Genomic DNA, 118,736 nt, shown 5'->3' on the forward strand with positions numbered 1-118,736 from the left:
CAATCCCCATGACAATTTTAAAAGATAAGTCAATATAAGTGATTCCTGTTTTTGCAGTTAAAAGCAATCCAGGGACTGTTAGCTCAGTGGTACCACATAGACTTTGCATGCAAAAGATCGTAGATTCAATATCCACTGCCTCAGGTAGTAGGTGAAAGGAAAGACCCTTCTTTGTATGACACCCTGGAAAGCTGCTGCCAGTCAAAGCAAATGGAGAAATACTCTGACTCAGAATATAATGCAACTTTCAATGTTCCTACGAAGCTAAGAGATGGTAGCTTGCTTGGGGCTACCTAGTGAGTTCACAGAAGAGGCAATATTGGGCATCTTTACATTAAGGGGAAATCACATTGCCTTATCAGGACTTTGTGCTTCCTGCTTCTTTTGTGCAATTGTAATGGGCTGCATTATACGGGTGGAGAGGGGCGACCATGTGAATTGAATTGCTGACCATGTGGTATGTAATTTAAAACATCCCCTCCTCTCAGTGCTCATATATTTGAATGAGACAGCACCCTCTTTGTAGCACAACTTCAGCTGCACACATTAGGAAATCCCATGATATTTCAGAAGAAACATGATATCCAGGGTTGTTGTTTTTTGGAATGGGATTACTGGGGGAAGGCATGGGAGATGTCCTGAAGGTTGACAGCATCATTTGTACCTGAGGGGTTTTTTTTAGACCATGTTTTATTATAATGTTGTTTTATCGTGTTGATAATGTTGTAATTCTGAACATTTTTGTGAACCGCCCAGAGAGTCTTGGCTGTTGGGCGGTATAGAAATGAAAATGATGATAATGTAATGGACCAGCAAACTTCTGTGAGTAGCCAATCATGAGCATGCAATAAATCACTCGTGTAGAGACAGCCACTGTAATTTGGGACTTCCTGATTCACAGCTCAATCTCTTGGTGGCAGCATACGTGGTCACTGCTTTTGCACATTGCCATTTTCCAGCCCTTTGTCAGGCGGTATATACTGTGTGTTGAAAAAGAGGTGTGTTTGTGTGTGGTGGGGCAATAAGTGAACCCACAGTCTCTGCTAAGGAAAAATATATTTTGCAACCTGTATAAATAGCATAAGCGAGGAAATTTGCATATGTTTGCTTAAGTTACATCATAGCTTGTTCTGCTTCTGCTATTCCTCTGGTTGGGCAAAGGAATGTGCAAGGTGGCTTTTCCACAGGACAACCATCCCTTTGCAACTGAAAATCCTGTTCAGCCCCTCCTCTGGCTCTGGGATTTTCCCTAGCCATTGTGCACGTGCACTTAAAAGCTATCTTCGCAGCCCTGAGGGCTAGAAACTTGGGGTATTTTTTAAAAAATATTTTTTAAAAAGAAAGATCTGGAAGCATAGAATCTCAGGGTGCTTAATTCTGTGGTCAGTGCCAAATTATGTGCTTAATGCAGTATACACACAATGTTGGCCCGTGGCAAGGTGGGGGTTGCAAAGTGCTACCAACGTTAGCAGCACAGCAAAGAAAAGGCTACGGGAGATTGGTGACTGCTGGGTCCTTAGCATCCCTCCTTGGAAAAGCCCTATGAGTCCTCGTCGTCCTCATCCAGGAGATGTGTGTGCTTTGAATCCTCGAAGCAACTCTGGAAGAAGGAGGTCAGCGTCTGGCGGAGGTGACGCTGGTTGGCATCCAAAAAGAACATGTGGCCTTCATCAGGGTAGATCTGGGAAACAGACACAACAGGGTTAGTAGTTTTTATTGGTTAGGACTGTTTACTGCCTCCCCAAAGGTAGAGGGTGTGGCGGAGAGGGCATATCATCATCATCGTTGTTATTGTTACTATTTATTGATTACAGGAAGCCAGATTCCGGCTGGACATCAGGAAAAGCTTCCGGAATGTTAGAGCAGTATGACAATAGAACCAATAACCTAGGGAGGTCATGGACTCTCCCACACTAGAGGCATTCAAGAGGCAGCTGGACAGCCGTCTGTCAGGGATGCTTCAAGGTGGATTCCTGCACTGAGCAGTGGGTTGGATTCGATGGCCTTATAGGCCCCTTCCAACTCTACTATTCTATGATTCTATGATTCATGCAATTTGTTGCTCACAGAAGTGGGGGAGAATGTAATAACGGGATACACTAACAGCAGTTTCCCACTGAAAGAAACCTGGTCCCTCCTTCCCCATATATCCTACCTGTGTGGTGTAGTTAGACTCTGCAGCTAGCAGCTGGATGAGAAGTTCAGCAGTATGCTGGAAATGGACTGTGGCTGTGGGAAGAAAGAGGGAGAATGTGAGGTCAGTAACACATGGGGAGGGGGGCACAACCTGTAGGCTCCCTCCCCTAAGGCTAAGAAGAACCAGTGTTAACAAGGGGGTGGTTCTGGCATTCAGAGTAACCAGCTCCGCTCTCCCAAAGAGTAAAAAAAAGATATTTGTATCATTCACACACACCGCCTTATTGCCCCAAACCCTGAAGCAGCCAACACTGGCATGGCTCCATCAACCTAAACAGCATTTGTTTGTGGATAGTTGCAGGGCCAGCCCTACCATTAGGCAGAGTGAAGCAACCACCTCAGGCAGCAGATTCTGATAGGCAGCAGTGGCAGCTCCCCACAGCCATTCCTCCTGAGCCCCTGGGCCTTTCCCCTCTTGCGGAGGACACACCTGTGGGTGCCTCACAGCCTGTCCTGAACCCGCTAAAGTAGCCTGCTGCCCTCACGGGAGATGGAGGGTCCTCTTCTGTTGCCAGTGTTGAAATAATATTCAACTACAAATCCAGTCAGCTTCTGTACATGGAATGGGGGGCAGGATGGGATAGACAACCATCTTGTCCTCTGCCTCAGGTGGCAAAATGGGCTGGCCCTGCGTGGCTGAGTGAGTTAGTAGAGGGAGGGTCATCTTCTCTGTTCAACTTTACCATCCCCAGTTCCGTGTACAAGCAGGATGTTTCTGTCCTTGAGGCGGGCAGCGTCCTCCAACACAGAGGCCACCTGAGGAAGGAAATAGAAAAGGTAGAAAATAGTCACTCATGTCCTGGCGCCGCTCTTGTGGCTTGAACAGCAGCCTGACAAGCAACAGCTAAAGCTTTCCCCATCACTTTAACTTAACAAACCTGTTTCCCCCCAGATATGTTGGACTACATCTCCCATAATTCCTATGCTGGTTGGGAATTATGGGAGTTAACACCCAACATTCTAGTTTAGAGAAAGCTGCTTTAATTCTTATGCCACTAAGTGCTTCCCTTACTTAATTGTTGTGTGGCAGTAGGTGCCTGTGACACTTGTAAAACCACAGACCAAGCAAGTGCTACATATTGGTATGCTAAGCCTTAAAAGTAAGTGATATGCATATGCACCAAAACCTAGGATCCATTTTAAGATGATTTCAAAATGATGGTCAGGAAGGAGTGTATTGCTCAGCTCAAATGAATTAATGCTTCCTGCACCTTTGTTCCCTCCTGGAATGAAAGAGTTGTCCTGACCACCAACACTCTGCTGCTGCAATCAGCTACTTAGTTAGGGGATTCTCTTTTTACAAATTATTGACTGTGTACTTGTGCCATTCAGATCTTACAAAATAGAAGTAAACTGGGGGTGGGGGGAATAAACATTGTGCTGCTTAGTGCTCCGAACAGGAATTTCAGACCCAGCTAACAAACAGGGAAAATCAAGCCTGCAAATTTCCTCTTCATTGTGAAACTGACTAGATCAAGTTGTCTGATAAAGTCCAGTTGTGAAATTGACTAGATTAGAGATGGATCTTTCTCAGAGGAAATGGATGAGACTTACAGCATGATTGTTAGCTGTAATCTTCTGCTGTAGGCACTTAATTTTTTAAAAACAACAACAACAACCCAAAACCACCAGAATAGTGGACTTATTCTCTGCTGAAATAGCACAATTAACCATTTTTTAAAAATTAGGTGCATTTTTATTGGAGCATACCAGTGACAGCAAAATTTGAAAGTTGTCCCCTACACCAGCTTGTAATGAAAGCCATTTGAGCAAGCTCGGTACTGAGAAGCAGGCAGCAGCTTCGAAACATCAGAAGAAAGGGGAGAACAGAACAGTCACTGCTCAAAATGACTGCAGTATAAACTTTTTTACTTTTCTGACTTCTTTTAAGACTCAACCAAATTACTTACTTCCTCCTTTCACTGCTCATAACTGCCTTGTCCCTTAATTACAAAGAACAACTGCTCTGGTTGTAAGTGTTTTGGGTTGGGTTTTTAAACGAGTAGGTGGGTCATGGGAGCCAACAGAAACTGTGCCTGGTTGAGGGAATTTTATTTATTTATTTATTTATAGCTGCTGAACTCCCATTCAGTGCAATGGAGAATCAAGCACTATCAGCAGGGATGGGCACATAGTCAGGTGCACACACTAGCAGGGTGACCATATGAAAAGGAAGACAGGGCTCCTATATCTTTAACAGTTGTATTAAAAGAAATTTCTGCAGGTGTCATTTGTATATATGGGGAACCTGGTGAAATTTCCTCTTCATCACAACAGTTAAAGCTGCAGGTGCCCTGCCCTCTTTTAAAACTGGTCACTCTGGTATAGCTCCTGCAGCTTTAACTGTTGTGATGAAGAGGACATTTCACCAGGTTCTCCATATATACAAATGACACCTGCTGAAATTCCCTTTTCTATGCAATTGTTAAAGCTACAGGAGCCCTGCCCTCCTTTTCATATGGTCACCCTAGAAAAGCACTAGACCCCCTCTTGTAGTGTGGATGTTCAACTGCAATCCCGCTTGTAGCTTACAGCAGAAAACCCATGATGTTATGGTGCTTGGAGCCTTCCGCCTGGAAGCACCCATTATAAGTAACATCAGAAATATAACATCAGTTAGGACTGATTAGTTCATTTTACTTTCATTAGCAATTGTGTTTGTATTGTGTGTTTTGTCGTTGCTTTACTGTCAGTCACTGTGAGGACTCTTATGAGCTCTAGTTGATGGGGTATTAAATTTCATAAGGAAATGAATATCTCTATCTGTCAACAGCTGTTAATAACTGCAGCTCAATATCTACTGGAAGGCAGTAGGCAAGTGACATTCGCTCATCTTGGGAGATGAAAAGATGGAATCAGCTCATAGCAGGCTGGCGGTGTTTGTAGGCTCAGAGTGGCTTCTCTGCATAAGTGGCACTGAAGAGACGGGACTTACTAGTTCCTGCCCCATTCAATAGGCAGGAGTGAGGTAGTGGGAGAGAGGAGGGGACCCCCCCTCCCCCGGGAGACCCTCTTTGACGCCATTTCTCCATACCGTGTAGGCCGCATCCTCACGGGCTGGCATCCCTAGGAAGCGTTCAGATAAGGTGGCGGCTGTGGGAAGAGACAGAGGAAGGGATCTCCAGAGTGGCCTCTTCCAATAAAAACCTCCCCATTAAGAGCTACAGTGGGAGAAGCTCAAAACAAGGACAGTGCTGCAGTTAGGGAATTTTAGACTCTGGACTTAATGGATTTAGCCCCCCTCCCCCCAATGCACCACTGAACTGCTAAAAAAGTTGTTCTCTCAGCTGCTGTCACTCATATCGCTGCTTTCATTAGGTATTTCAACATGAGGCTTTTATCTTGCAACTTTACTGGAGCTTGTACTTCTGGATTTTTTGTGGGATTAAGATCGGCTCCTTTACATGTGCTTTTTTTCTGGGGGCTTTCTTTTCTTCGTCATTCTATGTTTCATTATGCAGCCACTCTCTCTCTCTCTCTCTTTCTTTCTCTCTCCTCCCTCCCTCCCTCCTTGACTCCTTTTCCTTGTGTGTCATGTCTTTATTAGATTGTAAGCCTGAGGGCAGGGACTGTCTTTTTTGCTAAGTGTAAGCCGCTCTGAGAGCCTTTTTTGGCTGAGGAGCGGGGTATAAATATGATAAATAAATAAATAATAAATAAATAACACTGTAGTATAACAGAACTGTGCAAATACACAGGGCATTTCTACGTGAGGCTTTTATTGTTCACTTGTGATTGGTCAATTATGTTTTTTTTTTCATGTCCTTAACATGATGTCATCAACTTCCAGGGCCCCTTCAGTGCTTTCTGGCCATTGTAACAGTTATTCTCAATGGGAAAAACGTGATATGAGATTTATCTCACTTTGAAGCAGGATAGATTTTCAGTGACTTTCCAGAATCCCGCTATACTACAGCGCCACCTTTAAAACATTTAAAATATGCCCAGAAAGAAAAAAAAAAAAAACCCAAAACAACCATGTGTAAAGGAGGCAATCTTAATCCCATAAGAAATCCGGAAGCAGAAGTCCTTGTAAGGATGTGGGATTTTAGACCCGTGTGGAGAAGCCCATGGATCATTTCATAGTGCCACTCAGGATATTCCAGCTTTCGTCTGTCTTAAAAAAAAAAAAAAGCCCCGATAAAGGTTGCAAAGCATGGGAGAGGCCCTGGAGGATGATGAAGCCATATAAAGGACCCACACAAATACCACGAGTGAGCAACCACACATGCACAATAAAAGCCTCGTGTAGAAAGGCTCATTGTTCTTATGTTTCCCAGGCTGGTTCTAAACATAGCAGTGAAGTTGCATGATTTATTCAGACAAGCTGAACTTAACCTTAACTCTGCCCAAAGCAAAAGGGTATTCTGGTACAGAATTCCAGTTCCTTTAAAAAAACAAAGCAAAATATACGTGGATGGTGCTGCTGCTGCTCACCATGGAAGCGGAAGCTGGTGATGGGTGCCACGGCTGCTCCACATTTAAAGAGGCTTGCTTCCATTGTTTCCATGAGTTTCAGGGCTAAAAAGCCCCCATAGGCCTAAAAAAAACAACCACCCCACACATGCCCATTTTATTATTGATTGTTCTAAATTGGAAAGTTTGCCATTTTAAAAGTAACATTTCCAAAGTGGCATGCAATACTTTAAAATAAAAACGGCAACTTTAAACGCACAAAACAAAAGCAAATAAAAATCCCATCGGCAGCAGATCACTCTGTATCGTTGGTTCTGCTATCCAAATGCAACTTTTTGTGTTAGGTACTTGGATTTGGGGGCTGTTTCTTATACTAGGCTTTCCCTCACCTCTGTGTTTGACGTACCTCTTATTTGAAGACACTGTGGCTGCCAGAGAAGCCGCCCTTTGGAAGCACCCTGGCTGTTAACTGGGCACTATCCTTTGTGTAAGAAGTGTTAGCAGTGTTCAGGTACATAAAAGGGTGTCACAGGGAAGATGGTCAAGAACTATTTTGCATGGCCACAAAAATCAGGACCCCAAATAATGGGTATAAGTTACAGCTACATAGATTTCGATTAAATATAATGAAAAACTTCCTGACGGTAAGATCTGTACAACATTGGAACAGTCTACCTACAGAGGTTGTGGGTTCTCCATCTCCAGAGGTTTTTAAGAAGAGGCTAGAGAGCCACCTCTCATGGAGGGTTTAACTGGTTTTCCTGCACATTGTAGAGGGTTAGACTAGAAGATCCTTGTGATCCCTTCCAACTCCAGAATTCTATGATTCTAAGAAGAGCTGCAGATACAACTCCTTTGTTCCCCAAACCAGGAAGATGAATTTGGCTGGAAATGTGGCTGTCAGAGCAAGGACAGAAGTATTTTGCCATAGGCGTGGGAAGCCTAGTAACAAGGGCCAGGTGATTTACCTTTCCATACACTGCGGTGCGCTTGTGATCCACATAGGGGAGCTCCAACAGCCAGCTGTAGCAGGAGGAGGAGGAGTCTTGTTAGTGCAGTCCACTGCCCCTCCCATCGCCATCACTGCCCTTCTTCCCACCCCTGCATTTTCCGTGCACCATCCAAGAAGGACCCAGTCCCAAAGAGTGCCAGTACTCAATCAATTAATTAGATTTATATAATGCCCAATTGGCGAATGCCCTCAGGTCACTTTGCAATAATAAAACAATACAACAACAAAAATGCAGCAATAAAAATATTAAAGTAATAAAATATGAAACATTTAAAATATTTAAAATATTAAGGAGCCAGCAGTAAAATTAATAATCAAAGCAATAGATGAAATGCCTGTTTTAAGAGGAAGGCTTTGAGCTGGGGTCTGAATATATTCAGTGATGATGCCTGGTGGATCCCCCTGGGAAGGGTATTCCAAAGATGGGGAGACACTACAGGGGAAGGCTCTTTCCCGGGTCACCATCTGTCACACCCTTGTGGACGGTGGCATCCAGAGAAGAGCCTCCAAAGATAGTCTGAGCAATTGGGCAGGAACATATGGGACAAGGCACTACTTCAGGTAGACTAGTCCTAAGCCGTTTATGGACGCCGTCTTGCTCATTCCAAGACGAAGAGAATATCGTCACGAAGAACCTTGACAGCGGGCCTTCTCTGTAGCGGCCCCCACCCTCTGGAAAACCCTCCCTCCTGCAGTCCGGGAGGCAGGAAAATAGAACATCTTTCAAATGCCTCTTAAAAACACATCGTTTTAGACAAGCTTTCCCTAGATAATAACTTTTTCTGGTTCTATATGACATCTTTAAAATGTTATAATTTTAAATTTTGACCTTTGTGTATCATGGTTTTAATTGTGAACTACCCAGAGAGCCTTGGCTGTTGGGCAGTATAAATATGTAATAAATAAATAAATAAATAAATAAATAAATAAATAAATAAATATCTTTAGCTGTTTTCCTCTTTTTCTTCCTGCAAGACTGCAGTAAATCAAAGCACCCACCACCCACACCTTCCAATCGTATCTGACCTTTGCCCCCCCACAGGATCAGAGAGGCAACATAGGTCAGGGGCACTGACCGCTGCTGCCTCCCAGCAAGGGAGGTCAAATTTATCAGTCTCTAATGTCCGGAAGTAACCATTCCTTTAACAAGGTGACAAAGAAGTGAGCAAAGCTTTTAAGCCCTTTAAAACTCTTCACCAGGTTGGATATTAATCAGAATAAATGGGGAGGTGGAAGAGAAAAGGATGTTGCTGGGCTAGATGGAGAAACGGGAAAAGTCCTTGCTTGCAGATCGGCTGCAGTCGTTTTAAAATGGGGTGGGGGAGGTGTTTATGCAAACTAAGCCCACTTAGGGACTTACTTCTGCCTATGTAGGATTACACTGCAAATTAGGCTAAACCAGCCTCCCCCAATCTGGCACCATCAGATAGGTTGGCGTACAACTCCCATAATTCCCCAGACTGCTTTTAGAATGGGGTAAAACCCAAACAAAAACCAGGAAACCATTGAATGGATAGGGGAAGGGGATGGGGCCATGGGAAGCAGCAAGCATGGGCCTTCTTGGGAATCTCAGGTGGGCTAGATTTTGCTCCTAGGCCTGAAATTCTGCACTCCTGGTGCAGCCAGGTTCACCAATGCGTAAGGGCAATCACTCAAGCAGTGATCCAAAAGTGTGCCCCTATTTTAATATGTGCAATCTGGAATCATGGCATTTCTCAGTTTTATACTCAGTGCAAGAATCTTGCAGCCACAGCATCCGACGGCCATGCAGCCTCCACTGAAATACTTCCAGTGAAGGAGAATCCCACCACCTCCTATTGCTACTGTAAAGAAGCTCTTGCTAAGATTTTTTTAAAAAAACGTTTTAGTGAAAGCTGCTTCCCTGCAATTTCTATCCCTACCCTCTGGAGTGACAGAAAAAAATCTCCTTCATTTTCTGTGTGACAGCCTTTCCAATATGTGAAGACAGAGATCATATCCACCCCCTTCCCCCGCCTTTCATCTTTTCTTGTCCAGGCTAAACATACCCAAGATATGGGAGCCACCACAAAAAAGTCTCAACTCCACATCCCAGCCAGTCTCTTATCTGAAAGGGTGGGAACTTGGAGCACTACCTCTCCTTCTTATCGGAGAGGGTGCAGTTGAAGGTATATGAGGAGACATTCACGAAGTTCTAAAAGCCCCAAGGCTGTTCAGGGTTTTAAAATAAATGGGAGGGATAATGGCACCCAAGGGAATCCTCTCACTATCTCCAGTCACAAATCAGTGATGATTACGGGGATTCCTCTCCTGCCTCCTCCCCAAGACAGTGGTAGCCAGCAGGCCATGGGATGGGACTTGGGGAAGGGCCCAGACAGAGAGCCCATGGTTTGGTGGGTCGTTTGGGGAACCTCGTTAGTGCAAACTGGGCCTGCAGGCTAAAGGTTTCTCACCTCTGAACCAGATCTGGGGACCAGTCCTGAAATGTGGGCCTTTGAATCAGGACCTTTCTTGACATGTAAAGGTTCAGGGTTAATGCATATCCCCCCACCCCCACCAAGGGTGGCATCTTTTATCTCACTGCAGGTATACTCACCACAAGAGGAGCACCACCATGTTTAAAAGTTGGCAGGGGTGGTTTTGTTAATTGCCCATCCTCATCTCCTTCTGATCAAGACTGACAACCCTAGACATCAGGCTGGGCACACATTGATCACTTGGAACAGCACTGCCACCCTGTGGCTGACTGCAATCTATACACTAGGGATGTGCTCCACTTTTCCTTGAACCCGGAGAAGCAGGAGCGGAGCGGGGGGGGGGGGCTTCGCCTACCCTTAAGGCGGAGGCGAAGAGAGTCAGGGGGGCTGCGGATCGAGGCGAAGAGGATCGCCTCAATCCGGAGCTTCGCCTGAAGGTAAGTGGGGGGGAGGGGGACTAATCTGGCGCTGCCGGCGTCGCCATCCATGTGGCTGCGGCGGCGGCAGCACCAGGTAAGGGAGCAGGAAGGAGGGACACTTACCTTCCTCCGTCGCCGGCTTCAGTTGAGGCCCCGGTTGAAGTTGGAAGTGAAGGCCGAGGCCTCTTCCGGCTTCAACCGGGGCCTCAATTGAATCCCGCGACGGAGGAAGGTAAGGGGGCGGGGTGGGTGGGTGGTTTCTCTGGCACCGCCACCGGCGCCGCCATCGATATAGCAGAGCGGAGCGGGAGACGGGCGGAGTGGCGCGAAGAGGATCGGGCCACGAAGCGGATTGGGGGTCTGTGCACACCTCTACTATACACCGTGTGAACAGCACCCAAAGAGTGTCATCAGATGAGGGGAAATCATGTTTCCTTACCGTTGCTTTTCCATGCTTCTGTTCCATGATAGTTCCTCTTTCTTCACACAGGGGAAGAAAGAGGAAGTAAACAGTGACCACATGGCCCATCCAGCGGGCGTTTTTATCGCGCTGCTTTTCCTGCACATAGCAGGAAATGGCAGCACATTTCGCTTTCAAAAAAACCCAACGGATTTACCAGGGTCTTATTTGTGGTGGAAAGACAACCAGAAGGAGCAGGAGGTGGATGTTGTCATCGAAAGGACCCGCGAAAAACCGTGAGTAGCCAAGAACGAACGTGGGATAAAGCGCTCGTCTGATGATGCTCAAAGAGGCTGGAGTGGACTTACTGCATCAGAGCGATATGCTTCAGGATGTTGACCTTGTGCAACAGCTTGAGCCCTTGGTTTCCAGAGCCCCGACCATCAAATCGGACCACCACAGCACCCAAAGAGCTAGAGAGAACGGTGTCCCAATCGAGGAGGAATTCCTCAGTGGTCAGCTGGTCTCCTGGGGCTTCTGGGCTGGAAAAAGAGCAGTCAGAAGCAGGGACAGGGGTGAAAGTCATGCTGCCGCCTTAGAGATGTTTGCATCTGAAGCGACCATTGGAATGACACCATCAGCACTGGGGTGGAGCTCCCCTTTTTCCTTTTTTTCCTTTTCACAAAGATGGAAGTTGGAGGTAGAAAAAGGCCACCTCTTCTGGAATTCCCTATCAAAAGGCCCCCGATGTATTTCAAACCCACAAATCCACAGTCACAAATGTAGCCAGAGTGGCAAGCCCAAAGCACAGACCATGCCTCCTGGGCATTTTGTTTAAACCCTGGGGTTACTTGAGCTTCTCCTACATCAGCTTTCCTCAACCTGGTACCCTCCAGATGTTTTGGACTACAACTCCCATCAGCCCCAGCAGAACGAGATATGGTCAGGGACAATGGGTGCTGTATTCCAAAGCATCTGGAAGGTGTTAAGTTAGGGAAGGCTTCCCAACAAGATCAGTTAAGCAGAAAAGCCATGCATCTCTTGGGCCTAATCTACATCAAGCAGGACAATGCACTGTGAAAGCGATATATAAAAGGCAGGAGCCACGCTACTGCTTTATAGCGGTATTGAAGTGCACGGGCAACTGTTGGGGCCCATTGACACATACCACTATATCCTGCTTGGTGTGGCTCCTGCCTTTTATATACTGCTTTCATAGTGCAATATCCTGCTTGGTGTAGAATAGTCTGCACCTGGACCACAAGCTATAGACTGAGAGCTCCATCCCACTGGGGGACGACGGCACACTCCCTACCGTCGCTTCTCTGCCCGTGTTTTCGTTCCTCAGTTACTTCCTCTTTCAAAAAAGGAAGTACCCAAGGAGCACGCGGCCCATTGAGTCCTCTGTTCTAATGGCGCTGCTTCTCCTGCACACAGCAGGAAAGAGCAGCAATTCCATGTTGAAAAATACATCGGACTTAACGAGGGGGGCGGGGTTTGTCACGAAAGGAAGGCCAGAAGGGGTGGAAGGCAGACAACATCATGTGAGGGACCTGAGAAAACTCTGTGAGTGCCCAGTAACGAGTGTGCAATAAAACGCTTGTTGGATGGAGCTATCAATACAGGTGGGTTTGAAAACAGGAGACAGCAGTGGCAAGCTGTTCTCCCAAATTTAGGACTCCCCACTTCCAAAGTTGGTTCCTTCCTTCCTCCGCTAACCCTTCCATCCTAGATATTTGTGATGCAAGATGTCAGGTTTCATCTCGCTTGCTGCTCTCTCCGCTGGCAGCTCAGTGAAGGCACAGCTGCAAGGATGGAATAGGCACACAGGGGTAAGGCCAAGGGAGCCAAAAGTGTCACTCACAGCATCAGTAGCAGGGGACAGAAGGCACGCTGGTGAGGTGGCGGCAAGGTCACACGCACAGGCAGGTCTGGGTTGCAGGGGAAACAGGAAAGAAATGCGATTATGCGGACAGAACTGTAACCAGGGGATCTTTTCCCAAACAACTATCCTTGCACACTTCCTCGTTATCACTTGCAAATCCCCAAACACCCTGGTGCTGCAATCTCGGGACCTTTGACCCCTACCTCTGTGATCCTCATAGCTCCCACTGCATTCTCTTAACCACAGTCCACATGGTGGCAAACCTTAATACCACGCCAGTTTTTCTTTAAGCTCAATTATTTTTTTAAGCCTTACCGCGACAGCTCGATACTATCCTGAACACAGTTGGAGCTGCCCTGGCATGACTCCTAACCACCTCCGTTACCCGCTAGTCCGTGTTACTGCAATGGCACTTTCCCATGACCAAAAACCAAGAAAAAGGAGACGAGTTCTACTCAATACTCTTTTTTAAAAAAAGGTCACTAACCAGAACAGAAGAATCAAAAGGTGCCCATGAAAAAGTTACTGTGGTAAGTGACAAATTACTCTTAATATTTTAATTGCAGACAGTTGGCCTTGAACATCCACTGGGTAACAACCTTCCTTCGGTTAGGGGGAGCAACACATTGCACAAGCTCTGATTGGTGTATTCCTTCCCATGAACATCAAGTCTCCCTCAGCTAGGTCAGAGAGAGAAACCAAGCAGTGACTGGCTGCAATTAAAGTGCTAAGAGTGATCTGATGAAGATACAAAACAGCTATAAATATCCGGAGTAACTGTTATTTAATACTGTTGTGTGTACACCACTCTGACCGTTTGGCATGTATCATTGTATCTACATGTTCACAGCAATTGTTCATTGTGTCATAAATATTTGTCACTTACCACAATACTTTTTTCCTGTATCATCGGCACCTACGATGGCGCTTTTGTTCTGGTTAGTGACCCCCCCTTTTTTTTAAACACTTTTCCATTACCACCAAACAAGGTGGGTTGGATCCAGAAACCCTGTTCTGCCCATAGAAGGCTTGCTGGTGGAAGAGCTCTGCATTCTCTCCTCCTGCAATCTCCAATTATCCTTTCTTTAAAACCAGGAACCCCTTTTCCCCTCCCTCTCTGTCTCTGTCTCTGTCTCTCTCTCTCTCACACACACACACAGCATCAGTTCAGTCTTGAACACTGCTGTCTGCGCATCTTTACACTGCTCTGACCCCTCCCCAAAGGGAGGCGCTTGGCATGGCAGGGGAAGACAACTTTTGTATTCTCACCATAGCTGTCTAGCTGGTAAGACCAGAATTCCACTGATAGCATCTCCTTGTGCAGAAGGCCATCTTGCAAGGGCTGGTTTTCTTCCAGGAGAAGAAAGTCTATGTTGGGGGTTGGGGGGGGGGGGGATAAGACAGACAGATATCAATGGGGACGTGGCAGTTGGAAACCTCCCCACACAATTCACTTGTGCACACAAAGCTTTTAAAACCAGTACTTTTTCCCTCACAAGAAGCATAATCGACCTATGGAAGTCCTTGCCACAGGATGTTGTGGTAGCAAGGGACAAAAATAGCTTTTAAAATAATGACATAAATTTGCAAAGGATAGGGTTAGCAGCAGCTTTTAGGCAGATGAAGCTAAAGCGTTGCCTCCTTGTTTTGTAACTTACGTGGCTGGGCAAAGTTGTGTGGGAAAGTGAGACAGAAAAAAATGGATGAGGATAACCAAGGCGTTCAGATGTATCCTAAACCAGGGCATACCCGTCCCTAAATCAGGGCAGCATGGACATGCCCCAAACACAAATATGTCCTGTTTCATCAAGCATCCAGGTCATTTTTACCACCACCAATCCAGATTGACACTGAAAACCACCTGAGGAAGAGTTCCTCATTTTAAAAAAAATGAAAATGAAATAAAAACATAAGGCCTTTCCCTTTAGGTCTGATACTCACCATGGGGGTTAGCTGTACAGTGAACAGAGACTTGAGGGATTCCAGGTCCTGTGGGGTGAAGAAAACTCAGATCAGTATACAAAACCTAGCCGTGCTAAATGCTGCTCAACATAAACCCACCTGGACACTGTCACAAGGGCTTCCTTAAGTGAAAAACAGTCAGGAAGGAAAAACTTCCTGACTGTTAGAGCAGTATGACAATGGAACCTATTACCTAGGGAGGTTGTGGCCTCTCCCACACTGGAGGCCTTCAAGAGGCAGCTGGACAACCATCTGTCAGGTGGGCTTTAAGGTGGATTCCTGCATTGAGCAGGGGGTTGGACTCGATGGCCTTATAGGCCCCTTCCAACTCTACTATTCTATGATTCTATGAAATATCCGTGTTTTGTTGCTGAAGTTCTGAACCGGAGTGCAGAACTTCAGGCTTGGGGCCCAAATCCAATGAAGGTCCCAATCCAGGATTTCCAGGGTCCCTGAAATGGCCACACCCCTTTCCCCGGCTTCACTCCCTTTTCATTGGCAGGTTTCCCACCTTTGGCACAATTTCTAAAAGGTTGCAATGCATCTCTCAACAGCTTAGTTAGCAGCAGTGAGAGCTTTCAGCTAAGATAGGCTAGTATTTCTTTTTATATTTGGCTCTTCGGCTGAAAGAGATTCAATGTGCTTGCTTTAAGAACTTCAGTCATCGCCTTTCCTTCATGGGATTGTGAACCCTGTGGACAGTGAGATCTCCTTCTTCTTTCCTTTCAAAGGTAACACTGGCAATATCTGCAGGGCCTGCTTTGCTCCCTGGACTGGCATATACAGCTAAATAAAAGATGTGTGTAGATGCCTATGGGGTGTGTGAAAATGCAACTTGCATCACTCTTGCCTCCCACTAAAGCTCCCATGTGATTCCCTTAGCGCTAAAGCAAGAGAGAAGTCCCATGCAGGTACGCTTTTGTCCCCTTTTCAGGCTTGATAGGTCATCAGGATATGCCATGTATCGAATTACAGCTTTCTATCTTAACAGCGTCGATATGCCTGTCAGTGAGGACCAAGTATTATAATAAAAAAGAGAGTTGTACATAACACACATATTGGGGGATATGCACATTTTTTATGTGCCTGTAAAATACGACTGTGTCGTCTTGTGGTTGCCCACCTTTGCAGAAGAGTATAAAGTGGCCCATCTGAGGACTGAAACTGACATCGACAAAGGAGCAGCCAGGGCGCAGGCCACAGGTCACGCAGGTGCGGTTGAAGGAGCCATCAAGGTCCACGCTGCCCAGGGAGAAGGAGAAGAAGAAGACAAAAGAGAGAAGCCCACTTTCTCGAGGGAGCTTTCCCCTTGCTTGGAGACACACCTGCCATCCACCCAGACCCCTATGATGGAGGAGGGAATATGGCTTCCTCCAGCCTGATCTCCTCATTCCTAACAGCTCTGCTGTCTGGGGTGTGCTGGGTGTCCTAGGACTTTTCTGTCTAAACAGGTATAGGATTGCGCCCTCATTTAGAGATTTGGGATGTTATTCCACCTGACTGCCACCAGATGGCAGCATTTTACCATCCACTTGATGGATAAAGACAGGGACCAGGCGTTTTACCATGGCACACTTTAGGCCTGATGTTGTTGTTTATTCGTTCAGTCGCTTCCGACTCTTCGTGACTTCATGGACCAGCCCACGCCATATTACTCCTCTGGTTTGGACGGGGGTGGTGGTACTTTTTCATGGCTTCATCCCATGTTTATTTATTTATTTATTTAATTGCATTTATATAGGGTGACCCTATGAAAAGGAGGACAGGGCTCCTGTATCTTTAACAATTGCATAGAAAAGGGAATTTCAGCAGGTGTCATTTGTATATATGGAGAACCTGGTGAAATTCCCTCTTCATCACCACAGTTAAAGCTGCAGGAGCTATACTAGAGTGACCAGACTTAAAAGAGGGCAGGGCTCCTGCAGCTTTAACTGTTGTGATGAAGAGGGAATTTCACCAGGTTCCCCATATATACAAATGACACCTTCTGAACTTCCCTTTTCTATGCAACTGTTAAAGATACAGGAGCCCTGTCCTCCTTTTCATATGGTCACCCTAATTTATATCCTGCCTTTTTTCCTCCAAGGAACCCAAGGTGGCATACCTGATCCTCCTCCTCTCCATTTTTATCCTCACAACAACAACCCTGTGAGGTAGGCTGGGCTGAGAGTCTGTGACTGGCCCAGAGTCACCCAGTGGGTTTCCATGGCCGAGCGGAGACTAGAACCCGGATCTCCCGACTCGCAGTCCGACACTTTAGCCACTGCACACTGGCTCTCATGTTGCTCTGAGAACATCTGCATAGCGTAATGCAGTAAGCAGGACTAAAGATGTGTCTCTTTCCCATGCAAACAAGGTAAAGCCTAAGGAAACATAGTGATCCAACCTTGCCTCGGCCTCCCCTAAGGTGTTGTTATTGGCATTAAGAGTTTTAAGCTAGAATATGCTGGTGTTTGAGGCATTTTGGCCACACCCCTTTGCCTTTGGACCCACCCCTTTGCCTTTAGCCACGCCCACCCCTGGAATGCATTCCCCTCCCCCAACCTCTGGAGCTTCTCTGAAATGGAATTCAGCCCTCGGGCTCTTTAACACCTGATGTTTGCAAAGTGCTTTGATGATTGAAATTCTGCATGCTAATAGCAAACTCATTCTCCAAGTGTGGATCCTTATGTAGTCAAAATGGCATCATCCTCACACAAGAGGAAGGTAATGGCAGGCTCAGGGGAATCCCAGAATTTGCAGAAATAACCTATATATATGGGGGTGGGGGGAGAAACTTAAATTCAGGGATGGGGTGCAACCCAAAACAACCCACTGAGGACTGGAGTGACTGTTGTGGGGGTAAGCTGAATGACTGTTGTGGGGGTGGGGGGATGGAAAAACGCCATGAATATTCTGTAACTGGGCATGGCTGGCTGACACCTTGAACAGGAGCACTCACTTGACGCTGCAACATTTTGTTGCGGGGTCCCATTTGTATGCTGTATGAAATTCTCAGTGTTGTTAGCAAGAGGTGGGCCAGGTTACTCACCTGTACAGATGTCTAGCACTGGGCCTGTCTTCTGAACTCAGGAAATACCTAGAAACGAAGACACGGTCAGCCAGACACTCCGTATTCCCCACTTACCTGACGGGCTGGAGGAACTGGGAGGGCTAAGGTCTCTGGGTACTCACAGCCGTTTGCTGTTCTCATCATACGCCAGGATCCTGGTGACATCCCAGTTCCCAGAGGTCAGGAGACGCACAGTGCTCACCTTGTGGCTGGTCTGGTAGGAGGGAAAAAGGGAATATGCTGAGATTCATATGTGCTCCCTGGAAGTGCTGTTAGGTGGGGCTGGGGGTTACTACCTTCCCCCCTCCTTTTCTTTCTTTTTTAATGGCTAGAATGTCTACTTTTTAAAGATGCCACATAGGGCCTAGCATACGGACGGGCATGCGGGTTGGATGGGAAATGCATCTGCAGTGTGTTTGCAAGGAGCGGTTGATTTCTTGGCTGGAAGTTGGGGCTGTGACGTTGCCAGCTAGATGCAACCCAGTGGCTAGATTTACCTGTGTGGAAAGCATGGTGACGTGGTGGAATTCTCCTTGGGGCCCCTGCTTCACAGGTACTGTCAGAAACAGGGTCTCAGCATCTTCAGAAAAGACAGGCATTCCCTGCTGGGAAACATAAGAAAAAGGCTGAGAGTGCATTGCGGGGTATTCCAGGAGTGTTTTAAACAGGTCTGGGAGTTAGGGGGGCTGGGCAAAGTTACCTCTGGTGAGACCCCCTCCTCTGTTAATATGCCCAAGTGGTGGCAGAAGCAATGGCTCACTGAGTCTAGCCGCCATTTTAATTTCCCACAATGCCCCAGAGGAATGCTACATCAGGGCCACTGTGGGGAATTAATATGCCAGCTAGGCCAAGCCACCTAGTGTTGCTGAAAATGCCTTTCTTTTTATGGGTCTCCAAGGACAGGTGTTAGCAGGGCCTGTGGCAGCTACCCAAGAATTCCAAGTACTGATGCCCACCTGGATTTTATACACCCTCAGTTTGTAACACCAAATTTGTAACACTGCTTGCCTTATATCACTTCTTCCTTTTCATGCCACCCCCCGCCCACAATCAAAGAAGCATTTCATAACCCTTGGATTATGCAGAGCGCTGTGTATATTATTCAGTCTTTCCCTGCTCCTCGGGGGTGTCTATATGGACTGTTTACCCCGTTGTGGCTGCTCAGTGGAGCTGTGTTGTTTATATGACGCGGCTGCTAATTCGCAGCCACATCGGGCTTCCCCCTCGAAACTGCATTTTTCACGGTATTGTTTTACCACGACATTTCCAGTTGCTCCGATGCTACCATGATGTTGCTTTCATTTGTCTGTGGTGACTTTGGTTTGGGGGCGTTCTTAGGGGTGGGTCCTAGTGCAGAGTAAGCCCAGGAATGCAGGCAGGGGGAGGACTTTGTAAGCTGAATAGCCACTGATGCTGAGATTTTTCGTGGCCGGATAGCCCACGCTCCCTCCTGCTGTCTAGCTTTCTTAATTCTACCTCGCAGCAATGGTGCTGAGGAGCTTTGAGGGAATCAGCTACCTAAGTGTTGTCTTATAGACACTACCTTGGTCTGTAAACCAATCAGCAGGAAGCAGCTTATTGTTGTTATAAGGCAGCCTTCCCCAAACTGGCATCCTCTCCCATAATTCCCAGCTGGCACAGCTATAGGGGAAGGCTGATATAGTGTAACAAGCCTTTACAACTTTGGGTTAACCAACATTCTCTACTGAATAAATAGTTATTCCAGAGAGACCTATGTTTGCGTTGATGTTTAAAATGGGTTGTGTTATTTGGCCAGGGTACTAAACTAAAAATGTGATCAGCCCCTCAGTCGTTTGGTTGATAGCAACTTCCTGATCTGAAATGTGGGAATGGAGCTGATCTGGAATGAGACTACAATAAACAGGAAAAGGGTATCGAGGTTGTTACCTGCATGTCCACCCAGGAGTCTGAGGTCACTTTGTATTTCTAAGAGAACACACACAGTTATTAAACAAAGCTTGTGGGAAGGAGAAAACAAAACAAATTGCACACCGACACCTCACATCCACTTGTATTCCACGTTTAACTCCCTGTGGAGAGAAGTCCATCCACCCTGGCTTCACCAAAAGCATGAACTGAAAGGGTAGAGAACACCCACCCACCTGCCCTGAGTGGGACTAGATGGTTCGTGTATGTTAAAGGATAATTAAGCCGCATGAAGTATATGCTTGAGTATGAACTCCTAGGCACATACATATACCATTGGTTCCTCTTAACTGAGCTCACCTCAGTGCAAACTCCTGTGGCAGCTTCACACAGGCCTAACACAGACATGTTCTGTGGCCTGTTTAACCATCGCACAGCCAGCCGGGAACGGGCCACCCATTTTACCATGGTGATGTAGTACTCCCTGGGGAGAAAACAATCGAGATACCAAGGTGTATATGAAGGATGCAGATATTGCTAATGTTGCACAGCTTCTAGTGTGCTTTTGTTCTTAACCCAAGGCCTGAGTTCTGGCCTTGTTGCCTTTTACGGCCTGAGGCTGGCTTACCTCAGAGACTGTGGGCCTGTTCAGATGACACGCTAAGCCACGGATAGGCCGCTAACCTTTCTGCAGCAAATGGTTAGTGAGCTTGTTTAAACCACAGTTATATAGCCACCATGGTTAGAATAGTTCACACGGCACACTAAGTCACAGTTCACCCGACATGCTAAGCCATAATGTTTAGCTCCATCATGGTTTAGTGTGTTGTCTGAACAGCCCAAAATGCTAGTTTCCCCAGAGTATGCTAGAGAATCTAGATGGGAAAAGAGGAGAATCAACACCAGCAAACTCCCAGCCTCCTACTTCACCTGCCCTGGAAGAGGTCAGGAGGGCGTAGCTCTAGCAGGTGAAATGCCCCAGACAGGTTCACCACAAAGAGTTGAACCGATGGGATGGGCTGGCCAGCCTGAGAGAAAGAGAAAAGCAAGAGAGGCGGAGGAGAGTCAAAGACACAGAATGAAAGTTTGAACAAGACAGAGTATAACGTTCATAAAGTCAACATGCATCACCATGACTATAAAGTGTAGTCAATCTAAACAGGCACTAATTGTTCAGGCAAATTGTATCGGCAAATTACATGAGGGCCTTCTCATTGGTGGCCCCTCAATTATGGAACATCTCCTCAGTAAGATCTACCTGATGCCAACATTGTCATCTTTTTTGGCTTCCCTCTACTCCCAGGCATTTAACAGCATGTGGTAGATTATTAATAGGTCCTGGGATTTTGTTGTTGTTGATGGTACAAAATTGTTTTATATTTTTGTACATAAACAGTTGCATATTACATTTTATATTGTATTTTTAGGAGTTTAATCTCTGTGAACTGCCCAGAGAGCAGTTGGCTATTGGGCAGTACGGAAATGTAACAGATGAAATGAAATATTCCATTAGGGATACATTGCAGGCAACATGTGGCCCTCCAGATGTTTTGACCTACAACTCTCATCATCCCTTGCTAGCGTAGCCAATGGTGAGGGCAGGTGGAAGTTGTAGGTCAAAACATCTGGAGGACCACATGTTGCCCACCTCTGAGAAATTCCAGCTGGTTATGTACAACAGTAAACTGAAGTAAGGAACCCATAGAGCAGCTTTTCCCAACCTGGTGCCCTCCAGATGTGTTGGGTTACAATTCCGCCCTTGGCCGTGCTGGCTGCAGATGATGGGAGTTGAAGTCTAACACATCTGAAAACCACCAGGCTGGGGGTGACTGATGGTGCTTAGAGCCAAAGCATAGCTCTTCAAACATTCAACAAGAGAACCAAAGTATGAAGCAGGAGCAGAAAAGATGGTGCAAATTTAGTTGGTAGCTCTAGGTCAGAAATTCCTTTGTGACTGCTAGTCTCCCTCCCCTCCCCTTGCATGGGAGAATGGGAACTGGACTCACCTTGGGATAAGGATAGTGCCGGCTGGCTGGGTAGTTTCCTCCCAGGAATTGGGGCAGCTCCATCTTGGGCACCAGGGAATTGTTGATGGTAAGATAGGCCAGCCACGTACCATCCGATGAATACCAGTGAGCACTGGATGCCCGCAGGATCTCCTCTTGGGAGCAAGGAACACCAGGCATGAGTATCAAGCAGAAAACCTAGTCTGCAGAAGCCCACCCATCCTAGCTAGATACTCAGAGCGCCCACAGATTACAGAAACATAGGAAGCTGCCTCATGAGTCCATCTAGCCCTGTATTGTTGACACTGACCAGCAGCAGCTCTCCAGGGTTTCAGGCAGGATTCTTTCCAGCCTTACCTGGAGATACCAGGGACTGGACCTGGGATTTTCTGCGTTTGAAGCATGTGTGTTGGCCTTTCCAGAGGGAAGGAGCTCACCAAAGACAAAACATCCATGTCTATCTGCGATCTTTTTTACATTAGGCTGTTAATCGCTGTATTTACTTTCAGTTTCTTCACAGAATTGAGATTGGAGTTCTACAAGAAGAGCTTTTCCTTTCCTGCTTTCCACCACATAACCTCTAGGTGGCACTGTGCTCTAGGAGAATATTGCAATTCCACAAGTAGGAAAATACCTTTTCTTTTACTTTCAGAAATAAAAGTCTTATTTTCTCTGCTCTAGAAACAAACAAACAACAAACAAAAACAGGAAAGTGCTTTTAAAAAACAGAAGTGAAACTGGAGGATCACAACATTGTCTAAAGAACCCGTAAACAACTGTGAATAAAGAATCATGAGTGCACAAATAAATGCCACATGTAGAAAAGCTCTGTGACTCTTCGCCTAGATTATAGCATACCCGAAGAACTGCCCAGCCCCCTTCCCCCATTAACTCTTAATTTTCAGGCACTGACAAGATCTGCCAACACTATTCCAGAATCAGAGCATTTACTAAGGCTAAATAAAGCAATAGCCCCACCTGCTCACTATGAAAGATATAACTGTAGAATGCACACCACTGCACTGCAGAGTGGTTCATTTAACTTTAATTTGCTTGAATTAAACCTTGGCCAATGTGTTGATGAGTTCTTAAAACAGCTTTCCCCAACCTGGCACTCTCCAGTTTGTTGGAATTCAACTTCCACCACCCACCAGCCAGCATAGCCAAGGATTATGGGAATTATAGTCCAAAACATCTGGAGGACACCAAGTTGCCTGCCCTGTCTTAAAACATTGGGGGTAAACTATAAACTGATCTTAAATTGGCATTAATGATACATTCAGAAGAGAAGAGGGAGGAACCAAGGGGAGGCTTCTTTAATCACAGGTATGAGAGTATTCCATTGTGTATTTCTTTACCCTAAAAGGGTTGGGAGGATGTGACTCCTAGAAGGTTGCTGTAATTACTACTGACCCTGGGCTCTTGGCAACATTAATATGGCCCCACCCCATTAAAACTTCGTCACCTTCATACAGCCAATCAGAAATCCCGTTGAAGATAACTCCCTGGCGCCCAGATGACGTGATACGCTTGGCTCGGCTGGAGACACCCGGTTGATAGTAAATGTCATTATCCAGGACAAACACCTGGGAATGGAAGAAGTCAGTAAGATGAATGGATCAGCTCCTTCTCTGGAACTTCTTGATCTTCTGGTGATCTTGTCAACACAGCTACTTCAGGGGAGGCTAACCCCAACTGCGAGAAGAGCCAAAGAGCACCTTCATGGGCAAACCTCCAGCTTTTCCTGATCCAGCAACCACTTCAGGGAACTGTACTCAGGGGCTGGCTGTGGTTGCAACCATGTTCATGGTTGAGGATGATCAGGGGTTTGGAAACAAAGCCCTATGAGGAGAGACTGAAAGAACTGGGCATGGTTAGTCTGGAGAAGAGATGATTGAGGGGAGACATGATAGCACTCTTTAAATACTTGAAAGGTTGTCACACAAATGAGGGCCAGAATCTCTTCTCGATCCTCCCAGAGTTGGAATAATGGGCTCAAGTTACAGGAAGCCAGATTCCATCTGGACATCAGGAAAAACTTCCTGACGGTTAGAGCAGTATGACAGCGGAACCAGTTACCTAGGGAGGTTGTGGCCTCTCCCACAATAGAGGCATTCAAGAGGCAGCTGGACATGCACCTGTCAGGTATACTTTAGCTGGGGGTTGGACTCAATGGCCTCATAGGCCCCTTCCAACTCTACTATTCTTTGCTTCTATGAGTGAAGCTATAACTAAAAAAAGCCTCCCAGCAAGGCATGGAAATTGAATCACAGCTCAGCAGCAGCTGCTAGGGAACTGCAACCAAATCACAGCTTTGTCTTGTTGCATATTACAATCCAATCTACAATGAGCAAACTGCCATGGGGCCAACCTTGCCAGAGGTTGCTGGATTCAAAGCCTAGGGGAGGGTATGTGGCCTGTAGACATCCATAATGCGCAGAAAAGAACCCAGAGACCATCCAAATGGAGATGAAAACTTAAAAGGGACCACAGTTCTGTCAAGGTGTAGTTGACAGGCATGCCAATCCATTTTCTCTAGAGTTGTGTCTGCATTCGTTTAGACTATAGCTGCCAACTAATTCATATACATTTGTGATCAATAACTTCTCTTTTAACTAATGAATTCATGCAGGACAATCCCAAGACATTTTGCTGGCTGAGGCAAAGGACAAGATGTTTGTCTGTCCCATCCCGTCCCTGCCCCCAATTCCATTTATAGAAGCTGACTGGACTGGCAGATGAACCTTATTTCAACACTGGTGACAGAACTTCATACTATCTTGCACCTGAGGGGGTCCCAACTAGCTAAGGTGGGGGGAAGTAGTCACGTGGCACACAGCTGTCACTGGAAAGCTATTGGGGCCCCAATGCTGTCAGGGGCCACCACGGTCACCTGCGCTAGGACCACCTTTATTTTTATTTTTCATGGCTCAGTGCTTTGGGCAGCACCAAACAGCTGCCATTTTAATTTCCTGCAATGCCCCTAGCATAGCATCACTCTATGGGATTGTGGGAAATTAAAGTGGCAGCTAGACCCAGCTGCCCAGTACTGCTCAAAGTGCTGCTGCTGGGTGGGCCCACCAGAGGGCACTTTGCTGAGGGCCCCTTCAGACCTGGCTGAGGGAAGGCAACAAGGCAAGACAGACAAGCGAGCCCAAGCCAGCATCATCACCTGAGGGACACTGGCGGCCTAAGGTGGCTGTCTCAATGGCAATCAATTGAACAGGCACCTACCAGCTGATTATTCTGGGCTCCCCAGGCTGCGTACTGCACGTGCATGGCATCTGCCTTGGGCACATCTAGATGGCTTGTTTCTCTGGAAGGAAACACATCGGTCACTTCCCCGCAATAGAAATACTTGGGAAGTTCAGCAGGCTGAGCAAGGATAATTGGCCCTGTTATGCTAGTGACCAGCCCACTGTAATCAGGGCTGTGTGTGAGAGAGAGAGAAAAGAGAGGAGGCAAAGCTAGAAGAGATTTTTACAAAATAATCAAATGTACTTATTTATAGTTGCAGCAAACAACTTATCCTTTTCCAGAAGTTTTAAAATTCATTTATTATTACATTTATAACCTGCTTTTTTTCCTCGAGCAAAAAAAACAAGGTAGTTTTTACATGGTCCTCCTCATCTCCATTGTTATCGTCCCAGCAACCCTGTGAGGTAGGTTAGGCTGAGAGTCAATGACTGTCCCAAAGTCACCCAGTGTACTTCATGGCTGAGTGGGGACCAGAACCCAGATTTCCCAAGCTCCAGTTCAACACTCTAGCCCAGCCTTCCTCAACCTGGGGCGCTCCAGATGTGTTGGACTACAACTCCCAGAATGCCCCAGCCAGCTGGCTGGGGCATTCTGGGAGGTGCAGTCCAACACATCTGGAGCGCCCCAGGTTGAGGAAGGCTGCAGTCTAGCCACTACACCACATTGGCTGATTTGATGATGATGATAATAATAATAATAATAATAATAATAATAATAATAATAATAATAATGCAAAGAGTATATACAATTTACAATCTTAACCAGGCATGACAATGAGCATATATGGATTTACTTTATTTTGCCTAATTATTCCTGAATACGGAATCTTCAGCAGGATTTGGATATGGAATGGGAATCAGAGAACTCATATCCCTGATTATCAGTCATAAGAAACACAAAATGGGATAATCCATTCCACTCTTTTATCGATCTGGATGTTAGAACAATGTGCTGAGACAAAAGGAATTGGGAATAACAAATTGCATCAGAGGTACTGGGTACTTGGTGCTGAACACTTATTGTTTTGTAACACGCCACCTTATTGAATCAAAGATCATGAGAACAAATCATATGAAGAAGTGCTGAAGGAGCCTGTGTCTATTTAGTTTCACATGTTACAAGAGTCCAATACAGGGCCTGTTCAGATGATACACTAAGCCAGCCTTCCTGAGCCTGGGGTGCTCCAGATGTGTTGGACTACAACTCCCAGAATGCCCCAGCCAGCTCGGTTGGCTGGGGCATTCTGGGAGGTGCAGTCCAACACATCTGGAGCGCCCCAGGTTGAGGAAGGCTGCACTAAGCGAAGGTTAGGCTGCTAACCCTTTTGCAGAAAATGGTTAGTAAGCACGTTTAAAGCATGGTTATGCAGCCACCATGGTTCACACAACACGCCAAGCCATAAAGTTTAGCATAAAATTCTTAACCACAATGGCTTAGCATGTTGTCCGCATAGGGACAAAGTAAGCACTTCTGGGTAAGAATTAATGTGAAACCTGAGTATTTCTCATGACAATTTCTCATGGTGGTTTAATTCTCTAAATATGTGGAGTGTACATGTGGTGGGAAGTGAGCTATGTGTTCATTAAATGGAAAAAAGGCCTAAGTGTGTGATTACTGAGCACTGTAATCTACTAATGGATTTCACATTAATTCCTTCACATAAACCGTAATGTCCATCGAAAAATTTTATAATGGGCAAATTGGCCGTTAGCCTGAAGGAAAGCGGAAGGATGTGCTGAGAGATTCAATTTTAAAAAAAAACAACTTTATTTAAATGTTTTATAACAGGCATAAGCAATAAATCATCATATAATCACCAAGACCACCAAATATAAAAGCTGTAGAAGTTAAACTTTTTATAAAATTTAAATGGTGCCAGAAAGTTGTTTGGGGTCTATGTGTCAGTGTGTGCACGTTCCAAAATAGAAATTACTTTAAATCTGGGTCTATATTTACTCCAGAGTCCAGATCGGGACCCTGACATAGAGAGCAGGAGGGCTTAAGGTCCAGATCAGCGTCCGTGTGCCTACAATAGAGTTAAAATGAAAAAAGGCATAGCTGCTAGACACAAATTTAAAATAATGTCTGTTTTGGTAGTTGAATTTTACCTCAACACTGGCAATGGGATGCTGTCCTTCACTGCACCTGAGAGCAGCAGGCTAGTTTACAGGCTGTGGGAGACACAAAACTCTGTCCTCCAACAGAGGGGAATGGGGGAATTGCTGCTGCCCAGGTCCTGCCTGCCTAACGGTAGAGCTGGCTTTGCCACAGCAATGTAGCTCCTACCTGGTGCCCAAGTTATAGACCATGTAGCGAGCTGTGACAGAGTAGCGGAAAACCTACAGATCAGAAGGGGAAAAGAGTTGGGGTTAGTGTGGAACCAGAATAGCCAATTGCATATCCCCCCCCCAAAAAAAAGAGGGCACAGAGAACCATTAGACATATGCATGCTACTTTATATATGTAGATCCAAATTTAGAAATAATTACAGTAATTTAACAGACATATAATACATCCCACCATAGAAGGGAAGGCTGTGATCAGGTGAATTGTGGGCCCGCTCATTCTGCTGTCCTGATGCTACTTGTTGATGGGCAACTTCAAAACTGTACTTGTCCAAAACAGCACTTGAAATACAGGCAACATTAAAATAGAGGACTGTCCTCTGTAAAGGAGGACATGTGACCGCCCTGTGTAGAACAGACCCTGAGGCATCCATTCCCCCCTTTTCTGGGGTTGCTACTACTACTGACACATGGATTTGCCATCTAATCAGATTTTGCTTGGAAAGAGTTGATGGATACATTTTGAGCAAGGTTTGACTGATCTGGAGGTAGAAAGGCCGAAATCCAGCACTTCAGTCACTACACCATACATGGCTCTGTGGCGCAATGGATAGCGCATTGGACTTTGATTCCTGTATTGAGCAGGGGGTTGGACTCGATGGCCTTATAGGACCCTTCCAACTCTACTATTCTATGTTACTATGATCTTTGGAGCTCTTTGCATTCAACTTAGCCAAGCTAACTAAGTTAAACATGTGGATGACAGTTGTGGACTAGAAATCCAAGGATACATGGTTCACCCCAGAACTGGCTCTTCCTGACTCATCTATCACTATGGGCTCATCTACACCAAGTAGATATTCCACTATAAAAGTGGTATGAAAGTGGTATATAAAAGGCAGGAGCCATACCACTGCTTTATAGTGGTACTGAAGTACACTGACAACTGTTGGGATCTATTACACATACCATATACTACTTCCATAGTATTATATCCTGCTTGGTGTAGATGTGTCATGGGCCCCAACAGTTGTCAGTGCACTTCAATATCACTATAAAGCAGTAGTGTGGCTCCTGCCTTTTATATACTGCTTTCATACCACTTTCATAGTGGAATATCTGCTTGATGTAGATGAGTCCTATATCTACCATTAAATTGCTACAGGACAGGATGAGGAAAGATGTGCAACTAGACTTCAGGAATATTAGAAATCTAAATAGCTAGTATTTATTTATTTATTAGATGTATATACCACCTTTCAGCAGATCTTCTGAGGCAGTTTACAAAACAAGCTGACACACATAAATAAAACATGGGAACAGAAGGCTGGACTAGATGGGCCTGTGGTCTGGTCCAGTACTGCTCTTCTTATCAAACAGATCTCATCCTGTAGATATTGGATTAATAAAATATGGGAGCTCATGGTCATGTCCCAAATTATACTAACAAGCAAGATTCATCCCACAGTTGGGCCCCGAGACGGTCAATCAGCATTCCACACATTTGTACGGTTTATAATTCTTCAAAAAGGGAACAGGTGAAGGCAGCCAATTCCAGCCCTAAGTGGCCCCTTCAAGGTTTTATGGGAGATACAAATCTTGAGCCTTTCTGAGGCGGTGGGGAAAGAAATTCCACAACCTTAGAGGTTTAATTCCAGCGGCCCTGCTTTACCCATCGGGTGAGGAAATCAACCACCCTGGAAGGAGCCTGGGTCTCTTACAGCTTACCTGTTCTACCTCACAGGCCAAAAGCAGGAACTGCAGATCTGGAGACACCTGCCACCTGGAGGCTTTCAAGAAATGCTATAAAGGACAAGGAAAGAGTGAGAGACGGGATGAACTGGGGGGGGGTTGTTGCTCAGAGGAGTGGGGGGACAACTGCGCCCCCTCTTGAGGCTGAGCTGAAATAGGCTGATATCCCAGGCTTTTCCAAGTCCATGAACAGGTGAGTACCTTGAGCAGAGAGTAAGTAGGCTGAAGATCAGTGGTGCAGGCCCAGGCGCCCTGAAAAACCTAGAGTTTACCCTGGCCAGAGGCCTTCCGATGCAGTCCTTGGCTCACACACTCTTACCCGTGTCTTTCAGTGCCTTCTAGCCACCGACAGGCTGATGTTGCTCACACACCATGCCTTACATTTGGGCCAGAGTTCTTTAACTTTTCGCCCCTCACCTCTACCACTTCTGGGATGGCAGGCCTGTCACTGTTCCTCCCTTCCCATCAGGAAGGAGTAACAACATGCTTCAGGACAAAGATGTACTGAAATCTAGCTTAGGATGCTAAGCACACAAATCTCAGGGAGACAAGCCTGAGATTTGGCTCTGAAAGGTCTTCAAATTATTCCTTTTAAAAATTTGTTTTAAAAAACCCCAAATTGAACATTAATAAACAATAAGAGACAATTTGGGAATGCACTGACTACCATTTGTCATCAATATCCTACATTACAATACAGAGATTGCCTCACCTATACTCTTATTTATCCTACTCCATTAATATCCTATTATTCTACAAAGCTTTCCATAATTGACCATGAGTCTCTGCTGGTTTTAATGTTTCCTTGTGCCTAATCACATACGTTATAATAAATTGATGCCAAGTTGCACAGAAGTCTTGTTCACAGAAACGTTCCTTTCAAGTTATGCCTAAGATCCTGTTATTAGCAATGGACCAGAAGTGGCTGCTCTTACCAGATCTCTGTCGTCCACCAACAGGGTGCCGTTCTTTTGACGAAGGTGCCACTTCATCATGGTCCCTGTGTCGCTTAGCACCACTAGCTCATCATCTACACACAAATAAAGGAAAGCAAGTGGAGTATGCAAATTAGCCTCTCGACCATTTCTGGCATTTGCTTCTGATGGTGTGCTCATTTTACACAGATATGGGCTTTTTACTACTACCGCTACATGGAGTTTTGTTTTCCAGACCAACTCTAGTTCTATAAACCTCCCTTTGCAAAGCTACCAAGAAGCCCTCCTTAATTCTACCCATTCGTCTTTACTTAAACTACAAGGCTCCAATCACTTCCCACACCTGGATTTTGCTCATCTGCAGTGGCGTTGGATAATCCCAACGCCAAGGAGGGAGTGTGAGGTTTCCAGTTGCCATCCAGGTACCGGAGCTGCCCCTCCTCTTCCTGGTAGAAGGCGACCAATAGCCAGAGGGGATCTACACGTTGTATTGAAGGCGCTTGCGTGCGCCTCCAGTGCGCCCCCAAAACGATCGTGTAGATCATGCTGAAGAGATGGAGGAAGAGGCGGCGGCGGCGGCTGGGGAATCTGGTCGCGTCCTTGCTGCCACCGCCGCTGCCACCCACCTCCCCACCAGCCTCCTGCTGCCGGGGAAAGAGCCACCCGGGCCGGAGAGCTCGCCCCACCTTCTTCCGCCGAGCTCTCCGACCCGGGTGGCTCTTTCCCCGGCAGCAGGAGGCCAGCGGGGAGGTGGGCGGCGGTGGCAAGGACGCGGCCAGATTCCCCAGCCGCCACCTCCTCCGCCTCTTCCTCTGTCTCTTCGACAGGATCTAAACTATCGTTTTGGGGGCGCACTGGAGGCGCACGCAAGCACCTTCAGTACGATGTGTAGATTGTTCGCCTTCAACCAGGGACTGTCCTCAGATTGGCCCCAGGAACAAGGTCAGATAGCGGAAGAACCATACTGACCTCGCTCCCGCTGAAAAGGTCGGGTTAAGTCCCCAACTTTTTCAATGCGCAGCTTCGCAGGAAAGCCTTGTGGTGGCTACGAAGCTGCATCTGCATCACGTAACTGATGCAGCACAGATTCATAGCCATCGTGGGGCTTTCCCTGTGCATAGACAGACTCCAGGACTCAGATAGCCAGATTGAACATTTAAAAAGAAGTGATGCCGAGAGCCAAACTACATGCGAAATTAATTGCATAAATATAATCCATGTGCGGATTCTTTTGTTACCTAAATAGCAGCTCCCCCTGAATATCCTCAAAGTATCAATAATTTATTATTGGAGCAGAGAGCACAAAAACCTCCTCTCTAAAGCTCTTTGCATTTCAAGGGACTGGCACTGGTGAATAGTTCCCTTGAAATTAAAATGGCAGTTTCAGAGAGGAGAGGAGACTTTTGGTGGGACCATAATAGGGAAACAAAGAGCTAGATATTCACCACCCACAATTCTGAGGCTGCTCAAGCTTCCCGTGGCTGCAATGTACACAGCATCAAGGTGGGTCCTGAAATAAGGGACATACAAGGGCCAGCCTTCTCCAACTTGGTATCTTCCAGATGGGTTGGACCACAAACCCATCATCCCCAGCCAGCAGAGTAATTGTCTGATGGAAGTTGTAGTCTAGCACATGTCTTCCAACATGATGGAAGTTGTAGTCTAGCACATCTGGAGGTCCCATTGTCAAGGAAGGCTGAGAAATTGCCATTTTAAATGTGACCATTATACTGTAAATGAACTGAAGTTTAGATGGGGGACATTTTTCACTGGATTTGGGTGTACTGAATTGGTCTTGTGAAATGGTTCAACATGCGTCCAGGTCATCATTCAGGACATCCTCATTCAACACACTTTTATTTCCCCCTGAGGATGTATGGAGTCATGATCAGGACATGCATTAAATCATGACATATGGCAATGGTCTCCAAAAGATAACAAAAAATATTCGGGGGGGTATTTTATATTATGGTTTTATACTGTTGTTTTGTTTTGAATTGTCTTAATTTTGTAAACCGCCCAGAGAGCTTCGGCTATTGGGCGGTATAGAAATGCAATAAATAAATAAATAAGTGAAGTATGTATTTAACATAGCATATGGCTCAGCCTGAAATTGTGTACTACGAGATCTTGGGATTCCTGAGCTTATCAGGGCTTCCTCAACGAGAAGATCAGTAAAGGAGCATAAACTTCCATGAAGACAGAATTCCCCCTGCAACACACAACCACGGAAGAGTTGGGGGCTTCGGCTTATAAATAGCACTGGTTCTGCTGAAGAGGTTGCATTTGAAAACCACTGCTCTGACATAAATGACCTCGGAGAACCTTTGTTCTGCTCTAATAATAACTCATGCTTCCTCATTGTGGCACACACCAAAGGGAAGCAAAATGACTCACCTGCCACCCAGTGTAGCTGGGGTTGGTGGGACTGGAAGGCATCACTCTCCAGGTCAGCAAGAGTCAATGGGGTGTGGAAGCCCAGTGGGGGGTCTTAAAGGCACAGAAGGACAGGAATTACTAGCTAGCTAGTAGTGTGCTTTCCATCCACTTGCTTGCCTGTTGGGGTGGCCAAGTGTCCGACCGATATGAAGGCAGCCTCTATTGCAGGGGTGGGCAGAAGGTAGAATTCTAAATGTTTTGGACTTCAACTTCCAGAAGCCCCTACCAGCATGGCCAATGGTTAGGAATGCTGGGAGATCTACATCTGGAGATCTACTCTCTATCCACCGCTGGGCCTGTTTGAAACTAAGGCTGTTCAGTCCAAGTCCAGTTTAAAGATAATCATAAGAAGAAAGGAGAGCAGGGGCTTTGAAGTAGCCCATCAATACTTAGGAGCAGGACAGCAGACTGAGCAGGCACAAAGCTCACCAGGGGGCTGTCTTCACAGCGCTGGCTTAGCACCGTTCCCCCCCAAACCCTGCAGTTTTACTTACCAGGGCGGTGTCGGGTAATTCCAATGCCAAGGAGGGAGTGTGGGGTTTCCGACCGCCCCCTCCGCCTTCTTCCTGGTGGCCATGAATCTGCGGCTGCGTCATATAACTGATGCAGGGCAGGGCAGATTTGCAGCCACCGCAGGGCTTTAAACACATATAAACAGTCCCCCTGGTCACAGACTTCCCCAACGATAGTAATTCTTTCTAAATTTGTACCTACACATATAAATTGGCACATGCAAATGTTATCCAAATCTCTGCCCCCTTCTTTCGGTGATGCAAATATGCACATTATTCACTGCATATATCCACTTGCGTTGCACAGTTCATTCAGGTAATAAAATCAGAGAGGGCTGGTGGAACATTTTTTTAAGTGCTTTGCACTAAGGAACAAACCAACAGCCCTAGTTATTCTTTTTAACCCCCAGAGGGCAAGAAATGTGCCCAAATTCTCCACAGGAGCTGCCACCAATGGACGTGTGCCCTGCCTGCTGGCGCCACACGCTCTCACCTGGAGTAAGCATCAGGATAGACACAATGATCACAGATGCCAGCATGCCCACCACCACCATGGAGATCCCGATTCCTTTCCAGTTGCGAGGCGGGGAGCGGGAGATTCCCATGTTCTGAGCAAGGATTGAGAGAAAAGATCCTCAGTCGGTACACATTAGCTTGCTGAGCTCTGAGAGCTACTGTGTGTGTGAATGGTAAGATGAGGAACTGTTCCAAAAACACTGGTCAAGATAAGTAGATGGTATAAACTAGGGTGACCAACTGTCAGGATTTCCCCGGATTTGTCCTGGTTTTTGTTCTTTCCATGGTGTCAGGGGGGATTTTCTATAATTTCCAATAATGTCCTGGAATGACACACCTTCCTCTTTAAGGCTGCCATTAGCATGGCAGGAGTGAATGACATGCTTTCTTGAGGCACATCATTCCCTCACCCCGAGCTCCAATTGAGGTCTTAAAGGGGAAAGTGGGTCATTTGTGGACATTATAGAAAAGGCCCCAATTGGAGCGGATGGTGGTGGTGCAGAATGAAATCCTTTCCCCTCCTCCACTCTAATCGGGTTCTTTAAGGTGGAGGGGGAATAACGTACTTTTTGCAGGACTCAGAAAGCTGCTTCCCCACACACACACTAGGTGTCCTCTTTTTTGGTTTCCCAAATATGGTCACCCTAGTATAAACCAGACTGGCTCCAGTGGAGTCAAAAGGACCAGATTCCAAGGTAATGTCACCTGAACGACTTCCACTAGAAAGAGATTATTGTTCTCTGAAAATTATTCTGGCATGGTTTTACTTTTCTTATAGAGAAATACCAGGATCTATGAGCTCCCTTCTGCTAAAGCTGATAACCACTTCATACGTTACCACTTTGGATGCAGAGATGTGAACCCAAGGCAGAAAAGCCACATAAACTTAAACTGTAAAGTCAGAATGACCATACAAGTATCTTTTGTTTGCTCCAGCTCAGCCTTCCTCAACCTGGGGCGCTCCAGATGTGTTGGACTGCATCTCCCAGAATGCCTCAGCCAGCGGAGCTGGCTGGGGCATTCTGGGAGTTGTAGTCCAACACAACTGGAGCGCCCCAGGTTGTGGAAGGCTGCTCCAGCTCATCCCCTTTTCTCCCTAACTATTGGTGCAGCTAAGGCTGGAGCTCAGGGCTGGAGCTCAAGGCAATCTGGAAAGGCCACCCAGAAAGCCACAGGTGATGGAGACAGCAGCAAAAATGCCTGGCATCAGCACATGGGCTGGTATGGGCCTAGTGAATGCAGCAATCTTTATCAAACGTTTTGATAGTCAGGGCATGTACATGTTTGAAGTGCAAAATGCCCGTGCTCAAGAGTCTTTCTTTTGCAAAGAGTCGTTGTTGTTGTTGGCAATAGCATATCGGGAGTGTAGAAACAGTTGAAAGTATAGCATGGTGCCGGAGGGGCAGAAGAGACACGTTAAATTGTGTGCTTCACAACTTAATTAATGCACCGTTTCAAGCACCCAAATTATTAAGTCCAGAGTTTAAAATTACCTAGCTGACCCACGGTCCCCAACCATCATCTCAACTTCCTTCCAACTCCTTAACCTCTCTGGTTTACTTCAGAGGGAGGCAATAGTTCCTGCTGCATGTGCTCAGCACAGAACACGAACAACAGCAAGGAAAGTATAAGTGCAGGGCTGGGACTGAGAGCCACTTGCTCTTTCCAGACATGTCCTCTATTTAACCTCTACGCCACAAAGGCTTCTGTGCCATCCCAGATTCCATTGTGAATATTTATTTTATTTTATTTATTTTATTGCATTTAAATCCCATCTTTTTTCTTCCAAGGAACCCAAGGCGGTGTACATAATCATCCTCCTTGGCTGTATTTTATCCATTTTATTCAATATTTGAAATGAGTCAAGATTGAATTTAATTCCTATCCTCAGTACCAAATTCTTTTTAAAATATAAGAAAGAATGATAGAAAATAAGAACTGATTGACCGCAAAATAGATCTCCCGCTGCATCCTCTATCTCTCTCTCACACACATTCATACGTTCAGTTTTTAGTGCATCTACAAGCTGGCTCTTGGAACTTGCTGAATCTTGATTCTTGTCCCTCCATTGAAAGCTGAAGTGCTGCATCCACCCTGCATAGCGGGGGGGGGGGGGGGTTACATAGAAAGCTGCCTTATATGGAGCCAGACCAGCTCACTATTCTCTGACACCAGGGTTGGAGAGCCTGTGGCCATCCAGATGCTGGACCAGGGGAGGCCAATGGCTCCGGTTTCCGTGGGGCTGAGATTCCATTCTGGGTTTTAGTTTCAACCAGCCAAAAGTCTAAAAGAGCTACCCAAGGGACTCAAACCTATCCCCAAAATGGGTCCAGCCCCTTGGATAGCTCCTTTAGTCTTCTGGATGATTGTAACTAAAACCCAGAATGGAACCTCCACCCCACCAAAACTGGAGCCACCAGCCTCCCCTGTGTTTGACTAAAACTGCTATCAGGGCTGATCAGAGTTGAAGTCCAATAACATCCGGTCCCTCTTTCCCTCCTTTGTTTCATCTATTAATTTCCAATTCCTCCCTACAGCGGGATTCATTCAATCATTCCCATTCCATTTGAGAACATCAAACATTTTAAAAGAGTCAAAGTCCGTCTAGCACAGTACTGTTCATATCTCTGTGACAGTCTACATCTCTTTATGCTATTCCTAGCTCAGTATTGTCTACTTCTAATACTGAAATTAATTTATTTTACAGGTTCCCCACCTCTGGTCTACAGAATGACTGGAAGTATCTCTCAAGGGCTTCAGACAGGGGGTTCCCTCCATCCCCACCCCACCACTACCAAGAGATGCTGTGGATTGAACCTGAGACCTCTTGACTATACAAAATATGTGATCTCCTACCACAGAGCTACTTTAATCCAGTGCTGGTAGGGACGCCTGCTTTCCAATTTCTCTGTCAGGTTAAACAGCCTTCCTCAACCTGGGGCATTCCAGATGTGTTGGACTACAACTCCCAGAATGCCCCAGCCGGCTGGCTGGGGCATTCTGGGAGATGCAGTCCAACACATCTGGAATGCCCCAGGTTGAGGAAGGCTGGAACAGCACAGTCTTAATAATAATAATAATAATAATAATAATAATAATAATAATAATAATAATATGTGTCTACACAGAAGTAAATCTCATTGAGTTCAGTGGGCATAGGACTTTGGCCTAAGTCAGACAGATCTTCAAGAAACCCTCTATTCTATGGTGCTCAGTTTTATTTGCTGCCTTCCGTAGATGCCAGGAGGTACTACTACTAAAAAAAAAAGCTGATAGAGCTCCCTTATTGATCCATACCCACAGGGGCTTTTAAACTAATTGCCTGGCACCGTTTCCATTCTTCTCCTGCTGGTATTTCCAGACTTAATTAAGAGATCACTTCAGAGAGCAGCCAAAGCTTGGATGGGAGTCCAGCATAGCAGTGAGTTCACCGTCCACCCCTGGACACATTTTCACTCCTGAAAGCTCCTCACACTGCTGCAGTAGCAAAATGGCCACCTTGAGTGCGACAACGGGTTTTTGCTGGGTTAGTACATGACTTGACATCACTGCAGAGACTCTGTAGTAAGGAGCTGTTGCATTTAAAAAAGGGTGACCCTATGAAAAGGAGGACAGGGCTCCTGTATCTTTAATAGTTGCATAAAAAAGGGGAATTTCAGCAGGTGTCATTTGTGTGCATGCAGCACCTGGTGAAATCCCCTCTTCATCACAATAGTTAAAGCAGCAGGAGCTATACTAGAGTGACCACATACAAAAGTGGACATGGCTCCTGCAGCTTTAACCATTGTGATGAAGAGAGAATTTCATCAGGTGCTATATGCATACAAATGACACCTGCTGAAATTCCCTTTTCTCTGAAACTGTTAAAGATACAGGACCCCTGTCCTCCTTTTCATATGGTCACCCTAATTTAAAGCTACCCCCATTGAAAACACACACATATTCACACACCAGTGAAGTGTATGTGTGTGTGTTTCATTGCAGCAGGTTGATCAAGCAGCATATGGCACCACTAACTACGGGGCAAGGCCGGCCCTTTCATTTCACAGAGTGAGGAGTCTGCGTCAGGTGGCATGTTGCAAGAAGCAATGGATTGGGTCCACCACCAACCCTCCTGTCCTGAATGCTGCCTTTTCATTGGGCTTACAGGAGTGCCTGGGGCTGTGGCACTACTCATTGTGGGGCTGTGTAGTGGTTAGAGTGTTGGACTGGGCCTTGGGAGATCTGGGTTCTAGTCCTCACTTGGCCATGGCAGCTCACTAAGTTACTTTGGACCAGTTGCAGACCCTCAGCCCAACCTACCTCACAGGGTTGTTGTTGTTGTTAGGATAAAATAGAGAGGCGGGTCATGTACACTGCCTTGGGTTCCTTTGAGGAAAAAGGGTGGGATGTAAATGAAATAAATAAATAAATATTCCTCCTTTCACAAGAACGTAAGAAGAGCCCTGCTGGATCAGAGCAAGGACCCATCTATTCCAGCCTCACACAGTGGCCAGGCAGAGGCCTGTGGGAAACCCATAAGCCAGGCATGAGTGCAACAGCGCCCTCCTGCCCATGTTCCCCAACAACAGGTCTACATAGGCTTACTGCTTCTGAGACTGGAGGTGGTGGCACAGAACCATAAGGACTATTAGCCATTGAAGGCCTTCTCCTCCACGAATTAATCTAGCCTAGGCTGACCATATGAAAAGGAGGACAGGGCTCCTGTATCTTTAACAGTTGTATTGAAAAGGGAATTTCAGCAGGTGTCATTTGTACATACGGAGAACCTGGTGAAATTCCCTCTTCATCACAACAGTTAAAGCTGCAGGTGCCCTGCCCTCTTTTAAATCTGGTCACTCTAGTATAGCTCCTGCAGCTTTAACTGTTGTGATGAAGAGAGAATTTCACCAGGATTTCCATATATACAAATGACATCTGATGAAATTCCCTTTTCTAGGCAACTGTTAAAGATACAGAAGCCCTGTCCTCCTTTTCATATGGTCACCCTAATCTAGCCCCGTTTTAAAGCCATCCAAATGGGTGGCCATTATTACCCCCTCCTGGCACTTACCTTTGCCGCGCCGCTGCAGCTGCTGTTTACACCCGCCACGGGCCCTCACCTCAAGCCTCACCAGGTTTCCCCTCCGCCTGCCGCGGCCTCCCCCATCCGCATTCTTATATGGTCTCCGCTCCCCGCCCGCCTCGCAGGCAGCTCCCGGGGTGCCCCCCCCCCGCTGCCAAAGCTGCTGCAGGGCACGCACGCAGAGGAGGGGATTTAACTTAGTCATGACTTACTGGGTCTACTCTAAGTAGGGGTAACGTTGGATACTCTTGTGCGCCTTCCCCCAAGGGGAAATTGTTTAGCGAGGCTCCTGGTGAGGGGAAGGGCAGGTACAGGCCGAGGGCGGCAGGCAAGCACGCGGCAGCACCACCACCACCACCAAGGTATGTATAACAAAATAAAATAATAAATAAATAAATAACAACCTCAACTGCAGTGTCTGCTGCATCTCTCTCTGGCCCTGCTGCGTTTCCCCCCCTTCTAATTCTCTCCCCCACCCCTCTTTTTTTCTTTTTTTTTAATGTGTGTGCTTAGTCCATTCTAAAGAGAAATGTTACTGTAAACAGAATAGGATGCACACACAAATAACAACAACAACAACAATAATAACAACAACAACAATATAGGAACCTTATCAAATCAGTGCCAGCCAGGTAAGCGCGCATGCAATTGGAGAAACCCTGCCTTCCCAGGTTAATTAATTAATTAGCTTTATATGCCACCTAAATGACAAATGCCCTCATAGCTACAATGCACAGGTGGTCATTTTGCATGCTAGGGTGGCTTGTTCTGAACTATTTATTGTAAGACAATCATGTTTTCCAACTACATCTATATCCTTAACTATTACGTGGCATTTATATTCCACCTTTTCTCCAGGAGCTAAAGGTGGTGTGTGTGATCCCCTCGTTTTTATCCTCACAACATTCCTGTGAACAGGTTAGGCTGAGAGGATGTGATTGGCCTAAGGTGGCCCCATAATGTTACGAGGCTGGGGGACAGAAGTGTGAAAGAGAAATACACAAAGTCTTCAAAATCTAAAACAAAAACTTTTCACTGCTTATCTCTAGCTGCTAAGCATAGGAGGGATGTAACACCAATCTAGCCACAGAAGGAAAACAAAAACTTCAAATTTCTTTCACTTGGGCCGGGTGGAAAACACAAACTGACAATTTTTTTCCTTTCATTTTAACACAACACCAACTTTTCTGTAATTCACATTCCAACACTAAAGGGCGATCCTTTGAGAGGTACATTTACTCAATTACATTTCTATGTTTGCAAATTGATTCCAATGACACAGCTGAAATTAACTTTGGATCAGAAGGAAAAGGGGGGTGAAGAAGCCCTGCCTTGAAAAAGTTAGTGAATGGACAATCTTGCATCCTCTGCTGATGAAGATTGGAAATACTGAATTGCTATATTTTTGTGTGTGTTTTGAACGTTGTGTTCTGAAAATTGCCCAGTGGTTTTTGCCTACTTGTTTTTGTTCAGGTTTTTTCTGAACACCTACTGTTTTGTTCAGGCCTGAAACCATAGAATCAGATCTAGAAAGCTATTTTACTTCTTAGGTAGTGTAGAACATGGCACTTTTGTCCTAAAAGTAGGCTGGCATCTCATGAAGATTCCAGTCTGGAAGGCAGATAGAGTTAATAGGACCCTGAAAAGAGACCCTAGCAAATTAGAAATTTCCTTGAAATGGGTGGATGTATTTCCAATTGCATTGTTAAAGTCAGAAAAAGTCTTAAATTGTTTCATTTTGAGCTAATGTTTGGCTTTTCCTCTCAGTTTTTAGTGGGGGAACAAGAAAGAATTAAATAGGAATTGGGAAATGTTTTATTCCAAGAATATGTAATTGCCCTGCAGTTTTCTCTTTTCCAGCTCCATCGTTACCTGCACCTTTCCAGAGATTGTCGTTAGAAGAACCCTGCCTATTCCAGCCTACCTGCTTAAAGTAGGACCCCAGGATTGAGAAAGCCCTTGCTGCTTTGTACTTAGACCAGGCCTTGATTACTAATCAATAAAGCGCTTTTGAACCCTCTGTCGCTGGAATGGTGGAGTCGTGCTTAAGGGCTGTTTGGATCTCGTCCTTGGGTGAAAAGAACATTGATCTAACAGTGTATGTGCCACATGGCCTGCTCTGTGCCCCCTAAGCTGCCCTGCTGCCCTCAGGTACGGTGGAGAAAGCTGTCCTGTTGCCAGTGTGGGAATAAGACTCAGCTATCAGTTTGGTTGACTTCTGTAGAAGGAATGGGGAGGAAGAGGTTTTGTCCTTTGCTTCAGGCGGCGAAATGTCTTGGGTTGGCCCTGCTTGGAATGGCTTACAATAAAACAGAAAGAAATGTTAAAATATGACATAGCAAACCCAGCTTGCCTCCTGTTCTATCCTACTTAGAAATTTTGCCATCCAAGATCACACTCCTACAAAATCTTTCGAAACACATTCCAATGAGTTTTGTCCATGGTTTCCAGCTTTAAAATTCCATTGACTTGTTCTGAGCTTATCATATCTGATGCATTTCAGATGTCTTGGACTGCAGCTCCCATAATTCCCAGCCAGTATAGCAAATGGCCATGCTGTCTGGGAATTATGGGAGTTGCAGTCCAACACATCTGGAGGGGAAGGCTGTTATAATACATTTCCTTGTAAACTGCCTTGTGTCAAGTTTCTTTTTCCTTTTCTTACTGGACTAACTTCTGGGAGTTCTGCACTTATTATTCATCCCATGCTGAACATGAAAGATATTCCTTGCCTATATCCTCTTGTTCCACAAGCATAAGTTACTTTGTGATGCTTTTACTGATGAAAAACATTTTTTTTAAAAAAAATGGTTAAAAAAGTAAGACGGTTTGCATATTGATGAATGTTCCATTGAAAGTTCTAAGTATAGTGTAGCACACTACAAGTCAATCCACTTTGTAATAAAATAAAATATATGCTTGGCTAAAGTAGTGCGCATCAGGCAAGATTTTGATTTGATATTCCCTAAAATAAAATTGACACACTCCTTAAAGGAATTGGAACCAGAACTCCTCGACTCAGAAGTCGTCCCCTGCCAGATTAGTACGTGCTGCTTCTGACCCCAACACCTTGGCTTCTCAGCCTCTGCAAGATTGCATTTGAAATTCTTGACAAATAAAATTAACCTGATGTAGAATTTCCCTATCTAAAGATTCAAGGTGGGTAGTAAGTTTAAAACAAATACATAATAAAATAATGCTAACATGTTTGGGTGGGGGGGAAATCTTAGGTTGCAATCCTATACATACTTACCTGGGAGTAAGTCCCAGTGAACACACGGGAACTTACTTTTGAGTAGACAAACATAGGATTTCACCGTTAAGGTATAATAAGCAATCTCTATGATTTTATAAGCTAGAAGTGGGGAATTTCAGGCCTAGGGACCCAATCTGGCCCACTTGGGGTCTCCAGATGGCCACGCCTCTTCTCCTAGCCCCCAGCTACCATCATTTGGTGGTTTTCTGGGATTTGTGCAGTTTTTTCCCCATTCTAAAAGGTTGAAGCACCTCTCCTAAGGTTTAGTGACTTGACAGTAAGACCTTTAAGCTACAATGAGCCAGTATTTTATTTTGGCTCCATTGCCTTTGCCTTTGCTTCCTCCCACTTCTGAAATGCAGCCCCAGAGAGCTTCTCCGAAATTGATTTCACCCCTTGGGCTGAAAAATGCCCCCTACTCCTTTCGTAATCAAAGGGTACCATCCAAGCTCCACTGCCCTGAATGGAGAGCTTCCATATGATCACAGCAGATGCTTCGTCTGGCCATTGTGCCCGCTGGTGCTGGCGCGGCAGGACTTTGGGGCAGAAGGAAAAGGCCCAACTCAGCAGAATGAGCAAGGGGGGCTCCTAGCACAGCAGAGTATGAGCACCACATTTTGAGGTGGGACAAAGGCATATGAAGGCAGGAAACATGAGGCTATAAGACCAGGGCTTCAGACCAGAATTTCTTTCTCAGCTATATTTCGAGATACTGCTTATTGAACCTGCAACCTTTGGCATGCAAAGCTTGTGCTCTACCCACAGAGCAACGGTCCTTTCTTCTAACTGGCCAAAGAAGATTGCATGTAGGGATGTATGAGAACTCTTTTCTAGCCCTACCTAGGGGCTCCCTTCACAGAGCTGAATTGGCCCCACAGTCTTCGTCGCCCGCAGTGGCGTCGGGTAATCCCAACGCCAAGGAGGGAGCGCGGGGATTCCGGCGGCCATCTGGGTACCAGAGCCACCCCCCACCCTCCTCCTGGTTGAAGGCAACCAATTACTTGTCGCCTTCCACCAGGGACTGGCCCCATATTGGCCCTGGAGTGACAGCAGACACTCCCATTGAAAAAGTCGGGTTAAGTCCCCGACATTTTCAACACACAGCTTCTCAGAATTTTCCCCACAGTGCAGAGGAACGAGGGTGGGGAGGTGTTCTTGGGGAACATCGGAAGGCCAGGTTGGCACTTTGGGAGGGCTGGATTTGGCCCGTTCCTGAGCTCTTGCACCCTGGCCCAAGTCCCGAAACCAGGGGTGAGCTACTTGTAGGCTAAAACATATGGAGGGGCGCAACTCCCATCAGCTCCAGGCACCATAGCCAATGGTGAGGGATGATGGGAGTTCTAGGCCAAAACATCTAGAGGGCCCGCATCACTCACTCCTGCCCTAAACCTCTCACTCACTGCGGCATGCGAGTTCACTACATGCAGAGAACTTTGCTGTTGTTGTTTGGATGTGGTAGAACATTCAAAAGTATCACCACCACCACCACCACCCTCATCCTGCAGTGGCACGGTCTAGAATTCTGCCACTTTAGTCTTATCGCTTCATTCGACCATAAATCATCTCTGAACTACTCCGGCGGTGCTCATGTATTCAGCTAAAGAGTATCTTAAGCTCTCTCTTTTTCCCATCAGGAGGAACGAAAGAGCGGCTTCCACTCGTCCAGACCTTCCTGTGTTGAACGTGCCCCTTTAAATGATCCCCGGAATAGCTTGTGATTAATAGAACACCCGTATAGAGGAGCCAAAGAAGTGCCAGCATTTTGCAGAGAGCGCATCTAAATCAACGCCGTACTACTAAAGAGATGCAACTTCCCAGCCTCCATTCAGTCTTGAATTGCCGTTGGCTGTTAGCCACAGCAATATTAAACACCGTGCATCCCGATACAGGCAGGGCAAACTTTTTAAAACGATGTTTTGATCAATGTCACATAAACCTTTTCTTTCAATCTGATGTTTTTAGTCTGGTACTCTCCCTTTTCCTCCCCACAGCCACAAGTGGTTCGTAAAGCACAGTGACTTATCTTTAAGCAAAAATACCAATTTAGAAGGAGGAAGCATGAATAATAACACTATCATAAACTAGTCCTAAGAATTTAGATGTAACCTCAAAAAACAACATATCATGAAATGAACCTTCCCCCGTACTTCCAAGGAATGTGTCCTGTAGGAGGCAGGCTGGGGATCACCTGCCACCATTAGGTTTCCCTCTTAAACCGCTATTAGATCAACTGCCTTGAGCCCCCCCTGTTCTTGATTCCCAAAATGCCTTCCATTTTTTAAAAATCAAGGCAGGATGTAGATTAGGCAAGGGGCAAAACTCACCAGAGCAGTGGTGATGTTCTGATTGGCAAGGATCATGCTGAAGCCTTACTAGAGGAGCCCAACGTGTGCAGGGAAGTGGAGGAGAATCTGTCTCTCTTTCTCTTCAGGAGATTCGTCAGGTCCTCTTGAGCGTAGAAGTGGTACCCAGACTCTCCGTAGGCCTTTTGATGCTTCTTGCAGGGGGTGGGGGGACCTTTGCCAACAGTTGATATATATACTGACCAAAGCTGAGGAAGGAGGGGATCAATCAAGATGACAGAGCCAATCTGGGCTCCCTCAGCAAAAAAAAATAAAAAATATATATATAACAAAATCCTGCCAATGGCTTGGCAAAGAGCACAGCCAATTAAAGAGGATGGAAGGGAGAAAAGGAGAAAAAATGTTCAGGCAGAAACCCAGAAGGTACGTTAACTATTTAGGATACAGGATGGGAAGGAATTAAATTCGTATTAAGGAACCCAGAATTTAGTGGCATCAGAGCCCCAAACTTTCAAAGGGACAGAAAACACTCAAAGGGCCATCAGATCCAACAACCTACCCACATGCAGGTTGACCCACTCACCAGTTGCCACTCATGATCATCAATCAATCTTTGTCAGCCTTTCTCACCTTCCATGTGTTGGATCACAACTACCAGCATCCTCCAGCCTGGGGGATGTTGGGAGTTTAGTCCGACAGGTCTGGAGGGCCCCACGTTGGTGAAAGCTGATCTGTGCAGCTCATATCATACCATATCTGGCAATTGGAACTGCAGAAAGATACCTGTAGAGAAAATAACTGGGTAGCTCAAGTAAGAGAGCCGAGGCAAGCGAAAAGCAAGCAAAACCCTTCACAAGCACTCTTGCAGTCTCTTACCAATCTGAGGGAGGGGAAAATTCCTTCCCGGTCCCAGACCTCTGAATATGAACAGTGCACTGAGTCATCCCAAAAAGAATTTCTTGGATGGAAGGGGCTGCTTCAAAATGAAGTTTAGCATATTGTGGCCTCCAGTCCCATAACTTTTCGTGCCCCCGTGTTTCAGAATGTCAACACTCTGTGCACACCACTGGGCAAATTAGCAGCACTCCTACAGGACACACTCCTGGTTGCGCTTTTTATACTGTATTTTGTAATTGTGTTTTAACCTGTTGGTGTTTTACTGTGGTTTTAATTTTTGTGAACCGCCCAGAGAGCTTCGGCTATTGGGCGGTATAAAAATGTAATAAATAAATAAATAAATAAATAAATAATTCTCAGCTAGGGTGACCATATGAAAAGGAGGACAGGGCTCCTGTATCTTTCACAGTTGCATAAAAAGGGGAATTTCAGCAGGTGTCATTCATATATATGGAGAACATGGATGAATTCCCTCTTCATCACAACAGTTAAAGCTGCAGGAGCTATCCTAGAGTGACCAGACTTAAAAGAGGGCAGGGCACCTGCAGCTTTAACTGTTGTGATGAAGAGGGAATTTCACCAGGTTCCCCATATGTACAAATGCCACCTGCTGAAATTCCCTTTTCAATACAACTGTTAAAGATACAGGAGCCCTGTCCTCCTTTTCATATGGTCACCCTAGTCTTAGCAGTCTTCTCAAAAAAGGCAGGTAGCAAGGTATTGCCATTCAAAAGGCATGCAGATGACAGACAAGCTCTGGTGTCAGGACTGGTTTTGGAAGGATGTTCGTGGAGGGACAGGTCTGCCACAGAAACATGAAGTGCAACAAGCCTGGAGTGCTGTTATTCATGCATTGCTTGTCTGGGAGTGGAAAGCAAGCGTGAATGGGGCCTGGTAGTACTTTGGTCTGGTAGCTACCGAGCCACATACAAGGTTATGTTATCCTACAAAGCCCTAAACAACTTGGGACCGGGATACCTAGCAGACCGCCTTCCCTTATATACCCCCTGACAACAACTAGGATCTTCAGAGGAGGCCCTACTGGCCATTCCAAGATGAATGGAATGCCGCCATGAAGAACCTTGGCAATGGGCCTTCTCTGTGGTGGCACCCACCCTCTGGAGGACGGGTTGGGAGATGGAAAACGCAATGTCTTTTAAACGCCTCCTGAAGACATACCTTTTTACACAGGCTTCCCCTGGTCTTTAATGTAGCTGGTTTTATATTGTCTTTTAAACTTTTAAATGTTTTAAATTTGTTGTATTTTATGGGTTTTTTTAATTGTGCGCTGCCCAGGAGCTTCGGCTAATGGACAGTATAAAAATGTAATAAAATAAATAAGTAAGTAAATCATCATCTATTACATTTCTACAGCCCCATACCCGAAAATTCCTGATGTAGTAGCTGGACAGATTCAAACCCATGTTTACAAAATGGGAGTCCCTTATACACTTAATTTAAAATCTTTCAGTAAGGCAGGGGTGTTACAAACCGCATCCCTTGAGGAGGTCTGAGCATCCTGTTTTACCCAGAACATTGCTGGTTGTCCTCTGAGATTTACTTGAGAGAATTTGCTGTCATTAATCTCCTGTAAAAGTATTACTACCTTAGTGATCTTCTTTAAGAAAGCATAGCTTAAGTTTAAACCTATTATATGCCCCACTCTTTGTGTGTCTGCGGGAGCAAGGCAAGCAGGTGTGTGTGTGTGTGTGTGTGTGTGTGCGCGCGCGCGCGTATGTGTGAGTGAATGCAAGGTAGGGGAATGACTTTCCAACCTCACTATAGTATATGCAACGCAAGGCAATTTGCATTGGACTACAATCCCTATCATTCCTCATCACTGGCTATGCTGTCCAAGACTCATAGGAGTTGTAAGCCACAACATCTGGAAGGCCACAAGTTGCCCATGCCTGGATAACTACACTATTTTAAAAGCATTTAAAATGAAAAAACAACAACACTATTTCATTAGAAAACAGAAATAAAAGTAGAGGCAACTCTGAAATGCAAAAGGTTTCGAATTTTTTGTTTGAGCCTCTTGTCCAACCAGACCTGGAGACTGGAGTTTAATGTCACTTACAGATTCGGGACGGGTCAGTGGCGATGTCCGCTTTGAAGCTGGCTCTTCCTGGTGTCTTGTTAATTCACAGAGACAAATTAAGCAGGAAAGAAATTACTGTCAAGACAGAGATGTTCCTTAAGATTGGCACTGAACTGGGCACTTATCTGTCTGGAAAGAAGTGCATTGTGATCGAAGGGACGGCGGACATGAGCCAGCTCTTGAGACACGGCTGTTTCTTGCAAGGTGATTTATCAGCCTGCTCTCAGGGAAATCGCAGGGCCAGTATCGTAACAGATAAGATACATTCGCTCTGCCACATTTGTGTGTATGACAAATTTTGTTAATATCACTTAGAGGAAAGGACCAAAGTCTATGAAGAGTTTAAATTAGTGTCAGCCAAACATGTTTTCTGTTAAAAATAAATAAAGTGTTCTGCAGTTCACGTCTGAAGTATGAGAGCATCGTGCAAGTGTGACTATCAGGATTAGTCCAAGTCCTTGAGCTACCTGACACAAAGCGCAAGATGGCATCCCCTCCCATTGCATGCCCAAAAAACTGACCGGACAAGCAAGTTCTTCATCATTGGTGATGGGACAGCATCCTTCTCTATACCTGAAAGAAGCAGGGCTAACTTAGGGAGCACAGGACAGGCTGCTTGGCACACAGATGAGACACCTTAATGCTGAATCTCAGCACCTGAAGCGACTTTCACTCTGCCTAACGGTAGGGCTGGTCCTTACGGAGATGCACGAACTATGATATTTTGGCTCTGTTCAGACGACACCGTTAACCATGCTGGTTAAGGGTTTTTGGTTAAGCAGCAGGGTTAACGGTGTCATCCGACATGAGTTTTCCTTAACCAGGTGCCTCCGCTAACCACATTGTGGTCTGTTTCATTAACCCTGTTCTGCAGCAGAGTTAGCAGCACTAACTTTGGCTTAAGGTGCCTTGTGCGATGCGGCTGTGGGTAAGAGGCCAAAATCAGAGAGCTAGTTGTGTAGAGTGGCTTAAATCGCACAACTGCAGGCTCTCTGAGCGCAAGGGCTGATGGGATACAGGCTGGAGCATTTGGAGGACTCAGGCGCTCATCTGACTGCTTTGTGGTTAGCATGTGGTTAAAGCAACTGGGAACTGGACAGGGCTAACGGTGTTGTGTGCGAGCGTACGGCTTGTGGTTAGTGCTAACCACAAAGCCCTCGGTGTCATCTGAATGGGCCCTTCCTGCACATTGGTGTATTTGCCTCTTGTGTCTTGAGCCAGAGAGCAGGCGTCAGCAGCAGAGAATAGAAGAGGTAGGTAGAATCATAGAATAGCAGAGTTGGAAGGGGCCTACAAGGCCATCAAGTTCAACCCCCTGCTCAATGCAAGAATCCACCCTAAAGCATCCCTGACAGATGGTTGTCCAACTGCCTCTTGAAGGCCTCTAGTGTGGGAGAGGCCACAACCTCACCAGGCAACTGATTCCATTGTCGTACTGCTCTAACAGTCAGGAAGTTTTTCCTGATGTCCAGGTAGGAATGAAGTCCTGCTTCTGTCCTGTAGTCAGATCCATTGGCCCTCCAACATGATACAGGTGTGCTCTAAAGAGCTCATAGCACTTTGGCCTGAATTTGGCCAAGAGTTGTCCACTGTGGCCGCCATTGAGAGCCATCTTTCTTCTTCCAGCCCCAGTCTGCAGGATTTGGTATAGTTGGATCTCATTGCAATTAATTTCTATACATGCCCTCCCTGATAGATTGCACACACCCCATAACCTTCTCAAAAACAGGTTCTGCTTTACACATAGAGAAGTTCTACAAACGTTTCAAGTAGTACCATGGCATTGTCAGTGGTATTGGGACTATAACATGTAACTTTTTGGCTTTTCAAAGAAAAGAACAAGGTCATATCACACCTAGTGGGGGTGGGACAGTATCTTATGGCGAAATGAACAGGTAGGCCAGTTGTGAAGGTATGGTGTCATAGCAGACACTCCCCTGAAGGTTTGGGGTGGTGTAAAGCTTATTTCAGGGTGCCCATCTCCACTTCCATTCTCATTTCTACATATATCAGGAACTATTTGGATGGGGGCACCATGCACGGAAGTATCTTGCATCCCAACACAGTGTTGGGCCAGATGTGATTGTGTGGCATCCTGTAGAAGTTACTCTTGTGGAGATATGGGGTGTACACTCCCAGTTTCTTATTCACTTATACATATTTTGGGTACTATTGATGTGGGCCTGTGTGCTTAATAGTGTCTACTGATCCTGGATTCCTGCGTAAAGGCCTTCTTAAGCAATTGTATACAACTAAAAAATCATGCAGTGTAATTGGAAGGCTCTAAGGCAACAAACTAAAGAGCAGTGGGTTGATAAAACCTGTATAAACTTAGTCAGCAAGTGCAGCAAGCAAGGAATCCTAATTTTAGGAAAAGATTATGGCATCATAGTTTCCATTTATTTCCTATGTTGAAGCTCTTCAAACTTTTGATCAAATTCCAACCAAGTACAGTTGCCTATATTTGTTCTGACTAATAAACACAAAATAATACACATTCCCAAACAGTACTTTTATATGCTGGGCCTGTTCAGACAACAAACTAAGCCATGGTTAAGCCACTAACCCTGTTCAGAAGACACCTTAAACCCTGCTGGTTAAGGCTTTTGATGAAGCAAAGGTGTCTTCTGTGATGCATTTTGCTAAACCCTGGTTACTTTCTAACCCCAGATGGACCATCTGCAGCAGGCTTAGTGGCGATAACTGTGGCTTAAAGTGTTGTACGTGACAGCACAGCTTGTGGTTAGTGCTAACCCCAGAGAACCAGTTTCACTAAGCACGCTCCCTGAAGTGTCATCTGAACAGGCCCAATCAGTGTGTTTAAACCATGGCTTTGTAGCTACCATGGTTAGGAGTGGTTCACGTGACACGATAAGCCATAATGTTTAGCTCAAAATGCCTAATCACTGTGGCTCAGCGTGTCATCTAAACAGGGTCAATGTAACCATAGTATTTTTGCTCTTTCATTAGGTATTGAGCTCCTACTTAGGCCATTTTACTGGAGTCTATAAATGATATGCTTATGGAACAAGAATTATAATTACTGAATTCCTATGTTTCTTTAACAATCTTGATTTATTATTAGGTACATTCTATTTGTTGCCTTCAGTTTGTTAACTTTATTTTGAAATAAAGTAAAATTTCATAGGGAAAAAACACATCGGACCTGTTCAGACAACACTTCAGGCTCTGTGATTAGCGAAACTGTGGTTCTCTGGGGTTAGCACTAACCGCAAGCCGTGCTGTCGCATGCAACACTTTAAGCCATGGTTAGCACCGCTAACCCTGCTGCAGACGGTCCAACTGTGGTTAGTGAGTGAGCAGGGTTTAGAAAAACGCATCTCACAAGACACCTTAAGCCCTGCTGCTTAACCAAAAGCCTTAATCAGCAGGTTTTAAGGTGTCTTCTGAACAGGCGCATTGTGGCGAACGTGATGGCTTGCCAGCTTGCAGAGGACGTTCCACTGGAGGTCTGGGTACATTATTTCAATATGCTTGACAGTGTCTGGCACCCAAAGTATTGGCCTGGAAGCAATACTGTGGCAACACACACAGAGGACAGCGTACTGGAGAACAGAATGACCCACACAAAACATCCTGGGTTTGAATTCCATGCCTGCTGGTGCTGCCATAAATAGATCTTTTCACCTCGCTGCACAGTAGGGACCACCCTGGGTAAGATTTGTATGAACTGTGATTACATGACACTCAAAACCATGCAAAAGCTGCAGGTCTGTCACCTCCCCCCGCATCTCTGTGGTTACAGAACTAGCTTAAAAAACATACCGTAACCTTGATGTGTGTTTTCTTTTCTTTTCTTTTCTCTTTTTCTATGTCTATATATAATGCTTTTAGGCTATATATGTTTTTGAAACAATAAAAAATGCTTTGACAAAAAGAAAGAACTAGCTTAAAAAATCACATTCAGTATTATTCATCACATATGGTAAGGATTTTTGTCCTGGCTCATGGACTAAAGGACAGGAACACATTTGTTAGTCTCCTGCCCCATTACTTACTAGGATCTATTATCAACAAATGTTTAGTGTGGGTCAACGTGTCAGTGTGCCAAGTTTCAATTTTTTAAATCAAAGTGCATGACTTTAAACTTAACCACTCTGCTTAACTCTGTCTGTGACAGAGGTTTTATTTAATTACATACTTGTACCGCCTTAAGGGTTCTCACAACAAGCCTGTGATGTAGCCTAGGCTAGAGTGACAGGCTCCTAGTCACCTAGTGAGTTTCATGGCTGGCTGGGGATTTGAACCCATGTTCCCCTGATCCTAGTCCAACAGTGTAATGGCGCTAGGCCTACTATTTGTAACATGTCACTGCTGATGAGCCCTAACTTGGTGATGGCTGCACATTCCAAACTATGGGTTGCTCCTAAGTAGCCCATATAGGTGAGGTTTTTCCATTGAACATGTGAATGCAGTTATAGCTACTTCCTACACTTTGACCATTGAATTCCTCTTTACTTCGTATCCCAATATACACCTCTCCTCCCATGCTACCGTGTGCCTCAAAATGTAAATCCTCAATTCTGCCACTAACAATTTATAAAGTGTAAGTATATGCAACTTATTCCACACGCAAAAATGTGAATGGTCTAGTTTCCAAGACTTGCATGACATAAAGGTGATGGCAGAGCTATCTAGGGTCTGGAGTTGGGAATTTTGTGAAGTCTGGCCTGCCGATCTGCCCACTAGCATCCATGTAACGTAGGGAAGGAGAGAGCTAATGCCTCAGTTTCAGTAGAAATAAAACAGGGGGATATACACAATAATGACATCCCATTTATATTTATGTGGGATCAAGGATGACTCGAACACAAAGGAAGCAAAGAAAAGGCAGGATTGCAAAGGACTGCCTGAAGCACTAGCGATGTTTTTACAGCTTGATTATGTTTCAGAGACTGATGCACGATGATTCACATCCAGAAAAGGACAAAAGAGTTAAAAAGCCATGAAGCCTCCATGGCAGTAGAGTCCAGCTCTAGATTGTTTCTGGAGCAAAAGCAGACCAAAAGATAAAATAGGTGCCTCCTACAAGCTCAGCCTGCTCAACTATGGTAACAACACTGATGGATATAGAACGGGAAGATCTCTGAGCGTTTCACTCTGCTGCAGCCCCCCCCCCCACCACCTTTGCATAAAATGTATACTAGCCTGTCACGGAGTGCACTGCAGGGCCTGATGCGCAATCCCGCCCTTGCGCAGTGCACATGTTCAGCATCCCAACCCAAAGAGCATCTCTTTCAGTGTAACTGTGCCCCCATGTGGCTTGCAAAGGTGTCGGATCGTGCACTCTCTTGTTCCTAGTTATTTAAGATTCGGTCTGGGATTCATCAGGAAACCAGGGGCAGATGCACCCCAGCAGAAGTTCCTTGGCCTTGGAGAAACATGTGGAGTGTCTTTCCTTCCCACAGACGTGCGTATTTTAATCCATGTTCTATAATATCCACCTCTCAGGGAATACGTTTTGGATAATCCTCTCCTGAACAGAGCGCGGAAGTGATATCGGCTGTGATGAGGTCTCTTGGGTCAGAGAGACAGCACGGTTGAGAACACAGCAGCACCTGCCGGAGAAACAGAAACACGGCACCGTGAACCACAGAGAGACCACAGCCAGCACGCCTAGCTTTCTGAGAGGAGCTAAAATGCCAGTAGATAAAATCCAGATTTTTTCTCCCGGGCGTTTTACAGACCCAGTCCTAGACTTTTATGGCTGCTTTATCGATTCCTGTGCTTCCAATTGTTTTGCATTATATTGGATTTCATTCTTTTAAATATTTGTATTGCATTTTATATTTTTAACTCTTCTATGGCATTTTATCTTAACTGCTTGTAATCCGTTCAAAGAACATCAGTTGTTGGTTGGATTAGAAAGAAAAATAATTAATTAATCAATCAATCAAGTTCCAGGATTATATTGTAGATTCTGGACAGAGAGGGATGACAGATCCAAAGCCAGCATGAAGCTGATGGATCGGAGATTCAGGACAAATAATAGGAAGTACTTCTTCACACAGTGCATAGTGTGAAGCTATGGAATTCACTCCCACAAGATGTAATGATGGCCACCAATTTGGATGGCTTTAAAGGGGGGGGGGTTGGATAAATTCCTAAAGGAGAAGGCTATCAATGGCTACTAGCCCTGATGGCTATGTGCTACCTCTAGTATCCAAGGCAGTAAGGCCTATATGTACCAGTTGCTGGGGAACATGGGTGGGAGGGTGCTGTCTTGATTTGTTGGCCTCTGGTTGGCAGCTGGTTGGCTGTGTGAACAGAGTGTTGGACTAGCTGGACCCTCTGTATGATCCAGCAGGGCTCTTATGTTCTTAGGGTCTACTGGAAGGAAGGCTAGAGGTGCAAAGGATCCATAGTCACATCCTTGTACCAATTACTACGAGAAATCTTTCAGGGATCCTAGTGTGCTCTTAATGCCCTTGCAGCGACAAATGCAGTCTCCATGGGAGACACTGGGAAATAAACTCTTAACCAAATTCTGCTCCTTGCCTACGCCAACATGCGAAGAGGCAAAGGGCCAGAACCCAGACCTTCTATGCTGAGAGTATAAACTGCAGGACCCATATATCTCTTCCCCTCCTTATTGTTTTATTATGATTTTATTAGAATGTAAGCCTATGCGGCAGGGCCTTGCTATTTTATTGTTTTACTCTGTACAGCACCATGTACATTGATGGTGCTATATAAATAAATAAATAAATAATACTGACTTTACATTTTGGATGGATGTACACAAACATGCAGGCACAAAGACAAATATTGCCACAGATGGCAATTTCCACACATACATGAAACTGAGCACCCAGAAAAAGATATGCCTAGGTGCGCACTCACACACGTGGGCTCATGGGCTTGTACAGACACAGGGGGATATGTGCATGGTGACACAGTGCCCAGGCTGAACAGGCAGAAGAGTGGGCCCTTACTCTTGGGGCTGCTTTGGCCATCAGGCTCAGGCACCTTCCAGTCCATCTTCCTCCCTTTCTCGTACAGGCCTTTCAGCACCTTGCGGAATTCCTCAGGCTCCAAGCCACCGTGGCTCAGTTCCATGTACTTCCTGTACAGCTGGAGGGCTGTGCGTGCATCTTCAATGCTGTCATGTGTCTCCCCTTGGATCTTCAGGTCTACGGGAAACAGAAAGAGATTCGGCATGCGGCAAATGACACATACCTACTTTTCCCTGCTGCGGGAAAGGAGGAACGTCTCTAGCCCAAAGCAGAGGGTTGCCGTTTAGGCCAAGGAATTCTCCCTCCTCAGACAAACTCATCCTGCCAGTCCTGAGATCCTCCCTATTTGCAACTCTGCTAGTATTCTCCAGCTCAGCTCAGCACAGGGCTTGTTGAGTCCTGGGGGAACAAGGAAGTTTTGAACTCTTTGACACAACGTGAATTGTACTTGAGGGAATCCTTGGCAGCTACATCCTTCTCTAACCCAGGGAGGCCAGGCTGACTAGGTGACAGGCTTGGCTTAATTCTGACTGCAGAATGTCTGTACTGACCCAAAAAATACCAGGCAAGGAAGCGCAGCGAGATCATCCTCTTCCTGGGCATATGGAACAAGTACACAGTGTCAATGACCTGGTCCCGGGGAACCTGCAGAGACAGGCATGGTCTAGTCATGAATACAGTCACAGACCAATAAAGGGTTTTATACAAAAGAAAGATACAAGTGATTAAGAACGATTAGATAAAAACAGATTTTAAAATGAGGTCAACACAATTCTTCCCTAATTTGCATTGAAATAAGAAGAAACTTGCCATTTTCTCAAGGATATAGGATGTCAGCCTTCAAACAGAACATGGTCTGGTTCTGAGTTCTTTGCAAAGTATGAGCACATGGTCCCAGGGACTCTACAGGCCCTCAGCTAAACCATTTTTCTTGGCCTTACAAAGGCAGAGCTCCTGCTGCTACTAGTAGTACAGGAAACATTTTCCTGGTCCTGTAAACGTGTGCCAGGACAAATGCTGCGATACCTTTTGATACTAACTGGCTTATTTTAGCCTGGCATTTCATAGTCAGCTGTCTTATTTCAGAGGTTTTCAATCTTTCTGCATTCCAGGAAGCCTTTTCCATGTGGACTTGTCTGAAAAGGACCCCTGTGCATTGAGTAGGAAAACCCAATGTATTGCAATGGAGGTTTCTGGGGCATGTTCTAGGGTTGCCCTCAACCTTGCCCCATCTCAACCAGAAGCACATCTAAAGATCTCCTGCAGCTGTACACTGCAGCGGAAAAGCAGAAGTGGTTGGTTGGCAAGCTGCTTTTTTGGGAAAGCTTATCCACTGTTTATTTATTTATTTATTACTGCATTTATATCTGCCTTTTTTCCTGCAAGGAACCCAAGGCGGCCTACATAATCCTCCTCCTCTCCACTTTATCCTCACAACAACAACCCTGTGAGGTGGGTTGCGCTGAGAGTCTGTGACTGGCCCAAAGTCACCCAGTGGGTTTCTATGGCCAGGTGTGGACTAGAACCCGGCTCTCCCGAGTCCCAGTCCAACACTCTAACCACTAGACCGCCCCACTATTAGTGGTGCCACAGCCCCAGGCACTCCTGTAAGACCAATGGAAAGGCAGCATTCAGGGCAGGAGGGTGGTGGTGGGCCCAACCCACTGCTTCTTGCCACATGTCACCTGATGTGGGCTCCTCACTCTGCGTAATGGAAGGGCCGGCACTCTAGCCACCACACCACACTGGCTCTCTATTACTGACCCTTTTGCTTAATAAGCTTCCAAGATTTAAAAACCACAGGCCTATTTTATTAGTTGCATGCACATTTTGTGTCTTATTTCAGTCCCTGCAGCCTCCCTATCCCCATCCCTTTGGACTATACACCAGTCCTTCCCAACCTGGTGCCCTCCAATTCCCATAATCCCCCATCCGGCTATATTTATGTTATGGGGGTTGTAGTCTAACACATCTGGGGAGTGGGCACCAGCTTGGGGAAGCCTGCGACATGACCTTTGAGGCAAGGACCCATGCATTTTGTCCTTCATAAAAAGTAAACATCCAGGCAATTATTATGTGGTATTTTATGTTTTGAAAGCTTTGTAAAGTCACCTTCTAAGGAGTTTATCTTAAAAAGCAGGGTATAAATATATTAAATAAATGGGTAATGTACACATTATAGATATTACACATACTGAGATAGGAGGATAAGTCATGCTGACACAAATAACTAAACATAAGGCAAATAAAACAATCCTATAATGGAAACTTTAAACACTTCCTTATTACTGAAGCAATCCCACTGTTCATACAAAAGCCTTTCCATATCCTACTGTTCATAGAGGTCGCACTGCCACCTTACCCCTGACAACATCCATCCTAGATATTCAAAAATATCCTCGTGTCTCCCTCCCTGCCGCCCCCTTTCACACACGTATTTATTATCATTCATAAGCTACACTCACAATCAGTTGTACCCCTTTATGTTGTCACCTCTTCATATTCACACACATGCACAAACAGTCCCAACCTTTTACACAATATAAGCAGTCAACCTGTATAGGGGAGACAAATGTCAGAATGTATATATAAAAAAAGAGGCAGGCACCATGATGTTGATGACCCGGAAGTCTTTCTGCAATCCGTGGCCCACAAACTTGACCCCAACATCAATGAGGAAGCGTAGCTTCAGGTAGGTGGACTTGAGGGTGGTGAGGTGTTTGGAGGAGATTTTGGCATCCAGATCCCCTGGCTTTATTCCCGAGTACTGAGTGAGGTAATCCACTACCTACAAGAGTAAAGAAAATATGGTCGTGTGATGTGAAGAAGAAAGAAATATTGGATTTAATGGGAAGGTTCTTTCTGCTCAGAATAAGGAGGACGTCCTGCAAAGAAGGAAGACATCTTGCAACGCTTCCCTGCAATGCCAACCCCTCCCAGGACTTAGAATCATAGAATAGTAGAATTGGAAGGGGCCTATAAGGCCATCGACTCCAACCCCATGCTCAATGCAGGAATCCGCCTTAAAGCATCCCTCCCAGATGGCTGTCCAGCTGCCTCTTGAATGCCTCAAGTGTGGGAGAGCCCATGGCCTCCCTAGGCAATTGGTTCCACTGTTGTACTGCTCTAACAGATGGGAAGTTTTTCCTGATGTCCAGCCGGAATCTAGCTTCCTGTAACTTGAGCCCATTATTCTGTGTCCTGCACTCTGGGGTGATCAAGAAGGGGCTCCTTCCTCTTCCCTTGGGAGAAATGCCTTCACATTCAGAAACATATGCTACTAATATAGGGTGACCATATGGAAAGGAGGACATGGGGCTCCTGTATCTTTAATGGCTGTATAGAAAAGGGAATTTCAGCAAGTGTCATTTGTTCACATGCAGCACCTAGTGAAATTCCCTCTGCATCACAACCGTTAAAGCTGCAAGAGCAATACTAGAGTGACCAGAAACAAAAGAGGGCAGGGCTCCTGCAGCTTTAACTGTTGTGATGAAGAGATAATTTCACCAGGTGCTGCATGCATACAAATGACACCTGCTGAAATTCCCTTTTCCATTCAACTGTTAAAGATACAGGAGTCCAGTCCTGTTAACCTTTTCTTAAGGTTAACCCGGCTAATGTAACTAGGAAACAAATGAATAAAACAAACAAAAAATGAGGCTATAAAACTGCAATACACTATGCTCTGAGAGAGACATACTCGAAGATGTAAGAGCCTTCTAAAAGAAGGACAGGACAGAAGGAATAATGGAATAATGGACTCAAGTTAAAGGAAGCCAGATTCCAGCTGGACATCAGGAAAAACTTCCTGACTGTTAGAGCAGGGCGACAATGGAATCAGTTACCTAGGGAGGTTGTGGGCTCTCCCACACTAGAGGCCTTCAAGAGGCAGCTGGACAAGCATCTGTCAGGGATGCTTTAGGGTGGATTCCTGCATTGAGCAGGGGGTTGGACTCGATGGCCTTGTAGGCCCCTTCCAACTCTGCTATTCTATGATTCTATGAAAGACATCTCTCAGACTTAACTGTTCTAACTTCTGGGAAAACACATCCATCCTTCCGAGAGGGCAAAGTAGGAGCTGATCAGGGATGACCATTTGCAGTGGTCTTTCCCCCTCCATCTGAGCTTGCAAGGAATCTCCTCCCAGAGAGGAGAGTCTGCAACCTGCTCACTCTGGAGAACCCAGGAGCTCTACCCTCTGCTGGTTGTGGCCAGCGAATATCAGGTCTTGAGCCACTCTTGGTGTTATTGCTGTGCATGATCCCAAGGACTCCACCTGGGCCTGTTGAACTGAGATGGTTAGAGGGAGGAGGAGAGAAGCCTGTGTCTAAAGGAAGGCCTAGTGGACATGGGAAAGCCTTGGGGCAGCTTGCTTGCTCAGTGAAGGAAGGACACATACTGGAGGAGACTCCTCCCAGGGGAAGAGGGAGAAGCTCCTGCAAGTCCTGTCTAGCGAAGTGGATGGGAGAAGTGACCCATCTCAGTAGGTCCTCCTCCACTGAGCAAGAAAGGAGAATGCCTCACTTGTGAACTCAGGTCCCAGAGAATAACAAGAGGGTACTCTACGCAAAGCAACCGCTGGCTGCTATTGAGTGGGTCCGGTGCAAGAGATCACATTTCACATTCATTCTGGCGCTGCAGTTTCCCTGGATGATAGACAGATCAGCCTTGTCTTCAGCCACGGGGAAGGGCATCCTGGGCTCTAAGACACAAATACGTCCTTTCCTGAGGCTCACTCACACAAGTGGCCTCCTCCACACAGGAGGCAGACCAGGGCCAGTAAAGTGCAATGGACAGAGCTGGGTGTATGTATGTTCAGGTTCTTGCTCAGCCACGGAGCCCAAATGAAATTCCCTGAAAAGGGTTTTTATGACATAAAGATACATGGCAACTCACCCTGAGACTTTTGAAACAGGAGGGAAAGAAATCCCAATCAATCAACAGCTGCAGGATTGGTTTCAAGGCTGCTGCTTCCCATTACATTTTGTCCGAGATTCTTTTCCTCCAAGCAATATGCCCCCCACTCCACCCCCCTTCCAGTCAGTTAGGGACTGAAGGATTAAAACAACTCATTCTATTAACCCATCCCTGGACAACCAAAATAGCAGGGGCCCAGCGTTGCCCTTCACAGCAGAGCCACTGCTATGAGGAAACTCCTCGTTTACGTGAGAGCTGGGGACCAAGTTGTCTAAAGCCTCCTCAATATGGGGGCACCGGCACAATCTTTGCCAGGCTTTCACAGAGAGAGAGTGCTGCGTACCTGTTCTTGCGTGGAGATGTAATCATCGATGAAGGGAACACCTTCATTGGGACCCTGCCCCCTAACGCATGTGATCCTGGCCACCGACATCTGGCTGGGCTTGATGGTGGATTTGGTCCCATCGCTGCGAAGCTCAGCCTCCTCCTGTTGCAGATTTTAAAAGAGCGAATAGATGTGCTGTGCTGTCAAATAGACTATTTCTAAAGAGAGCCCAGCCTCTTTAGAAATAGACCATACGAGAGAGCCCAGGGCAGAAATCTTCTAAGTCTCCCTCCTGACGCAACGCCTACCTCGTTGAGGGTGACAAACTCGGCATCAAGTCCCACCAGGTCTCCAGCCTGGGGCATCTCACTCAGCATCAACGGGATGAAAGTGGCGTGGCATTTGCGCTGTTTGCGGGCGAGGGAGGCCTCAGCGAGCAGCACGCTGGCTTCGATGGGGTTCTTAACTTGAAGGTGAAAAAGAAATGTGATCAGCTGATTCATCACTCAGTTCATAGAATCATAGAATAGCAGAGTTGGAAGGGGCCTACAAGGCCATCGAGTCCAACCCCCTGCTCAATGCAGGAATCCACCCTAAAGCATCCCTGACAGATGGTTGCCTTTTGTTCAACCATCTGAACAAAAGTTCAAGGATGCCTTTTGAGATTACTTTATTTATTTATTGCATTTGTATACCGCCCCATAGCCGAAGCTCTCTGGGTGGTTCACATAAGATAAAAACACTTAAAAACAATATACAACCATTAAAAAACCTGAAGAGACAACAGGGGGGGATCCCACCTTGGTCGAGGAATGCCACAGAAGAGAGGGCTTTTGCAAGCAGCGACTCTTTTTATATACAATTGATATCGGATTTCTAACCTCTCGAAGCACACAGGAAAAGGTTGGTCACACAGATCTACATGGGGAAGAAAGGGCCTAGACTTTTTGGTAGAAAATCTGCTGATATCACAGGTATATGTGTGTGTGTGTATATATATATATACAAGCTTGGACACACACAATATGTGTGAGAGAACTGGGTGACTTTTGATGATGTCTTCCACACCTAATATTGCTCGATACCTCTGTTGTAGAAAGCTAAGCCCCAAGGAATCTGTGGCAGTGCATGGTTGAACCCGGTTCTCATGAGTAAAGGAACACCCACACACACACCCAGATTTCTGCTCTAGCTCCTTCCATGTAATCAAAAACACAAAGGCATAGAGAGGTACTCACTGTTTAAGTTGTACTTGGAGTGGAGGCTCCTGCGCACATAATAAAGGATACCTGGCACCTTCCAGCTCATGTCAAATTGCACAGCCTCACACTGCAAATCCAAAAGTGAACACCAAATAAACAATAAACCGGCATGGGAGCACCATGAACATTTGAGTTGAGTGGGCTTCTGGGGTTGTCTTTGGTAAGAATGAGACCAGTGGGAGCAGAGCAGACTGGGACCATAACGGACTATCCCCTAGAATGGTGTCACTGTGTACTGACCCAAATTGCCCTGGCCTTGAGTGTAGATGGGGGGGAAAGTGCAGCACGGACGTGTGTTACAGCCTGGACCTTGCAGGTTTGGCGCCAATGACAACCAAGATCAATCTGTACGAAACAGTTAGCACCTCAATCCTGTTTACACATGGGCCCTGTTCAGACAACACGCTAAACCATGATGGTTAAGCATTTTGAGCTAAACGTTATGGCTTAGTGCATCGTGTGAACCAATCCTAGCCACGGTGGCTACAGAACCATGGTTTAAACATGCTCACAAGCACTTGCTGCAAAAGGGTTAGCAGCCTAACCATGGTTTAGTGTCTTGTCTAAACAGGACCAATGCAACTTAGTAACTTGGCTTTAGCTAGACCACACCTGCAATTCCCAAAGAGTGTGGTGCATTGCAACAGCCTCATGGCTGGGCAGAGTTGGGGGCTTGAGAGCATCAGCTAGGCACACGGCATCTGCAAGCTTGATGACATTTCATCCCATTTTCATTACTGGAGGACATGCCTTATCCTATGTTACATCTCCGCATTGCAACTGCGTGTTTATTTCAAGGGCGGAAAAAATGCATTTTTATTCCCCCACAAAAAATAAAGATTTGTTGGTTTTCAACTTAACGTATAGTGTAATGTTTCTTGGTAATCTAGCACAAGATCTGACCTGAACTTCTGATAAACATAGATTTCAGACATTTTTAAAGCAAGTTTCTAGCTCTCATAATTCTGCAAATGTGTTAAGAAAAGGAGAGACTCCCTCTCAAAAGCTCCAAGATTAAAGCCAGCAAACATTTTAGGCTCTATTGCTAAATGCCTCTACTTGACAGCCTCCAGACATGTTCTCCTTTCCCTATAAAATCTCAACTGTTCCTGCCTCTGCTCCATCCTACGCCAAAAGGGTCTGCAAGACCTGAGGTGTCTGGTTCAGGGAAAACATGCAAAACATGATAGAAAACAAATATATTTACATATCTGTTATCTACATGTAGAAAATCAAGAGCACAGGGTATGAATTGTCCTGGTCTCCTTACCTTATCCACGGGCTCAATGAGAAAGTCATTGAAAAGGTACCACTGCTGATGTGTGACACCCTGAGCAGACAGAAGGAGAGGAGATGTATGTGTTAATGGCTGCTGTTTTCACCTATGGACAATGAGTCAGTCATACAGTCAAGACCACCTATAGCTAAGGCGGCGCTGATACAAATGGCAACAGGACAAGGCCTGGGCAGCAGGGGATTCTCCAAGGGTTTCTACACCACCGATGGGTCAGCAGATGGAAAGATCACAGGACTCACCTCCTTCCTTTGGTGGTAAGTCTCCCCCACTTTGATGTGTCCCACCAGGCTGCCCCCAGTCCGGGAGTCCAGAATGTGCACAACGGTTGACATAAGGTCGTAGACGTATGTTGACTCCTGATCGTCCAACACGCTCAGCTACAAAAAGGAAGAAGATTCCATCAATGGGCTAGATTTCTCAGCAAGTTTAACACAGAGTGTGTGTGTTTGAGAGAGAGAGAGAGAGCGCACACTGATAGCCAACTAACACCAGTCTCCCTAAAAAACGGGGAAAACTGGACCACTCTTTAATACTCCTGCAGTCAAGCCTCATCTCTTCATATTCAAACTCCAGTGCTTTAACTTCTCTGAAATCCTGTTTTCTAGGGAGAAATGGCAGGATTAGACCCTTAGATTCTGTACCAGCTCAGGGCTTTCATCTACCTGCCCTGACACATACACTACATCATCGTCATCATCATCATTATTATTAGCATTAGCATTTTTATACCGCCCAATAGCCGGAGCTCCCGGGCCGGTTCACATTGAATTCTCTTATTTAAAAAGAAAGAAAGAAAGAAAGAAAGAAAGAAAGAAAGAAAGAAAGAAAGAAAAGATTTGCAACACGTCCATATTAAATATTGTTTATTCTTCACAGAATCCCACAATATAGATCACCTGGCTGGGTCTGCTCACATCCTTAGAGTTAGCAGCCACTTGAGACCGGGGTGGGGTGGGGATCTTTTAGAGACTACTATGTCTCTTGAACAGATCCACAAGATCCTGATTTGCTTTCTCCCAATGGTTTAGGTCCTTTCCCTTATAGCTTATCCACAACTATAATTTCATCCCATTTACAGCAGTATTCTCAACATCTGAAGAACCCTTACTGCCATCTGCCCATTTTCCTCTGGACCAAGCCTATCTAATTCTTCCACTTTTCTCCAATAGCTTCCCACCCCCCCAATACATCTAATGAGCTGAAGTGACATATGGAAAGTCTCATGAGACAGAACCTTTGCCTTGCAAGAGCCACTTCAGATGTTACAGGAATGCACTGTAAGCACGCGCCGCGGAGAGCTTTGGCCGCTTGTGGCTCTCAGGCAGGTGTTCACTTCATGTCTTGGTTTACTCCCATTGGCCCCAGAGGACCCATGAACTCTTAGCAGCCAAGGGAGGGGCCAAACCAGCCCTCCATTTGCCACCACTCCTGCTGCCTTAAAAGAACAACTGACAGCTGCAGACAGAAGGGCCAAAACTAGCGTTACATTTTCCCCATCCAGTCATTCTTCTTCTTCTTTTTTTTTAAAAAAAGGGGGGAAACGAACAAAATTTTAATGGAACGGCATTCAGCGGCTCATCTCTCCTTGTCCAGACTGGGCAGATCAAACTGAATCAGTGGGATCCCATCAGTGGGGCTCGGGCTGGAAGGGCTCAGAGTAACCACCAGGCCTCGCGCTCAGACTCCAGAAGGGTCAGCACGTCTCCCTCCCGGACGGGGCCTTTGGTGTTGCGGCTGATCGAACGGCTGATGCCGTCCATGAACTCCACGCGGACCTGAGTGCACTGTCCCTGGGAGCTGGTCCGGCCCAGCACTTTGGTGGCTCGGGCCAGCTTGATGGGCTGCACGCGGTTCGTGTCCATGGTGGTGGCGGAAGAGTAAGAAGCCCATCCAATCATTCTAATTCCTATAGTCACTTGGTACTGACGCTATAATTGCTTTGTTCCATTTTTGTTAGGAAAGCAGGTATCATCTAAGTCAGGAGTGGGCAACCTGTGGCCCTCCAGATGTTGTTGGACTGCAACTGTCATCAGCCCTAGTCAGCATAGCCGAAGGGGAGGGCGGACGCAAGCATTAGATACCAGTATTATCGTGCTTGTGAGCAGTGGCTGTTTGGAATACCTTCTAAGGGCTTCCTTTGAATATTTGGACTCATACCATATATTGTGGGGAGTGACATCTGATTTCGTTTAATTTTTGGAACTTTTAAGTCAGCCCCGGGAGAAAATAGCCCACGGTACTAATCAGTGACAGACTTTGTATTTCTGGGCGCAAAGATTACTGCAGATGCTGACTGCAGCCAGGAAATCAGAAGACGTTTACTTCTTGGGAGGAGAGCAATGACAAATCTTGATAAAATAGTTAAGAGCAGAGACACCACACTGACAACAAAGGTCCACATAGTTAAAGCAATGGTATTCCCCGTAGTAACCTATGGCTGCGAGAGCTGGACCATAAGGAAAGCTGAGCGAAGGAAGATAGATGCTTTTGAACTGTGGTGTTGGAGGAAAATTCTGAGAGTGCCTTGGACTGCAAGAAGATCAAACCAGTCCATACGCCAGGAAATAAAGCCAGACTGCTCACTTGAGGGAATGGTATTAAAGGCAAAACTGAAGTACTTTGGCCACATAATGAGAAGACAGGACACCCTGGAGAAGAGGCTGATGCTAGGGAAAGTGGAAGGCAAAAGGAAGAGGGGCCGACCAAGGGCAAGATGGATGGATGATATTCTGGAGGTGACAGACTTGACCTTGGGGGAGCTAGGGGTGGCGACAGCCGACAGAAAGCTCTGGCGTGGGCTGGTCCATGAAGTCACGAAGACTCGGAAGCAACTGAACGCATAAACAACAACTAATCAGCTTGGCAAACTGGCCATTGAGGAAGACCAAGGGTCGAAACGCGTCTGGCCAAGTTTACTGAGCATTTTCTGTCTAGCATTCTGATTGTCTCATTGTATTATTGTACTTGTGAAATGCTCTGTGTATGTTATTTTTGACATTATATTTTAGTATATAAAATTGTATTTTTACCTGTTTCTTTAACTTCCTTGTTTTCATTTACACTGTGTTAGGTTAAGGTTATCACCTCTTTGTTGCAGTTGCAAGTTGCAGTCCAACAACATCTGAAGGGCCACAAGTTGTTCACCCCTGCTCTAAGTAATATGAGAGAAACAGGGAGAGGCAGGTGCAGACAACTCCAGGCCGCTGCCTCTCCCGGACTGCCCTCTCTCCTCATACGCCGCCTCCTACCACCAACTACCTTGCAGGAAGGAGCCAGATGCCTTTTTATGTTTCAGTAGCGTCTTACTGCGATTTTGTTGTTGTATTTGGATTTTACTTGGAAGCAGTCCCAGAAGGATTTGCATCCTTAACAGGTGGGATATACAGTGGTGGCCAAAACTGTGGACACTTTTTGAAATTTTCATGTTTTGCAACTTTGCATGCTTATAGAAAATGTTTCGTTTCATGAAATTCAAATGTTTATATATCAGTTGAAAGACCTGATTCACGTAATACAACAATCCTGCTTCTTTTCCTGGGTGTCCAATCAACTCTTTTCTTTGGTGCCATTGCTTTATTTATGATGTGCGTACGTACACCTTTAAAATGAGAAATACTTCAAATACTCACACAATCTCCAATTGCGCTTCAGTTACAGAACAGACAGCAAAACTGACTTTCCCCAACTTGAAACATGATGTATCGCAGCTACTGCCATGTGATTGGCCCCCAGAACAAGGACTGTGTGATTGGCCAGTAGGGTTTGCAGTTCCAATCCACTACTTCACTCAATCACACGTATTTATTTTTAGACTAAAGTAAGCATAACCTTTTTTGTACTGCAGATATTTGCATTCTGTTTTTTGTATTGAATTCAGCATTAAATTCTCTCAATTGATATATAAACATTTGAATTTCGTGAAACAGAGCATTTTCTATAAGCATGCAAAGTTGCAAAACATGAAAATTTCAAAGAAGTGTCCACAATTTTGGCCACCACTGTAAATGAATAACAACAACAACAACAACAACAACAACAACTCAAGCATTTTCAGATAGGAGCCAACCCTCCACATATGACAGTGTTTGCAGGAGAGATATGTGATGGACAAATGGAGACTTGTCTGTCTCTCAATGTTGCAGAACACTCATGTAATGGAACAAGTTTCCAGGGGAGGTTTTGGGACCCTCATGTTTGAAGTTCTTTAAGACCAGCAACTTATTTTCTTTCAGGGGTTAAGTGTAGCCGACTCTCTGACTGGGTTCAGACAACATGATAACCGACAGTGGTTTAAAAGTTGACTGTTGGTTATTTAAGCCACCATGGGTTATTGTGTTATGCGGAGGGAGTTTTTTTAACTGACGGTTATTCGGGCAAACTAACCAACGCCGTGCAGAGTTGGCTACCTGAACAACCATGGGTTATTGTGTTATGCGGAGGGCACTGTTGGTTATTTCCTCAGCCATAGAGTCACACGGCGAGAGTGGTCAAAGCGATGGCTGCCACTCTAGACCCCCTGGCAGGATAGATTTTCGGCAGCCACAGCTGATAAACCATGTTTATTTTCATATTGTGTGGGGAATAACCCCTAGATAAACTGCCGAGTTGATTACCCCACCATTGACTATTGTGTTGTCTGAATGCAGCCAACCTCTTTTCCCCTCTAAAAGTGGGTAAAACTGGATTAGGAGATTTTTAGGACGGGGGGATGCCCAGCTGTCTAGGATATTGAGCACACATTTACAAATGAGGCTCTGTGGTGTCACTTTTTTGCATGCAAGAGATGTTTTACCTCCGTGCTTTCATCCCAGTTGTAAACCTCCAGCTCTTTGTTCTTGGAGAGCTTCATCTTGATGGAATATGGAATCCAGATGTTCTTCAACTCTTCGATGGAGGTGTAAGAGTGCCCACCTTCTGCCATCCCTAATTCATTCCTGAAAGCAAAGCGAGCACAAACAGAAACAGCATCACAGGCCTGGAAGGAAGCAACAACGAGCAGGGCCGATTCTTCAGCTTGGTCAAAACATCGGGCTCTCCCAGAGGGAACACAAATGACACCCAAATGCACAAAGCCTGCAAATTCCAGGGATGACTCTATCATCTATATAGCAGGCCAATTCCCAGGTAACTGATTATCTCCCTGAAGGAAAAAGCAAGAGTTTTTGTCTTGCGACAAAACAAGAGTTACCAGAAAATGCAAAACCTTCTGTGAATTTTGCAGGTCCAAGAGAAAGAACGGATAGGGAGGAATCTAGACCCCAGCCTGTCAATCCCTTCTGCCAAATCCAGGCAGATTCTAATGTAAGGGCATCACTTTGTGGATGACAAATATTTCTTTGGAATTAGCCCATGAGAGAAAAGGCTGTGTCCCGGAGATAGCAAGCACACTAAAATCTGAAAGAGACTCTGTTGAGCGCTTTTTTCAAGTTACAACACAATTAATGTGGCCCAATGATTTCAGGCAGTGTGGAGATTGGCATCTTATTCCGCCAGAGTTGTTCTGATGGCCAGTTGAGGATGGACATAATTCTAACGCAATTAGCAACCTCACAGCTTGAGGCTAGGGCCTAGTTTGGGACTGTTTATGCTCAGGCCTCAAATCCCTCAAGCTCCAGAATGGAATAAGAGTGTGCAACATTATCTCTTGCAACTGGTAGATAGCATGAAGTCTTAGGAGTGGCCAGGCCTGGTATAAGTAGGAGCCTGATTTTTTGCCCTTGCTTCAGCAAAACCATTCACTCTTAGGAGCAGTTGGTTAGAGAACATACGTCCCAGGTGTAAATTGGGGAATGACCATCCATGGCTACAGTCTGGATGGACTTAAAGAAGAAACTATGGGCAGATTGCAGAGGAAAAATATGGTCCTGAAATGAATCCGTTCAGGACCACTACTATTAAATTGATGATTTATATTTATTATTCCAGAGCTGTGCAATAATTTCACTACAGAATCCACACCATACAACCCACTTTGAACTTTTCTACAAGGAGTTAGTACAGAATTTTGGATACCCTGAATGTAACTGCTCTATATTTTTCAATCTACGCAGCCATCCTAGTTCACTGCTGCCTTTTCCTTTGGTGTGCCCTTCCTGCTTTGCGCTGTATTCCAGACAAGACTATGGAAGATGTGATAACTGCCTTTTGGTCTTTAAAGCAAGTACTTAAGGAAAAGTAAGATCAGAATTGGACAGAAGAAAAAGTTTTTCCCCCTAGATGCACAAAGGGCTGGGCAGATAAAGAAAACCACACGTAGATGTAAATGCTTACCATTCCCCAAGAGGTATTTCTCTACCCTTGGGGAGCTCCAAGCCACCCTTCTTCATCATCATCTTCTTAAAGGCATACTGTCAAGAAAGGATAACCAAAGCTTAGCATGCAATTAGACATACATTCAAAAACTTCGTGATTTCATTTAGCTTCAAACCATGAGTAAGTTCCCATTCCAATTTCAAGAGCAGACCAAGACGGGGGGGTGGGGGGCGGCTGGAAAGAATCCTGTGCTTTGTGCATTCACAGACTCTTACACAGGGCAGGGAGCAGGACCACCCCTCCCCTCCCACCTGCCACATCTGCCCTGCCTCCAACACCAATGGCCAATTCAGGTGGGAATGTTGAATGGGGCCTACCCAGATATAATCAAACAAATACAGGCTCAGATCATGCCACCAATTCCATATATATATATATATATATATATATATATATATATATATATTTATTTATTTGGGGGGGGGGAATTGACCACATGAAACTGGCTTACTTGCATTGGGGTATTTGGATATAGGCCCCATCCAAAGAGCTGGTAGGATCTGAGGTGGGGTAGGCATCTTGGGTGAGTGGGGAGGCAAGGTGCACTCTCACAGTGACCCCGTTCAGACGACATGCTAAACCATGCTGCTTAACCACAAAATGGTTAACGGAATGCTTAGCCATGGTTTATGGTGTTGTCTGACACATGTTTTCCCTAACCATCTGCCCCGTTAACCACATTGGCCTGGTTCAGACAACACGCTAAACCATGATGCTTAACCACAAAACGGTTAAGGGAATTCCATTAACCATTTTGTGGTTAAGCAGCATGGTTTAGCATGTTGTCTGAACCAGTCCATTGTGGTTAGGCTCACTAAAGAAAACTTAACCACAAAAGGGTTAAAAGTGTTGTCTGCAAGCATTCATCATGTGGTTAGCATTAACCACAGCTGAACATGGATAAGCTAACCACAAAGCTCAGAGTGTCATCTGAACCAGGCCCATGTCTAGGTGAACAAGCAGGCAAAGCATCGTTGGATCCAACCTAAGGTGAAAGGCCACTGCCTGCATCCTGAAATGGAGAAGATGCACCCTCCATACCTCTGCCTGCATCTTCCAGAATTCCGCCTCCTTGGAGCTGTTCACTTCACAGTTAATGACCAAAACATCAGGCAGGCAGCGGATATTGCGGGTCTGGACCTTGAACAGCACAGAGAGAGAGAGACAGAGAGAGAGATGCGTGTGATGTATTGGCAAGTGGCACAGATTAATACCTGTATTGCTATTGTAGCTTTATCTTATAGACACTAGAAATTTACACTGGCTTATCAGACAAACGGACCATCTAATAATCTCTTGTTTATAACAGATAGCAGCACCAGATGTTAATACCGGAGGCTGAAAGGAAGGGAGATAAAATTATATTTGCCCCTAAGAATGTCTTAGCACATTTGTGATATCAGCTTAAGAATTTAACTTCAAAGCATCACAATGTTTTCTCGGCAGAAAATCTGGACACTGGTCTCAGACCTTAAGGGGGTTAGCTGTCTACAAAGTGCACAGCTTTCATTCTCAGACCATCCCTGGCTATGCAGCCCTTATGCCATACGTAAAGCTTTCTTTGTACCAGGTGCCACAGCCTGGGGGCAGGTAGTCAATTCACGCTGGTTTGCCATTCGCAACACTCCCCTCCGCACTTACCGTGGGTTGGTATTTCTCGCAGTTCTCACACCAGGCCTGGGTGTTCTGCTCCAGACAGATGCTTCTCTTTAAGATCTGAGCGAATTCATAATCCTTGATTTTATCTGGGAGTGTGGGGAGAAGAAAGGCTGTAACTTCATGCTCTGCAAGGCTCTGGCTCGGTCCAACTCAGGGGTTTCACACTCGGTATGCAGTGAACTAGTGCTCAGCCGAGAAAGAAGCTGTTTCGGCCTTACTCAGCAGGCATTGCTCATTCCAGTTCGATGCAAGGGGCCAGGCAGGCTTTAAGATCTCCAAAGGAAGAAACCGCTTTGAAGACCTGAAGTTTCTTGGAGGCCTGCCAAGGCCTGGATTTGAACCCTGAGGGGCTCATTCCCATTATAAGAACTGCACAATGTTATGAACGGGGGCCTGATCATCATTATGTTCTTTTCCATCCCAGTCCTTTTTTCTTTTCGTATCGTGATCTGCCAGATGTAACCCTGAGAGCAGGGACTGTCTTGTTCTTATTGACCAGTAAACCACTCGGGGAGGCCTCCCTGCTCAAGAGTGGGGTAAAAATGTTTTAAATAAGTAAAGGCTACCTTGCTTCAGAGTGCTGGATTTGGACTTAAGGAACCAGGGCTCCGATTTCTGTTCTTCTGTGAGCTCAGTGGGTTTCCTTGAGAAAGTTTACATCTTCCCCATGTGTAAAATGAGGAATAAAATGGGGAAAAAAACCCTATAGGGTTGCTTTGAAAAAGAACAAGACTGCAGAGGTAGTGCTATTAGGTAGTGCTATAGAAATTAAATATCAGCAGTGCACTTTTGTCACTGATCCCCAGAATTTTAAAGTTATCATTAAGTGCTGGCATTAACATTCAAAGCCCTAAACGGCTTGGGGCCAGGCTGTCTGAAGGAATGCCTCCTCCCATATGTACCTGCCCGGACCCTAAGGTCATCCTCAGGGGTCCTTCTCCGCGAGCCCCTGCCAAAGGAAGTGAGGCAGGTAGCTACCAGGAGGAGGGCCTTCTCTGCTGTGGCACCCCGGCTGTGGAGTGGGCTCCCTAGAGAGGTTTGCCTTCATCATACTCTTTTTGATGCCCGGTGAAGACCTTTTTATTCTCCCAGCATTTTAACAGTCTGTAAATAAATTTAAACTTGGTGTTTTAAATTTGTAATTGCTGCTGTTTTTATCTGGTTGAGCTTTTATATTGTATTTTATATTATGGTTTTATACTGTTGTTTTATACTTTGAAAGTTTTTAATTTTTTTGAACCGCCCAGAGAGCTCCGGCTATTGGGCGGTACAGAAATGTAATAAATAAATAAATAAATAAATAAATAAATAACACAAAGAAAACCTGCTACCAATTGCCCTGATTGCCATATGGGCAGGGACAGGCCTATACCCAGACAAGTGTTTAAGAGTGGGGAATGGTCAGCAAAGAGCTCACAGCTTCCTTAACTCCTGGCTGCAACAGTGTAAGGCTGCCCCGTCACATTTTGATAACACAAACTCCAGCCTGTGCTTTCCAAGGCAAGTGGTTCCAGGCCCATAAACCCAGTAGGACCAAGTGGAACGCCACGAGAAGCCCAACAGCCCTAGGTTTAAAGAACCAGACAAACCCAATCACATTCAATTCCATGTTTCTTCCTCCCTTGTATTAACCTGTGAACGCCATACCATTACTCTCGGGGTAGGACAGAGTAAAAAGGAGTGTGGAAGATACTCGGACTGTCTCTTTGCCACAGCGACACATGCTGCAATTCTCCACTTCACAGCTGAAAAGCTGCCCAATGACGGAGTCCCCCGAAGATCCAAAGTTGCTAGAAGAAACAAGACTAGATCAGCAGAGCCTTGAGTATGCTTTTCAGGAAGGCAACGCTGAAACACTACGGTTGTGCCTGATACTTTACAAAGGAACAGCAATCAAATATCACAAAGTAGTGATAGTTGGGACCCCATGTTTCTCAAGCAGAGAAAAAAATAGGGAACGTGATGGCAGCTCTTGGTAGCAGCTGTCTATATTTTAATTTCTAAACTTCAGCAAGCTGACACTGCTCATCAGCAGGCTTAAGGCCAGGTATGGCTGAGGATACCGGAGTTTATTTCTGCCCCTGGCGATCACAACTTGTTCTGCCATACTTGGCGGGAGGAGAGACAAGTAATGAGAGACAAGAAAAAACCCATTCCTCCTCTCTAACAGAGTTAGGGTTTTCATTTCTATTGGGAAGCAGTGTATGCTGACTGGGGAAGAGGGGACTAGAAGCAGTTGCTCAACACCTGGCTTTGGCTGTGCTCAACTGCATTATGGAAAATCTGTAACTGAGACCAAACCAGGACAGACTGGAACAGTTTAGGACTTTAAACCTAGTTAGGCAGAGCATAGGAAGCAGAACAGGCAGGTAGTTTCAAGAGGCGGAACCCTGCTGTCAACTGTGCAGTTGGAATCCCCTTATAGTAGACAGAGGAGGGCAGAATGGATGGAACATGTTTACTACCTGCTGCCAATGCCCCGGTACGCCTGAGGGCCCTCTTGCTCTTGAGTTTCCTGATGGAGCTGGGTCAGAATGAAGCGGTTCCAACTCTGAATCAACCGGCCTAAATTCACTTTTCCTGTAGCCTCATCCGAATCAGCCAAGATCAGTCCCAAAGCAGCTGCCTCCGGGATGGTGCGGAAGGCACGCAGGAAGTTACTGCCCTGTCAACAGAGGAAATGAAGTCTTGCCTTAAAATATCGAGCGAGCCCAACAAAACCCTGAAAGTCACAAGAGCAGATGGCCCATGGTATCAGGTCCAGGGTTTACACCTGTCTTGAAAGACCTGCACTGATGGCCAATTGCTTTCCGGGTTCAGTTCAAGGCGCTGGTTTTAACCTTTAAAATCTGAAACGCCTTAGGACCTGGCTATCTAAAGGGCCACCTATCTCATTCCACACCTGCCCAGGCATTAAGGTCTGAAGGAGAGGCTCTCTTGAGGACACCATTACCCACAGAAGCCCATCCGTAGGGCATGCGTGAAAGGGCTTTCTCCCAAGGAGTGGTATGCACGCCTTCAAGAAGCAAGATTGCCCCCCGCTCTCTTGGCTTTTATAAAGGGTGCAAAGATGTATCTTATCTAATCCAGCCTTTTCAACTACAGAACCTTTTTAATGTTGGAATGTTTTACTCCCTAATGTTTTAGGGAGGGGCAGTAGCTCAGTGGCAGAGCCCATGCTTTTCACACAGGAAGTCCCAGGTTTAATCCCCGGCTTCTAGGAAAGAATCCTGCCTGACTCTCTGGAGAGCTGCTGCCAGTCAGTGGCAACAGTACTGGCCTCGAGGGGCCAAGGTCTGACTCAGTATCAAGCAGTTTCCTAAGTTCCTACTGTTTTTAACATTTTAGTTTTTATTAAGGTTTTATTGTTTTAAAGAGTCAGAAGACCTAAAGACAGTAGTGCACGCGCTGGTAACCTCAAGGCTCGACTTCTGCAATGCGCTCTACATAGGGCTACCATTGTACCTAGTTCGGAAACTTCAACTAGTTCAAAATATGGCAGCCAGGTTGGTCACCGGTACATCTAGGGGTGAGCATATTACCCCAACGTTAAAATCACTCCACTGGCTGCCGATTAGTTTCCGGGCAAAGTGTCGGTCATTACCTTTAAAGCCCTAAATGGTTTGGGTCCAGGTTACCTGCGGGATCGCCTTCTCCCATTCAGTCCGCCCTGCACACACAGGTCCTCTGGGGAGAACTTACTTCAGTCAGCCAAGACTAGGCTGACATCAGTTTCCCAGAGGACCTTTTCTTCCGTCGCCCCCAGATTGTGGAATGGCCTGCCAGAGGAGATTCGTAAAATTAACTCTCTGTGTGATTTTAAGGCAGCTTTGAAGACTAGCCTCTTCCGGCAGGCCTATCCAGATCAATGTAAAATCATGAATTTTTAAGATGTATTGATTCCTGTTCTAATGTTGTTCCCCGCCTCGATCCAAAGGGAGAGGCAGGTAAGAAATAAATATTATATTGTTGTTGTTGTTGTTGTTTTAAATAGCTTGATAGCTTTTTAGCAAATAAGACAGTATATAAGTGATGATAATAATGTTGATGATGATGATGATGATGATAATAATAATAATAATAATAATAATAATAATAATAATATCAACAGACTGAGCTCAAGACTGCTCTATACTTCCTTGTAGCTATGTCAGGCTTGGCCATGAACACAAGAATGAGCTCTACACCGGGCCAAAAAATGGGGGACCAATTCAGGTGAACTGCGGAATGAACAGCACCCAGGCAAGGGGGTTGGTAGGCATGGCGTGTCTTTCCGATCATGACACTGTAAGGTTCAACGGCCCAAAGCATTTCCCCAGCGAGGGACAATTACTGTAGCCTGCTTGGGGAAAATGTCCTATTCATGGGAAAGGGTCTACTTATGAGTAAACAGGCAGGTCATGGAGCAGGAAATGTACGTGGCTTGCAGGGCTACCAGTAACAGATTGAGAAGGATGGATCTCCTAGGGTTGCTCACACAGAGTAAGTCTAGGGACAAGGAGGAGAAGGAGCGGGAAGTGTTTTATTACTTCCTTCCAAAGGTCTGGGGCAATGAGCTGAGGCGGGCCAGAAGGAAAACACCCCGCTCCCATCCTGCATATCAGCCCCACTCAGCCCTCTTGGCCCAATACTGTGTTGAAAGAGGATGGAATTGAGGTGGCCGAGACAGAGTTAGCGCCCTTTTTATCGCAGAGACCATAAGCCCCTTTCTACCATGTGGCTCTCCTGCCCGCCACACAAGAGATTACCAAGCAGGCAGGAAGCTGCTACTTTTGATGGCGCACTAGACTGCGCCGTGCCCACACACTGCTGCCCTGCGCAGCTTCATAGGAAGGGTGTGACGGGCAGCCATTTCCCAACCCCACCTGTCTCCACAGCCTTGCCAAGAAAGGATAATGCAACTCCAGGATCAGTGCACTCTGAGAGGCTTTTTCCTGTGTTCTCACCTCTACCGCTGAAAAGCATCCTATCAAAGCTCTAAGGATTCCGGAAGGCCCCTTCCGTTTGCCCATCTTTACCTGACAAGGGTCTCCCCTGGACAAGTCCAGCATGTGGAATAAGAAGCCCAGCTCGCAGCTCAGGCAGAACTCTTTCTGGCACAAATGGTTCTGGACCAAGCAGCGCACAGGCTCTAAAAAATAGAGGACCTGAAAAAGGATGACGGAAAGAAGAGGCAGGAGGTTATTAGAGGCAGGAGGAGATGCACAATACATCACAGGGAGATGGGGGAAAGCATCCTTACCTGGATCATGCAGTTGCAGTAAGCATTTGGAATGTGGGGCTCCAGGCCAGCAAAGAGGGTCTTGTTGTAATGCTTGAAGTCAAAGTCCTCCAGGCCTAGTTTGGAATATTTAATTGTTACCTGAGTAAGTAAAGCCAGAAAATACCTGTGTGATAATGTGCCTGCTTAAATACACGTCATGTGTGTATGTTCACATCAAGAAGAGAACTCCAATACTAGTGAAGCAATTCAAGGCCCCTTTGCTCTTTCACACATGCACATCCTCAATACACACATCTGCCTCCATATCTGCACGTATTCATGCCTTCCTCTACAAAAATGACCAACACCCTGAGAATCGTTTAAACACAGACCTTCCTGTACTTCTTTGCCACCATGTAGATATGTGGCTCCTCTTCCCGTCCGATGGGGGACTCAGGGACCTGGCTGAAATTGTCAAACTCATTGTCAAGCTCCTTCAGTCGATAGGGAATCTGCAGAAGACAGGAGCATTATAAGACTTACGGAGAGTATACTGTATATCTGCTCCTATTTTGTGATTTTCCAAGGCCAGAATAAAGCTGATTCAGACATCAGCAGCAGGTGAAAGTAAAAAAATGGCACACTTCAACCCCAAAAAGACAGTGACATGCCTCTCTCCCACTGCATGACTCCCAAACACACATCCTTATTATTTATTTATTTATTTATTTAGAATATTTATATACCGCTCCTCATTGAAAAAATTTCGGAGTGGTGTACAAGGTAAAATGAAAATAAAAACAGAATAAAACAGTTAAAACAAAATTTAAAAAGAAGCAAAAATTAGAAATCCAAGGCTGCATGTTAAAGAAAGGCTTCTTGGAATAAAGATGTTTTCAGGAGGCGCCGAAAGGAGTACAAGGTTGGAGCCTGCCTGACCTCCAGAGGCAGAGAATTCCACAGGAGGGGTGCCACCACGCTGAAGGCTCTTCCCCTGGTGGATTCCAATCGGAGGATGGATCTAGGTGGAACCACCAGGAGCAGGCCCTCGGATGACCTCAGTGACCGGGCAGGTTGGTAAGGGAGAAGGCGCATGCTGGGAATAAACAACAAACAAAACTGAACCTGTGTCTCGGCCTCACGCCCTACAAAGGCAGAAGCAGATATGCAATGAATGGTTAATGTGTGTCCATTTCTGCAGTAGCGTCTCCATGAAGGCCTCATGGCGAATGTGAAAAGCCACTCATGCCAGTTCACTGCCTCCCACTCCACATCCACAGAGGTTACAGGATGCACTGCTGGTTCTTTAAGCTAAGCTACAGCCAATATGTGAAGCCACCTTGAAATCAATAGCATATCCTGTTACAATGCCAAACCTAAATAAATACATTGAGATTCCGTATGAAGGAATTGTTGCCCTTGCCTCAGTCTAAACTAGCCTTCCCCAACCAAGTACACGCCAGATATTTTGGACTACAGTTCCCAGCATTCCTAAGCATTGGCCTGCTGGCTGGTGCTGATGGAAGTTGATGTCCAAAACCAATGGAGGGCACCAGATTTGGGGAAAGCTGGTCTAATCCATCAGTGTTCCTAAAGTAAAGCAGATCTTGAGCAATACATATGATGACCACCACCCGAATGCTGCAGCTCCCAAAGTGTTGAATGGGCATCAAAGTGAGAGGTACCTGATTCCGGAGCTTGGTCCTTGGGTTTGGAGCATAGCCAATGAAACCAACTTTCTTCATGGTACGCAGGATCTCTGGGTCAACAGGTGGGGCTCTTCTGCAAAACAAACTGTAACTCAGATACTGCGTTGTACTCTTGTTTGATCATGCTCTTTATCACTGCGCTCCTCAAAGAGTGATGTAAGCCTCCTGAAGAGAGGCAGGTGTCTGTTAAAGGAGCTGCACAATCCTCACTAATCCAGAGAAAATGCCCAGATTTCATAAGAATAAAACATCCTCCACTTCTATTCTTTAACATTGATATTGCCAAACTCTGAAAGGATTCTGCTGTTTATTTTTTAAAAAAACATTTGCCCCATCCTACAGCTCTGCCAGGATCCATAGGATGACATGATAAAATTCTTAAAACTGAATTACCGGTAAGAACATTTATACTGATATGACATAATAATAAAATGCCAGTCAAATGTTAATAAGGAGCAGAATGAGAGAGAGGAAACAATAAATCAAGTAGACCAACTCTTCTTTCAAACGTCCATCCTAAAGGTTTACACTAAATATATATATACCTGGGTGCAGGGACAGAGCTGGCAGCTGGCCAGTCTGACAACAGTGACTCAGTGGTCAGCGGCACAGGGATAAGCGACAAGGGCATGAGATCTTGGTTCCAGTCAAGGTGGGGTAAGGTATCCACAATGCAAGGCAAGGCAAAGTCAGTCTCCCGGGAGTAGGCATTGAAGGTGATCTCAGGCGAATCTGCCCACAGGTGGACACAGCCCTCTGAGTCCCCAAACACCATGGCTTGTTTGCTGGCCGACACATCAAAGCTCATGATCAGCTGGCCCACTGTATTGACATGGAAAATGTCAGCAGGGTTGGCCAATCCAGTGGGTTCACAGAACTGACATTGACCTGGATTGGAGAGGAGAACAAAACAGCAACAGCGTTTATCTCCTGGTCTTGAATGGAAACATTCCCCAATGTGATTTCACTCCTTTCACACTGGGGTCATCACTGGAAGAAGACTAGATTCGGATGAGATAGGATGTTCCAGCATGTACTGGCAGCCTTTGAAGCCACAGGACCTTCTCTGCCCAGCTACCTACCTGTCTGGGAAATGATGGCCAGACGAGATGTGTAGGTAGGAATGAACTTCAGAAAGAGAGGGTCAATGTGAACCTGCAGAGGTGTGATGGCTCGCAGCATGCGCAGGTCGTACACCTTGAGGAAACGATCGCAGGCCAGTCCGTTCATCCGGCTGGAGAAGCCACACGTGACCAGCAGGTTGCCATGGACGTCAAAATCTGAAAGGCTCCCTGAGTAGGCATCAAACTCATGCTCCACTGCAAAGGTGCGGAGGTCACGCAAGGACACCTAGAGAAGAAACAGAAGATGCTTTATGAGAGGTGTTTAAAAGCACATAAGAGTTTGACATCAACCGCATTAACTGAACACTTTTCTCTACTTGTAGCTGTGAAGTGAAATCTACCTTGAGCTGTTCTCTACCCATCCATCTTGCACAGTTAAGATATGAAATGTACAGGAGCGACAGGTAAGCACCTTTGGTGTATCCAGGCGTCATGTTCCACCGTTCCCTTTGGACCAGCCCAGAGCTGGAACTGAAGGAAACTTCACCGGAGGATCTCAGCCCCGGGAAATACGGGGACCGACAGGAGACAGCAAACCTTGACCATCATCTAGAGCTCACTACTCTGGAAGACGCCCACTCAGGAAGACTGAGGAAGCAGGAGATTAGAGGAACTCCAACAGGTCATGCACTAGTCCTGATCCTCCTCAATCGCAACTGCAGCTACAGGAGCACAGACAGTCGGAAGTCAGGTCTGTAGACCAGACCATAAGGTACAGAGCACATTTCGCAGCACAAGCCTTTTCTCCTACTTGGAAGGAGAAATCAAGAACTGACACATACTTTGGGCTGTTCTGATGCTCCCGGAAGAGGTAGGGCATCAGGATCAGCTTTGAATATAAAACTGAGTAGCTGCTGCTTACTGGCTGTTAGCACAGCCCCCAATTCTGCTCTTAATTGTGGGTGACTGTGTAGCTGGACAATTCCCTTTATATTTCAACAGCTTCACCACAGATCTGCTTCTTGCCCTGCTGGGCAGCTCCTCAGCCTCATCAGTAAGATGGGTATTTTAAGCCATACAGCAATGGTGATGGGAGTGGGGCACCTAGCCAATATTATCAGATTTTCATTTACACGGCCATGTCAGAGGCAACCACCTGGCGTGAGATCAAGGGAAGCGCAAAAAACAACTTTCAAGAATGTACAAGTGCCCCGACACACATGTCAATGGCAGCAGCCCTTCTTAAGTTCCTCTAGAGATACTAAGACCGGATTTTAATATTCTTTGGTGCTTTTTGTAACGATACCAACTTAAATCTCTTCTTTTAAGCAGTTGAGATGAGTTACTGCCGAAATGAATTAATGCGGATGCATCTTGGCCTATTGTGTAGTCCCGGGCACTAGCCAATCTTATCTGGGGAGCAAAAGCTGCTGCCCGAGCTCAAATACAGCTATGAGTTAGATCCTGAATGTGAAGCAAAACTCATCCACTAAGCCTCCTCCAACAGAACAAAATGGTTTCGATACGCTAAGCACAAATCCACCATATCCAACCTATCATGACATTTTTGGATGTTCCGGCCACTAAAGAAAAACAGAAAGCTTAGCATGGGAATGTTATTTTTAAAACAACAGAGATAGTCCATGCAAGGGGGGGTGGGATTCCAAAATCCATAGTTGGGCACCCCTTATTAGGACCAACTGAACTGCTACAAGAATGTGCACGCTCTTGAGTTCTCCAAAACTGTTCATCAGGCTAAGTGGTACAAAGAAGGGGTGGGAGAGAAAACAGAAAAGTCCAAAAATTACACCAGAGGTCTACAGTTTAGACCAGCTGTCCCCAACCTGGTACCCTCCAGATGTTTTGGCCTACAACTCCCATGATTCCTGATAATTAGACTATGCTGGCTGGGGCTGATGGGAGTTGAAGTCCAAAATATCTGAAGGTCGCCAAGCTCAGGAATGGTGGTTTAGACTCAGTCTCAAGAAAGACATTGCAGACTGAGTGAATGAGTCGCTGGTAAGTGTTGTAAGTATGAGATTACACTTAACATTTTGGGACAAAGAAACAATGGCTGGTCCCCATTTCTGAAAACATAAAGACTGGCTGTAACTCAGATCTGTCTCTTGCCTTGGGCACAACACAAAGCCAGAGATTAATTTTAGGTGGTGCCCTAGGTAAAAAAAATAAAATCCATTGACTACTATGTGGTTTCACGGAACCAAACTCTCGATTCATCCTCTGGATGGAAATAACTCACTTCCACATGAATGAATACAGCCCCTCCCACTGTATTACTGGAGAGTTCACAGCTCTCAAAATCCAGGGAGCTGAGTTAAAGTGGTTAACGCTACCTTTCCTGATGTGTGGCCACAGAAGAAGAAACGGTTCGACTGTCTCATGATAGTGACTCCAGGTACTTCCACCGTATACTAAAACAGATATATAAGAAATAGCATAAGATTGGGACAGAGGCAAGGCACACCATTTTGAATGCACAGAAACAACCTATGAAAGGTGGGGAGCTGGAAGCAACATTGGCTACTATTCCCTTTCCCCAGCAAGAAATATTTTTACAGTTTATTTTAATGAAACTGAATTACAATAGAGAAAAATATACAATTTAGATGTTTGTCAGAACGGGTTTTCCTTGCAAAATCAGTAAAATGGAAAGCAACTTTCCAAGAAACTGACAAGCAAACCCCTTCTACTGCACAGATTAAAGGTGCAATCCAAAAAAGTTCCCTGCTGTGCTAATGCCACACTCTCACGAACAAAGGCAGCTGTGTCCCGGACCAGACCCTGGTAAGAGCAGTTGCGAAACCTCCTGGCTAAGATCGGAGCTATGCCAGTTGCATAGACGGTGAACCACATGGCATTCAGCTCCTAGATACCCTGGGACTTGCTGAGGCTTGCTAGTCTGTGCTAGAGCAGGGAATGCTAGATAGCCACATGAGCACAGCAAGAAACTTTTGTAGATTGTGTAAATTAAAAAAAAAACTCAGCTAAAGGGAGGAAGCACCTTTCCTTAGCCAATCATTAGTTTTACGGGGCACAGAGAATTTCTGGATTTTAGCCAAGACGAGCAGCAAGCAGGTTTTCAATCAATGAACTCTCTTTATATTTTACGAGTTGTTAAAGAAAAATATTCAGCATGATCATCAGAAGCTGTATTTATAACCTGGTTGTGTGTGTGTGTGTGTGTGTGTGTGTGGACACACTACACACACACACATATATGAATTAATATTGTTACTTTGATTTATATCCCACCCTTCTACATAGAGTACCTAGGATGGCTAACAACCTCTATTAAATACAACAGACCACACATACAATATTAAATCCAGGACTCTAACATGGATATAGAAAATACAATAAAATCATTAATACAATCAATCAAAACACAAATAGAGCACTTGCCTATACTCCAAAAGCCTATACAAATAGGCCTTTAACTGGCAGCTAAATGACAACTGTATGGGGGGACAGATCGATTCCTACTGGTAAAGCATACCACAGCCAGAGTGCTGCCACCAAAGAAGGCCCTGCCACATGTGGTAGCCCCATGGGCCACATTCCTCAAGGGCATCACAAGTAAAGCCTGCCTGGCTGATCTTAAATCCTGGGATGGTATTGGCCAAGGCAGTCCTTCGAGTGCCTGAGTCCTGAGCCATTTAGGGCTTTGTACATTAGTACTCGTGCACTGATTTCAAAATGCTCACATCTCACTTGGCACAGTCAATATGCAGGCAGCAGCATTCTACACCAGCTGCAGCTTCCAGACTGTCTTCAAAGGAAACCCCATGTAAAGAGCTGAGAGAGTTAGACTGAAGACACAACCCAGAGATGTCTGTAGCTGAGCCCTTAGAGGCTGGCATGCCAGAGCGTCTCACAATCAAGTGTTGGTGCAGGCGCTGGCTGGCTGGAGGCTTTGGGTGGCATCAGTTTTAGGCAGAGTCACAACTCAGAGATGACTGCAACTTAGCCCTAAGAGGCTGGCATGCCACACAGAGCCTTTTAAGAGCAGAGTTTAGTGTTGGTACAGGCAGAGGTGGCTGGTGGTGTTTTTTTTAAAAAACAAGAGTCACTGGATGCAACCAAGCTATAAGCTGGCACCCTACCCCTGGCCACAGGGTACAAGTGCACAGCCTGGCTGGACCGTTGGAAGACTTTGGCAGAGAGAGAGGGGGCTGGGATTGTTTGAAGCTGGAGGCTGTAGATGCTGGCTGGCTGGCATAAGGCAAAGAGAGGCTGAAGGCAACTGAGATGCACCTGTAGTTTGGCCCTGAGAGGCTTGCTTGCTACCCGGAGTATTTTAAGAGTGCATCAGAGTCGAGCAGTTGTGAGGGAGGAGAGGAGGTAGAGGCGGCTGGCAGTGGAGGTTTTTAAAGTAAAAGTCACCACACGTGACCAAGCAATAAGAAATACCTCCGCCACAAGTGCGCAGCCCAGCTGGACCATCCAGAGACTTTGACAGAGAGACGGAGAGATTGAAGCTGGAGGCTTTGGTTTGGCTGCAATGACTTAGAGACAACAGAGGCTGCACAGACAACCCAGAGACACCTGTTGCAACTTAGTCCCATGGTGCTGGCATGCAATGCAGGGCATTAGAAAGAGGGTCTCACAGTCACGTATTTGTGCAGGAAGTAGATAGGAGTTCAAAGTCTGGATGCACGAAGTGGTGCCAACGCACAAGCTTTGAGAAGCTAATGTATATAAGTGAGAAGTGTGAATGGGTGAAGTAGTGTCTACCACCACAACACCCACCCTAATATTAGAGTAGAGAAACTTGTGACAATCATATGCAAGTCCCCCCACACACACAAAAAAGAAGTTTAAAAATAAAAAAGCCAGCTGGCCGGCCAGCAACAAGCCCTGTTAACAGCAGCAGCAACTTGCAGTGGAGTGAGGATACAGTCAGGAAAGATATTTGAGGGAGGGGGAGAATGTATCACACGGAGTATAGCAAAAGCTTCAAAGTACAGCAAAAGCTACAAAAGCAGGAGTAAATGAAATTAATTTCAGATACATTGAATGTCTCACTTGTTCTTTATTTCAGTGATTTTAACATTAAGATGTTATGTAGAACAGATTTGTCTTAAATGTGTGCTGTAAAATCAGATATGTGACCAAGGCTATGTTCGGGTGGGTGCTGGACATAGTTGGTGGGCACGTCCCCTTGGGGGCCAGCCATGTTGTCCTCCTTTTTGGTTTCCAAAACACCCTATGCTCATCTTCATGAGGGGAAGCATGATCAACTTATCCCCATACTACATCCTCTGCTCTGGATAATCAGAAGCAATGCCACACGTACAGGCCAAGTACCATACCTTCTGAGTTTCTTGCACTGTGTTGAGGTCTATCTCTATTACATGGCTGGTGAGTCCCCCAACGAGCAAAGTGCTGGGATCAGTCAGCAGAAGGCTGTGCATGTCCTCACTCTCATCCATGCTAGAGGAGAAAGAGGAACCATCAGTGCCAAGTCAAATGTTTTCCCCCTACAGAATGACCATTTTCAGTTTACTTGGCACGCATACGTGCAAGAAAGTTACATCAGAATGTTACGTCATGAAACTATGCGGAGACTAGCCCACATTCTTTTCCTTTTATTTTTAAGAAAAGACAGGACTTGAAATCCAAGCCCTCTTCTCGAACATACACTGGAATCTTTCAATGAGGATGACTCCTGCAAACTGTTTCACAGTGCCTCAGATGCACAATTGGTCTCTGAAAGGTTTGTACCTTCAAAGACTGGACAGGACCCTCAATGAATATCTCAGCCTTCCAAAGACTGCACTCCCTATCCCACCCTCTACCCCACACCCCCTGCATAGCATCAATAAGTGAAAGGCACTTACAGGTAATCAAAGATTATGAGCCCCCCTCGGGACATGTATTTCAGGTTGTTTTTGGTCAGGAAGAGCACCCCATTCTCCAGGCTCTGGATCTGCCGAATGTCATCACTGCTGTGCACCTGGAAGGAGGAGTAACGTTCCAGGGCTGGGCCAAAGAAAGAGGTGGCATGACCCTGGGGGAAAAAAGAGGCAGCGCTAGTCATCCTCACTTCATGTTTGATCTGTAACACACATCTCACATAGGAAATGACTGCAGAGAAATGAACACATGCCTATATAAACAGCCATCTCAGCTAAAGAGTTCCAGACGGATACTCATATTCAACTGTCATCTTCCTTCCTGCACAGCTAGACCTCTCTTAATTCTCACGAGATCATCTGACTCGTCTATCTGTTCTATTTTATCATTCTACATGCTAATTTAAACCAAACACCGCTTGTGTTCTCCTCTGGTTAATATGCAAGTCATTGTTCTTTCCATTACATCACAAAAGAATCTGAATACGTAACCCGTTCATTCACTTATTTAATTTCATTTCAAAATTTTCTATCCCATCTTTCCACCCGAAATTGGCCTTTAAAGTTGCCAGGCTTAAAATCATTTTAAAACAGTACAAAAATACTATCCATTAAATCTGTATCCTGCTTTTCTACCAAATGGGTGTTCAAGGCAGCTAACAGCAATAAAATGCATGCAACATTCCCCACGCAAATGCACTGCTACAGCCCTGAGAACCAGAAGCATACTTAAAAAGAAAAGAAAACTTGACTCCTCGGTATCCTAAACAAGAGCGCTATAGGCTCTTGCAACTTTCAGGCTTGGCCATCCTCATGACAGAACTACCATTGTTTGGAAACAGATCTGGTTTACAACAGATATATGCTAATCCAACTAGGATAAACATGAGAGAGGTATATAGGGAGTCAGATCACATAACTGCAGAACTATCATCAGTTTTAAAGAGTAAAAACAACATTTTCAGCAATAAGCAATGAGCAGCCCAATCAACAGCAGATAAACTAACATACTTTGGATTAATTTACTTAATTCAGTGGATCTGAAATAAGCTCTAGTAGCTTGCAGATTAGGGGTGGGGATCCTGTGGCCCTCCCATCAGCCCCAATCAGCACCGTCAATAGTGAACAAGCTAATAGTGAACAAGCTCCTCTGAACAAATTGTTCACTAAATAGTGAACAAGCTCCTCTGAACAAGCTGGAGCGTGTTCAGAGGAGGGCAACCAGGATGAACAGGGGTCTGGAAACAAAGCTCTATGAAGAGAGACTGAAAGAACTGGGCATGTTTAGCCTGGAGAAGAGAAGATTGAGGGGAGACATGATAGCACTCTTCAAATACTTAAAAGGTTGTCACACAGAGGAGGGCCAGAATCTCTTCTCGATCCTCCCAGAGTGCAGGACACGGAATAACGGGCTCAAGTTAGAGGAAGCCAGATTCCAGCTGGACATCAGGAAAAACTTCCTGACTGTTAGAGCAGTACGACAATGGAATCAGTTGCCTGGTGAGGTTGTGGGCTCTCCCACACTAGAGGCATTCAAGAGGCAGCTGGACAACCATCTTTAGGGCGGATTCCTGCCTTGAGCAGGGGGTTGGACTCGATGGCCTTGTAGGCCCCTTCCAACTCTGCTATTCTATGATTCTATGAGGGGAGTTGTGGTCCAACCACATCCGGAGGGCCACCACATATTCCCCACCCCTATGGTAGATCATGCCCTTAACCTCAGGCATTGAATAATGCTAACTCAAATGTACGATCCAACAGACAACATAATCTCCCTTCATTCTGTTTAATCACATCACTTACCCCGTGGTTTCCAACCCAGAGCATTTCTTCATGTAGGTCAAAGTGTGAGAAGGAGACAGGCACACCCACTTCAGAGACAACCGTGTGGAGCTCAGAGTACATGCCCTCCATAATGTGCACTGAGTCAGGCACAGGGATGCCCTCCAATGGCACCCCGTCAGGATCCAGCTCCACATTCTGTAGCAGGCTAGGGTTGAGGTGGGGATCCAGGGCAGGATGGAGGGCAGGTACATACTCTGCAAGGGCTGGGTCTAAGCCTTCAAAATTCATGGTGGATGTTTACCTGCAAGGCACAAAAAGAAACTCAAGAAACCCGAATCTTCCATTTCCTGTGTAACGCATGCACTCTAGAGGAGGTAACATAGCGTCCAGGTTCAGACAATCAGCAGGAGAAACAACGCAGTGTTGGTTGTTTCACCCATGTGACTGTGACTACCCTAATTACCCGCACCATGTTGTGGGTTGCTGTGTCATCTGAGCCTGGTGTGCAACACGGGCACAGTGCATTTTCAAAAACAGCCCATTTAGTAAAAATGCAGAGCGGGGGGATGAGGAGACAAAGTTAATCTCTGCTGCATCTTCCATTCTGCATTGGGTAATCGTAAGTCTCCACGTTCACAGACTTACAATCATTGAGGGCAGAAACAATAGGAATGCACTCTAAATCTCTGGTAAGTGTAAGATTCCTGACTAAATTATGTACTACTCCTCCTCCCTCCCAATACCCTTTCCTTTTTTGTCATGTCTTTTAGATTGTAAGCCTGTGGGCAGGGACTGTCAAGAAATACTTTTGTAAGCCGCTGTGAGAGCCTTTTTTGGCTGAATGGCGGCATAAAAAATCCTTAAATAAATAAATAAATAAATAAAATACTGTTCAAATTGAGAGGAGAATTAACAGGAATACAAGTTCTTTTTAAAAGAATGTTAATAGTTTAGCTCCTGCACAATTTGTTTGTATGAATATTACAGGCATAGTTCTGGCTTTTCCCCTTCCCAGAATGCTTTCAATTGTCAAAGTCAACTTGTTGAATTGCAGTGTAGGATGCAGGACCAAAGAGAATTCTGGTATATTCCCAAATGAAGTAGGACAGGTGAAGGCACAGAATTGGATACTCCTGTTCTGAAAATGTATAAATACCAAACAGATGTGAGGCAGCCTCCCCCAACTACCCAGCACCAGTGGCTGGGGAACATGGGTAGGAGGGTGCTGTTGCACCATGTCCTGCTTTGTTGGTCCCTGGCCGATGGCTGGTTGGCCACTGTGTGAACAGAGTGCTGGACTAGATGGACCCTTGGTCTGATCCAGCATCAGGGCTCTTCTTACGTTCTTATCCCTCAAAGGTATTGCTCTAATGCAGCAGTTCCTAAACTAGGTACTCCAAAAGAACGAAGAACATAAGAAGAGCCCTGCTGGATCAGACCAAGGGTCCATCTAGTCCAGCACTCTGTTCACGCAGTGGTCAATCATCTGTCGACCCACAAGCAGGACATGGGTGCAACAACACCCTCGCACCCATGTTCCCCATCAAGTGGTGTATATAGACTTACTGCCTCTGATACTGGAGGTAGCATATATCCATCATGACTAGTAGTCATTGACAGCCTTTTCTTCCAGGAATGTATTTTATTTTTATTTATTTAAGGATTTTTATGCTGCCATTCAGCCAAAAAAGGCTCTCACGGTGCCTTACAAAAGTATTTCTTGACAGTCCCTGCCCACAGGCTTACAATCTAAAAGACATGACACAAAAGGAAAGGGGTTTGGGAGGGAGGAGGAGGAGGGGGGAAGGGAAAGCAAATTCAGGCACTACAATCTTAGTTGCAAAGTTCAGCAGTTACAGGTGACAGAAGGAGGGAGGGGGGCTCTCAGCTGGAGCTGGACCCAGGCACGGTGGAGAGGTGCCTGGCTGCTGCTTCCTCCCTCACTGGTGGCCTCTCCAGAGACAGTTGGTAGCAGGAGGGAGGTATGCACCCCCCTTTTAAAGCCATCCTAATTGGTGGCCATCACTACATCTTGTGGTAGTGAGTTCCATAGTTTAATTATGCACAGTACTTTGGCCACATAATGAGAAGACAGGATACCCTGGAGAAGAGGCTGATGCTAGGAAAGTGGAAGGCAAAAGGAAGAGGGGCCGACCAAGAGCAAGATGGATGGATGATATTCTGGACGTGACAGACTTGACCTTGGGGGAGCTGGGGGGAGCGACGGCCGACAGAAAGCTCTGGTGTGGGCTGGTCCATGAAGTCACGAAGAGTCGGAAACGACTGAATGAATAAACAACAACAAAAGAAGTACTTCCTTTTATATGTCCTGAATCTTGCAACAATTAGCTTCATGGGATGACCCCGGGTTCTAGTATTATGGGAGAGGAAGAATACTGTCTCCCTATTTACATTCTCCACACTATACATAATTTTGTACATTTCTATCAGGTCTCCCCTTAGCATTTTTTCCAAGCTAAACAATCCCGCCTGCTGTAACCCTCCCTCATAGGGGAGATGCTCCACTTCCTTGATCATTTTAGTTGCTCTTTCCTGCACTTTTTCCAGCTCTACATTTATTATTTTTAAGGTGCAGTGACCACAACTGTACACAGTATTCGAGTGTGGTTGCACCATAGATTTGTATAAAGGCAGTATGATACTGGCAGTTTTATTCTCAATTCCTTTTCGAATAATGCCGAACATGAAGTTTGCCTTCTTTACAGCAGCTGTACACTGGGTTGACATTTTCATTGAGCTGTTCACCACAACCTGAAGATCTCGTTCTTGGTCAGTAACTTCCAGCTCAGATCCCATTCAACTATACTTGAAGTTGGAATTTTTTGTCTCAACGTACATCACTTTACACATGCTTACATTGACCTGCCATTTATTTGGATGCCCACTCTCCCAGCTTGGAGAGATCCTTTTGGAGCTCCTCACAATCTCTATTTGCTTTAACCACCTTAAATAATTTGGTATCATTAGCAAACTTGGCCACTTCACTGCTCACTCCTAATTGCTAATGTACTGTGATAAAGACATTAAAATTAATTTTTCTCTCCTCTCTTTTCCCTCTTCCCTCCCAAACTCCTTTTCCTTGTGTGTTATGTCTTTTTTAGATTGTAAGCCTGAGGGCAGGGACTGTCTTCTTTGCTAATTGATTGTAAGCTGCTACAAGAGCCTTTTTTGGCTGAATTTCTGCCTGAATTTCTATTCTGGCCTTATTTTCTTCCAAACAGCCTCTGTGGCAGGCAAAGTAATTCTGCTGCACCTCTGAAACTGCTGTGACAAAATCATTCAATCACTTTCAATGCAGAAATGTAGCAGAATTACCTGCCCTCAGAGTTGGCTGCCATCTCTGCATGAGTTACTGCTCTAGTCTTACCACTGACCATCCAGGACACATTCCCAGAACAATTCACAAACACATAAATGGGCTTCTGTGAGGATAGGTAATGGTTACTGTTTCACACTGCAAAAATAAACTTTTGGGGGCATAATACTGGAATGAGCCCTTCTTTATGGGGGGAAAGTGAGACTAAACTCTCAGAAGTCTAGGAAATGCTGCCCTAATGTCTGTTTACTCTCAACAGCCACAAGGCAAAGTGAAACTTGCCCAATGACACCTTTTCTTTGTCAACAGAAATTGCACTGGAGATGTAACCTGCAGAAGAACAGGAAGAAGGGAGAAGAACAAACCTGATCTCACCATCTAAGTTTACAATCCTAAATACATTTAATAGGCATTAAACCTGGCTGGACTTACTTCCACATAAACATGCATAAGATTGTGATTTAAAGGTTGTAACCGGCTAGTTGAATGTAGCTCCTACGGAGTTACTTTTGAGTATACATCTAATGGGTAAGCAGAATCAGCACTTCCACCCTTCCTTTACAAGGAGAACAAAAAACCATACATTGACTCTTCAATTGGTGGGTCAGCACCCACAAATGGGTTGCATCAGGATCTAATATGGGTCACACCAGTGGCATCATCACCATCTTTGACTTTTCTTTTTACAGTTGCTGGTGCTTTTAAGAGGAACAAGAAGACAGGGAGATACCAGATCCAAAGGATGACAAGAACGCCTTTATCTCAAATAGGTATGCAGAAGAGAGACTTGTGGCAGTTACACCTTGCTAGGTAGGGGTGAGAAAAGCTGCAATTGTCTAAATTCCCTTTTCTATAGGAGCCCAGTCCACCTCTTTTGCATTTGGTCAGCTGAGAGTGCTGGGGGAAGATGGGTGGCAGAGTGGGAAGAGATCTATGGGGGTGATGGATATAAGAACATAAGAAGAGCCCTGCTGGATCAGACCAACAGTCCATCTAGTCCAGCACTCTGTTCACACAGTGGCCAACCAGCCACCAGCCAGGGACGAACAAGCAGGACATGGTGCAATAGCACCCTCCCACCCATGTTCCCCAGCAACTGGTGCACACAGGCTTACTGCCTCGAATACTGGAGATAGCACACGACCATCAGGGCTAGTAGCCATTGATAGCCTTTGCATATAGGGCCAAAAGGTAAAAGAGGGTTCGATGCTGCAGTTGGGAGTTGAAAGTGGACCCTAACTCACACTACCCAGAACCCACTGCGGGAAGAAGGGAAGTGAGGCAACGGGAATTTACCCAGCACCGCCTGCTCTCTGGTATCTTGGGGCCAAATTATTCACCCTTTCTGCTTTAAACACTCCAACCTCCCCCTCCCTCTGTATTATTCGAAGCTTACTATTTGGAAGGGGAGGAGGATTACCCACAATCCTTTGCTCTTCCGGGTTTCTTTCCTCTCGCCGCTGCCCCTCCACCGCCACTATGGCAACCCCAACCCTTCTCATTTCTTCTCCAACTTCAGCTTCTCACGCGCGGCTCTGCGGAAAGGGTCCGTACGTCTCCACCAATCACAGGGCGCCAATTGAGAGAGTACCCAATCAGAACAAAGGGATGATGTAGCTCATGGAAGACGCTCTGCGTATGCTGACGAGAGGTAGAGGGACGGAACTCCGGAAGGGACAAAAATCCTGGGTGTTTACGGCTGTGACTCAGTTAAAGGAAAATATCCACTGCAGCAAGGAGTGGGCTTTGCTATGCCTGTATTTTGCGTGGGATTCATTTGGTGGGAGTTGCATCTTTTTTTATTTACCCTTTTAAGTCACGAAGGAGGAAGAAGCGAGCTCTGTTTTTACATAGTAGTGAAATATCCACTGTCAGAAAAGGTGTGTTCCGCCTTGCACTTTTGGTTGGAGTTTGGCTTCCCAACCACTATCCTAGTTAATAAATTTTTAAAATCGTTCCCCTCCCAAATAATCTCACATTTTATCAAAGAACTGTACTTTCCTGTCATACTGAATCAGTGCAATTGCCCACATTCATAGACTGCAGCTTCCTTTTTGCACAATGAGGCAAGAAACAGCAGCAAATTTCCATGAATCAGTTGGAAAAGGGCTCACTTGGATATGCAGTCACATTTGTCCTTATTAGAAAGCACGGAGACTGGTGATAGATATGATAAGAGCATTGCTGGATCAGACTGAACACTCAGTCAGCATGCTGCTTCTCACAACAGCCAATCAAACTCATCTGGGAAATGCAGAGGCTGGGTATCTCCCTGCTGTTGAGCTCCATCACACCTACTTATTTAATCGAGTTTTCATCTGTGGTTTCCCCCTCCATTTCCTTAGCAAGTCAAGCGCTGGGCACTTTCACGTCTGTGTGTTGTTGCGCTCTTACAGCTCATGCATCTTTTCACCAGGAGCGCTACTGTGCTGACGAAATCTCCCACCCTCTACGTTCTCCTTTCCCCTGCAGTTAATTATTTATTTTTTAAAAAATATTTATTTCTGAAAAATGCAATAGTAGAGCAGCCTGAAAGTGTGCAATTACGGTAAAACAACGCACTATACTTTCCCCTAAGGTCATATTAAACTCCAAGGAAGGGAGGCAGGGCTGGCGCTGCCATAGAGGCAACTCAGGCAGCAGCCTAGAGCACCAAGCAAAGGAAGGCGCTGAACGGCGCACCCAGAAGCTGCTCTCCTAGAGCGGCTTCTGGGCACGCTGTTCCAAAGCCACCGCCCCCAACCCCAGCGTCCTGGTTTCGAAGCCAGTGCCTGGCCAGAAGCTGCTCCTGGCTTCGAAGGGGGGGGGCGCTTCAGAACGGCGCGCCTGGAAGCCACTTCCGTGCGCTCTGCTTCGAAGCCTCCGCCCTCCAACCCCAGCGTGCTGGCTCCAAAGTCAGGAGCGGGTGTGGGGGGAGGGGCGGAGGCTTCAGTACGGAGCGCCTGCCTAGGGTGCAAAATAGTCTGGCGCCAGCCCTGAAGGGAGGTCATTTGTAGGAAGCAGGAGGGAGAGCATAGGCCAAGACTGTTGCTGCCCCTTGTCTTGGGAAATCCTATGCATGCTTACCTTTGAGTAAAGCCCATTGAACAGAGAGAGACTTACTTCTGAGTAAATAGAAGTAAGACCTCAGAAGTGAGCATAAGGTTGCAGAACACTTCTTTCCAGTTTGTTGTTTTAGACTTTAAAAAAAGAGCTTCTGAGTGACCACACTATTAAAAGTCAGTTCTATACGTGTTTACTCAGAAGTAAGATGCACAGCTTCGTATGATCAAACGAAAGGAAAATCAGTCCTTTGCACTGATGAACTATCAGGAAAGGGTTTCAGGGGGAAATTAAGAAATTCCTAAAAACTCAAAGAATGAACCGATCTGATTCAAACTTGGCATGCTACTTAAGAGCTATCACTGTGCCAATTTTGATCTCTTTACCTTTAAAAATGAGGGAGCTGCGGGCAAGGAGGTGCATTTTCCATTTATTTTAAGGTGAAAATGTACCTCTGGTCATGCCTATTCAGGGTTAAGAACATAGAGTTAAATGGGATTTTTCTCCCTCCCCCTTCACTGTTGAGTGGAGAACCACATCGCCCTCCTCTTTTGTTAGCAAGATCGCCCTTAGACACACCCACCCAACAAAGAATGGGATGGTCTGATAGAACACAATGACACCAATACATGGGAGAGAGGACTGCATTTATTTCTCATGGAGGGAAAATAAACCAGACTTTCTTTGCTCTAAAAAGAAACAAAACATGAAGGGGAAGAGGTGAAATTAGTGCAGGACGTGGACGATGTCATGTGAGTACCGGCCAGCAAAGCCGTAAACTAGGCATGGCAAGTGTGCAATAAATTGCGGGTGTGATCACCTTTACATCAGCATTTTATCGCACTCTTATCATGCCTGGTTTGCCATTACTCACATGATGTCATGCCTGTCCTGCAGTCACCCTGCCTCTTTCCCTTCATTTTCTGTGTTTTCCTAGAGCGGGGAAAGTCTGGTTTATTTCCTCCCTGCGGGAAGAAAGCATCCTTCTGCCCCGTGTATTGCTGTCCTCACACTATGTCTTGCTGAAGGCAGGTCTTGCTGATGAAAGAGGAGGGCATAGGGTGACTATATGAAAAGGAGGACAGGGCTCCTGTATCTTTAACAATTGCATAGAAAAGGGAATTTCAGCAGGTGTCTTTTGTATATATGGAGAACCTGGTGAAATTCTCTCTTCATCACAACAGTTAAAGTGACCAGATTTAAAAGAGGGCAGGGCACCTGCAGCTTTAACTGTTGTGATGAAGAGGGAATTTCACCAGGTTCCCCATATATACAAATGACACCTGCTGAAATTCCTTTTTCAACGCAACTGTTGAAGATACAGGAGCCCTGTCCTCCTTTTCATATGGTCACCCTAGGAGGGCAAGGCGGTTCTCCTCCTCCAGCACACTGTGTTGAACAAACAGGCTTGTGCTAACTCAGTTGAATGACAAGAACCAATGAACTGGAGGGGGAAGGAGAAGGGGCGGGGCAGCAAATAAGTGAAAGGAGATTTCACCAGTACAGTAGCTATACCACAAACACATGTGAAAGGGACTGCACAAATACAATAGTGCAGCAGCCCGATGCTGCACAATTACAGTAAAACAACACACTATACTTTCCCCTAAGATCATATTAAACAAACTCCAGGGAGAGAAGGAAGGGAGGCCATTTGTAGGAAGTAAAAGGGAGCACGTGGGCTGAGACTGTTGCTGCCGCTTGGCTTGGGAAAGGTTTACAGGGGAGGAGGAGCAAACGTGCACTGCAGTTCAGATACTGGGCACTTTTTTTTTCTAAAAAAAAGAGCAAGTCTTTAACTGCGAACCTTCGCAGTTCTAGGGAGGTGCGGGGGTGGACCATCACCACCCCTGTCCCGGTGCATTTTCCACATTTCTTTTAAGGTGAAAATGTACCCCTGGTCCTCCCTACCCAGGAGTAAGAACATAGAGTTAAATGGGACTTCTCTCCCTCCCCCTTCACAATTGAGTGGAGAACCACCCCGCCCTCTTCTTCTGTTAGCGAGACTGCCCTTAAACACACACGCCCCCAACAAATAACGGGATGGTCGGATAAAATGCATGGACAGCAATACAGGGAGGGAGGAGCGCATTTATTTCACGACTCTGTCTATAACTGGTTTGCTTCTTATCTAGTGGGTCTTTCATTCAACGTGTTGGCTAATGGCTGCTTGTCTTCTTCCTTGCTTCTTTTAGTTGGGGTCCCACAGGGCTCGGGGCTTGGCCCGTTGTTGTTTTCTTTATATATGTTGTCCCTGGGTAATCTTATTCGATCTCATGGCCTCCAATATCATCTGTATGCTAATGATACACAATTATACCTTTCGTCTCCGGAATTTCTCCTGATGTTCTGGATCATATCTCGGCATTTCTTTCAAATATATCAGCTTGGATGCTTCATTGTCATTTGAAACTGAGAGCTCCATCACACCTGAACATTTGCCCTTGTATTAGCCCCTTCCGTTTACTTAGCGTTTGAAAGCCTTACGTTTCATTCATCTTCACACCTCTCCTCAGAATTGCTGTTTCCCCCCACCCCGCAGATCTCATTTGTACCACCCCTTACAATCTATTGGTTGTTCTCAGGGACACCTCACCCTCGCACCCCCTCCTTTTCATCAGCAACGCCACCCACCCTCAGAACATTGGATTGGGTACGATGGGATAAAAATACATGTAGAGGGTCGAGCGTATTTTTGGAAAAACCATTCCTTCCCTGCACTTGGAAACCTCGCAAAGGGGGTGAAGAGGCGAGATCAGGGCAGGAAATGGACAACGTCATCTGAGTCTTTTGTATGCAACTACCGTGACAGCGGGCTATAATGCTGGTGTGATGGAGCTCTTAATATGGCAAAGGTAGAATTGCTTGTTTTTCCTCCCAAACCTTCTTCCCATCTTTCATTCTCTATTTCTGTTAATAATGTTACACTTAATCCAGTTGAGGAAGCTTGTAGTTTTGGTTTTATATTCCTCCTCACTCTCCTTTACTCCTAAGTCCTGTCATTTTTTCTTATATAATATCGCCAGAATCCAATTGTTTTTGTCTGACTCTTCTGCCAAGACTCTCGTTCACGCTTTGGTTATTTCTTGGCTGGACTATTGCAACCTTCTCCTGATTGGCCTTCCTTCTTCTCACATCAGTTCCTTGGTTTCTATTCACCACTCTGCTGCTAAGATCATTTTCTTAGCTCATCCTTTGATCATGTTACTCCACTCCTGAAATCCCTTCATTGGCTTCCAGTTCACCTCAGAAGCCAATATAAGCTTCTCCTGATGACTTTCAAAGCTTGTCACAGTCTAGCTCCTTCCTATCTTCTCTCATTTCACATTATTCCCCCGCTTGTGCTATTTGCTCATCAAATGCCATGTTTCTTACATGCCCGAGGGTCTCTACTTCTCTTGCTCGGCTTCGTCCATTTTCCCTCACTGCCCCTTATGCCTGGAATTCTCTTCCAGAGCATTTGTGGACCATGAGTTCAATTACATCTTTTAAAGCTCAGTTGAAAACGTTTCTTTTTTCTAAAGCTTTTAGAACTTGACTTGGATCTTACTTTTACACTGTTATTTATTTATTTATTTATTTAATTACATTTATATACCGCCCCACAGCCGAAGCTCTCTGGGCGGTTGTTAGTTTTGAAGCTTCATCCCACCTACACTTTTATTCTGGCTCTCCCTCGAATTATCCCATACCATTGTTTTTGCTGTTGTTGTTGTTGTTGAGCTCCATCACACCAGCCTCCATGCCTCCACCCTGCACCAGCACACGCCCCGGGAGGGCTGGGCCTGGCTCTGCAGTGCTCTGCTTGGGGGCTGCCGAGGGAGGCCCTGCTCCTTGTCTTCTTGCTCCTGCGCGCACCCTGGGAGGGCTGAGCCTGTTCCAGGGCGCTTGGGGTTGCCTCCTTGTCATCCCTCTGCACCCCCAGTGGCCATTCAGTGCTCAAGAAGAACCGGTCTTTCTGTGCTGCAAAATGCGTCGCCAAGAGGGGTGGGGAAATAGTGGAAGTCTTTTAGCTGTCATAAGGGCTCTAAAAATCCATTTGTGCTGACCACGTGATAACGTCCAAGAAGTAGGTAGTTTAGGAGGACATATCATTCCATATTAAAGATTGTTTCAGTACAAAGTTTATCCTTATTATAACCTGCTCCCAAAAGGGGGCAACTACTGGGCATTGCCAAAACATATGAATTAAAGAAGCATTAGGTGCATTACATCTCCAACAATTGTGCAAGTTAGACAAACCCTTATTAAAAAGGTGTTGTGGAGTCCAATAAACCTGAAACAAAAAACATAAAATTAATATATTAAAATTAGAGAGCACCGTGTTATTTTTAATTTTTGAAGATGCGCAGGGCCCGTTCCTCTCCTCCCCCTCCCCCCGTGTTTTTTAAAATTATTTTCTACAGGGCACAGGGCTCTCCTGAGCTCCTGTGGTCCACCCCCTTCCCTGTCCAACCCATGGCGACCAGTCAGGGGACGCCATGGGCTGTGTCAAGCCTCCACTGCCAAAAAAGTCGGAGTAAGTGCCTGACTTTTTTTCAGCGGAGTTTCCGGGGTTTGTAGATGACCTGCCGCTACTGCGAAGCCACCCCGGGGCAAACCCTTCATGTCGACATACCCTTGCATTTTGGTCCAGTTAGAATTACCGAACCGCTTTTAAAGATCATGGAGATACTCAGGGCACGAATAACGGATACCAAGCCCCCCTTCTCTACACACGGCAAATCACCCCAAATGAGCCCAGGAGCAACTAAGGACTGTGTTTGCCAAGAATGCAACTTCCAGTTTAGAGGCAGTATACTTCTGATTAGCAGCTGGTGATGACAATAAGGAGGAATGGCCATCTTCATCATGTGAAGCCCAGTCTAGCTGGAGTCAGGGTGCTGGGTTAGATAGGCCTTTATCTGATCAAGAGCAGCAAGGGACTTTTTATGTTCTTGAACTATTGTACATGATGTTCCTTCAGAGTCATATCCTGTACGCAGACCCTAGACACATACAAGCAGAACATGGAGGTAGTAAAAAAAAACACGACAGGGCAATTGGAAAAGGTTTTTTAAATTATTTTTAGCATGGTGACTGGTCACATCTTTGGCATTCCATAGAAAGTAGTGAGATGATCGCAGCTCACAGTTCCTTCATTCTTTTGCAACGTAGGGACGAGTCGAGCGAAGGACATTCCTAGTGTGAAAAGGTGCCTGTGGTTAATGATGAAGCAATTGCGATTTTCTCTTCCTCTGCTCTCCTCACACACACACTCTTCTGTTTTCAAACAAGAGGGACACGTGGCAAAGGCAGAGTGTTGTAATTGGCCGTGAAATGTGTCATGTGGATTTCACAGCTGTGTGCAGTACCTTTCTGTGCAATGTGGGATCGTCAGGAAAACAGGGAGGGGCATTCCCTGCTCGGTTTAGGTTTCACTTAGCAACATTCGGAATCTCCACCAGGCTTGCCTACTAGTGTCTGGTGAGCTGGGCCTTGCAGGGGCTTGGCTGGCTCTATCATGAGAATCTCCAGATTCTGTTGTGCTCCAGCCTGGAGTCCAAAAGCAGAACCAGGGAGCTTACTGGAAAGGTCACCCACAGGCCATTCCTTAGGCTACATCAGCAAAGGCTACTTCTCACCCATCAAAAGTGCTCTTTTCTTTCAGGCCAGCCCCCAGCAAATCACAACAGCTTCAGCGATCCAGCTTAAACTAGTCCTGATCTCAGCCTTTGCCAATCTCGGCCCCCCAGATGTTGGACTGCAATTCCCATCATGCCCAGCCAGCTTGGCCAATGGCCAGAGTCAATGATTCAGCTTAAATGAGCCCTGATCTCAGCCTTCTCCAACCGGGTGCCCTCCAGTTATGTTGGACTGCAACTCCCATCATGCCCAGCCAACATGGTCATGCTGGTTGGGAATGATGAGATTTGCAGTCCATCACATCTGGAGGACACCACACTGAAGAAGGAGGTCCTATCTCCATCCTACAGATCAGATGCCTGTTCAGATATCTTCAACACAGATAGCACTACTAGTAGCAGTTGTAAGCTCCACATGAATGTAAAAGCTCTCTGGTGTTGTGGCATTTATTTATTTAAAACATCTGTATCCCACCCTATATCATTAGGATCTCAGGGCGGCGTACAGATAAAAGCATACAGTATAAAACAATAAATATACACAGCTAAAAACATATTAAACCATGAACCAAGTTAAAACAATATATAATTTAAAAGCAGTAAAAACAGTTAAAACAATGTGCCATCTTAGTGAATTTAACCATTAAAGGCTTTGTAAAAAGCCATGTTTTTACCTGGCGTCAAAATCAAATCAGTGTTGGTGCCAGTCAGGCCTCCAAGGGGAGGGCATTCCACAGTGGGGTGAAGTAGTCATTCTCAGGCCTTAGCTAGACCGGGCTTTATACTGGGGCGAACCCCGGGATTGTCCCTGTGCGTCCAGATGATGCATAGGGGATCCTGGGATCAGGGAGGGATCATCCCTTCTTTGCTCCAGGATGTAGCCCTCCACTTTGGGCCCACTTTTTCCGCGGTCCCAGGCTGAGCCCGAGACCTCAGAATGCGTGGACCATTGCCTAGGGTGACCATATGAAAAGGAGGACAGGGCTCCTGTATCTTTAACAGTTGTATTGAAAAGGAAATTTCAGCAGGTGTCATTTGTATATATGGGGAACCTGGTGAAATTCCCTCTTCATCTCAACAGTTAAAGGTGCAGGAGCTATACTAGAGTGACCAGATTAAAAGAGGGCAGGGCACCTGCAGCTTTAACTGTTGTGATGAAGAGGAAATTTCACCAGGTTCCCCATATATACAAATGACACCTCCTGAAATTCCCTTTTCTATGCAACTGTTAAAGATACAGGAGCCCTGTCCTCCTTTTCATATGGTCACCCTACCATTGCCGCGGTTTGTCCCGGCTCCGCGCAATTCCTTGCGCAGAGCCGCGCACGGGGCGCAGCGCTGCGCCCATCGGGGGTGGGGGGGCAGTGGGGAAATTAGTTAAATAAAAGAAACCTTACTTTTGCGCACGACCGTTCGTGCACTCATTCTTCTTTAAAAATAAAAAAATGGAGGGTGCGATGCCTCTCTTCCTTAGGTCGCGTGCCTCATGTGTAAACGGAGGAGGGCTCTCACGTTAATCACAACGCGAGATTTTCTCTCCTCCCTTGCGGAATAGCAGGTAGGTCTAGCTAAGGCCCCAGTTATCCTGTCTTCTCCCTTTTCTCACTGCTCTTATTTGTTTGCTTGTTTTAAAATTTGATCCTGTTTTTCTTCCACTAGGGAACTCAACGTGGCTAACAGCCCCAAAACACACCATCAAAACAATAACCAAATGGCTGAAGAAATTACTATAATAATAAAATCTGCAGTCAGAATAGTCAAGAAGATTGAACTCATTAAAAAAAACAAACCTCCATGAATTCAGTCTCCCCCTCCTGTCTCCAGTCTCCCCCGTCTTTAAAAAAAAATCATCTGGTACTAGAAGGACATATGTAGGGGCAAGAGCATGCAGGCCCCTTTAGGGGATGCATGCCAGAAGATCAGTACCTCGAGGTTCTTCTAAAAGAGGCTTTTAGGGTGCCATTGCCTTATTCATGGGATTTTTACCACAGTCCTAGACCGACATCATCTTCCATGCATACCCCTCTCATGTTTCCCCACTGTTGCTTCTGACTCTTTTCTTACTCCGGAAAATTTATTTATTTAGTTATATCCCAACTTTTTTCCTTTAAGGAACCCAAGGCAGCATACATAATCCTCCTCCTCTCCATTTTATCCTCACAACAACAACCCTATGAGGTAGGTTGGGCTGAGGGTCTGTGACTGGCCCAAAGTCACCCAATGGGTTTCCATGGACAAGTGGGGACTAGAACTCGCATCTCCGAACTTCCAGTCCAACACCTTAGCCACTACACCACACTGGCTTCTCCCTTAACACATTCTCCCTTAAATGTGTTAAGGGAGAAAAGACTGAATAGCTGCCCAATGCCTTCTGAGTGGTAGTACTAGGAATGCTCCATCTGCAAAGAGCTAAAAAGGCCCCTGCTCCTCACCAGTGAGGACTCAGATGCTGAATGGAATCTGTGGTATGGGACAGTAGGGGGACAGGGAAGCAACTGGGGCAATTTGTTCCCTGTCCCACAAAGCATAGCCCACCCTCAGCTTCGGTGTGTACAATTAACTCCTGCTCTGGCCCTTCCAGAACCCCCACCCCCTAGGGTTGCCATACGTCCTGGAAAACTGGGAATGTCACGGTTTCCAAGCATTTCCAAAATGTCCCGGCCAGCCAGTCAAGAATCCTGGATTCCTGTTCCAGCCAGCCGGAGAAATTCCAACTTCTGAAATGGTGCCTTGAGCCTGCTCAGTGGAGTGTAAGAGCTTTATCACACCAGCGTTATTTATTTATTTATTTATTTTTATTTATTTATTACATTTTTATACCGCCCAATAGCCGAAGCTCTCTGGGCAGTTCACAAAAATTAAAACCATCATAAAACAACCAACAAGTTAAAAACACAAATACAAAATACAATATAAAAAGCACAACCAGGATAAAACCACGCAGCAAAATTGATATAAGGTTAAAATAAGAGTTAAAACAGTATAATTTAAATTTAAGTTAAAATTAAGTGTTAAAATACTGAGTGAATAAAAAGGTCTTCAGCTGGCGACGAAAGGAGTACAGTGTAGGAGCCAGGCGGACCTCTCTGGGGAGTTCATTCCACAACCGGGGTGCCACAGTGGAGAAAGCCCTCCTCCTAGTAGCCACCTGCCTCACTTCCTTTGGCAGGGGCTCACAGAGAAGGGCCCCTGTAGATGATCTTAAGGTCCGGGTAGGTACATATGGGAGGAGGCGTTCCTTCAAATAACCTGGCCCCAAACTGTTTAGGGCTTTAAATGTCAATACCAGCACTTTGAATCGGGCCCGGACCTGGACTGGCAGCCAATGAAGTTGTAAAAGGACTGGCGTAATGTGATCTCGCCAGCCAGTCCCTGTTAGTAAACGGGCTGCCCTGTTTTGTACCAGCTGAAGCTTCCGGACCGTTTTCAAAGGCAGCCCCACGTATAACGCATTGCAGTAATCCAAACGAGAGGTTATCAGAGCATGGATAACTGTAGCTAGGCTATAGCTGTAGCTAGGTTATACTGTGCAATCACTGTGAATTGCGTGCAAAGGACTCCGAAGTTTTCCAGTTTATAATCTGCTTTTATTGTGAAGTACTCCCATGCATCCTGCTTTAATTGTGCAAAAGACTTGCCGTATTTTGCTACTAGTTTTCGAGCGTATCATCCGAACGGCCACTGGGGCGCAGGAGCAGATTTGAAGAAAAATTAAACAAATGCTTACATCTGCATAAGCTTTAAAGATAAAGACATCAAAATTGGCACAGTAATAGATATTAAGGAGAGCTTCAAACATACCAAATTTGAATCAGATTGGATCATCCGTTGATTTTTTAATGATTTTTTTACATTTCCCCCTTAAACCCATTTCCTGGTATGCAAAGGATCTTGCCGCCTGGTAGCAGCAACAACAATGCCGACAGCTTAGCGCTGTAGGGATAATTCGAGGGAAACAGGTACATGGGATGAAGCTCTAAGTCTCCATATTGAAGTCTCCTCCAACTTTTGAGAACTAGTGGAGAAATGTAATTTAGTGTCATTTTTTTCTGTTTGTTTGCTTAAACTGTTCTTTGCCTATTATTTATTTGCGGTGCTTAAGTACTTTAGGCTGCAATCCTAGGCATACCTACCTAGGAATAAATCCTATTTAACTTAATAGGATTTGTTTCTGAGTAGACACACATAGGATTGCAGTGTTAGATAACTAAAACTTAGATATCTTCCTTTCTTTAGACCTTTACATATTGCTCAGGTTTTTTTTAAAAAAAAAATCCTGCCCCCCCGCCCCCCCCAAAAACTTGTCCCAGTTTTGTGGATTCAGAATATGGCAACCCTCCCCTCCCCGCCAGACACATGGGTCTTTCCAGGGGACAGCAGTAGGACTTCCAATATCACACTTGCCCTAAGCTCACACTTGCCGTGGGCGGCCTGGCTCCTGCTGCTGAAACTTAGCTTGTCCTCAGGGCGGAGACATTCCGTTTCCTTGTTTGCTAACACTCAGTAAAGTACTACGCAAACTGACAATGCTATTTTATCTTAAGATGTTAAGTATATTAATATACAAATGATGTTTGCATAGTAGAACACTTTTTTTAAAAAAAGCTGTTTTTACATTGTGGCTAAATTAATTCTTCCTTGGTTGTTCAGACTCAAAATGCCAGTGCAGTGGTTCCCCTCTGCCCCTTGTTAGCAGAACTCAGGCTACAGGTCACTGACCTGAGGCTAAAAGGTTAACAAACACCTACAGGGTGGGAGGGGATTGCTACAATGCTTGTCTTGCTACTTCCTGTCTCCTCCCTCCTTCTTCCTCCTTCTTCTTTCTGCTGTTTTACCCACCTGCATGGTGTGCTGACCACGATGGGGGAACCAAGCCATCCCATCGTAGGATATGTTAAATGTTGCTAAGTAAAGTTTTCTTTTAAACCACCTGGAGTGTTTCTATTGTCTGTACGCGTGGCTACTCACAGGGAGCTGATTCGGTCGACAACACCCCTTGCATAAACATGCATCAAGACACTAATTAAGAACAAAAGAAGAGCCCTGCTGGATCAAACCGAGGGTCCCTCTCGTCCAGCACTCTGTTCACACAGTGGCCAACCAGCCGTCAGCCAGGGACCAACAAAGCAGGACATGGCACAACAGCACCCTCCCACCCATGTGCACACCCTGGTGCACACAGGCTTACTGCCTCCAATACTGGAGATAGCACACAACCATCAGGGCTAGTAGCCATTGATAGCCTTCGCCTCCAGGAATTTATCCAACCCCCTTTTAAAGCCATCCAAATTGCTTTGTTGTTGAATGCATCTGAGTTTATTTTTCTATATTATTATTAGGATTGGTATTATTACACTCAGATCCATTGTAGATTTTATATTGTCTTAACCATTGCTCACCTTATGGATGGATGGCTCCCAGCCCCTTTACCTTTCGTTCTGACCGACTTACCAACTTTGCTTTATTTATCATTTTTATTTATTTAATATACTTTTATCCTGCTCTTCAGCCAAGAGACTTCCTGAAAGGCTTACACATAACCAGTAAAACAAGACAGTCCCTGCCTGCAGGCTAACAATCTTTCAAACCAATAGGCAAAAGAACACAGCACACAAAGAAAAAGGAATGGGGAAAGGAACAGGGGGGAAAAACATTCTTTCGGCAGAACTGGGCAGGATCTACACTACTGCTTTATAACAATTTATAATGGTATTGACAACTGTTGGGGACCAGGACACACTCTATATACCGTTTTCAAACCACTTTCAGTGTTATATCCTACTTGGTGTAGATCTGGCCTTTGTGGAATAGCTCTGCTTCGCCCTCTCATCTCCCTTGGGTGTGTGTGTAAAATTAGGGGACATTACGGTGGGGCTTGTGGATTTAATTAAGAGCCCCCTACCTTTCACCCCATAATTGGAATACTGGGCAGGATGTACACTACTGCTTTAAAATGGTTTATAATGGTATTGGCAACTGTTGGGGCCCAGGACATGCTCCATATGCTGTTTTCAAACCGTTTTCAAAGTGCCAGAGCCTGCTTGGGATAGATCTAGCCCTGGTCTTCTAGTGCAATTGGATGCATGTTTACTCGGAAACAAGTCCCTCTGATTTCAGTGGGATGTATTTCCAGGCACCTGTACCTAGGATTGCTGCCTTTAACATGCTGTTGTTGTTGTTGTTGTTGTTGTTGTTGTTGTTATTGCTGCTGCTGCTCCGGTTGTTTCCAGTGTGGTCAACTTGATGAGAAGCCATAAAAGAGTGTGCGTGTTGTATTTCTCAAAAAAATTGCCTCCCATGCTTTCGATGGGAGGCAAATGACGAGGCTTGCTAAGTAATCCACAAAGCTTTTATTAAGCAACAAACATCTCTTCTACCTGAAGTGAGTCTAACCCCTTGGAAATGTCCCCCTAAGCAAAACTGTGCAAACTAAGCAAGACAATTGTCTGCTCAAGAAGAATAGGAAGCCACTTACCAAACACCCGTAACTTCAGAGAGCCTGGTGCGGAGGCAGGTTCTGGTGTAATCGAACCGACTTTCTCACGCCTTCCTTTCGCCCCGTGCGTTTGAGCTTCCAGCGGACCCTAGCATCAGCTAGCTTGTCGGGATGCTCACCTTTGGAAGAAGGCTCACTTCCCTGTAGGATTTGACGTTGAGGAGATAAGCTCTGGAGAGGGCTGACTGCCAGCTGGGGAATCGGCTGTGAGAGCTTCCTCCCCCACTGGTACAGGCTGGCCGGTGTCTGGCGTCTCCCCTTCTAGGTCCGAATCTGATTCTGAATGATTACCTGAAACATCTTCTCCCAAGATGTTTCAGGGAGACAGTAGTGTTAGACATGACAGCGCGAAGGGAAGAAAGGCAGACAACCCACAGGGGTATATTTTGGGATGGATTCTTAATTTTATTTTTTGTCTATTAGTGGTCTGTTTAATAGTATGCCTGCTTCTGAAGCCAGCACAGATCAGCCTATTGATGTTGAATAAAGAAATCCAATATGCAGCAGAAAGAGTAGATACTTCGGTAATGTTTAATGGTGGGGCAGGGGATTGGGGAGAGAGATAGTGCTGATGTTATAATGGTGGTGTTACAAGTCAAGTCCACAAGCAGAACTCTGCTTTCATTTGTGAAATGTTGGAGATATGTGCTTTCTCACCCTCCTCCAGACTATCTCATCATATCCCGTCTATTCTCAACTGGAGGAGGATTTCCATCACATTAGTGGGTAGGGCAGCCAGCCAAAATTTTGTTTTGGTACCTTTCCTCTTAGAAATTAAATTAAATTAAGCATAGATTATTTATCATTTATGTTTCCTTTTTTAAAATATTTATATACCGCCCTTCATTACCAAATCACAGGGCAGTGTACAAAATCTATTAAAATAATGGTTAAAATAAAAATACCAAGGAAAAAACAAAAGATCTACCAAGCTAGGTATCAAAATCAACAAATACCTGGGTAGAAAAATGAATTTTTAACAGACGCTAAATGTTGACTGTCAGACAGTAGGGGTGTAATCTCTATCCGCCGAATTGTGCACTAGCTGCAGCTTTTAGACTAGTCTCAAGGGAAGCTCTACATAGCGTACATTGAAGCAATCTAATCTTGAGGTTCACAGTGACCAGGCTAATTCTAATGAGGGTTGGCCATAGCCAGCGTACCAACTGAAGCTCGTAACAGGCCACTCCTAGTGACCAAGTCCAAATGAGTGATGGAGGTTTGAAGAGTACCCCCAGATTACAAATCTGATCCTTCAGAGAGAGTGCAACCCCATCCACAACAACTAACCCACCTAATTCCTGGATGTGGGAATCACCCACCTACCCTGTGCCCCTCATCCAGCCCATCACTGCTTCCAGGCATTGACCCAGGACTTGCACAGCCACACCTAACTTAGATGACACAGAGAAATAGAGTCATGTCCTTAATGGCAGCTCCCAATGGCTTCACATAGATGTTAAAAACCATTGGGGATAAGGTAGTAGTAGCATCCCACAGCTGCACACTGAGTCACCCAGTGCAACTCTAGACACCAGGCCTGCGGGTAGAAGCAGAACCACTGTAACACAACGCTTCCTACCCTCAAACCTTAAGCAGAGCCAAGAGGACACCATGATCAATGGTATCAAAGGCCACTGAAACATCATGGAGAATCAACAGGGTTGAGCGCTCCCTGTCTCTCTCCCCATAAAGGTCATCCAGTAGGGTGACCAGGTCTGATTCTCTCCCAAGATGAAGCCTGAAACCAGTTTTGAAGAGATCCAGGGAATCTGTTTCCTCCAAGAGCTCAGCTTCCACCAACTTCTCAAGCAGAAAGGGGGTGTCTGATACAGGCCATGGTTATCATATACTTCTGGATCCAGGGTGGGCTTTTTCAGGAGAATGGTACCCGCTGCCTTTAAGGAGGCATTTAACACACTCCAAACCCACTCAATCAACTCCCCCTCTAGATTCATAGGGACTAGAAGAAGAGTCCATGTGTGGCTTGCAGATCTTAGGTGTTCTTGGATCAGTGCACCTGACACGCAGAACACCCTCAGTCTGGAATTGCCACAGGAAGGCATCTCACATGCCACTCTGGTAACTGTACCGTACTGTACTATACTGGTGTTGGGAATCTCTGGCCTACTTGGCCTTCCACTATGTGTAAAAGGGCAGTTGTATACTTTTTTTTGTCATATATGAATGTCATAGTACACTCTGCACACTATTTTGTTTCATGGAAGATATAGCAATATAAAAAAAACATAATCAGACGCTTAATTCAGAATTTGGTGGTGTTTTGTGGGAAAGGACCCTCAGATTCCAATGGAAAACTGTTGTGGTTGTCATATGACCTGGTTTATCCAGATTTTGTCCAGATTCTGGGTCCAGGCATGCTCTCTGGTGCCCAACTGTGAGCTAGGTTTTAGGTTGAAAAAAGTCCTGCCTAGGGCTTCTCTTTGGCATCTGGGTGCCTGGCTGTCTCAACTGATTTTCAAAGAATATGGGCAAAGGGGGTGTCTATACAATGCTACTTTGTAGTCAATTTCCTCAAAACCCTGCAGCATCACTTCTGTGAGATGGAAATGATAACTATAGATGATGATGATGATGATTTATTGCATTTGTATACTGCCCCATAGCCGAAGCTCTTTGGGCAGTTCACATAAGATAAAAACACTTAAAAACAATATACAAACATTAAAAACCACAAAAACAAGCAAAATACCCATACATTTAAAACCACTATAACAACTTTAAAAACAATGAGCCAAAAAAACCAGACCCACGGACATTACATATTGCTAAATGCCTGGGATAAGAGAAAAGTCTTGACCTGGCGCCGAAAAGATGACAATGCCGGCACCAGGCGGGACTTGTCAGGGAGATTGTTCCACAGTTGGGGAGCCACCACAGAGAAGGCCCTCTCTCTTGTTGCCACCCTCTGAGCTCCCCTTGGAGTAGGCACCCAGAGGAGGACCTTAGATGTTGAATGTAGTGTTCAGGTAGGTTCATGTCAGGAAAGGCGTTCCGTCAGGTATCGTGGTCCCAGGAGGGAGTACGGGGTATTCAACCCGAAAAAAGGCAGCGCCAGCAGCTATTTGGCTCATCAAGCCCACCCGTGCCCTGCATTCTCATGCTTACCTTGGACTTTGACCCGCCCCCAGCAGTGCCCACTTGCTCAACCCAAACCAAGTCCACCACTGATTGACGGAGAAACAATGTGATCACCTTGGAGCCACTAAAAAAAATCACAGTAAAATCTACATTGCAAAAAAGCGCAGTTTTGGGAGTAAAAGTCCGATGTGGTTGCCAGTTGGTGGCTGCATCATATAAACAATGCAGCACCACTGCACAGCCATGACAGGGTACAGTGGTGGCCAAAATTGTGGACACTTTTTTAAATTTTCATGTTTTGCAACTTTGCATGCTTATAGAAAATGTTCTGTTTCACAAAATTAAAATGTTTATATATCAGTTGATTCACCTAATACAACAATCCTTCTTCTTTTCCTGGGTGTCCAAACAACTCTTTTCTTTGGTGCCATTGCTCTATTTATGATGTGCGTACGTAGACTTTTAATTTGAGAAATACTTCAAATACTCACACAATCTCCAATTGCACTTCAGTTACAGAACAAACAGCAAAACTGACTTTCCCCAACTTGAAACATGATGTATCGCAGCTACTGCCATGTGATTGGCCCCCAGAACAAGGACTGTGTGATTGGCCAGTAGAGTTTGCAGTTCCAATCCACTACTTCACTCAATCACACGTGTTTGTTTTTAGACTAAAGTAAGCATAACCTTTTTTGTACTGCAGATATTTGCATTCTGTTTTTTGTATTGAATTCAGCATTAAATTCTCTTTCAATGATGTATAAACATTTGAATTTCGTGAAACATAACATTTTCTATAAGCATGCAACGTTGCAAAACATGAAAATTTCAAAAAGTGTCCACAATTTTGGCCACCTCTGTAAATAGGCCATATATTTACTGGCCCAAAAGGTGGGATACAAATAATAATAATAATAATAATAATAATAATAATAATAATAATAATAATATAGACACCCCCCAAATTTCCTCTTCCTTGCCCTCCTCTGTCATTTTCTACCCACAATAACATCACAAATGGATCCTGTCTCCTTTGAGGGAAAACCCCCGTGGTAATAGTCATAGGAATGAAGTAATCTCACTGTGGTAAGTTGGCCAGGATGTGGCAGGGAAGAAATGAGGAGAGATGGCCTTTATGACTCGGGTGGGGGAGTCAAGTGCACTAGGGAAACAGAAGGGGATGAGAGTTTCTTTTCCTGGGAAGTTAATCTCCTGTAACCCCCGAGTCATAAATAACAAACAAAACAAAAGCAGCCATAAGGGAAACAATCCAAATTCCATGTAATTTATTAGGTCAACTCAAATATGGCAAAAATGTGCAATATTTTAAGACCTCCAGATTTCTTCATCAGGCAAGATGATACAGGATGTCTTCTTCACCTCACTAGTAAAACCCTTGTAGCCAAAGGAGGCCTTAGAGAGAGAGACACCAGGTGTGCCAACACCAGTCCTCACTCTCCAATGGTCTAAACAACAAGTTTTACTTCAGCACTGAGCTGCGGGTGATCTCTGTGGTATAGGACTTTCTCAACCTGGTGCCCTCCATGTTTTGGACTACAACACCTACCAGCCCTAGCAAGCATGGTCAAAGGTTAGGGATGACAGCATTTGTAGTCTAAAACATCTGGAGGGAAACCACTTGGAGAAGGCTACTTGTTCAAAAGGGCCAGATGTTGACCTGAGCTAAGGGTTGATGATGTGTCAGTAATGCTTGCTCTGCCCTTTGGGTATTTCCAGATGATGGTTTTATGGCATCATCTCGATGCCTGCTTCACTAAATGTTATGGAGCATCCAGGTCATCCTCCATTTATAAACCACCAATGTTTTGCCAGCGCTTCTTCTGCCCTTTTTTGTTTTTGTTTTTTTACCACAGAAAACCTGTAAAGGAAAAAAAAAGTCAGAACAAGGGCAGAATGCACTAGCTAAGCGGTCTTCAATTGGTCCAGATCTGAGACCCACCTCGGACTCCCAATTTGCAACGTGGGATCCACTTCCACAATTTCCTCCGTGCCAAACCTGGCAGCAACATCCTTGCCATGACCCATCGGGATTGATATCATGACCCATTGACCCACTTTTGGTCACGACCCAACCACCGCACAAGCTGATAGTGCTAGGAGCCCAATGTCTGGAAGCCCCCCGCTGTTGCCACGGCACTCCCACACCTGAACATTTTATGAATGAGGCAGGGCAGTGGCAGGATTAAAAAGCCTCATCTGATTACAGCCCCAGAGAAAGGCAAAGAGCTTCTTTAACCCCCACTTTCCCAGGAGCAGAGCGTTCACGGACTTTCTGGCAGAGCCCTCCATCAGGCGTTCACTCTCATCTTCCAGATATGCATCAAAGAAGAACTCCAGGGAGCCTTTGTAAATTATCTCACTGGGTAGGATGGAGCTAGAGGGGCCCTTTGCTGGATCTCAGGTCAGGAGGAAGCAACTGCCGCTTATTGTTTAGGTATAGGTGTGTCTCTGGATGTGCTGTCTGTTTAGATGTTTGTATGTAAATGGTTTTTATACTAAATGTATTTTTAAGATGAAGATGATGATATTTGTATCCTGCCTTTTCCCCAATACTGGGACTCAAGGGGGCTTTACATATTTAAATCATATACAATTAAAACATAAATAGAAATATAGAAAAGTTAAAAATGTAATTAAACCCACTGTAATATTAAAATATGTAAAACATTTAAAATACAAATGACAATTAAGTCATAAACAGAGGTCCAGACTATTCCCCAAAGGCCTGCCTGGACAAAAAAAAATGTTTTTGCCTGCCTTTGGAAACATAGCAAGGAGGGAGCCAGTCTAGCCTCCTTAGGGAGTTCCAGAGCCTTGGAGCAGCCACCAAGAAGGCCGTGTCCCGCATTCCCACCAGGTGTGCCTGCGATGATGGCAGGACCGAAAGGAGGGCCTCCCCTGAAGATCTCAGAACACAGGCAGGCTCATAAAGGAGCATACAGTCTTTCAGATAATATTAACCCAAGCTGTTTAGAGCTTTATAGGTCATAACCACCCGCATTTTGAATTGTGCCCAGAAACAGACTGGAAGCCCGAACAATCCACCCCACACACTCAGGTCCTCTGGGAAGAATCTACTTCAGTCAACCAAAACTGGGCTGACGGGTATTACCCAGAGGACCTTCTCATGTGCTGCTCCCAGACTGTGGAATGGCCTGCCAGAGGAGACTCGTCAACTTGACAGTCTTTTAGCATTTAAAAAAGCAATAAAGACTGCGTAAAGCAGTAGAGAAATGAGTACACACCACCCAGTGTGTGTGTGGGGGGGGGGGGGAGCAGGGAAAACATGCCCTAACATGAAGGAGCTCATTTTGCATATAGTGTTGTGCATGCAACAGTCTCTTGCTGCAGAAGGAAGAGCTGAACTTTGACCTGGTTAGTGTTGGAAGTGGTTCCTGGTTTGGGGCTGCTGAATCAGCTCTCTTTGCAGTGCACCCCAGTTCCTGTTGCTGCTGGTGGAAACTCTCTTTGCGGCGCACCCCAGTTCCTGTTGCTGCTGGTGGAAACTCTCTTTGCAGCGCACCCCAGTTCCTGTTGCTGCTGGTGGAAATTCTCTTTTCGGTGCACCCCAGTTCCTGTTGCTGCCACCTACCATCTGCCTTATTGCATGCCTGGAGGATCCCTATTCATTTACTGTCTCCTGGGGTTGGACACGGGCTTCCATCGGCCTACCTAGACCTTGGGAGGGAGATGTGTTAATCAAAAGGTTGTTTTCTATGTTCTATTTTTGTTGCTTGTTGTCAAACTGAATAAATACCAGTACTTATACCTCAGGTGTGTGGGTGAGGTTGCTACTCAGACATCTCTAAATTGGTGTCCCAGGTTTCCTGGGTGGGGGCTTAAGCCTGAGCTAACCTTAAGGGAAGAACAAACAACCCCTAGACATAGAACCCGGCCCTGGGTACTGACCCAAGGGTTATCATAGAATCATAGAATCATAGAATAGCGGAGTTGGAAGGGGCCTACAAGGCCATCGAGTCCAACCCCCTGCTCAATGCAGGAATCCACCCTAAAGCATCCCTGACAGATGGTTGTCCAGCTGCCTCTTGAATGCCTCCAGTGTGGGAGAGCCCACAAGATTGTAAGCCTATGCGGCAGGGCCTTGCTATTTACTGTTTTACTCTGTACAGCACCATGTACATTGATGGTGCTTTATAAATAAATAAATAAATAATAATAATAATAATAATAATAATAATAATAATAATAATAATAACAACACACACACCCCAGGCAACTGATTCCACCGACGCACTGCTCTAACAGTCAGGAAGTTTTTCCTGATGTCCAGCCGGAATCTGGCTTCCTTTAACTTGAGCCCGTTATTCTGTGTCCTGCACTCTGGGAGGATCGAGAAGAGATCCTGGCCCTCCTCTGTGTGACAACCTTTTAAGTATTTGAAGAGTGCTATCATGTCTCCCCTCAATCTTCTCTTCTCCAGGCTAAACATGCCCAGTCCTTTCAGTCTCTCTTCATACATACATTTGATCTATTCCAGCAGGCCTATCCAGTGGAATTTTAGAATGTTTTTAGGATGTTTTAAGGATGTTTTAATAATGTATGCTATGTTTTTAATGTGTTTTATATTCACTGTTGTTCCCCACCTCGATCCAAGTGGAGAGGCGGGTAAGAAATAAATTATTATTGTTGTTGTTGTTGTTGTAACAGGGGAGTTGTTTTAACCTTTGTGAACTGCCCAGAGCACTTCAGCAGTATAGAAAAGTAATAAATGAAATGAAATGCATATTCGTTTGCGTGTGTGTTTGTGGGGAGGGGCAGTTGGGAATCCTTCAGATCCGGGCAGCGCATGCTTAGAGTCAAGTTATAGTTTCAGAAGCATAAACATGGAATCGATACAGTTTGAAAAGGGAAAAATATCTTCAAAGCTTTTGGGTGCATTTCAGATTACTTTTCCTGTCATGGTTTTGGACATGATAAAGGTTGTGCTTCCTAAAGGTTTCTACAGGTTCTGTGTGGACATTCTTCTGATGCTGAATGAGTTTCAGAGCCACTCCTTCACTGTGCTCATATACATACACAAACCCAGGTGTGTGCATGCACACACACACAGCACTAGCTTGCATGTTGTTTATTCTGAAATCAAGCAAACCTTTCTTCTGAAATAAGAATTTCCCCTCACGTATGGATATCATGGTGATGTTGCTGGAACAGAGATAAGATCAGGAAAGTTCCAGGCCTGGCTTATGTCAGTGTATGATGAAGTCAGACAACATTTCTGGACTGCCCAGCCCCCATGGAAGTTTGAATATGTTTGACTTTATATTACTGGGATCTCAGGGCAGCATACAAATGAAATCATACAGACTTTGGTGTTGTAGGATAAAGATAAAGAGCTTTATCACACCAGCGTTATACTGTGCAATCACTGCGAATTGCGTGCAAAGGACTCTGAAGTTTTCCAGTTTATAATCTGCTTTTATTGTGAAGTACTCCCCTGCATCCTGCTTTAATTGTGCTTCTTAACCAAAAGAAGTGCAATATTTTGCTACTAGTTTTCGAGCATATCATTTGTTGTTTTCCGAGCAGCCACTGGGGACCAGGAGCAGGATTTGAAGAAAAATTAAACAAATGCTTACATCTGCGTAAGCTTTAAAGATAAAGACATTACAATTGGCAGAGTAATAGATATTAAGGAGAGCTTTAAGCATGCCTAATTTGAATCAGATTGGGTTATCCGTTTATTTTTTAATGATTTTTTTTACATTTCCCCCTTAATCCCATTTCCTGGTATGCAAAGGATCTAGCTGCCCGGTAGTAGCAACAACAACAACAACAACAATGGCGACAGCTTAGCACTGTAGGGCAGGGGTCCCCAACCCCCAGGCCACGGACTGGTCCCAGTCCGTGGCGTGTTAGGAACCGGGCCGCGCAGGTGAGCTGCTTTCACCCACCCACCCCCGCATACCTGGGCGCGGGGCGCCATCTCGCCTGCCCAGCCGAAGCGAAGCCAGGACGCTGGGCTGGGCTGGGGCGGCTTTGGAACGGCGCGCCCAGCCGGAAGCCGCTCTGGGAGAGCGACTTCCAGGCGCACCATTCCGAAGCCGCCTGCCTGCCCCAGCGTCCTGGCTTCGCTTTGACTGGGCGCCCACCCAGCCGAAGCGAAGCCAGGTCGCTGGAGTGGGGGGCTTCCCAAAACCATCCCCTCAAACCACCCACCCACCCCGGTCCATGGAAAAATGGTCTTCCACGAAACCGGTCCCTGGTGCCAAAAAGGTTGGGGACTGCTGCTGTAGGGGATAATTCGAGGGAAACAGATATGTGGAATGAAGCTCAAAGAGAAGGCAGAGGGGGATGAAGGCAAAGGTGGTCTGTATTCAAAAAAAGGCCTTTTCTCCTTATGTTACCTCGAATCAGTGAACAAGCCTGGCCCATTTACAAGAATCAATGAATATCATGTGACTAGTTCTCGCCCATTGGTTCAAAAAGACTTCTTTGGCTGAGCGCTCATCCATTCCATTCTATTCCATTGATTATATTTCTATACCGCCCCTTAGATGAAGATCTCTGGGCGGTTCACAAAAATTTAATAACCATTAATATGCATTAGTGTAACACTTCTTAAGTGCCCTGGCCAAAGAGACAAGTTTCAATGCAACCTTCTTTGTGGTTTCATTGCTGTGAAAGTATGAATGTGAGCTGAGAGCAATTATAACGTCACTGTACTCACGAATACATTTTTGTAGACATTCCTCGTTGTTGCCTTCTCATGTAGTGGTTACATCAATGCCTCCCACACGTATGCTAATAAGGTTATGTCAACATCCTTTGATGACAGGGAAATGAGTGCTTGACACAGATGACAGTTCAGAAAAGGACTCCAGAGCCACTCCATCCTCCAGAATGCGTCGCCCAGAACGTGAAGCCGTTTTTATATAGAAACCGTCAAAAGCAAGAGCCATGTGTAATCACATGGACGTGTGCCCAAGGAAATCCACCCATGTTATTGACACTCACAGGGATTTGTAACTGAATAAGCCAAAGTGCAAAATTTCACATGGAACTCTTTAAATGAGGGAATCCCAGATTTCTAAGCAGGAAGGCCAACAGCGTGCAATCGGAATACCAGGATTGTGTCAGTAACTCGGAGTGGGAATTAATAATTGGTTAGAACAGTAATTCCCAAATAGTGTCAAGGCACATGGTGTGCCATGAGAAAACTTAAATGAAGGATTAAAGGCTGCATGCCATGAATCCAAAACACACATCCATAGGGGAGGCTGCCCGCTGTCTCTCTGCATGATGTACTCTAGTACATCATTGAGCAGGGGGTTGGACTCGATGGCCTTATAGGCCCCTTCCAACTCTACTATTCTATGATTCTAGCCTTGCTTCCTCCCAATCAGTCTGTCTTGTGGGTGAATAATTCTGTATGTTAGGTGTGATTGTTATTTCTGGTTCACCTCTGAATGCAAAGACTCAGTAGAAGAAGCTGCCTGTTCTCTGCATGAGTTACTGCTCTAGGCTTTCTTTCTTCAAGTTAGGAGGCTCATTCAGTGGCTCATGCAGAAACAAAGAGCAACAAACTCTTTTTGATGATGGTGGTGGGGATAAATTATTATTATTATTATTTATTTATTTATTTATATAGCACCATCAATGTACATGGTGCTGTACAGAGTAAAACAGTAAATGCGTACTCTCTCACACTGTAAACATAGAGTGGTTATGGAGGCCATTTCTACACCTGTCTTTCCGTCCCGGATTGTCCTGGGATCATCCCTGTATGTCCAAATGACACACAGGGCATCTCAGGAGCAGGCAGGGATGATCCCTCCATTTTCCTGGGATAATTCTTAGCTGTAGAAAAGGGCGGAGTCTAGGATGACCATATGACCGGATTTGCCCAGATTTGTCCGGGTTTTTGATGGCAAATCCAGGAGGGGGGAAGGGAAATCCGAATTTTTTTTCAAACAGCGGCCTTAATGGGAATTAACAAAAATGCTTATAACTCCGTCATTTTTTAAGATAAAGACATGAAACTTGGCACAATGGTAGCTCTTAGGAAGGGGTTTAGTCATACCAAATTTGAAACAGATCCGTTCATCCATTGATTTTTTAGGAATTTTTTAAAAATTGAGGTTTTAAAATTATTATTTTTTAAATCGTCATTTTTAAAGATAAAGAGATGAAACTTTGTACCATGATAGCTTTTAGGTAGACCTTTAGCCATACCAAATTTGAAACAGATCCGTTCATCCATTGATTTTTTAGGAATTTTTTAAAAAATGAGGTTTTAAAATTATTATTTTTTAAACTGTCATTTTTAAAGATAAAGAGCTGAAAGTTGGCACCATGATAGTTTTTAGGTAGAGCTTTAGCAATACCAAATTTGAAACAGAATTGGGGCCAGTAGCAAACCCTGTTAACAGCAACAACAGCTTGCAATGAGTGAAGATACAGTCAGAAAAGATATTTGAGGGAAAGGGAGAATGTAACACACAGAGTATAGCAAAAGCTTCAAAGTACAGCAAAACCTACAAAAGTGAGTGAAGTTAATTTCAGATACATTGAATCTCTCACTTGTTCTTTATTTCAGTGATTTTAACATTAATATGTTATGTAGAACAGATTTGTCGTAAATATGTGCTGTAAAATCAGACGTAACCAAGGCTATGTTCAGGTGGGCACGCCCCCTTGGTACTGGACACGCCCCCTTGGGGCGACCATGTTGTCCTCCTTTTTGGTTTCCAAAATATGGTCACCCTAGCGGAGTCTCCAATTTTAACACAGGAAAAGAAGCGTGCCTCAGCAGTCTGAAGGCTGGGAAATAATAGCAGGATAGAATATTCGAAAGTGATAGATTTTGATGGAGGAAAGTGGGTTAAATAGGTGGTTATTGGTAGGGGGTGGAATGCTGAGCAAGTAGGAAGGACTTTAGGCCTCTTCTAATAATTACTCTGTTATCAAGAGAGAGGCCTTCGTCATGCTGGGAAGCACCACTGGTTCAGATGAAGCTAAACCAAAGAAAAAGAACAGCAGCAGCTGAAGGAGTAAATTAGACACGGAAGATCTACCATCCAAAGAGACAAATCATATAAACCCATCAACATGCTTCTTCATTTTCCCTTTCTGTCAAGATATTCCTTGTACTCATCTTCAGGGCCCATCTCAAATTCTACTCCTTCAACAAATTTTTTTCCTTAATCACTTCATTTTACTTATGTTTTAATTTATTTATTTATTTATTTATTTATTGCATTTTTATACCGCCCAATAGCTGAAGGTCTCTGGGCAGTTCACAATATTATTATTACATTATATCCCACCTTTTTTCCTGTTGCAAGGAACCCAAGTCGGCTTACACGGTCATAGAATCATAGAATAGTAGAGTTGGAAGAGGCCTATAAGGCCATCGAGTCCAACCCCCTGCTCAATGCAGGAATCCACCCTAAAGGCTGCACCCTAAAGTCCCCCTCCTCGCCATTTTATCCTCACAACCACCACCACCACCCTGTGAGGTAGGTTAGGCTGAAAGTCAGTGAGTGGCCCAAAATCACCCAGGGAGCTTCATGGCTGAGTGGGGATTGGAACCCAGTCCAGCTTCCAGTCTGACACTCTAACCACTCTAGACCTCAGTGGTTCTACTATTTCCCCCTTGATGACCATCTGAGAACCTAAGAAGAGCTCTGCTGGGATAGACCAAAGGTCCATCTCATACAGCAGTATCCTGATGCTCATAGCAGTCAACCAGATGCTCCCTCCAAACCTATGACAGGAAAAACCCGGATTTGTCAGGATTTTTGGTGACAAATCTGAGAAGGGGGGGGGGGAATTATTAAATTTGAAGAAAATCTGGATTTTTCCCATTCTTCCCACACAACGGGCAATTCTACTTTAATGGGAATTAACAAAAATGCTTACAGCTCCATCATCTTTAAAGATAAAGAGATGACACGGCACCATGATAGCTTTTAGGTTGGATTTTAGCCATGCCAAGTTTAAAGCACATCCATTCATCCATTAATTTTTAAGGGTTTTTAAAAAAAGTTTGAGGATTTAAAAATATTTTTTTAAAAAAATCTCTGGAGCCATATCTTTCAAACTCAGGTTGTCAAATCTCCTCTTTGGGGTCTTGCACTTGAAGCAGTTTCAGCCCTTGGCATCAAGGGGTTCTCCAGTTTTTAGCTAAGAAGTACTGGGCAAGCAGGGCACCTTTCCTGTTGCAGATCTGGTGGGCAGTCGGACACCTGGAGCTCAGCAGAGGCAAGGTGTCCACAGATAAAAATATGGGAAAGGAGAGGTCAGTCAAAGCAGCCCACAGGGCAAAACTGAATGGCCAGAGTTCCACATCATGGATGATGAAGGGTCATCCTTAGAGAAAAACCCTCACGACCAACAGTGAAGTGTCAGTCGAGAGAGAGGCTCTCATCTTTGCAGATGTCCTGTTGCTGTGGATGTTGGAACCTGGCATGTCATTGCTTTGCTTCGCTACCCCTTCCCTTCCACTTCACTTTGTTCACTTGTGAGCTAGGCTCTGTCTGCACTGCTGGCATGCAATGAGGAACGTTTGAAGGTCATGTCAGAGAGAAATAGAAAGATTTGTGGCTTCGGCTGGCTGGCATATCTCTTAGAGAGAGAGTTAGATTGAAGACACAACCCAGAGACGTCTGTAGCTGAGCCCTGAGAGGCTGGCGTGCCACACAGAGCCTTTAAGGAGTGTCTCAGAGTCCAGTGTTGGTGAAGGCAGAGGCAGCAGGTGGTGGAGTTTTTTTTAAAAAACAAGAGTCACTGGATGTGACCAAGGGCTTGTCTATACGGCTTGTTTACCCCGGCTTAAATGCGCATGTTCACGTTTCAGGACACATGACGCAGCCGTCCATTCGCCGTAGCGCCGGGTTTTTAAAGCGATAATGCGAATATTCATATTTGCGATTTACTGCGACTTTTTGATCACGTCCGAGTTTGTACCGCGTTATGGTTATAAGTCTTTGTGGGAGTTAAATCGCCTTTTGACATGTGGGTGGAGCTTTAAGGGTAGGTCAACGGGATTGGCCGATTTCCCAGCAATCAGCTGCCTTGTTCCTTCGCGTCATTTTTAGTTTGAATTCTCTGATTCTGTGGAGCTCCGCAGGGAAAGCTTATTAAAAAAAAGAGGGGGAACAGGCATCCTTCTCTGCTGCCTCATTCTCCCCCCACCCCCCACTCCCGGTTTCTCTGTTATATGAATCTGCGGAGCTCCGCATATTAAATTTATAGTTTCCATTGTCTCTATTCCATAGCATCGTATATGTGCATGTGCGCATTTATAACTGCGCTATAAAAAAATTCAGGAAATCAATCACTGTTGCTGCTGCAGTGTGATGCTGTTTACTGAGATTTGAATCAATGAAAATTTGAGTTTACATTTAATGAGCAGCAATCCCATTGTCGTATAGATGGGGGCCAAGCTATAAGCTGGTACCCTACCCTCGACCACAGGTATTTGTGACGTATTTGTGAACAAGGTTTGCCTCCTGCCTTTACATTGTGGTCACAGAGCTCAGGGCAGCTTATGACTGCTTCAAAGCCCTTAGGCACAAGCAACTTGACGACTTGGGATTGTTATATTTCATTGTTTTGTCCATAAGCTTCTGTTGTTCAACAGTAACACATGTCTACTCAGAAGCAAGCCCCATTGAGTTTGAGGGCACTGATTCCCAAGTAAGCACGCACAGGATTGCAGCCACAGCGATGGAAAGGCAGGCTACAATTCGA

The 118,736-nt window shown here is 45.4% G+C and overlaps 3 protein-coding genes across 5 annotated transcripts; all 3 read right to left on the reverse strand.

Annotated features, from left to right (window-relative positions):
* Positions 1-1,326: 1,326 nt before the first annotated feature.
* On the reverse strand, positions 1,327-42,740 carry LOC134395297 (inactive dipeptidyl peptidase 10-like). Its single transcript, XM_063121452.1, has 26 exons — positions 42,711-42,740; positions 33,366-33,480; positions 32,319-32,411; positions 29,922-30,016; positions 28,963-29,037; positions 27,236-27,288; positions 24,926-25,007; positions 23,157-23,277; positions 21,692-21,846; positions 20,616-20,713; positions 20,046-20,169; positions 19,707-19,745; positions 18,296-18,403; positions 17,921-18,012; positions 17,778-17,825; positions 15,870-15,988; positions 14,726-14,773; positions 14,054-14,152; positions 12,764-12,830; positions 11,268-11,441; positions 7,581-7,635; positions 6,634-6,736; positions 5,231-5,289; positions 2,880-2,952; positions 2,156-2,229; positions 1,327-1,681 (listed from the first exon to the last, which is right to left on the reverse strand). Exons 1-26 carry the CDS (start codon positions 42,738-42,740, stop codon positions 1,541-1,543), a joined length of 2,340 nt encoding a protein of 779 aa, XP_062977522.1. The 3' UTR covers positions 1,327-1,540.
* A 9,015-nt stretch (positions 42,741-51,755) lies between these two features.
* Positions 51,756-90,246, reverse strand: PAN2 (poly(A) specific ribonuclease subunit PAN2). 3 transcript variants are annotated; one of them, XM_063119823.1, is made up of 26 exons: positions 90,154-90,246; positions 85,415-85,697; positions 83,597-83,766; positions 83,069-83,189; positions 80,090-80,167; positions 77,754-78,021; positions 77,217-77,559; positions 76,648-76,744; positions 75,355-75,474; positions 75,002-75,121; positions 74,778-74,906; positions 72,225-72,424; positions 71,392-71,549; positions 69,742-69,845; positions 69,142-69,240; positions 68,059-68,135; positions 66,581-66,722; positions 62,028-62,165; positions 61,762-61,821; positions 60,468-60,558; positions 59,538-59,695; positions 59,248-59,391; positions 56,596-56,775; positions 54,539-54,632; positions 53,967-54,164; positions 51,756-52,589 (listed from the first exon to the last, which is right to left on the reverse strand). In XM_063119823.1, exons 2-26 carry the CDS (start codon positions 85,682-85,684, stop codon positions 52,555-52,557), a joined length of 3,594 nt encoding a protein of 1,197 aa, XP_062975893.1. In that variant the 5' UTR covers positions 85,685-85,697; positions 90,154-90,246; the 3' UTR covers positions 51,756-52,554. The 3 variants fall into 3 exon arrangements, with proteins under 3 accessions (XP_062975893.1, XP_062975894.1, XP_062975895.1); XM_063119824.1 differs by having other exon boundaries at positions 51,757-52,589; positions 90,158-90,246; XM_063119825.1 differs by having other exon boundaries at positions 51,757-52,589; positions 71,407-71,549.
* Positions 63,321-63,670, reverse strand: LOC134394404 (small ribosomal subunit protein eS28-like). The gene has a single exon (XM_063119832.1). It carries the CDS (start codon positions 63,648-63,650, stop codon positions 63,441-63,443), a length of 210 nt encoding a protein of 69 aa, XP_062975902.1. The 5' UTR covers positions 63,651-63,670; the 3' UTR covers positions 63,321-63,440.
* Positions 90,247-118,736: the final 28,490 nt, after the last annotated feature.

Source organism: Elgaria multicarinata, chromosome 3 (genome assembly GCF_023053635.1).
Source record: "Elgaria multicarinata webbii isolate HBS135686 ecotype San Diego chromosome 3, rElgMul1.1.pri, whole genome shotgun sequence".
NCBI classification, from domain to species: domain Eukaryota; kingdom Metazoa; phylum Chordata; class Lepidosauria; order Squamata; family Anguidae; genus Elgaria; species Elgaria multicarinata.

Excerpts from the sequence above, each read along its gene's own strand:
- LOC134394404 (XM_063119832.1), bottom strand. The coding sequence starts at position 63,650 with ATGGACACGAACCGCGTGCAGCCCATCAAGCTGGCCCGAGCCACCAAA.
- PAN2 (XM_063119823.1), bottom strand. The coding sequence starts at position 85,684 with ATGAATTTTGAAGGCTTAGACCCAGCCCTTGCAGAGTATGTACCTGCC. Across the intron at positions 83,190-83,596 it reads CTCATAATCTTTGATTACCT|CATGGATGAGAGTGAGGACA; the intron begins GTAAGTGCCTTT and ends TTTCTCCTCTAG. Across the intron at positions 69,241-69,741 it reads GCGAGAAATACCAACCCACG|GTCCAGACCCGCAATATCCG; the intron begins GTAAGTGCGGAG and ends GTGCTGTTCAAG.
- LOC134395297 (XM_063121452.1), bottom strand. The coding sequence starts at position 42,740 with ATGGGGCCAGTCCCTGGTGGAAGGCGACAA. Across the intron at positions 27,289-28,962 it reads TGGCCTGTGAGGTAGAACAG|GTTTTCCGCTACTCTGTCAC; the intron begins GTAAGCTGTAAG and ends TCTGATCTGTAG. Across the intron at positions 20,714-21,691 it reads GGCACTATCCTTATCCCAAG|GCTGGCCAGCCCATCCCATC; the intron begins GTGAGTCCAGTT and ends TCTTTCTCTCAG.